At 34.5% G+C, this 113,422-nt stretch overlaps 4 protein-coding genes across 4 annotated transcripts; 2 read left to right on the forward strand and 2 right to left on the reverse strand.

The window, feature by feature from the left end:
* The first annotated feature begins 4,846 nt into the window (after positions 1-4,846).
* Positions 4,847-28,998, forward strand: Pgm2a (phosphoglucomutase 2). The gene is made up of 10 exons (XM_089635373.1): positions 4,847-4,981; positions 5,169-5,336; positions 10,385-10,476; positions 12,489-12,734; positions 15,116-15,338; positions 16,112-16,296; positions 16,688-16,896; positions 17,930-18,228; positions 25,339-25,559; positions 27,314-28,998. The coding sequence occupies exons 1-10, from the start codon at positions 4,904-4,906 to the stop codon at positions 27,411-27,413; spliced, it is 1,821 nt and encodes a 606-aa protein (XP_089491499.1). The 5' UTR covers positions 4,847-4,903; the 3' UTR covers positions 27,414-28,998.
* Positions 28,999-53,810: 24,812 nt separating this feature from the next.
* LOC149421096 (cGMP-dependent 3',5'-cyclic phosphodiesterase-like) lies at positions 53,811-87,199 on the reverse strand. The gene is made up of 14 exons (XM_089635807.1): positions 86,953-87,199; positions 86,415-86,531; positions 85,380-85,478; positions 74,519-74,661; positions 71,243-71,513; positions 70,460-70,602; positions 66,908-67,133; positions 62,680-62,834; positions 61,420-61,578; positions 59,517-59,605; positions 57,824-58,013; positions 56,684-56,828; positions 55,535-55,680; positions 53,811-55,018 (listed from the first exon to the last, which is right to left on the reverse strand). The coding sequence occupies exons 1-14, from the start codon at positions 87,100-87,102 to the stop codon at positions 54,829-54,831; spliced, it is 2,223 nt and encodes a 740-aa protein (XP_089491933.1). The 5' UTR covers positions 87,103-87,199; the 3' UTR covers positions 53,811-54,828.
* Positions 87,200-91,510: 4,311 nt separating this feature from the next.
* Positions 91,511-95,019, reverse strand: LOC149421097 (serine/arginine-rich splicing factor x16-like). Its single transcript, XM_089635374.1, has 4 exons — positions 94,922-95,019; positions 94,533-94,716; positions 93,855-94,105; positions 91,511-92,576 (listed from the first exon to the last, which is right to left on the reverse strand). The coding sequence occupies exons 2-4, from the start codon at positions 94,710-94,712 to the stop codon at positions 92,381-92,383; spliced, it is 627 nt and encodes a 208-aa protein (XP_089491500.1). The 5' UTR covers positions 94,713-94,716; positions 94,922-95,019; the 3' UTR covers positions 91,511-92,380.
* Positions 95,020-95,343: 324 nt separating this feature from the next.
* Rab3-GAP (Rab3 GTPase activating protein) lies at positions 95,344-110,597 on the forward strand. The gene is made up of 9 exons (XM_089635375.1): positions 95,344-95,517; positions 95,784-95,995; positions 99,283-99,532; positions 100,869-101,037; positions 101,743-101,883; positions 105,598-105,844; positions 106,083-108,572; positions 108,659-108,856; positions 108,943-110,597. The coding sequence occupies exons 1-9, from the start codon at positions 95,436-95,438 to the stop codon at positions 109,114-109,116; spliced, it is 3,963 nt and encodes a 1,320-aa protein (XP_089491501.1). The 5' UTR covers positions 95,344-95,435; the 3' UTR covers positions 109,117-110,597.
* The last annotated feature ends 2,825 nt before the right edge of the window (positions 110,598-113,422 follow it).

Below are 113,422 nucleotides of genomic sequence, written 5' to 3' on the forward strand. Positions count from 1 at the left end.
ATTCTCAAGTGTGCTCATCGTTGTTTAATGGGGTAAGTAAATTATGAAACATTTGTAAAAGTGTCTTAACTTAATACTCTGAAACTAACTACGACTCTGCAAACAGAAGAAATTTACTTTGCCGAATTTGGACTTCGCAAATTAGTTCATAACGTGGCGAGTAATTTGCGCTCCCATGTAAAAATGTCTATTCATTCAAAAGCAGATTTTACTTTTAAGAACTAAATGGTGATATTATAATGCGAGATGCCTATTTACTGTCAGATTGATTTATTGACGAATCACAGTAAGCTTAACCCCCTTCGTTCTTCAACAGTTGATTTTACCCCTCGCCATTATCTTCTCGTCTATTAATTCCTATGTCTGTGTGTGCCACGCAAGATGAGACGCGCGGCCCTGGAGTAGGTACTGGACAGACCTACGGTCGAATTTTCCCTTTCAAATCTCTAAAATAAAGTGGGAATCTTAACCTCTCAGGTTCTTAAATATTTTTACCAACAAGTCCCAACGACATGGTGAATTTTCTTTGAATTTCGGAATGATCCATAGGTATCTAAAATGTTTTACATATTACTTAATTTTGAAGTTGTCGTTAAAAGAAATACTATTTTAGAAACTAGACAATTTTTAAAATATTTTTATTTGAAAAAAAACATTGATCTTTCTAAAAAATAAATTTTTAATATCAAATATGAAAATGTTAACAAAAAAACTTACCAGGACATTTTGACTCGGAACGTTCATAATTTTTGAATAATTCGATATTTATTTATTTTATTTTATTGATACATGATTTAGAAAGAATGTTGTTTTTTGTGATATTTCACCCTCCTTGTTAGGGATGACCCTGTGTTATGGCATAATAATATTCGTTTTGTGTAGGTAATAAGTAATAAAACTGTCATTTCACTTTTTATACCGTTTAAACAATAAAAAATATAAATAATTTTTGAACTTTCAACTATCAATGAAAAAATGCGAACTTCATTATCATGACAATTTAAAAACTTTTATCCATGTAATAATGGATAAGTATTATTTAATACAAGAATAATTATTTATCTTTCCAATGACGAACATATCATGTATCTACGCATTATATAAAAACAGATAAAAAATACTTTTGTAATGTATGGACGTCCCGGTCAGATCTGGCCTTCAGAGGCTATAATGGAATATGATGTTTGTGGCTAGTAATGTCCTTCCGAGGCCTCAAAGGTTAACGACACAAGTGATGAAGTCGTGTAAAAACAATGTTCGGCGCGCGGCCCGGTGTAATGGACGGACTTACGATCGACTTTGCCCTGGCAGGCCTAGAAAATCGATCTGTGCTAATTTTATAGTTGAAAAAGGTTTTATAAAATGTTCAAACCGTTTTACATAAAATATTTGAATGGTAAGGTCCCGTTTTTATTAATCTTAAATATAATTAACTTACTTCCGTAGGGATCCCTCTAGAGCAAGGCTGCCCAACCTTTTTAACAGTTGGGCAAAATTGACGATTTTAAAGTCACTAGCGGGCCACTGACTACTGACGGTTGCTCATAGACATATGAATATTAGTAGACCTGCCCTAAGTGATTAAAAGCGTATTATCCCCACTCCCCATACCGGTTCCATTGGAGCCGGCTGGGCTCGCGTATGGCCTCAAGTGAAATTTGAAAACGTGACGTCATCATTCTTGTCCGAACTATGGTCGAGGCATCATCGGTTCATTTTACGAAATAACACGGCAAAATGTTGACTTGTACTATGAAAACTTGTAAAAATAGATGTGAAAAAGAGAATAAACCCAATTGTCGTATTACATTCCATAAGTAAGCATTATTTTACTTTATTTTAAGCTTATTCACACCGTATTATATGGATCAGTTTTAGAAACATATACTATCACATCACAATGTAGCGATTCTCAAGTGTGCTCATCGTTGTTTACTGGGGTAAGTAAATTATGAAACATTTGTAAAAGTGTGTTAACTAAATACTCTGAAACTAACTACGACTCTGCAAACAGAAGAAATTTACTTTGCCGAATTTGGACTTGCAAATTAGTTCATAACGTGGCGAGTAATTTGCGCTCCCATGTAAAAATGTCTATTCATTCAAAAGCAGATTTTACTTTTAAGAACTAAATGGTGATATTATAATGCGAGATGCCTATTTACTGTCAGATTGATTTATTGACGAATCACAGTCAGCTTAACCCCCTTCGTTCTTCAACAGTTGATTTTACCCCTCGCCATTATCTTCTCGTCTATTAATTCCTATGTCTGTGCGGTTGCTATTTTTGTTACCTGAGCATTTTTAATGTCTTGTTTTATCCAACAAACAAATAAACACATTGAAATTATATTGTCGTCTATTAAAATAATAAAATAAATAACATCTACTGCCAAATAACGAAACAACATTTTAAGTAACAAAAATCCAAATCCAAGTAATTGGTAGAATCAATGTGATTTCTGACATTGTTTTTGTTATAATTCTCCTATGTTAGGAGTCAGTTCAGATGTTGACAGTAGCAACAAATCAGACATATTATGTTGCTCAGTTAGAGATGTGCGGTATTTATTTTTTACAAAATTGAAATTAGAAAAAAACTTTTCACAAACATACGTACGTTCTTCTCCAAATTCTTCTGAAGAAGTTTGTGAATTTGAAAATATTTTTTCTGCAAAAAGGTTTTTCAGTTCAGTGAGTTCCAACTAGATATTGGCAGGATAATTAATTATTTCAGTCAAACTGATTGTGAAAGGATTAACAAAATAAATTAAATTTTGTTTTGTATTTTCAAAGTCCTGGAATCTGCTTTCAAACGACTGTAATAAGCATCTTATTTTAGCTTCATACTTTTTGGTGACAATATTTAGCTTATCTTTCAAATCTTTGAGTATGGGAAAAAATTATTGTACTTGTATATTGAGTATGGGGAATTTACGTCTGTGAAGAGCTTTTGAACGTATGTAATTTATGTAGCGTACTACCGGCTCCATTATATCATTCAACTTTATGTCCTTTGCACACAACGCCTCCTGGTGGATGATGCAATGATACGAAAATATTTTTTGATCCAAGTAATTTTTGAATTGGCGAGTATTTTGAAAATGGTTCACGCGGGCTACTTATAATTCGTTCACGGGCCACAGTGTGGCCCGCGGGCCTGGGGTTGGGCAGCCTTGCTCTAGAGAACAATAATATGAGTTCATAAAATCCTACAAATAAAATGTTCTTGATAAGTAAAAATGGATTATGCCATGAAAAAGCTGTGTTAGTTCCTTGTAGCATTTTGTATTTATTTTGAACTTATAAATCATCGTCAATGTCGCTGTTCAAAATGAATGTATTAAATATATTAATATATAATTTTAGTATATTTTATTAAATATTTTACTAATTTTGTTTTGCAAATTTCTCACAATTATTTAAGTATTTTACTACCCAAACCATCAAAGACAGAATGCCACTTTAATTTTCTATATGTATCAGCAAAAAATTGCAGTAAGGTCGGATGTAGGTTACCTAATTATTTTTTTTTTCAAATTTATATAATTTATCAACATAAAATAAATAATATTATATTTCACAAAAAAAACATTAAATGTGCGAAAGAAAACTAATGGAGGCGCTAGGGTAGCATGTTGCCATCAATGCCACCAGAATGCATGGGAAATGTCAGAAGTTATTGGTACAATTTATTGGGAGACAAGAAAATTGCAACAGGCCACAGACATAGGAATTAATAGACGAGAAGATAATGGCGAGGGGTAAAATCAACTGTTGAAGAACGAAGGGCGTAAGGCTGACTGTGATTCGTCAATAAATCAATCTGACAGTAAATAGGCATCTCGCATTATAATATCACCATTTACTTCTTAAAAGTAAAATCTGCTTTGGAATGAATAGACATTTTTACATGGGAGCGCAAATTACTCGCCACGTTATGAACAAATTTGCGAAGTCCAAATTCGGCAAAAAAATTCGGTTGTATTTTCAGAGTCGAATATTTCGTTTAAGTATTTAGTTAAGACACTTTTATAAATGTTCATAATTAACTTCCCAGCAACCAACCAGCTTTGTGTTTCGCGTCCAGACGTTTCTCGATATGATAGTATAATATGTTTCTAAAACTGATCTATATTATACGATGTGAATATGCTTAAAATAAAGTAAAATAATGCTTATATATGGAATGTAATACGACAATTGGGTTTATTCTCTTTTTCACATCTATTTTTACAAGTTTTCATAGTAAAAGTCAACATTTTGCCGTGTTATTTCGTAAAATGAACCGATGATGCCTCGACCATAGTTCGCACAAGAATGATGACGTCACGTTTTCAAATTTCACTTGAGGCCATACGCCAGCCCAGCCGGTTCCAATGGAACCGGTATGGGGAGTGGGGATAATACGCTTTTAATCACTTAGGGCAGGTCTACTAATATTCATATGTCTATGCAACAGGCCCAATACACACGATTTTTGTTGATCATTTTAAGTACTAACTATTTAATTATAAAAATATTATCTGCTTCCACGATTTTGGGAATGCTATAGATTCCAATCTATGTAGGTACATTATAACAATATTAACATCACATGACAGATTACATTTTTTCATGATAAAACAACGACATCCTAGTACTTTTCGAATAATCGCGCGCGCATGAGAAGAAACCGGATAATAAAACAAATTTCCAATAAACCAGTTTTGTCTTTTACACTTATTATTCGCAAATGGTTTGCTAAAAACCACCCTAATCATAACTGCACTGGAGGTTATTATTGTGTTTATAATTGCTCAGATCTAGGTGAGCTTCCAACAACTCAAATTATCGATCATACGGTTTTGACGTTTATTTATTGTGGATTTTGACTTTTGACGGAAGACTTGTGTTTCTTGCGATGGTCGGTGAAATTCAAGCTAAAAGCGGGAATGTTGAATTGGACGAGAAAATAAGTCAATGGCTTTTGTGGGATAAGGTAAGTTATATTAAGACATCATCTCTAGCGTATTAGTTGTTTTCTATTCCATAATAATTGAGTTCAATTGTAAAGTTCATCCCTGGCGAGACATCAGACATTTTGAAATTTGTTATTATTTTACTCTTTATAAAATATTATTTTGTTTATTGCAAATATGTTTTAAATGTATTCTTATTGTTTTTAGAACGAGAAGACCAGGTCTGAGATCTTGGAGCTGGTTGAAGAGGCGCAATGGGGAAAGCTATCGTCTGTGTTGATGGGGCGATTGGCCTTCGGTACTGCGGGCCTAAGGGGCCCCATGAAGGCAGGATTCTCATGCATGAACGATCTGGTCGTTCTTCAATCGGCTCTGGTAAATTATCTCTATAACAACATAAACAGATATCACTCATTACTTACTTATTAGGTAGGTACCTACCTATTTCAAAATCAACAGAATTGTGTTCATTTATTGGACATATACATAACTGTCAGAGGCGGTTCCTTGGTATGTGCATTTGTGCATTGCACTGCTTGTCTTCAGTCTTCACATAACAATTTACAACGACATCTTTGCCCCAGTCATCGCTCCAGTCGTAATTCCCGTCAGGTCATTATACGAGCTATCTTCTCGGACAAGATTCAAACCAGTACCGGGCAGTATCGAGACAGCTCGACCTAGCCGAAACGGTGACATGACCTAGACAGATTACGTTCTTAACGTCAAATCACGTGTTGAAGCAGTGAAGAAATATAACTCATCTCGTGCGTTATAAACGCTTATGCGAAGCGTCTTGACGGCAAGTGAATTTTGCACCATTTTCATCATGCGTAATCCTATGCGTTTGGATGTATTCGTTAAGGAATACTAATTCACAATGTTAGTGCTACGATGATCACACATTGGCACTCGTGCGCTATGAATTTAAACAGTTTCACTATATTTTCAACGATGAATTGGGCATCCTCGCTGACGTAGCAGTATTATTTAATGAATTATCTTACAAATAGACGTATTGCAATAGGTAACCCCCATTAATTAATTTGCCCCACCTATGTTACATACTAGGTATATTTTAAAAGTGAAATGTACTGCTGGCAATTTCGGTCACGGGCTGCCTCTGATAAGCGTATAAACACCATTAATTCATATGTGAAATGTCAATTTTGTTATAATAATCGAAGTTGCCTTTTCATGTAAGTGAACAGCGGTGGTCGTTTTCGAAGAACGCGTATCTGTCAGGTCCAGCTAGCGTTATATTTATTTATTGATGACCTCCACGGTTGAGGAGTTAAAATCCTCGACTACGAATCTGGAGGTCATCGGTTAGAATGCCGGCGTGCACAAATAACTTTTATTTTTTTTAGGTACTATTTAGTCAGCGAAAATAAAATCTACTTACGAATTACTAGTCCTTTTTACAATGGTGTGCAAATTGCTGGCTGTGTAAAAAACTTAATTACAAATCCCGAATCGGGTAAACAAAACTTCGGGTTTGTTTCCAAAATTGAATATTTTCTTACACTATTTCGTTAAACACTTTTACAAATGTGTTATAATTCATCTACCTTACTCAAATTTAGTGTCACTACTCCAGGCGATTGGTTTAAAAATGAACATTTAGATCCTGTGCAGAAAAGTCGCGCAGTGGACTGCGCTGCAAACCTTTACCTTACTTTAGCGAACTTAGCTTTTCTGCGCAGGGTCTGATTATTTCAATATGCGCTCTTCGGCGGTCAATGTACGACTGATGTCGTAGTTTATTCAAAGCATTCTCGAACCCTTCTGGTGCCAAAAATATGGTTGTGTGGTTTTCCTCCAGCTCATCGAAACGATACCCAGATTTCATGTTAGGGCAAGTCTAACAATTTGAATGTCTATGGTTAATTTAAATTTAGTTAAAATGTCTATCTGAATAGCCGGGTACTTTCCTTTAACCCATCTCCTTCTCTTCCCCATCCGCTTCAGCTTCACAACATACCCAGATTAAGGCTGCAATAGTCTCAATGGCTCTGAACACTTAGGAGCAATTGGTATTGTATGGAATTCACATTAAAAAATATATGATAAATTTCTCCTTAGTTCTTTAAATGAAGTTCTACAGATACTTAAATGAAGACAGAAAAACAATTATTACTCAAAAATTAAACAAGTACAAATTGTCCAACATTCTTCGACAAATCAGTACTCAATGGGTTAATGAATGTGGTTAGAAAAGGACTTGTTTATTGCATGTCTTTTAATGAAATAATTTTTTTACTATTACATTTTTCAAAGATTTATGAAATAAACTTTTACTTGCTTGTCTAGTAAAGTATGATTTACATTGTCAGTTGGATAACAGAGGTCACTGAAAGGTCAATAATGTCATCTAATGAATGAAAAACAGTATGTATTAGTTTATATTATTAATAATGTAAATATTGGTTTAATAATACGGTAGATACTGATAATATGTTTCGATAATAATGTTATCTTAATTAATAAAAAAAACCCTTTAAGATTCAATTTAATGAAGTATTGTTTTTGTTAATGATTTTCCTGTTTTCTTGAAGGATTAATTTGCACTTGTCAATTTTATTTTTAATTATTATGATGTGCAAAATAGTTCCAGCAAGAGCCCGAACGAACGTCATCGCCGTTTGTCCTCTTCCTTCTCACCTGTCTTGTTTGAAAACGAAAAAGACAAAATATGATGAATGACAGATCGATGACGTCACGTACAATCTCTCGCTGGGACTAGTATGTACCAATATAATCGCTGTTTTGCAGCACATAAAATTTATCATGTCAAAGAGTGGGTGTTCAAAACTGTTTTTATTAGCAATTAGTGTTGGCGAATGAACTGATGAATATAGCCATTGGAAATAACATCGACGTTGATGAGAACACTAACAAAAATAATAAATAACCATCCTAATATTATTAGGGAATTCCAACATTAGAGAGTTACAACTGTTAGGACGTTGGTATCAGAGGCGACTCTAGGGATCCAGGCGTAGTAGGTCATTTGAAAAAAATGTGTGACTAATCTTGCATCTTGAAAAATGGCCTAATCTATGTTAATTTGTAAATCCGTGATTCTGAATACATATTATGTTAATATAGTAAATTGTAAATAACTAGACAACCCATGTACTTACGGCAAATTATTTTTAAGAGATTACATTTTGATGTAGTTGTGCACAACATTACAGTAAATAAAATATGAGTTTGAAACGCCCGTCCACGGTATCCAAAGATACTGGGTGCGAAGCAATTGAAAAACAATCAATGTTACACACACGACAAGCGTGTAAAATGAAAAACTGACATATGTTTATATCACCATCTCTTTAAAACATATAATATTCATTGTGCTGTCTCCATCACCGCCATGACTTAAGCGTCCCTAAGCTTTCTTCTGTACCTAATTTTTACTTCGACGAAAGACATAGTGCCATCTCGTTTATGCTATGGAGTGCATAGGGACAGAAGATGCCAAAGCTGGGGACATTCTTTATATTGACCCAGTGAATCGTGTGGACTTCTGAATTAAAGCTACTATTAGAGACAACAGATGTCATTGCTGTCACTTGCCGCCACCGCTCACAGCTCTGCTGTTTCGCGGTAAATTTCAAATAAATTAAGAATAAGACCACTTTTTTTGATGCGCATAATTTATTATTGTTTTCTTATAATTTTGGGGGGTCAAACACCAATTGACCTAAGGAAAGAACCGCCACTTTTTTTTTTTTTTTTTTTTTTTTTTTTTTTTTTTTTTTTTTTTTTTTTTTTTTTTTTTTTTTTTTTTTTTTTTTTTTTTTTTTTTTTTTTTTTTTTTACAGTAATACCGCACAAGAGTCCCAACTGCTCCCGTCTGGAGCCAGTGAGACTATGGCATCCCCAATTGGGGTATGTTGTGAGGCTGAGGGTATTGGGGAGGGGAGGGAGATGGGGAAGAGGAAGGTGGGGAAGTACCTGGCTATTCAGATCTGGTCACCAAACACGGCTAAAGCCATTTCAAGCAACGTTTCAATTCTGAATGGTGGTCTTACACCAGGGCGATACTGAGAGTATCTTCCACTCTGGAACGTGCCGCAAATATACTATATATTATTTTAAATTAATTAATTGTGAAATAACACAAATTAATCAAATAAAATTTATTTGCGCACGCCGGGTTCGAACCCGCGACCTTCGGATCTGTAGTCAAAAGCGTATACCACTAGACCACGCCGGCCGTCATATGCCACTGGTTGGAAGTCTCAATATATTTAACGACAACAGCTTATTTTCCTTGCCATAGGAAGAATTGCTCAATGCTAGGCACTATTTTATTTTATTTTAGTGTATTGGGGAAACAGTTTTACAATTTTGTATAAATAATTACAATTTACGTGTTGCATTAACTAGTGAAGTTTCCATAAAATTCATTTTACGTACAGAAAATAAATAAATTAATAAACAGAAAAACATAAAACACCTTACTGAAAATAACTACATTTTACTCTATGTATCGGAATATAAAATCTGCAAAGACGTCAAGTAGACGGCATCCGTGGTTGAGGGGTTAGGCTCTCGACTAGCAAGCCGGAGGTCTTGGGTTCAAATCCTGGCGTGCTAAAGTAAATTTTATTTGTTTAATTTTTGTTATTTCACAATTTACTTGTTTGAAATAATATACATATAGTATATTTGTGACACGTTCCAGAGTGGAAGATACTCTCAGTATCACCCTGGTGTAAGAGCACTGTACAGAATTGAAACGTCGCTTGAAATGGCTTTGGCCGCGTTTAATGACCAGATCAGAAAGGCCAGGTACTTTCCCACCTTCCTCTTCCTCATCTCCTTCCCTCCCCACTACCTTTTGCCCCACGAAATACCCCAATTGGGGATGCCATAGTCTCACTGGCTCCAAAAAATTGAGGGCAGTTGAGACTCTTGTGCAGTTTCACATGAAAAAAGTAGGAAGGCGTATAACCAAAAGACCATTAGAAAATATCTCATTTTTAAAGTAAGTGTAAACTGTTACATTTTTATTGACTGAGCGTAGCGAAGTCCTGTTTTAACTAGTCCATTTTGCATTTCGTCTATCTGTAAATTTGTTTTTACGTTCCGGTCAAGAATGTTGCCATTTTAATGGATCAGTAAAGATTCTTTTTTCAAATGTTTATTTGATCTTTCTTATTATCATTTTTCAATACTATGGTACTCACCTGCCTGAAAAAAGTTTGAAAAAAGAATTTTCATTGAGATGATTGAGACTTTTTTTAGACAAATTGTAAAATTCCTTATTTGAATTTTTTTTTTTAATTTTACGAAAAATATGATACAGAAAAAGACATAGAAAATAAAAAAGTTACGATCGCAACCGGGAATGGAACCCAGATCCTATGTCTTACCGTGCTAATTTGTAAGTGTTTAATTTTGTTTTTCAGGGTCTCTGCATGTACATTAAGAAAGTGTGTCTAGCTGATGAACTGACTGCCGGAATTGTGGTGGGATACGATGGACGCCACAATAGCAAGAGGTAATGTAACTAAACTTATTGCTATATTTAAATAATCTCAGATTAGATAAATCAAAACATAAATTAATATGATACCTATAAATAATCGGTAAAGGTTACGAATTCCGCTTCACTCTTAATACGCCATATTTCACTTTCAAATAAATGGATTGAGCTCTATTAATTCAAAACGTGATTTATTATGTCGGGGGAGATGGAAAAATACGCACTTTTAAGTTTAATTTCGTTTATTAAGTCACTTACGCGATATGTCACACGAGATTTGAAAGAAACAAAATAATGTGACATTTGCCGGAAATACCACAACTAGTTATTTACCTAGCCAGTGTGCGGGTTAGGTACAGTACCTACCTACGAACTAATTCAGTTAAAGAAAATAAAATCTTGAAAATATTAAATTAATATATATAACCTAACCTAATCTAACTGTGACTTTCTATAGCAAAAAAATGCCCCTTTAATAACGCCTGCTCGCGTCCCCTTTAGAGTTATATCCCAGTTTTCAAGTAGTTTGTGGGCTACGCTAGGTTTGTATAGACTTGTTTGTGATTTAATTCTAATACCTATTTTACATGTTCTAACCTAACTTAAACTACCTAAACGGAATACGTTTAATCACATTTTATTCTATTTGTTTGTTATTCGGGTTATTTAATTTAATTATATGTTGATTATTTGTTATAAATAATACATTGACTTACATATTAATATGGATTAATTATACACGATGATATTATTTATTTTATATGGCAATACTAATTTTTTTTTGGTTGGCAGCAGTGTCTATGAAATATTTTGTAGGTATGAATTACGATATTATGAATATAATCCAACTCTTGATATGAACATAGTCGCTTTCGGCGGCGCCGCATACTAATTGACATATCGCGTAAGTGACTTAATAAACGAAATTAAAATTAAAAGTGCGTATATTTCCGTCTCCCCCGACATAATAAATCATGTTTTGATTTAATAAAGCTAAATCCATTTATTTTAAAGTGAAATATTGCGTATTAAGAGTGAAGCGGAATAGGAGAAAATTAATAAATAATCTTTTATTTTCATTACTTAGAAAATAAATCATTTTGAATTATACATGAATGAAAGTCAAGTGGAACAATATTTGAATATATTATCAACTGCCCAAATTTTTTTCTCCTCTTATTGCTTTCGCCGCCTCCTTGACCTTCAATATCCCCTTGTCACCTCTGAGGTCACCACCGCCCCCCAAAGCACTCTCTAGCACGTCCAGGGGGCCATATTGCCGAATTTGTGGAAGACCACCACAAAATTACACCGCTTACCGCCGATTCTTGACCGTTCAGTCTTTGTTCAATTTTTGATGTGAAATTATTAAACAAGAATATGGTGATACACCACCATTTAAGAATCGAAATATTGCTTGATATAGCTTTAGTCATGTTTGGTGACCAGATCTGAATAGCCAGGTACTTCCCCAGTTTCTTCTTCTCCATCTCCTTCTCCTTCAGCCTCACTATATACCCTCACTATATACCCCACTCGGTGATGGCACAGTCCCACCGACTCCAGACATTTGGAACGCTTCAAAAAAAAAAACCAGCTTAATGTTTGACCAAATGCTGACAGGCTGAGAATTGTCGATTAACTCTTGGTGTGCAGATTCTATTTTTGTAATAACTTATTTCTTTTATGCAAATTGTACCGTCTTACCAGATATTGTGTATATATTTATAAAAATGGTATACAATATACCATAAGTAGTTTTCCCAGAATATACAGCTCAGAGAAATGATTTTTTTACTATTGTGCCTTTTGGATACGGCGACACACAAGAAGTTAATGGTCCGTTGCAGTATTTGGCGATAGCTAATTTGATTACAATGTCAAACGCGACAGGGGTTCGAACAACTCGTCTCAGAACAGACATTTTCTAGTGAGGCGGGTAATGCACATGTAAAAAGGTAAAATACAAATTAAATTAAATAATCTAGGCCTTAATGTATCTGTGGTTTAAAGTTGTGTTTTTGCAGGTTTGCCGAGCTGACAACGCGAGTGTTCGCCTCGCAGGACATCAAGGTGTGCCTATTTGGGGAGGTGGTGCCCACACCGTGGGTGTCGTTCGCTACTAAGCTGTTTGGCTGCGCAGCCGGCGTCATGGTCACCGCCTCGCACAACCCCAAGGAGGACAACGGCTACAAGGTCTATTGGGTGGAGGGACACCAGATCATCAGCCCTCACGATACCAACATTGAAGATAGCATCACCAAGAATTTAGAGTAAGTTTTTCTTATTGATTGCTACATACATATTTTTTCAGAGCTACATCCGTAGTTCTCAAAGTGGGTTCCGCGGAGGTATCGCCAGAGTTCCGTGACAGTTTCAGAGAATATGTTTTTTATTTATTAATCTCGGTATAAAACTATAGATTCATTACCTGTAGATAAACCCGGCCGCCCATCCGCCGGCCTTCCGCCCGCCACAAACAGACCATCAACTTTATAGATTAGATTTTTTAATTGAATAAATGTTATATTTTTTGTACACAGTGCACGATTTGTCATTTAATGTGAGACACGCTATCTGCGACCTAATGTTCTTTCAAAAGAAATTAGCAATCTCTATAGTTCTTCTAACCTATGCAACAGATTTTGATAGGATTTTCGGTATCATAATAGAAAAAAATTAAAGCTTTTAAATACAATAATTTCTCTAACATTCACATTTAGATAACTTTTTTTAATGAATATTGAATAATTCATTTTCAATTAACATGTCAAAAAACTACTGGACACCTCACACGGATATTGGAAACATTTGATGAATTATTCAAATTCTCCAAAACAACCTGTCCTAATTCTATTTGAATGGGATTTGCTTATTAAATATTCAATATCATTACTTTTCAAAACCGGTAAAACAAAAACAAAAACACCCACAGCAAAAAGATAGATTAATAAATAATTGTGGCATTCCTAATTGACTGTCCTAAAACGGGGATTCCTCCTAGTTGGGCAGTCAAAGTATTTTTATGTATATATACATGTGTCATTGTATCATCACTTGTACTAAATAAATAAATAAAATAAATAAATTAATTCCAAAATTCCTATAAAGCAGAATAGTGTCAAGTGATGTAATGGTTAGATCAATTATATAATTGGTTTTAATGTCTACCTGCAATTATTAGATAATTAGCATTGTTGGGTTCTCGACATCGGGATAGTTGCATCACAGAACAATGCTGAGTTAACGACCTCATAAAATTATTAAAAAGTACATCAATAAAAATATATTATTATCTCATCAACGTACCAGGATACCAGAAGCCTACTGGGGTGAGATAGATATCCACACTCTTCCGAAGACATCTGCTAGCCTAGAGAAGGTGTCGGGGCATTTTAAGGAAAGGAAGGAGAGGAGTTCTGGGAAGGAAAAAGCTATGAGGGGTGGGTAGGAATCTAGAGGTCAGTGTGTCCAGGAGTGACAGACAAATGAATATATCCCTCCCACTGCGGCGCAAGGTGAGGGGTTGGGAGACCAGTTGGAGAGGTCACAGGGTCTCCCCAAACCAGCCTCTCCCGATCTGGCACGCTACGCAACTAGTGGGCAGGAGCATTCTGAACACACCTCACCTGATGAACCCAAGCACTCCTGCTAAATCACCAAACATAGCGAACCACTTGGGGTGATCTATGGCAGAGGTGTTGTTTATCCAATAAATGGTTTCCGGGGCGGCGGTACTCACACTTGCCTCCCAAAATGGGATTCTTCATTCTTCATCGCGCCTATCGAACACGCAGTTCACGTAATTTATTGTGTGCTTTTTTTTATTGTAAAGAACACTAAGGACGGGTTGTTTCGGAGTATTTGAACAATTCATCAAATTTCAACGTTCATTTTCAAGTTCTGTGAAAGATTTTTTCAAGTTCTGTTTTTATTTCAGTTTTGTCAAGCAACTAGCCTATAATGATATAATAACAGAACTTGAATTGGCCTTTCACAGATCCCAGAAATGAACGTTGAAATTTGATGAATTGTTCAAATACTCCGAAACAACCCGTCCTAAGATAGGTTTTTGGAAAATATAATGAAATTTCAAGAATATTTTTGTATCTTTAAAATATTTTTTTATAATGTGACGAAGAAAAAAAAAATTCTGAATATCAGTAGCTATTCTGGGGAAATTACTTGGTAAATTATATACAATTTTTATAAATATATAAACACATTACATATCTGGTAGGCGGTAAAATTTACAAAACTCATTTTGCGGAAAAAATGTAAGTTATTATGAAAATAGAATCAGCTGGTGAACTGGCGTTCCAAAGGTTAAATGTATTTAAAGATAAATGTAAGATTCAAAGAGCGTGGTAGAATATCGTTGCATCATGGATAAAATGGTTTCATGCTAACTCAACACAGTGACTATTCAACACGCTTTAAAGAAGTGATATAAAGTCATTAAAAACGATGAAAAATTTTTTTTTTTAACCCAAACTAACTTAACCTAACCTAACCTACTTAACCCAGTTAATAAAGTTTTTATTTCATCACTTTCGATGACTTTATATAACTTTTTAAAGATGTGATGAATTTTCATTTTGATGATTTATCCGGTCACCGATAAAATCTACATGGGTATATTCTCTCATACCAGGATACCGGAGGCATATTGGGATGTGAAGGATATCCGCTCTCACCCGAAGGTGTACGACAGTCTGGAAAAGGTGTCTTCGGAGTACCTGCGCCGGCTGCGGATAAACATCTCACAGGACCAGGACCAGGACATCGCCGATGCCAAGCTGAAGTTCACATACAGCGCCATGCACGGAGTGGGCTACACCTATGTGGAGAAGGCATTTGCACATTTGGGACTGCAGGTTATTCTTTTTTTTTTTTTTGATTTTAACCTCAATAATTAAAATAAAATGAATTCTTATTTTTAGTTATGAAATTGACAGTCATTTTTGTAACAAATTTTTTACTTGGAAGTCAGCACTTAACTATTAGCACAAGTGCTAGGTGCTTCTTGCTTCAAATGCATTGTCAACTTGACTTAACATTTTGAGTGTAAACAATGTTCATGTTTTAGTATTGGATTTTCAAACAGATGAAGAATTTGAGTGTGAATCTTAAACCTTTTACCTTCCCCTTTCTTCCGGCCATTTGCAAAGTTGCTTCCATATCTCAGAAACTCACCTAACGCCCCTTAGAAATATGTACTGTTATTTACAGGCATCCTTTTAAGTTTTCCTGACCTTATTTGAAATACAGTTATTACCTCAAATTGGTTGATGCTTTTTGAATGAATGAATTAGGAGCTCATAATATTTATGTAGAAGGCAGACAGATATAATTTAAAATATTTGACAGCAGGTCCAGATAAAATATAATTTTTTTTGGTAAACTAATGTTTTTAAAACAAGATTTTTTATGCATAGCACAAAGGGTAACAAGTCCCGTTGGCGTCATGTATCTTTTATCAGGAGATTTTTCAATGTGGATGAGTATTTCAGGCTAATAATTATTGCTTATAAAAATAATTGTTACCAGATAAAATAATTAAATATAAGATTCTCTAGCCTATCCACTGTTGGTGTGTTTAACAGCTCCCAGTAAAGTTCCCTAATGTAACTGTCGTGCGTGTGTTTAGCCGCTGGTGGTGGTGGAACAACAACGTGACCCGGACCCTGAGTTCTCCACCGTGGTGTTCCCCAACCCCGAGGAGCCATCCAGCCTAAAGCTGGGCATGCGGTGCGCCGAAGAGAACGGCTGCACCATATTACTGGCCAATGATCCCGACGCAGATAGACTGGCCGTAGCCGAGTATCAGAATTGGTAACATATGTTTCTTTATCTTCTTCTGGTGGTCTCTTCTACCAGAGGTTGGGTACCATTGTGGCAATCTTCATCCTACAGGCAGCAACTGGTAACAACGGCTGAACTGCAATGAACAGCCACATAGATTTCAAAATTCTTGGCCATTCTAAGAAAAACTTTAAATTTAGTTACTCTGTCTGCCTAGGTTATTTTGAGAACGCGCCTCTGTACATATTTACATTATGCTTCTATCTTTTGTATCTATGCGTCGTTTAATGTCTAGGTTTCCACAAAATATAGATTATGTTGTATTTAGAAGTCATCAGCTTCAATCTGTCACTTAGCTGCAAAATTATCCATACTGTGCCGATTACCTAACCTTATACTAACTCATGAATTGGTCATCCAGCACCAAGTCCTGGCACATCCTGACTGGCAACGAGATCGGCGCCCTATTAGGCTGGTGGTGCCTGCAGACTCTCCTGGCCGCCGAGCCCAGTATCCCGCATCATTCCCTGGTGCTCATGAGCAGCGCCGTCAGCAGCAAGATGGTGCGTGCCATCGCTACTATACACGGAGCCACCTTCATGGAGACGCTTACTGGCTTCAAGTGGATGGGTGAGGAACGTCGTCGAATAAACTGTTTATTAATAGAGCCCATACAGTTGCGACTTGAAACCATGTGTCATTTCACTGTGGAGAATGAAGTAGGATGAAGGAGTATTGGGAGGCCTAAACATAAATGGCTGGATAGTGTGGAAGTCAGCTCCGCATTCTTACACAATTTTTTTTTTTTTTTTTATATACTGAGAAAATTTGAAAAAACTACTACTACCATCGTTATGCGTGTAATATGTTGCTTGTGCAATGGTGAAGGACTTAACAATGGAACCTATTATTTTAAGAGGAGGTAAAATACCAGATATAAAATGTCAAATTTTATAACAAAAAATATATAATACTAAAAAAAGTAACCTGGGTGGGAACCAGGCGCATTTGTCAACTCCGCCACTAACCAGTCTATATGGAGCTGAAGAGTGGCGGCAGGAGACCGGCAGGAGTGAAGGTGTTTTTGCAGGACTCTCTAAGGGTTATTTGAATAAATCTATAACTAGTAGTTCTGTGAACAGTAGACCTTGTGTCCAAAAAGGTATGTTTCTAATTTTCTCTTATAATAAATTTCCTCTGAAATCATATGATTTGTAAATAGGTACTGAAACACGTACCTACTTAATTATGAATCATATCGACGGTAAAAGGGCTAAATGACTGATGCGCCATATTCAATTTTTTTTTTTTTAAATGAAAAATAAGCATAACTTTAGTACCCCGCCACGAGTTGCAGTGACTCAGTTTGTCTGTGCGGATAGAGAAACAATTGCGCGGGTTGCTTTTACGTCCAACAGATGGCGCTGTTTTTCCGAAAAAGCATGTTTGTCTAACAGATTGCACTGTTTTAAAAAAAAGCATGTTTGTCTAACAGATGGCTCTGTTCTTCAAAAAAACATGTTTTTACCTGTCACAGGTGACAAAGAAGCATGTTTTTACTTTAATTTACAAACATATGAAATGCCAAACTGTAGAGTTAAAACAGCATTTCGCAACGCTCAGTCAAATACTTTAATAAACTCAAACGTTAATTTATTACCAGGAAGCAAAGCCATCAAAATTCGATCCCGTCATCAGCGCACTATCTTCGCTTTTGAGGAGGCCATCGGCTTCATGTGCGGCATGGAGGTGCCTGACAAGGACGGAGTGAGCGCCGCGGTGCACCTGGCATCCCTCAGCAGCCACCTGCACCAACAGGGCCGCGGGCTGCTGGATCAGCTGGACTGGCTCTACTCGCAGTATGGCTTCCACATCACGGAGAACTCCTACTTCATCTGCCATGATAAGGAGGTCCTTAAGAATATCTTTGCGAGGCTGCGCAACTACAAGGGATCTCAAAAGGTTTGTAGGTACTTTAATTTAAGCGATACTGTTTATTCTCTATAATCCAAACAATTAAAAACCGAGGATGTTTGGTTCAATGAATTTCAGATTACTGGAATCTTTAAGAACCGTACAATTTTCGGAAAATTTGAGAGTATAACACACTCTCATCTAAGGCCCGGTATATCGGTTACTTTTAAGCTCGGCTTGATTGGAATATCGAGCTTAGCGCGGCTTAGCACATAAATCCGACTAAAGATCTTGAGGATAGATATCATTTATTTTACTTGTTTTATTTTCATATTTCTTTTTTCTTTGCACAACCAAACTACTGTCATCGCGATGTTTCAAAATCTCATTTTATTTTTACACAATTTAAATTGAGGAGTTGATTGGAGTTCACTTCAATCAGCTATCGGTACTATATGCGAGGATACTAATTGTTAATAGTATTTGTTTTGCTGTAGACAGTCAGTATTGAAGAAATTATGAAAAACTAACTGCTGAAAACTCTTTTTTCTTCAATGGCAAGCTAAAAAATATATATAAAGAAGTTTTTCCAAGAAGTGCAGCATTTTATTCATGCATAGTGCTTGCACAAGTTTTTAATTACTTCATCTGGTAGGTACTGGCTCAAGCACTGTGCATTATGGGAGTTATTGTGTAATTCATGAGCAATCTCTTTCACAAAAGGGTACTTTCACAAACTGTGAATACCATTACAAATGTACATTTAAAGTTTATTTTTTTGATTCTTGATCATTGTACTAAAAATGTGTAAATCTATGTTTTATGTTTATAACTTTACTTGAATTTGAAATTTAAAATTATGTTTGACTCCAAAATTTTAAAGCTCGGCAGAAACTAATTTTTTTCAACAAAGAATTTTATTTTTGCTCAAATTTAGCTTTTCTTCCACATATTTTGATTATGCGTTTAATAAAATAGCTTCTTTGATTCTAATCAGAAGTACAAAAAAAAAACACTCGCAATTATCTCGCAAAAGCGTCAACAGAAGTGTTGTATAGACTGTATAAAAAAATGACAGTGTTTTTGCGCAGCGAAGTCCCGTTTTAACTCAACTGTTTTGCATTTCGTCTGTCTGTAAATTTGTTTATATGTTTCGTTTTAATTGTGCAGTAAAGATTCTTTTTTCAAATGTGAAATCGTTGTGTGATAGTGTTGGCAAAGTTTTTCCCTGACAATTACAAATCAAGTTTTGTTGGCAATCGGCGTCATAGTGATGTTTCAAAAACGATTAGTTCTGGAATCGTCAACCTTGCTCGAAAAACGAACGGTGAATGTTTAGACGACTATACTAAATACCAAATAAATATATTCCTTATACATCTGCTATATGTATATGTAAATAAAAATAAGTAAGAAAACATTTTTTCTGTATAGTTATTTTTATAACTCATTCAGATTTAAAAATTTTGGGATAAAATTAATTCGGAGGTGAGGGTCATTTTTTTAGCTCAACAATTTGGATGCCAATGGGTTTTTTTTTTTTTTTTTCTTATTATTTCTGGCTTTCACCCTTCAAGGGTGTTCTTGGCCATCATTTAAAATTATTGAGAAATGAAAGGTGAATTTAAATATTAATTTTATTTAAATTGGCAAATTTCAAAATTATAATGAAAATTGGAGTCGAGTTAAGACTTAGAAGAGATGAGATGTTGAATGGAGGGGAGGCAATTTTAGATAAGGCTTGATAGAAGAGAGGATATTTGTTTAGAGAGGGACAACCAAAAAATATGTGATCTAAAGTTCCCACTTCTAGACCACAGAATGTACAATCTGGGGAGTCAACAACGTGAATTTTAAAAAGATGGGAAGGAACGGAACAATGTCCGATCCTCATTCGAATGAGTGAAGAAATTTCTTTTTTGGAAAAATGAGGGAATTGCTGAAACCACGGTTTTGATGGAATAGTCCTTTGTATTGAGGCATAGCAGGCTCCCTTGGATTGACTAGCAATGTGCCAATACTCCGACCAAACATTGCGGGATCTATCTTTGATGATGGAAAAAATGTCAGATAGGGGAATGTGGTTTACGAGGGTAACAACAGGGTTGGACGCTCCTTGTTTTGCCAAGGCATCCGCAATATCATTACCCATGATACCAACATGTCCAGGAATCCAAATCAGAGTTACAGTTTTACCAGAGCTTTGAATGGAGGCTATCATCTCTCGAATAAGGCATACAAAGTGATCATCAGGATGAAGAAGAGGACTGGATTTAAGTTTTTGGAGGGAACTGAGAGAGTCAGAGAGAACGAGGGAATGTTCAAAATTATTTTTGATTATATATTTGAGAGATTCTATTATTGCAATGCACTCGGCTGAAAATATTGAAAATTGATTTGAAATTGAATGAAATATTCTGTCATTAGAATTATTGTGGTAAACGTTAATACCTATACCACAGTTAGGAGAGTCGGGAGATTTGGATCCATCAGTAAATAAAAGAGAAAAGTTGGGCCATTTAGATGAAATAATGTCATTGAACATATTATTGACAGTTCGGGCCGGGAGATTGGAATGGCTTTTAAGGATTCCGATCCCTTCTATTATTGTTGGGGATAGGGTGACGTGACTATATTTTAATTTGTATAAGGGAAGTAGATCATTTTGGATAATGTGAAGCTCTGAGAGAGACTTAAAATTTTTACAGATGTCAGGAAGAGGTTTAGTTGAAGCTCTGATTGTAGATGAATGAGTTGAGTGAATGAACAACGAGACGCTGGGGATAACCTGATGACATTTAGAATTTAAACATTTAAGAACAAATTTGTCAGCAAATAGTTGACGCCTTAAATAAAGAGGAGGATCAGAACATTCTACTTGAAGGGAATTGATGGGTGACGATTGCATCGCTCCAGTTATAATTCGCAAAGATTTAGATTGAATTTTGTCTAATTTATCAAGTACATTTTTTGAGGCAGTACTAAAAAGTGGGCAGGCATAGTCAAGATGGCTTCGAATAAGTGCGTTGTAAAGCAACTTAATGCAAGTAGGGTGAGCACCCCACCAAACGCCAGATAATGATCTGATGATATTTAAATTTTTTTCGCATTTAGTAACTAAATTATTAATATGGGAAGACCATTTAAGTTTCCTATCAAATGTTACTCCCAAAAATTTTACTTCAGAAGCGTTGGGGATTGGAGAATTTTTAAATAAAATTTGAACGGGGGGGTTTTTATGGCGATTTGAGAAGGTGACACACTGAGTCTTTTGGATTGAAAGTTCAAGACCATTTAACGTGAGCCATGTGCAAAGGGCATTCATGGCTTCGTTAAGATATTTGACGGCGAGAGGGATGATTTTGGATGATAAGAAGAAAGCTATGTCATCTGCGAACTCAATAACTTTTACTTGTGGGGGAATAGCGACATGCATATCATATGTGTATATATTATACAGTAAGGGGGACAATACATCGCCCTGTGGTAAACCCTTCCAAATAGACCTACTTTGAGGAAAAATATCTGGAAGTTCAATGAAAATTTTTCTATCTAGAAATAGATTAATAATAGATTGAACAAACATGGGGGGAAGGCCAAGGCCTAGAAGTTTTTTTTTCAAGATTGGGATGGAAACATTGTCAAAGGCGCCTTCTATATCTATAAAGACGGCAAGACAAACTTCCTGTTTAGAAATTGATAAATTAATATCAGTACTGATGATGGCAAGGTTATCTTGAGTGGATTTTTTTTTCCTAAATCCAAATTGAGATGGAGAGAGAAGCTGTTTACTCTCGACAAAAAATTCTAATCGGTTTTTAATTAATTTTTCATAAAGTTTACTGAGGGTGGATGAAAGAGCGATTGGCCTGTAGTTGGATCCAGAATTTGGTGATTTGTTTGTTTTTAAAATAGGGATGATTATTTGACAACTCCAGTCATCAGGCATTATACCAGTCTGGAAGATTTTATTTAAGATGCTTAAGAAGTGATTTAGAACATTATCATTACTATTTTTGATTATGCTGTAAGGTATACCATCTCTGCCTGGAGATGAGTCCTTGACTGTTGATAAACAATTTTTTAGCTCAATTAAGGTGAACGGAGAGTCTAGCCAATGATTAGACATAGGAGTATTATAGATGGGCGTTATTTCATCTAAGTTAGGTACAGAAGGGGGGGCAATTTTGTCCAAAAATTCATCGATCCATTTAGAATGAGACGCTCGAGGAGATGGTGAACTGAAGGAGGATCTAAATCTTCGGATCATAGACCAAACTTCCGAAATTGGAGTGTTCGGAGATACTGAACTGCAGAAGTTGTACCACCCAGATCTTTTTTTTGACCTCAATACCCTTTTGGCATTGGATTCAGCATTTTTGTATATAAGATAGTTCTCCATAGTCATATTGTAACGATAGGAAAGAGATTTAGCTTTCCGAATTCTTACTACTTTGGAACATTCCTCATCCCACCAGGGAGTTGGAGGGAGTTTTTTGAGAGATTTAGTTTTAGGGGGAGGATTTGATTTATTTATTGCAGTTATGAGCATTGATTTGAAGTTATTATAATCATCTTTGACGGAAAATATATCGGTGGCGGGTGAATTTAATAGGAACTTGTCCATATGAGAGTTAAATTCATCCCATTTGGTGTGTTTCGTTTTAATTTTTGTCGAAATATGAGACTTGTCTGATTGGAAAGAAGTTTGATAAGTAATGGTGATTGGGAAATGATCACTGGAGCAAGGGTCGGGGGACACCACCCACGAGGAGAGAGAAGCCAGACTAGTAGAACATATCGAGAGATCCACTGCACTGGGGTTTGTGCTGGGGCGTGAGATCCTAGTAGGAGATCCGTCATTCAAAAGGAAAAGGTTGGATTGATCTAGGAAATCCATCACACTTCGACCATCTCGGTCGGAGAAAGCAGAACCCCAGACGGGGGAATGGGCATTAAAATCGCCTAATATAAAGAAAGGAGGGCTTAGTTGACTTACAATTTGCAACCAAGTTTGTTTATTGAAGTGGGCTGTTGGGGGAAGATAGACTGAAATAAAGGATGTGTCCTTTATTTTAGCTGCAACCATTTGAAAGTCAGCATTGGGGGGTTTGATATTATTTATTGGGGAAAATGATATGGATTTTTTAATAAAAAGGGCAGCACCGCCGCCCGAACCTTCCGGGCGGTCGTCGCGGAGACAGGAATACCCTCCCACATTAAAGTGGGTGGATGGAGTAAACCAAGTCTCCGAGATAGCAGCCAAAGAAATAATGTTGGAATTTAATAGGTTAAGGAGATCAGATTTGTTAGAAATAGCACTTCGGCTATTCCACTGAAGTATTCTGACATCCTGAAGAGTCATTTTGAATAAATGATTTTAATGTGGAAATAATAGTAGCAGCGTTGGACGGTAGATTAGTTTGAGAAGAAATAAGGTCAATTAGAAGCATAATAAGAGTTTGGATAAATGAAGAATTGTCTTGGGAGAGTTTTTCAGAAAGTTTAAGAGAGTTCATTGAGGACGGATTATAATTATTTGCACACCCATTTGTGGCATTTGAAAGAGGTGAACCATTGGGATTTAAGAGCAGTGAGTTGTGTTGTGGCTGATCGTATCCAGGAGCCGGTTTAGAGATAGCGTTTTTGTATGTGAATTTAGTTGAACGAGAAGAAGTTGTTGTAGTGGAGGGAAGAGAGTTGGATGAGGAGTTGCTGGATAAAGCCTCAGCAAATGATTTTTTGACAGGCGGGAATAGTTTAGAAGCCTGCAGAAAAGACAAGTTCTGAGAGGCCATAGAAATTTTAATATTTTTTTGGCGAGATTGTTCTGGGCAAGATGTGTTGATAGCTGTATGTGAGCCTGAGCAGTTAAAACATTTAGGTGAGGATGAAGAAGGACATTGGTCAGCTGCGTGGTTTTCTCCACATTTAAAACATCTGGGTTGAGATCTGCATGCAGCTTTGGTATGACCAAAACGGCAGCAATTGAAACATTGAGTGGTGGGATAAGTATACATTTCAACTGGTAATGAGTTGAAGAATAAATATATATGGGAGGGAAGAGATTGACCTTCAAAGGTGATAACGACAGATTGGGAGGGCTTCCAAGAAATTATACCCTCAGAGGAGTCCTTGTAATTTAGCCTCCTGGCTTTTATGGGATTGCCAATGTGTTGGGGGGTTGAAAGTGAAGACAGAATTTCTTCGATGGACAGATCGGTCGAGATACCTCTGACCAAGCCCATGCGAGTGACATTGAAAGTAGGGATATATGCCTTGAACTTTGAATTAGATGAAATGAAGATATTTTTGATGAAACTGTTGGCAGCTGACCCTGAGAGGAATTCGACGGAGATTCGGAAGCGACCCTCGGCTTTTACACCTCCAGGCTTGATTGAAAGGTTCTTGCTATTTGATAGGAATTTGCCAAATTCAAGAGGGTGGATGGTTTTTCCTTGCTCAGTTTTTTGGGCGTATACTATGAATGGGCCACGGGAATGAGGAGAATAAAAGTTTGTTGGAGGAAGTTGAGAAAGTGCTGGTGGGGACTGTGAAGTCGAAGGCGAGTCAAGTTTTATTGGGGAAGAAGGAGTAAATTTCCTTTTTTTGGTAGAAGTCAAAATGACAGAATCACTGTCAGAAATTTCTACATTTTCCCCGTCTGGGGGGTCCGGAGAGGGATCTGGGGGCTTTGTAGGGGGTCCAGGAGGGAAATCTCCCTCCATTATTCACAACAGTAAACAACTACAATAATAGTATGAAAAATGACAGAAGTAAAAAAGTTTATAAATATCTGGAAATCAGCAGCGAAAAGTGACTCCTGGAAGATCAGAAGGGAGAAGAAACCTCAAGGCACAACACACTACACTTTTTTTTTGGCCAGAAAACAAAATAGAATGGAAAAAAATTAATTTTAGATAGAGCAAAACAAAACAACTGATGACAGCCAAATGTTATTGTTGCAAAAATCATGCTAATGGGTTAAATAACAGAAAATTAAAAAACGTACTTTTTTGGACACGAGGTTTACTGTTCACAGTAGTTAGTGATAGTCCTTTTGACTTGTTATTTTACATAAGTATTTGTCTTGACCTAAGATTAGTCTCTTTAACTCGCTACTTACACAAGTATTTATGGTCTCTTGTTATTTGTCAGTATCCCGACTGCCTGCGCTCGTGGCCCATCGAGTCGGTGCGTGACCTGGGCGTGCGCGGAGACGAGCGAGCCGAAGACGACACGGGACTGGATCACCCGCTGGCCTCCGGGGAGATGCTGACCCTCAACTTCTGCAACGGGCTGGTTGCCACCCTGCGCACCAGCGGCACCGAGCCCAAGGTCAAATACTACACGGAGATGTGTGCAAAGCCGGGACAAAGGTTAGTCTTAATCATAGATAATAGAAACAATGGAGATGGGCCATTAATGCCTTTCTCGGGCGTCTTCGTCTTATTCCACCATTCAAAATCCAGGTGACATCTATATAAAAACTCGCTATTCGAATGCAACGTTTTGTCAAAATTTCAAAGCAATCGGTGCAAAACTTTCGGAGATTTAAGATTTTGAACAAAACAACATTTTCATTTTTATTTATATAGATAATTTTGACCAATCCAATCTGTAAATATAATTATAAATGGAATATAACATTAAACAAAATGTGTTTTTTGGTCGAAATTTTAAAATTATAGTTAGGTTGTTCGTAATTTAAATATAAGCCCATGAAATTTAATTTTTGACAATTTTTTTAATTTTTATTTTATGTATATATTAGGAAGGCAAATTTGTTTTTTTTTTAACTATTATATTTTTTAAATTAATTAATTGCCAAAGTTGTCTCTTTGTTTTCTCTAATGGCCTATAATTTGAAACACAAATAAATAAAGTAGCGCATATCCGTACTAGATATTTACTTCACCTTTTGATTAAAAATTATTCAGTTTGGTTTAGTATTTTGCCCTGAAATCCAAATTTATGTTCAGTATGAGACAGGCCGCGCAGTCGTTACCCTTAACCCCTAAAGCCTCTGAAATTTTTGCAAAGTAGTTCTCGAATGAGAACTGTCAGAATGCAGATTGCGTGGAAAACATTTTTCAAAATAAAAATATTTAAATATTGATAAAGTTTTTATAGTAACTTACCAATGGTTTTTATTATTTAAACTGTAATTACTACTTTGCACCAAACTAAAAAATATATTTAATTAGACAAAGGTATTAAAAAAGTTACTTTCACTTCAATTTTATTAAAGAATTTGCAAACCTTGACAAATGTTTTTCAAATGCTAAATGTTGTTTCAAAGATTTATTTTTAATTTTTTGGGAGCGTTTATGGTAATTTTTTTAATGCAAACTAAAAGCACGGTATTCTCTCTTTCTAAAACTGTTTAAATCATATTTCTCGCCATAATATAAAATGAGATACCATAACTTTTATGGCTGGGATATATATATTTCCCAAAAATACTCTATGGTGGTTTATTGTCTATGAAGAATATCTCCAGAAATTTCCCAAGGGAAAACCACTACTTACACAAACTTACTTTTTACTCTTCATCTTTTACAAAGCTTTTATTTGCATTCATCTATCTTATTTAAGTTGTTCTACAGGAATTCTTTTACCAATTATTTCAATAATTCATAATTGATTTTCTAAATGCAGATTTCTTTCAACCCTAATGTTACATTATATATTAATCAATGTGAAAATATTACTTGTAGAGCCGGTCATTATTTATCCTCTGGCAAGCAACATTAGACGATTTTTAACCAGTCATGTAGTAAGAAAACTCTTACCAGAGGGGTATAACTTCCATCGACAATTGGAACCGTGGATATTGTGACGTCATATTGTTGCCTAGCTGAAAACCTACCAATGAAAAACTCTGAAAGTCTATGGAATAAACTTTCAGAGTTTTTCATTGGTGTATAATATAATAAGTAGGCTCCGAATGAGAGTTTTACTGTCTATATATTGGCATATCTATGGTTTTTTAGCATCAATTTGTTTCATACAAAAAGCCCGAAGATATTGATCTAGTGAGTGGTTTATTTATGACTCTTACCAAATGGAAGAACATAAATAAGTATGTACGTACAATCAGAAAAATTAATGGGTTATTTTATATTTGCAGTAATCGTGAAGAGTTGAAGAAGCTGCTTACAGAAATGGTATCCGCTTTGATTGAAGACTTTCTGCAGCCGTTGAAGAACGGCCTCATTGAAAGAAAGTAATTTTCTTCATTCTAGTCCCAACAATGCTTGTTCTTTTAAATTAATTATTTCGTTAAATGTGACTGATCGCTAATGCCTAAAATTCAATAATAATAATTAATAATTGTTCTAAAACGTAATTTAAAAGCTGACGAGGCTTATTATTTGTTCAGGCATGATAATGTTTACTAGATGTCTAGCAAGCTTCATATACTGGTGTTGCAAGAGTGCAAGAAGTGCTTTAAAAGTCACATACATACATGTTTCACTGTCATAAATGAATATTGACGCATTTAGCTTAGTTCAATGGTCCTCAAGCAGTCACCAGCACTTAGAATAGTGATATATATATTATGCAAAATATTAATATATTGACTAACCGTTAGCTTTAAGGTAACTTTTTACGGTTATGTTTATATAATTTTGTCAATGAATATCAAATATATATCTAATGCTAATCTCACACGAGCACTATACTCTCATAATATAATATGTGGATTTGGCCTGTTTCTCCGTATCGCTTTGGTGAAATAGGCCAAGCCCACATATAATGAGAGTATAGCGCTTGCGTGAGACTAGCTTATGTCACATCTGATACAATAATTGGATACCTAGCATTTTCAATTTGCGGTCATTTTTCTTTATCTAATAGATTTTTTTAAATATATGATTTAATATAATAATTTTTAACATAAATCAGCAATTTAAAAAAATATATATTTCAAACAGCTTAAAAGATAAAACATGTTTTTGATCTGGACGTTGGAACTTTTGATATAAACAATTTGGACTATTTGTATTATCTTCAACGATTCTACAACGATTAATTATTTTTAAAAAACAAAATTGAAAAATAAGTCTTGGAGGGGGAAAAAACACCATCAAAGAAAAAAAAATAAGAGCACTGCGGAGGTATTCTGATGCAAGCAGTTTTTTTTCTATTTTTTACCTTTTATAAGAAAAAAATCCATAAGCAGTCAAAACTGCCAGAAAAATTAATCACTCCCCAAAATCACTCAAAAATAAACCAACATTGTCAAAAAAATATTCAATTCAATTTTTTACCCAAAGTACGGACCTAGGTTCGTTTTTGATGTACACGAAATATTCCCATGCTTTCATAGAATCGGTCCCAACATAAATCCTCATTTCATAGTGGACTTAAGCCAATTTGATATTCATTGAATTAACTCATTTTTTTTTTTAATATTTCTTCCTTTCACGGTATGTTATTCCAATTGTTGTTTGTCGTATGTACAACAATTTTAATATGATAATACTAGTACTAACTACCTATCCAATGTCATAGAAAATGTAATCTTATTTAATCATATTTTTTACTCATTTTATTTTTAATATTTTTGTACAAAAAAGGGAATGTTTAGAATTGGATTGTGTGACAAATTATTTTCCATAAATATAAGGTAGGCAGTTCATGTGATTATAAATATGTTTTCAACATAATTTTCAAACATGTAATGCCATACAATAGGTACAAAGTACTATACTAATGCAGCCATTTGATCAACTAAAAGTTGTAATTTAAATACATAATAATATGTACATTTATATTATGTTTCGTGAGGTATGTTGAATGCTAAAATAAAGTTGGAAAAATCTATAAGTTTAATTTATTTCAAACATGTATATTCCCTTATAAAGTGAAACTCTCTAATAAGGTTTTCCAAAGGACCGGAAAAACCTTCTTATGTGGGAAAACTTTGGGGTTCTGGTAGGGAGACGAATGAAAGAAAAATGTGTGTGGTGTCCTAGCCGCGGATTTATTGAAGTCAGAGTAGTCACAGTTGTTGTTGACGACGATGTATTCATAGTAGTTGATGTGCATCACGATGGGATGTTTGTAGGTCACATCACTGTGGGATGTGAATCCATGGTCCATGATCAAGTGTGGAGTAAGCCGAAGGTATGGTGGATCTGGTCTGAACGGCGGGAGAAGCCGGATAATAGTATTTGTAGATAAATGGATTTCCAACTATTTCAAAAATTGCCCGCGAGTAGTAAAAATCAATCAGGTTAACAGTGATAAAGAAATGTCGGACTTTGGATTCCCAGAAGGTACAGCGCTTGGGCCAATTCTTTTAACCATATATGTTTACGACATTTTCTTTCAATCATTACATATTACCTAAATTGTAATGATATTGTGGTAAACCATGTGGCAGACACGATTATTCATAATTTTTTATTTTATGTACATACAAAATTACGATACTTTATGTAAATTATTAGACTTATCTTCCTCAATTCACCAAATTTCAAGGTTATAATTATAATTACGTAATAAAACGTGCAAGTTATCTTCTTTTCAATTATTCAAAATCGGAAATCATGTTTTTGTAACGTCCATTTTGTAACTTTGTGCCTTTACATATAGATGGAAAGCGTGTTAAAAAACTGACTTTTCAAAAGGAAGGTTCATACCTAACAAATTTCCGATTTGCACACAAAAACACCCTGACGTATCAACCCATTGTGAACGAGATATTACTGGACCACACCAAAACATCCTAAACAAATATAAAAATTATTATTATTTTACTGAATTTTTTCTTCAATCCCAAAAAATGACACTGGAAGCCGTGCCTTTCCAGGACAAAAATCTGGCAAAACACATTTTTTTACTAATCGTATTTGGCCCAAGTGGATGAGGGTCTCCCAACTTCACCGAGACTCCGAAGTCCTCCTCCTTAAGAACCACATCATAAGTCTCGCGGAATCTTTTTACTCGGGCATTCCAACCCATACAAACCCTTCCATTAATTGTCTCGCCCAATACGACGCAAATACCAAAACACGGCATAAAAAACCCAAACAAATCCTAAGTAAATTTCCCCCCTAAATGCAGCCATTTTATTGCACACAAATCTTTTCACAAAACCAACTAAAAATCCCTTCCTACAACCAATTCTAAACTCATGTTGAAAGAGAAAGGGGCCTTTTTGGCCCGGAGCTCTGTATGCCATTTATTCAAAAAGTCAAAAAAATCGTATTTGGGGTTCAATGGATGTCCCTGGATGCCCAGCACTCATTTGGTTGAATTGTCTCAGAATCAGATATAATTTTTGCGGTCATCGAAGAAGTGATCAAATCCAATGACTTATGTTTCATATCTCCTAAAATATGGGGCATATTTAAAAAATCATGCAGACCACATTTAAAGTACATTAAATTTTACAATATTTTTACGTACACCCCACACGATTTAGGAGATATTTAACATAATTCATGGGTTTTGATCATTTAAAAAAAATTGCTGTTATTTTTGAGTATGACAATTTTCGAGTTGTAACTACATTATTGTAACTATATTATTAAAACTCAAAAATTGTCATACTCACTCATATAGCTCATTTTATGCTCAAATTGTAGCAAATTTACTCTTCTTTCAAAAAGGTTAAAACTATTTTTTTGACGGAATTTTTTTTTTTAAATACGGCATAACGAAAACACGTGTCTAAATTTTGTGCTTTTTGCTGAGTAACACCAGGAACTGGGGTTGGCCGAGTTCTAAAACTTGGCTTTAATTTGACTGGAGCAACCCAAACGATGACAAAAATTCAAAACTACCCAACCTTTTGCAAGAAATTACCATTTCTTGTGCTATTATCCATTGATGTAGTTTATATTGTTCGATGGCTATATCAGATGGACTAAGAGTTGATAACAACAAAATTTTATTTTCATGTTTCTATAGTTTGAATGTAGGATAGCAAATTGTATATGAAATAAAATTGATATTGAGTTACATACCCCATTATTTGTGGTAGGTACCTACATAATGCTATATTTATTTCTATTGAAGGGTGAAAGCCAGAAATAATGTTAAAAAAAAAAAAAAACATTATTTCTGGCTTTCACCCTTCAAGGGTGTTCTTGGCCATCATTTAAAATTATTGAGAAATGAAAGGTGAATTTAAATATTAATTTTATTTAAATAGGCAAATTTCAAAATTATAATGAAAATTGGAGTCGAGTTCAGACTTAGAAGAGATGAGATGTTGAATGGAGGGGAGGCAATTTTAGATAAGGCTTGATAGAAGAGAGGATATTTGTTTAGAGAGGGACAACCAAAAAATATGTTATCTAAAGTTCCCACTTCTAGACCACACAATGTACAATCTGGGGAGTCAACAACGTGAATTTTAAAAAGATGGGAAGGAACGGAACAATGTCCGATCCTCATTCGAATGAGTGAAGAAATTTCTTTTTTGGAAAAATGAGGGAATTGCTGAAACCACGGTTTTGATGGAATAGTCCTTTGTATTGAGGCATAGCAGGCTCCCTTGGATTGACTAGCAATGTGCCAATACTCCGACCAAACATTGCGGGATCTATCTTTGATGATGGAAAAAATGTCAGATAGGGGAATGTGGTTTACGAGGGTAACAACAGGGTTGGACGCTCCTTGTTTTGCCAAGGCATCCGCAATATCATTACCCATGATACCAACATGTCCAGGAATCCAAATCAGAGTTACAGTTTTACCAGAGCTTTGAATGGAGGCTATCATCTCTCGAATAAGGCATACAAAGTGATCATCAGGATGAAGAAGAGGACTGGATTTAAGTTTTTGGAGGGAACTGAGAGAGTCAGAGAGAACGAGGGAATGTTCAAAATTATTTTTGATTATATATTTGAGAGATTCTATTATTGCAATGCACTCGGCTGAAAATATTGAAAATTGATTTGAAATTGAATGAAATATTCTGTCATTAGAATTATTGTGGTAAACGTTAATACCTATACCACAGTTAGGAGAGTCGGGAGATTTGGATCCATCAGTAAATAAAAGAGAAAAGTTGGGCCATTTAGATGAAATAATGTCATTGAACATATTATTGACAGTTCGGGCCGGGAGATTGGAATGACTTTTAAGGATTCCGATCCCTTCTATTATTGTTGGGGATAGGGTGACGTGACTATATTTTAATTTGTATAAGGGAAGTAGATCATTTTGGATGATGTGAAGCTCTGAGAGAGACTTAAAATTTTTACAGATGTCAGGAAGAGGTTTAGTTGAAGCTCTGATTGTAGATGAATGGGTTGAGTCAATGAACAACGAGACGCTGGGGATAACCTGATGACATTTAGAATTTAAACATTTAAGAACAAATTTGTCAGCAAATAGTTGACGCCTTAAATAAAGAGGAGGATCAGAACATTCTACTTGAAGGGAATTGATGGGTGACGATTGCATCGCTCCAGTTATAATTCGCAAAGATTTAGATTGAATTTTTTCTAATTTATGAAGTACATTTTTTGAGGCAGTACTAAAAAGTGGGCAGGTATAATCGAGATGGCTTCGAATAAGTGCGTTGTAAAGCAACTTAATGCAAGTAGGGTGAGCTCCCCACCAAACGCCAGATAATGATCTGATGATATTTAAATTTTTTTCGCATTTAGTAACTAAATTATTAATATGGGAAGACCATTTAAGTTTCCTATCAAATGTTACTCCCAAAAATTTTACTTCAGAAGCGTTGGGGATTGGAGAATTTTTAAATAAAATTTGAACGGGGGGGTTTTTATGGCGGTTTGAGAAGGTGACACACTGAGTCTTTTGGATTGAAAGTTCAAAACCATTTAAGGTGAGCCATGTGCAAAGGGCATTCATGGCTTCGTTAAGATATTTGACGGCGAGAGGGATGATTTTGGATGATAAGAAGAAAGCTATGTCATCTGCGAACTCAATAACTTTTACTTGTGGGGGAATAGTGACATGCATATCATATGTGTATATATTATACAGTAAGGGGGACAATACATCGCCTTGTGGTAAACCCTTCCAAACAGACCTACTTTGAGGAGAAATATCTGGAAGTTCAATGAAAAATTTTCTATCTAGAAATAGATTAATAATAGATTGGACAAACATGGGGGGAAGGCCAAGGCCTAGAAGTTTTTTTTTCAGGATTGGGATTGAAACATTGTCAAAGGCGCCTTCTATATCTATAAAGACGGCAAGACAAACTTCCTGTTTAGAAATTGATAAATTAATATCAGTGATGATGATGGCAAGGTTATCTTGAGTGGATTTTTTTTCCTAAATCCAAATTGAGATGGAGAGAGAAGCTGTTTACTCTCGACAAAAAATTCGAATCGGTTTTTAATTAATTTTTCATAAAGTTTACTGAGGGTGGATGAAAGAGCGATTGGCCTGTAGTTGGATCCAGAATTTGGTGATTTGTTTGTTTTTAAAATAGGGATGATTATTTGAGAACTCCAGTCATCAGGCATTATACCAGTCTGGAAGATTTTGTTTAAGATGGTTAAGGGCGCGCAGGAGCGCCGAGAAATTTTAACGATAGGTATTTGTAAAAATTATTTGTATTTCGTTGATCTCAGCGGGGACAGCAAAAGCGCTATCGGTGTATTGGTGAACCCCAATGCGTGTGTGTGCGTGGCTGCAGGTGCAAGCACGAATCGTCGCGCCGCGCCCGATAGCGACTTTGCGTCATATTATCGCGATCAGTTCTTATTATTTCATTTACTGTTATTCATTTATTCCAAAAATTAAGTAGGTGCCTAGGTACATATTCGTAATAAAATGGCGAGGTCTACATTATTTAATATTGTATTGTACTTAACTTTATTATTATTATTACTTATTACAAATATGTACGTAGATACATTTATTTTGCCTCCGTGGTTGAGGGGTAAGGCTCTCGACTTCGAGTCTGGAGGTCTCGGATTCAAATCACGGCGTGCGCAAGTAAATTGATTTTAATTAATTTATGTTGTTTCACAATATTAAAAATAATATTCATTAAAAAGAATATTAATTAAATATAATATAAAATAATTGTCTGGAGAAATAATGATACACGCGGCGACTTAGTTACGGCCAAATCAGCTATCAGCTTACAGGGTTTTGTAATACTAGTCCAATTAAGTCGCCAATTGGGGAATCCACAGTCTCACTGGCTCCAGACGGGAGCAGTTCGGACTCTTGTGCGGTATTCACATAAAAAAGTCACGTCGCAACTCGCAACTAGAGCGCCTGCTGTTCGCTCATCACCTCAGTCACATCGCGACTTGTGCGTAGTTATATACATGTGACTGCCTGCTCCGAGCTCATCTTCTGCAAACGCACAAGTAAATGAGACTTGTGGGTGCGTGTATACAGGTTGCTGCACACATAAAAAAGGAGATATCAAATATAAAGCACGAACACACCAACTGCACATTTTCCGATTTAAAATTTGTGAAGGAAGCACTTTATAGAGAGAAAACGACGTTCGAAGGAGAATACACAAATGTGTCGAAAAAAAAAACTAAAGTATAATGAAAATACGACAGAAAAAAGAAAAAAAGTTACAGGGCCCGATGAAAATTATGGTCAATTGGAATTAGAACCAGATATGCCACCTGAAATATTTGAAACGAAAAAAGAGGAATTTCTCAAAGATATCTTCAACGAATAAGGAAGAGCTCGAACGGAATACGGTAGGCCAAAGCAATAACAATCTGTGGGCAATTGAAAGACGTAAGCGGATAACGGCGTCTAACTTTGGAAAAATATATATAAGCTTCGGCAAAAAACTTCAGTTACGGGAGTATTAAACTCTTTATTGTACTCACAATTCAAAGGAACTATGGCCACAAATTATGGAAAAGAAAATGAAAGCCTAGCAATAGAGCAATTTTCAAAAAAAACAAGTTTGCAGGTATCCGCTTGTGGGCTATTTATCGATAAAACCAAAAACTTTTTAGCGGCAAGTCCGGATGGCCTTATCGGTGAGGATTCTATAATTGAAATTAAATTCCCTTATAGTATAGCAAATATGTCACCAGAAGAGGGAATTGCACAAAAGATAATTGATTACTGTAAATTGGAAGACCATTCTTTAACATTAAAACGGAATCATAATTACTTCTACCAAGTACAAGGCCAGTTACATATTACTCGTCGTAATTATTGTTATTTTGTTGTGTGGAGTCCAAAAGGTTTGCTGTATGAAAAAATTGAGAGGGACGATGAAATCTGGCAAAAAATCGTTCCACTGTTAGAAAATTTCTACCACCAATGCCTTTTACCAGAAATAATTGACGGTCGCATACCAAGAAATTTACCGGCGAGGGAAAGGTCTGGACCATAAATTGTTTTAATTTCATTGTGTAGATGTTAAACAGTAATTTTTTTTACAATAAAGCGTTTAAAAACAAAAAATATTAGATCATTGAAGAAGATTGAAAATGTCAAGTGATGTAGGAGGTATTCCCAAAAGTGCATTTTTCTGTAATAATATAACGTATTAAAAAAGTTAAATAAAAACTAAACTAGTTATGTGTATGTACCTAATATGTAGCACAATAAACAATATGGTGCCTCTTATACATAGATTTCAATATTCATTTGTATAATATGATATTATAATAACATAATCGATTCAACAACATGTGGTAGATGCATGTACCACTGAACATACGCTGTACCAGCATTCCATCAAACGATCAGTGGTGTATGTACTTACCATCACACATTTTCTTGTAAAATATAATTTTTTTGAAAAAAAATCTAGAACAATATATTTAGTCAAATATAAAAGTTTTTTTTTGGTTCGGTAGTTGTATCTTAAAAAAAGTGTCCTATAAAGGGATAATATTATGTTGAGTACAACCTTCAAAAGTTATCAAAAAATATTTTAATTAATTTTTGTGTTCCATATCCAACTCGGCAATATGGAACGGAATCATCTCGGGGTCTGTCTGTAACAGGTGTTTTTTTTTTCAATTTTTTTCCATTAATTTATTTGACGTAAACAAATTAAATTTGTCACAATAACTTTAGTAAATAAGCTCGGTAAGTATTGGCACACTCAAGATAAGTCACCAAACAGAAAAATAATTTTAAAAAAACATCGATAACTCGGGACATGACAACACTAGTGGACTAGTGTATCGATATAATTATTGAGAATGTCACATCACTTCGTTGACTGTATACGTATTCAACAAAACCCTCTCCGCCCCCCCTCACCCCCGAATACTGAGAGAAAGGGACACATGCACCTCAGCCTGATAATACCTAAATAAAATTGTCAAAATCGAGGTTTTGTAGTCCTCATTTTTCTACTCCAAAACTGAACCGATTTCCAAGATTTTTTTTACCAAATGTATTGGAAGAAAACATTCTATGTCTGTACGTTTTGCTTTTTTAAAAAATACATCGTCTTATTTGTATACTGAACGTTTGTTGATGGCGTTAAAAAAAGGCAATTTTAACAATTTTTGAAGGGTTATAACTCCTATAAAAAGTAACTTATCAAAAAAATCAAAACGTACCGACACGCTTGCGGTCAATATTCATATTATGTAAAAAAAATATTTTCTCTAGTGTCAAAATCCAGAGAGGTAAATGAGGAATACGTTTGTATGGAAAAAACACCACCCGGTTTCCTCTTAAGAAGTGGTTTAGAACATTATCATTACTATTTTTGATTATGCTGTAGGGTATACCATCTCTGCCTGGAGATGAGTCCTTGAATATTGATAAACAATTTTTTAGCTCAATTAAGGTGAATGGAGAGTCTAGCCAATGATTAGACATAGGAGTATTATAGATTGGCGTTATTTCATCTAAGTTAGGTACAGAAGGGGGGGCAATTTTGTCCAAGAATTCATCTATCCATTTAGAATGAGACGCTCGAGGAGATGGTGAACTGAAGGAGGATCGAAATCTTTGGATCATAGACCAAACTTCCGAAATTGGAGTGTTCGGAGATACTGAACTGCAGAAGTTGTACCACCCAGATCTTTTTTTTGACCTCAATACCCTTTTGGCATTGGATTCAGCGTTTTTGTATATAAGATAGTTCTCCATAGTCATATTGTGACGATAGGAAAGAGATTTAGCTTTTTTTTTTTTTTTTTTTTTTATATTTTTAAACTTCCGATTTAGTTGTCCGGGTTAAATCTTCCCCAAAGGAAAAACCTAACCCTTCCACTCACTTTTCCACAAATGATCATCTAGTCAATCAACATTATGTAAGTGCATTATATTAGCAAAACAATACAAGAACAACACGTCAAATCACCAGAGATCAAATGGGAAAATAATTCACCGTCTCCAGATATTTTCATATCAGAGGGTTCGGCTCAGTAGAACTTCTAACAGGGCCTATAAATCCTACTGATCCCTCAACATAAATATTTAAAAAATCTTTTGTTATCCTACATGTATTCAAAATGACCGACTTTTGCATCTTTATATATAATTTTTTTGATAGATCTAATACGCCTAAATTTTTAATTAGAGAGCTAGGTATAATGCCAGTAGCCGAAATAACGAATGGTAATATTTTTATAGTCTGAGAATGCCAAATTTGTTTTATTTCATTTCCTAAATCTGTGTATTTTCTTATTTTTTCACTAACAGATTTTTGAATATTACAGGAATTTGGAATAGCGACATCAATGATATAAGTTATTTTTTTAATTTTGTCATGTAAAACTATATCGGGTCTATTATGACTAATCGCTCGGTCTGTTAGTATAGTTTTATCATAATATATTTTATAAAATTCGTTTTCTAAAAATGAATTTGGTTCGTATTCATAATATGGTACTACATTACGGCAGTCAATCAAGTTATGTTTAATTACCAAATTTTGGTGAATTATTTTTAAAACTTGATTGTGCCTAAATGTATACTCAGACGGTGCTAATATAGAACATCCCGATATAATATGTTCTATAGTTTCCGGAAAAGCCAAAAATTTTCTACACAAATCATCAATTTGATTTGTATCTTTGATTATATGCTTTCTATAATTTTTAGTATTAATGACTCTATCCTGAATGGCAAGCATAAATCCTTCTATTTCTGCGCTCAACTCTCCAATACTCAACCATTTGTTTGACGAAATTTTGTCAACATACGTTTGGTTGAGATAATTGAAGTGTTTTGCATGTAAAATTTTATTTGACCAGGAATCTAATAATTCCTGGTTGGGATTTATAAAAATGTTGGCATTCTCATCGTATAAATTTAAAGGTGTAATATTTCTATCTGCCTTGCAAATTATTTTGTGCATTTCTGAGCTATGAGCTTTCCTATGGAAAAAAAGTTCTTAGCATTTCTACCTGATTATGTTTCAAAGAAGTTATTTTGACTATACCTCTACCTCCTAAATTTCTAGGTAAATTAACTCGTTCTATAGCTGAATTTGGATGATGGCAATTAAACTTTGTTAGCGTAGTTCTAATTAATCTTTCTAAGTTATCTAAATCTGTATTAGACCATTTAATTATGCCAAATGAGTACGTTAATAGAGGTATTGCCCAAGTATTTATTGCTTTTACTAAATTTTTAGCAGATAGATTGCATTTTAAAATTTTCCTGATCCTAGTTTGAAATTTAATCCTAATATCATTTTTAATACTACTATGGTCTAATCTATTTGATTGTGGGTATCCTAAATACTTATAAACCTCATCCCTTTTCATACTAGTAATTTGGAAATTTCTAAATATACTCTCGTCCCCATCTACAATTTTGCCTTTCTCTATATGAATCGTTCTACATTTATCTAAACCAAAAGTCATTTTGATATCATCTGAAAAGTTTTTAACTACCTCGATCATTTTCTCTAAATTTTGTTCAGAATTCGAAAATAATTTTATGTCATCCATATATAATAAATGCGAAATTGTACTACTCTCCCTTGTATTACCCTTAACTTTTATTCCAAACTTGCTTTTAATTAACATTTTAGATAGAGGATTCAATGCTAAACAAAACCAAAGAGGACTCAATGAGTCTCCTTGAAAAATTCCTCTTTTAATTGAAATGCCCGGTATTACTATTTTCTTACCTTTTAAATTGATAAGTAAATTGGTATTCCAAAAGGACATAATATTTTCCAGAAAGCTAATAATAATGGGGTTAATTTTATATATATTTAATACTTTGATCAGCCACGAGTGCGGGACACTATCGAAAGCCTTTTGGTAGTCTATATAGCAAGTATGTAAATTACGTTTTCGAGTTTGAATCTGTTTTAGAATTACAGAATCAATAACTAATTGTTTTTTACATCCCATATGTTTTTGTTGTTCAGATAAAATATTTTTTTCATCTAAATGAGTATATATTAAATCTGTCAAGCAAGAGGTTAATATTTTGTATATTGTCGGTAAACATGTAATGGGTCTGTACTGAGAGGGATTATTAATATTTTCGCTTTTGGGCAACATATAAGTAATGCCCTTAGTTAGAAAAATTGGAAAATTTTGTGGTTGACTGACAAATTTTGAAAGATTTTTTGCCAAAAGAGGATGTAAAGTAGTTAGACGTTTGTACCAAAAATTATGTATCCAATCGCAACCCGTGGCTTTCCAATTATGAGTATTTTTTATAATTTTGGTTAACAATTCAACCGATATATTAGAAAAACTCATTTGTTCAATGCCTGAAAAATTGAGTTCTTCATTTTCTATCCAGGGACTTTTTTTTTTTTTTTTTTTTTTTATTGGTTTTCAAGTTACAATCCCGTTAAACTTCAATAAAGCAGTTTGTCAACAGGATGTTAATGATCAATTACATACATACACACATAATATTATTACTATAACTATACAATTAACACACATAAATTAATATAAACTATCTCTATTTAGTAACCATTGTTTCAGTATATATCTTAATCTATTTGTGGAATCGCAATTTTTTATATTAATGGGTAACATGTTAAGCATTTTTGGCACGTTAAATTCTAGGGTTCGCCGTCCGTATTTATTATTATATTTTGGAACAAGCATTCCTTCATTCTTCGTTAACCTTGTATTATATTCATGTTCCACTTTTCTTTTATAATCAGACTCAGATATATGTTGAATCAATATTTTGTACCATAATAAGGCCTGCACCGGTAATATTGTTAAATTCCGATACAACAATGATATGTTTCGTCTCTGTGAAAAAATATGTTTTTGGGCTAATAACTTCACCATAGAATTTTGTACTGATTGCAGGTGGTTTAAATTAGTTTTACAAGAGTGACCCCAAGTAGTTAAACCATACCGTAAAGTTGATTCTGCGAGTGATAGGTAAATAATTTTTAAAATATTCACCGGAACGAAACATTTCAGTTTGTATATCCTACCCACTATCACTCTCAGCCGCTTGCAAGTTTTGTTTATTTGTGAATCCCATTTGAAATGACAATCAACAGTCACCCCCAAATAAACGTATTCATTTACCAGTTCAATACTTTCACACATACATGGCTGTAAAATGTTTTGATGAATACATATAAAGTTATGTGAAATTATTTTAGGCATGATCTGAAATGAAGCATGTGGAGACCGTATGTGCATCAATTTAGTTTTCTTGGTATTAATGATTAGACCTGCGTCATGTGACCATTTTATCAGGGACGTAAAGTCATGTTGCATATATTTAATCGCAATGGATAATTGTTCATCAGATATGACAAGAGCAGTGTCGTCAGCATATACAAAGTGTCTTACATATTTAAATATTTTTTTCATTATTGATACAAATATAATATAAAGGGTTGGACCCAAAATCGACCCCTGCGGGACTCCAGCACGAATTTTTTCCTCCCACTCATTTTTTCTAATATTTTTACACATATATGTCTATTTGATAAATAATTTTTAAACAAATTAAGTAGGTTACCTCTAATTCCAATTGCTTCTAAGATTTTTAATAATTTTTGTGGGTCAATTGTATCAAACGCTTTGGAGTTATCTATAAATAGTACTAAAACATGTCTTTTATGGTTTAATTCATTATTAATATAATTTGAAAAATCCTGTAATAAATGCTCTGTGCTTTTTTTCTTTTGAAAGCCATATTGTTTTTGGTCTATAATGTCAAATTTTTCTAAGTATTTATTTAATTTTAAGGAAATATATTTTTCAAAAATTTTTTCAAGTGCAGGCATTATACTGATAGGTCGATAGTTTCCTATTTCTGAGTGCTTTCCTCCTTTGTATATAGGTCTAATAATAGCACATTTAAGATCATTTGGCAATTCAGCTTCTATAATAAGTCTATTAACTAAGTGCGTTATAATAGGTCCTAAAATATCTATATGTCTTTTTATGTCGTACATTCTTATGTTGTCCATTCCCAAGGATTTTGAATTTTTCATTTTCTTAACAATATTTTTTATCTCAGTGAGAGTTGCCTTTGGTAAATACATACTGTGAGGTAATTCTATTTGATTAACATTGGATGCCTTAAAATCACATCTGTGCAACATTTGGCTTATACTATCTGAGAAATAATTTACATATTGGTTTGTTACACTTTCCACCGTTTGTTCCTTTAACACATATCGTGAGATGACTTCATCACAATTACTTTTAGTTTTTCTTCCCAACAATTTATTTATTTCATCCCATGTTTGCTTAGTATTATTGAAACTACGTTTGAATTTATCTTTAAAATAACAATTTTTTCTTTTAGTAATTAATTTGTTGACATTATTTCGCATGTACCTGTATTCATTTTCATAAGTTTTATTACAAGGAGAATTTTTCCATCTTCGAAACAATAAATCCCTTTTTTTTATTAACTCTAAAATATCTGTAGTTATCCATTTTTTGATCGCATGTGGTCTTTTGGTTGGTTTTTCAAAAAATGACACAGTGCTTTTTTCATATAAATTAATGAAATTATTTTTAATTTGATGATACAAAAAGGTACTTTCTTGTTCATTAAGTAAAGAATTCCAATGTATTTCTCGGATGTGATTATCAATATGTTTTTGGGACAAAATTGTTATCTTTTTCATGTTTTTTAATGGTTCTTTTTGCACATCATATTTAATATTAACGGCTGTCATATAGTGGTCTGCTATGGAAATCTCGCATACACACGCTGATAGCGAGTCCACTTTTTTAAGCCCGTTGCTGTACCTAACGTATATATGATCTATGCATGATTGTGTTATGCGCCCGCTAACAATTGCTTCACGCGTCACACCGTCTATGCATTTGATCAAATAATTGCTTGCAAGAATATTTTCATATGAGTTTACTACAGGATCATTAAAATTCATCAAGTTTATATTAGTGTCCCCAAAGAACAAAACATTGTCTCGAAGGCCTATGAAATCCGTCAGAATAGATTCAATTTCCCTGATAAAAGATAGTTTGTTAAGATTCGGTGGTCGATATATCGCTAATATACTCAAACTTTGTTTATTTGGAAGAGTAATTATACCAAAAACATTTTCAAAATAATTTGATTCTAGTGGTGATTGTTTAAATACCATACTGTTTCTTATATATAGCGATATGCCCCCACCTGATTTATTATTACGACAATAGTTGTAATTTGAATAGCCCGGAATCTCATACATATTAATTTGGTCAGCTTGTATATTTGTTTCGCTAATCATTAAAATATCTATACGCTCCCAACAATTTCTTAAATAAACATGCAAAACATCCCAATTCTTACATAATGATCTGATATTTACATGAATACAAATTAATTCCCCTACATCACTTTTTTTAATATTTATCCACTGTTGTAGATCGTTAGTTCTTAAAAAATCTACTTCATTATCTTCTTCTAGATAATTACTTAAAGCAATGTTTTATAAAATAATTAGTTCAAATTCTGTGCTATTAATATGATAATTTATTACAACCTCTCTGGTTACTATACCTAAGTATTTATTTGAGTAATGATTGAAAGGTAGGTTTACATATGTCATTTTTATATTTATTTCAATTTTAATGCAGTTTGTAAGAATTATTGGGTAATCTAAAATATTAACAATAATGAATTTCGTCAGAATGAGTACTGCAACACCTCTATTATTATTTTTGTTTATTGTCGTCTGAATATATTTAAAATAAGAGTGCCGCCGTTGATAAGCAATCGGCAGTGACTCATGATTTGTAAATGGCTTGTTTAACACTATGCCGTCAGGCTGAATATTTAAATTATTGATTTTAATTAAAATAGTTAATTTATTCTGCATTGTAATCAATTTTTTGTTTGGCAACTTTTAACATATAATTTCTAAACTTACATGCTATACTATTTGGTAGGTGATCCGTAGGGAAATTTTTTTGTTTCTTTTGATTAGAATCCCAGCAGTTGGCACATTTGGGGGGGCAGTCCAGAGATTTGCATTCCCGGTATTGGTGAGCTCCGGCGCAGTGCATACATCTTGGATCCTTTATTTTATCTAGGCATTTATGTGCAGTATGGCCAAATCTTAGACAATGGTAGCATTGCGTTAAAGGGTAGCAGTCTTCAACATATATCCTCAAGAATCCTAAGTTGACACGTTTTTTTCTTATAAGGTAATCTCTCATGTTTCCATTTGTTTCGACAATTATATTGTGGGACTTATTTCTTTTGTTGTCGGTGATAGCTTTCACCTGAAATATATCAGGATTTTGATCTGTCATTATTTTAATGTCATCATTTTGGAGTCTTAAGTCTGTTAAAAATTCTTCTTTTGTGTAATTTGTTTGTATTCCTTTGAATATTACACACGGTTTTTTTCTTTGTATTTCTTCTGCCGTAATGTCTTTTTTTGATATTTTGTTTATTTCATTTTTCAGTTTGGTTGCATCTTCTTTTTTAGGGCAAGTTATAATTAATCTGTTGTTAGTTATTTTTTTCATGCTGTTTACTCCGATGCCCAGAGCAGATATTTTAATTTTATTTTGTATTGTTTCCTTAAGTTGGTCTTGATTTTGGTTCGTATTTAATGAAGTTATTATAATTGGAAAGTTTTTTTCTTCAATCTCTTCTTGGTGATAGTTGGTTTTTACTGCTGACGCGTACGTTACTCTTTCATTTTTAGTTTTTAGCATTTCCTTCAGCATTGTATTTTTTTCTTTCAGTTTTGCTAGGTCTATCGCCATATGCGAAATATTTTCCATAATAGAGCTCATTTTTTTCGAGATTTCTATTTTTGTTTCTTTTGTGATTCTTGATTCATCGAATAATGCGGTCATTTCAGCAATTTCTTTCTTAGCTTTGGATATGTAGTCATGCGGATCAACTTCTTCCTCCATCGCAACGTTTTATTTATTCTGTTTTGTATTCGGGTCTCAACGTGTTAGTGCGACTAACGTACAGTTACACGCGTCCGTTGCCTGCCAGGTTGCAGACTGTACTGTACTTGACTCGTTATGTTTTATATCTTTACTCCGAATTTTAGTCCAAAAGTCGCGCATATCTGATTCAGATGGCAACGGAATATTATTATTCGAAATAATATTTTGTTTATCGTCAAGTTTGGAATAAAATATTTTTTCATTTTTATGGAATAATCTGTTATTATTTTTTTTATTATACGTATAATTATATCTTTTTAATCTACTAGCTTTTACGCCTAATTTTTGTTTTAATAAATCCAATAAATCATTGATTATATTTTCATTATTATGACTATCTATATTATAACCAAATTTTCTCCCAATTTCATCTACATGTCTACATTATCAAACTGTTTGATAATGCCTTTAGAGGGCGAAACAGCTGTCACACGTAATAATAATTACACAGCAGAACTTGTTTAAAAATAAACTGTTTTTATAAACCCAATAATAATATTATTGTATATATAAAAAAATAAAAAATAAAATGGAGTTCTACAAATTAAACTTAATAACAATAAAAAATAAAATAAAATAAAAAAAAAAGAGATTTAGCTTTCCGAATTCTTACTACTTTGGAACATTCCTCATCCCACCAGGGAGTTGGAGGGAGTTTTTTTAAAAGATATTTAGTTTTAGGGGGAGGATTTGATTTCTTTATTGCAGTTATGAGCATTGATTTGAAGTTATTATAGTCATCTTTGACGGAAAATATATCGGTGGCGGGTAAATTTAGTAGGAACTTGTCCATATGAGAGTTAAATTCATCCCATTTGGTGTGTTTCGTTTTAATCTTTGTCGAAATATGAGACTTGTCCGATTGGAAAGAAGTTTGATAAGTAATGGTGATCGGGAAATGATCACTGGAGCAAGGGTCGGGGGACACCACCCACGAGGAGAGAGAAGCCAGACTGGTAGAACATACATATCGAGAGATCCACTGCACTGGGGTTTGTGCTGGGGCGTGAGATCCTAGTAGGAGATCCGTCATTCAAAAGGAAAAGGTTGGATTGATCTAGGAAATCCATCACACTTCGACCATCTCGGTCGGAGAAAGCAGAACCCCAGACGGGGGAATGGGCATTAAAATCGCCTAATATAAAGAAAGGAGGGCTTAGTTGACTTACAATTTGCAACCAAATTTGTTTATTGAAGTGGGCTGTTGGGGGAAGATAGACTGAAATAAAGGATGTGTCCTTTATTTTAGCTGCAACCATTTGGCAGTCAGCATTGGAGGGTTTGATATTATTTATTGGGGAAAATGATATGGATGTCTCAATAAAAAGGGCAGCACCGCCGCCCGAACCTTCCGGGCGGTCGTCGCGGAGACAGGAGTACCCTCCCACATTAAAGTGGGTGGATGGAGTAAACCAAGTCTCCGAGATAGCAGCCAAAGAAATAAAGTTGGAATTTAATAGGTTAAGGAGATCAGATTTGTTAGAAATAGCACTTCGGCTATTCCACTGAAGTATTTTGAAATCTTGAAGAGTCATTTTGAATAAATGATTTTAACCTGTCCGGTGGTATGACCGTACAGGTACGGTGAGAAAAAAGTTCCTCGTAAGGAGTATGACCGTACCCGTACGGTTGTGCCTAAAATTAATTAATTATTGAATTTCTTCCGGAAAACCGATGGTTACTGCCATCTAGGGACAATTTGTCATAACTTGCAAAAGTTTTTAGCGATTTAGGTACATTACCAACGGAGTTATTCACAATTAAAATATTTCGTGACGTCACCGTCTGGTAGTCGGTGGTAAACAACATTTTTATTGCGAGCGACGTCTTTTGTGAAGTGAAATTTGTGGTTTTTGTTTGTTTTTACACTGAATAACCTAATCATCTTGCATTAAAAATTACCTCACGTGTTTGGATGTGAATATTTATTACATATATTGTAATGACAGTGTTTGTTTTCAGTTTGAATACAGTTTTTGACAGTTTGAACAAAATTCAATAGTGAATCTGAATGCTGTGAACTATTTGAAATATTATTCGTTATACTGTTATTATCATTGACATTTTATCATTTTAGGTTATTACTAATTTGGACAGTGTTTTACTGTGATTTGACTTTGTGATTCGTATTGATAACTTGTTCAATTTAAATATTTTACTTTTATAAAAAATGGTTAACCCTTTGAATGAACAAGACATTGCTGATATTTTAATCGAAAGTGAAGATGAAGATGTTTACGAGCATCTTCATTCGGATAGCTCATCCGACCAATCTGATAAATCTGATGAGAATGAAACTCTCCCTAGTTGTTCAACATCCAAAAAGAGAAAAGTTGATCATCGTAAATGGGATCAGGGTAAGTTTACGCCCATTATTCATGAATTCGATTCAACTAACTGAAATGAAGTCTTTGAATTCTAACAATCTCATGGCGCTAAAATGGCACGATAAAAGGGATGTACTTATGCTTAGTAACATACATACAGATGCAATGATTGTTACTGATAAAATTGACTTCTCCACGGGAGAAAATAAAATAAAACCAGAGGTAGTTTTAGATTATACCAAGAATATGGGAGCTGTTGACAAAGTGGACCGCATATTGGGCTTCGCAAGCAGTTCTAGGAAGTCTCTAAAATGATATAAGAAAATTTTCTTCAGATTGATAGTCATTGGAACACTAAATGCTTTCTTTTTGCATCGTTTGAAAACGCAAAAGGTTTTATCATTTAACGAATTCCGGGAAAACTTATTGTCTAAAATGATCGAAAAATATCACACGCCAAGGCCGGCATCATCTGGAGGAAGGAGAGTAGTGGATCAACCAACTCGCCTTTTAGGAAAACATTTTCTCCGTCTTGTACCAGAAACTGCAGCCCAAGGAAAGCGAACTCAACGACAATGCCATGTGTGTAGACATACAGCAGTTCGAGCTCAAAAAAGAAGTGACACGAAATATATGTGCACCGACTGCAATCTTGCATTTTGCGTATATCCATATTTCGAAGACTACCATACGAAAAAGCAGTATTAGTTAGTGAAGACAATTTTATTCCTAAGATAGTGTACATAATAATTAGATTAGTGTTTTTGTTATCATAATTATTGACTGCATATACATTGTGTACCTATGTTGAATTTTTATAATGAAAATACAATAGTGTAAGTGTATATAATAATACGTATATGTAAGTGTGTGAAAAAAGTTGTTCTTCCCCCCTTGATCCCCTTGGCATCATTAAAATTGTGGTAAGTGAATCTGATTTTTATTAAGTAAAAACAAAAATCTGCTCCGATTTCGATGGTTGGCGATTTCTGCAAAATTGTTTTTATTTTTTGCTTCTAAATAGCTTATTATTTGTTTTTTCATGCTAGTTTCTAAGGATTTTTTTACTATTTTTTTATACTCTACGAGGTGGCATTTATTTTTTTCTATATTTTGATTGTTGAAAAAATTCCCTCCAGCGGGACCGTTTTCTTTCCAGAAACTCACCACCGGACAGGTTAATGTGGAAATAATAGTAGCAGCGTTGGACGGTAGATTAGTTTGAGAAGAAATAAGGTCAATTAGAAGCATAATGAGAGTTTGGATAAATGAAGAATTGTCTTGGGAGAGTTTTTCAGAAAGCTTTAGAGAGTTCATTGAGGACGGATTATAATTATTTGCACACCCATTTGTGGCATTTGAAAGAGATGAACCATTGGGATTTAAGAGCAGTGAGTTGTGTTGTTGCTGATCGTATCCAGGAGCCGGTTTAGAGATAGCGTTTTTGTATGTGAATTTAGTTGAATGAGAAGAAGTTGTTGTAGAAGAGGGAAGAGGGTTGGGTGAGGAGTTGCTGGATAAAGCCTCAGCAAATGATTTTTTGACAGGCGGGAATAATTTAGAAGCCTGCAGAAAAGACAAGTTCTGAGAGGCCATAGAAATTTTAATATTTTTTGAGATTGTTCTGGGCAAGAAGTGTTGATAGCTGTATGTGAGCCTGAGCAGTTAAAACATTTGGGTGAGGAGGAAGAAGGACATTGGTCAGCTGCGTGGTTTTCTCCACATTTAAAACATCTGGGTTGAGATCTGCATGCAGCTTTGGTATGACCAAAACGGCAGCAATTGAAACATTGAGTGGTGGGATAAGTATACATTTCAACTAGTAATGAGTTGAAGAATAAATATATATGGAGGGAAGAGATTGACCTTCAAAGGTGATAACTACAGATTGGGAGGGCTTCCAGGAAATTATACCCTCAGAGGAGTCCTTGTAATTTAGCCTCCTGGCTTTAATGGGATTGCCAATGTGTTGGGGGGTTGAAAGTGAAGACAGAATTTCTTCGATGGACAGATCGGTCGAGATACCTCTGACCAGGCCCATGCGAGTGACATTGAAAGTAGGGATATATGCCTTGAACTTTGAATTAGATGAAATGAAGATATTTTTGATGAAACTGTTGGCAGCTGACCCTGAGAGGAATTCGACGGAGATTCGGAAGCGACCCTCGGCTTTTACACCTCCAGGCTTGATTGAAAGATTCTTGCTATTTGATAGGAATTTGCCAAATTCAAGAGGGTGGATGGTTTTTCCTTGCTCAGTTTTTTGGGCGTATACTATGAATGGGCCACGGGAATGAGGAGAATAAAAGTTTGTTGGAGGAAGTTGAGAAAGTGCTGGTGGGGACTGTGAAGTCGAAGGCGAGTCAAGTTTTATTGGGGAAGAAGGAGTAAATTTCCTTTTTTTGGTAGAAGTCAAAATGACAGAATCACTGTCAGAAATTTCTCCATTTTCCCCATCTGGGGGGTCTGGAGAGGGATCTGGGGGCTTTGTAGGGGGTCCAGGAGGGAAATCTTCCTCCATTATTCACAACAGTAAACAACAACAATAATAGTATGGAAAATGACAGAAGTAAAAAAAGTTTATAAATATCTGGAAATCAGCAGCGAAAAGTGACTCCTGGAAGATCAGGAGGGAGAAGAAACCTCAAGGCACAACACACTACACATTTTTTTTGCCAGAAAACAAAAAAGAATGGTAAAAATTTAATTTTAGATAGAGCAAAACAAAACAACTGATGACAGCCAAATGTTATTGTTGCAATCTTTTCCCAATTGCGGCTTATAACAGAACAAATATGGTTATCTATCTCGCTCTAAAATTTCCCAAACGCTAGAGACAGTCTTTTGAAGAAATTTTAATTTCCGCCTGCTCGTTATATGACCTTAAAAGTTTTTTTTTTACAGCATAAAATAAAAGATAAAATAAATTATTTGAAGAATTTTATTTCGACATAAACAACATCTAAGTATAATAATTGACAAATATTACTCACTGACTAGTTAAATAAGTTATTAACACTGGATACTTTGTGTGAGAACTAATTAAATCAATAACAAATAAATAATAAACATAATATTACATACATCATTGTTCAACCATTAAATCCTATAAAAGTATTTCAAATATTTGTGTTGGTTTAAAACGGCAAACTTATCTGTTTATTTAATAAGTAAAAAAAAAACAAAATTAAATATGTATATAAATCTGTTTTTCAATTAAAATGATGCAGAATGAATATTATTGTTTTTGTTGACCAAGGCATCAATTTGCTTAGCATTATAATATGTACGTAATATTCTTCTCCTTATGTATTTTAAGGCGATGCACTACGTCGTGTAATATTTTAAATTGAGCCACTATCAATAAAAACCCTTACGTAGATGGCGATAAGGTTTAAATTCCCGCTTAACACCATCCGCCTGTTTTGATTTATGCAAGAAAAAAACATGGCCAAAAAGTGCCTTTTATTTTATTTTGTGGATGTTCAGGCATAAATATTTTTTTTTCCAATCATTTTACAAATAACTTAATATGCCACATTACACAATAAAATTATAACTGAAAATGGGTTCGTAAGTAGGAGATTTTGAACTTTAAAGCAGATTTCATAGGCCTTATACACTATTTTTTTCTGGGCTTATAAAAAGACTATAAAAAATACTCGATTATTTCAAAGGCCAAGATGTATTCTACTCGCGGTATTTAATTAAAGCATCTGAAACATTTCTAGGCGACTAAATTTTCAAACCAAAAACACATGATTTTGCTTTTACTACGTATGGCATCGCCTTAACGAAGATTCGATCGACAATGTTTTTAGTTTTTAAAATTCAAATGTATTGTGTTTTCACAACCTTTACAAATATAAAATAATATTTAGAAAATTTGTAAAAAAAAGCAAACAATGCTTGAAAATTAGTATAATTTGGAAGGAACCTAAAACATTTTTACTATTCACGTGCGGAACTTGTGCTTTGTTTAAATTTACATAAAAGCTTTCTAAGGAACATAATAATTTTACACAAAGAATTAAACAAAATAATTATTCTTAATTGAGAAAAGTGAGAATGTTAATTTATGTAATAATGTATGTACGTGTATGGTAAACAGTGCATTAAGTGCGATAAGTTTGGAATATAAGCTAACTTCAAATAGAAGATTTATCTAAAGAGATTGATTTTATGAAGATAATAATAAATATATTTATGAAGCCATAACATTAGTTAGTAAATATTTAGTTTAAAAATATAAATATTGCACATGGCTTGAAGAAAATGGCACAACTCGGAGAGTGGGAGTTAGGCAATACAATACATATATTTGTATGTAGTTAGTATTTAATCAGGTTTAGCACATTGAGAAAAAACTAATAGTTACGTGCTCTCTGCTCTGCTTTCCTTTCATAAATAACATTAATCTAACACTAACAACTAATTATATATCTTTCTAAATTTCAACAATAATAAAACGTAACCATTATTAGGCAAATTTTATCTACGACAAATACCATAATACTGACCCCATTCACTTTTATCCAAGTTTGTTCAATCGGAGGTTGGTGACGTTTTACCAGAATGGGGATAGTATTGTATCTCCTATAAACTAAATACTAAATTAGTGATCCATGCTATTTAAGATATGCTTTCATTAGAATACATTTGAACGTTGCACTTGTTTACTACGTATACTAAAAGGTGTGAAACAAGTATTCTACAATCTTTTTATTGATTACGCACATTAAAAACAGTACCTACAAAGCGCCCTTAACCTTATCTACATCACTGTCGCATAAGTGATCCATCGGCGCCTGTCCCCGATCCAAAAAGTTTCACTAAAACACATACATTGTGTTAAACGTGCCGCATGATAGGATAGATTGCGTTTAGAAGACAAGCCTAGTAAAGGTTAAGGTGATATTTTCCAAAAATGGCACTTTACAAATAGGCCTTGCTGTATTATTAAAATTTACTACCCGTAAAGCATTCAAAGTGTTAATATTAATTTGGCAGTCATTTGGCGTAAGTGCAAGCATATGTGAATCATCGGCACCTACATTTGATACAAGAAATTTCATCAATAAAACACACACATGGACAGAATGTGCCGGGTTATAGTATTACGTTTAAGAGGCCAGCGTTGTAAAGGTAAAAGTTGAAGTCGAGAAAAGATTTTATTTCTGTTCAACTACAAGGCACGTGCAAATTAATACGTTAATATATTATAATCATTTTGACATGTTCAACGTGTGCTCTCACTAAGCGAGAGGAAAGGTGTATTTAAAGCCTACTTTATTACAGTCCTATTCTGCACCAACAACTCTATTATATTGAGACATAATAAGTAGCAATAATTCAATCAAGGTAACAATTTAACATTTTTATGAGGTTCAGATTCATAACATTATAATACATCCTAAGTTACATCAACGCATGGTCCCGGATCTTTTTCCACTAATCTGACACACCAGTAATTTTTCATGGGTTTACCCCGGTGCGTAAAAGAACACCTCAGTTTGCCCCGGTGCGTAAAAGAACACCTCAGTTTGCACTTCATTTTCAAATAAAACAAAATCACTAATGACGTACAAAACCCATAATTAGCAAACTGCCTAATTTTTGTTGTTTGTTTTTGGGGTTTTATGCCGTGTTGCGCTAACTCCTTCTTTAGCCGACGTTTCGGACAGCGTTGCAGTGTCCATCATCAGGGCAGATCCGGTAGATCCGAAGATGTGTGAAACGTCGGCTAAAGAAGGAGTTAGCGCAACACGGCATAACACCCCAAAAACAAACAACAAAAATGCTTTTGGCCGTGAGAATCTAAAAACTTAACTGCCTAATATTTAAATAATTGTAATATTACTTTGTCAGTGCAAATCCTTCACCGTTAACGAAGTTATCTTGAAATGCCATTTGACGGCAGCAATAATCGGTAATAATAATACAACGATAATCGTGTCTGTAATGGGTGAAATCGCCATTGCCTTTTCGTCGCTCCTGGAAAGAAAATGGCGACCATGTGGACCACCTAATAAGATGGTTAAGGATTTGCATCAACAATTAGTTACAGTATGTATTATGTTTAAGTTGTAACATTTTGCAGGCACTCTTTTACAAGACGATAGTGTGGGAGGCGTGAGGAAGTTAGTTAGTTAGTTGTGTCTTTAAATATTTTAGGCCAACAACCTTCAAGAGCTTTATATTACGTATAATAAGTGCATAATAAATATGTAGATTCTTTTAAATTTATCAAGGACATATATAAAATGTATACATAAATATTTAAAGCGACATATTCATAGATATTCAATCAGTAAGAGAATTTTAAGAGTAAGTCAATAGAAATACAGAAACTAGTATGTAAATGGAAACCATTTCACCTAAAATACACATAGTATTATATAATTATTATGTTTGATGCAAGAGGAACTAGCAATTCTCGAGGAGCTAATAACATATATTAGGTTTATCATACTATGGATAAGAAGGGACCTAAAAATTTCATGTTATTTTTGGCATATTCGCTTTTTTATTATTTTCATCAAAAGCAGTGGTATTTTGCAACGAAGTTCGTATATTTTGCCGCAAAAACGAGACTGTACTTTTATTTTTATGACAGTTTACATCGTTTCTTATATAAGTTAGCTGCATTCCATTTTATGGCTGTTCAAACTTGTCCAAACCAACGACAAAGAAGTATTTAGAATGAATAACATTAAACACTTTCTTATTTTAAAATATCAGAAAATCGCATGAAAAATACGAAAACTCGCATTTGCCCAAAAATTGCGAATTTCGCATCACACATTTTTGTGAAAATGGTAAAATTCATGTTTCTATATAAAAATGACTAATTTCGCATATAAAATCACTTTATTGTGCGAAATTTTCTGGTCTCTACGTATTAGGTCTAGATTTCTCCTATGTATTATAATTATGAGGAATAGTTTACGTTATAAAATGGTCTGCACGATGAACAATAATATAGGATAGGGAAAGTGAGGAAAAATTGTTTTTGCAAATACATCATCAATCAAATAAAATAATTAAAAAAATATTGATTCATCAACAAAATAAGGGTAAATAACAGATTTTTTTAAACACTAAGAAACTTAGTGATGCATCATCAAATAAAGTTGACAACTACCCAAGATCTTAACAAAACCTATTGCAATATTTAGAGTACACGGGTTAGGTGGGAATGACCTTGTGATTTTAATGAAAAATGCTAGTGTCATTGATAGGGACGGGACCGGTACACAGTCGGAAACATGTCAAATGCACACTCAACATTTGTACACAGTTGACATTTGAAGAGGTCATTCTACTCGTTGAACAGCTCAGCTGTGGAATTTTTTTCCTCGGGTTCTCTCGTGTGGAGTTAATGTTATTTTTTTATTTTTTTTATTTGAAAAATTATAAGTTCCTCTGGTGTTTTTGGTTTGGAGGACCATTTGTTTATAATAAAGAGTTTAAATAGTTTTATCAAATGAAAGATGACACAAAACGTAATGAAATAACATACTTATCACAAAAATTTCCACTTTGCACTTATCATAAGACCATGTAGATGCTATACAACCATAGATAATAGAAACAAAAGTGGATATGACACGGAAGCACTCCGACTGTCGCCAAACTACAACCAAACTGCACGGACCATCAAAGCGGCAGAGCCAATGACAGTTATACATTTAGCGTCTTGGTAGAAACAAAGGCAGGGAACCACTGTGCGATTTGCAGCAGTATGGGTGAACGATGTTGGCAACACTTTTGTGCGTGCCGTTTCATATAATGGTTGATGATGTATCACAGTTGTTTCTATTATCTGTGTATAAATACAAGACTATTTGCATTCTAAAACTTCGTTCCCTTTCAGCCAGACATGTAAGACCTGGTGCACACGGGTAATTTTTGTCGCTGTTCATCACAGATGGATTTATACGGATTTGAAACAGAAGCGAAATTGTTGCTGCAACAAAAGTCATCTGTGCGCACCTGGCCTAAAAGCTCTTCCACATGATAAGGTCTTATGCCTTGGGCTTCTGCTTCTCCAGCACCAGATCGATGGCGAGGTCTAGGTCGGCGGACTTCAGTAGCGTGTAGCCTTCGTCACGGCCGGCCGCCGTGAAGGCCGGACGCGCAGCCGCCCAGCGGCTGACGTGGCCCTCCATCACCTCCACGCACGGCAGAACTGCGGGGAACAATTTTGCCAGCAGCCTGCGGAAATGCCAAAGTTATAAATTGCAAAAATACTGCTGCACCTACTCAAACTGTTGTCAAATACAAATTCTTTAATGCTTTTGCCGCTAATCCTGGGTTCCCACCTGATCTATTCTATGAGAATCTATAGTTATATAGTCATTTTATAAAATGAAAATTTAAGTCGATACAACTATTGGTTTGTATTCCATAGAAACGCCTGTTTTCACTGTTCTATTTCATAGATTCTATAGATTTCATAGATTCCATGAAATAGAGCATAGAATAGAACAGGTGGGATCCCACCTTAACTATTCCAGCACTATGCGCGTACACAAGGACATACATTCATACTTCAGAAGCCTCGACAATATACACTGATGACTGCACTGATGCTGATGTGGATAGTTTGCCTGGGTCATTGCACCAATTACTTAATCTGCCTATAAGACTGTTATCCTATAATAAATATATAGTTGAAGTGTTTGATGTATATTATTTTGTATTGAAGAAAAACATGCGATTATGACATACCGGTAAACGGGCAGCGTGATATTCTCCAGAAATTGTATCTGGAGATCTGGTATGAAGGCTTTCTCTCGGTCCATCATCTCCTGGGGGGATAGTCCCAACTGCTTCTCCTCGTCGCCTTGATGGAAGAACTCAGTGTATACTGCAGCCTGGGGATACCATAATATGTTATCAGAATCAAAATCTCTTCAATTTTTTATGTTGTTGCTTAAAATGAAAGACAAACATTCTCGGGTTACGAATAAGACCTTTCTTCAACGTGAGACGATTCCGGGAATGTAGCATGACTAGTAAATTATTGGAATTTAAATACCACCCGATGGCATCCTTGATTGGGGAAAAAAAGGACAATGTTTAAAGCGGGATGCCAAAAAATTCACTTCATGCGCGTAAGGCAATAATTTAGATTTTATATCAAAAGAAGAATCATTTTTTAATCCATTTAACCTCATTTATATGGCTGTTCTAAATCTGATACATCGGCGGCTATCCCTAAGGCTAGCTTTACACTCATGAGTCAAATTACTCACAGGAGAGTTTACAAATGTATCCAACTTATGGTAATTAATGCTCACAGAAGTCGTTCGGAAGTTCAACTCATGTAAGTGCTCATAGCTACTGTTGCATCTGTAACTTTATTTGCGGTAAGATGTCTTCCTGTCAACAACAATTTGCTGCTATCAAATTTATGAAATTTTACTTATTATTAGTTTTCGTAGGTAGTGCTTATTTGGTTATATCTAGTGTTCGAGAGATAATAACATACATATCCACTTATCCTAATCAGATTTTAGTTCAAATAATAAAAATACTAGTTTTAACAGGAAAAAAAACCATACAAAAACCGTATTTAAATTTTTGACACCTCGCATTTGGGCATTTAGGTAACATTTCTTAAGGTCAGCATCTCAACTTATCAAACTGATTTCATACGTTGTAATTTCACGCAGACTTGTCAAAAACTTACGCCTCTTACGACTTCTGTAACTTGATATAAATTACAGTTATGAGACCTACACTCTCATTTACATTGGTAATTTTGCCAAAAGTCACTTAAGTAGGCAGCTTACGTTAGTCAGTAGATTGCATTGAAACGGCAACATTGTGAAGATTAAAATTGTGCATTATAAATTTAGTAATAAGTATTCTTACAGCAACACTTTTGACGCAGGGCCAGTCTTTGACCTGGTCAGCGAGGTCGGCGCAGGTCATGAGCATGGTGAGCAGCAGCTTGCGGTGCTCCGGTTTGTCCTTCTGGAAGCCCTCCACTTCCATTGCCTCGTAGTCAACCATGTGTCTACAGTGTAATAAAATACTTAGCATGTATAATTTAATAAAAAGGCTATTTTTTTAGCATTTCAGAACCTTAAGGTAAAAAATAAACTAAACTAACGAGGATAGACCGCTACACTACTCTGTTTTATCACACACTAACACTTGGCACGTTTCATACATACTCTTCTGACTCTTGATTAAAAGATCAAATTATCCCTTTTTCTTTAAGGATATCTTACTTTCACAAACTCTAATTTGCGCAAGTAAGCATGTACGTTAAGATGGCAAAACGGTATACCTTACAAACGGCTAGCACAAACGTTAATTTAACTAAATTTGCTCTAACTTGTAAAATAAGAAAATAAATAAAATAAAAAATGGCTTGCTTCAAATGACTGCGACAGGTTTGCACAGGTAATCATACAAGTCGCTGTTATATGGATGCCGCACAGTGTGTAGTGTTTTTTGGGCAAAATTTTGCACAAACTGATTGCGCATGCAAGTCGCTGTTTGTAGATGAGCCTTTAGAACACAGATTTAATGTAGACTATTATAATGAAAATTTCAAAATAATCACTCGACTAAATATGTTTATTTTTTTATCAATGGCAGTTTTTGTAAAGTTTATTAATCTAACAATCAAAATAATCACAATTGATAACAGATCAAACTAAAGATAACTATATAATAATATTTCTCAGTAAACAAAGATGATACACCACATTGCATAACTTTACAAAAACACTTTGTGCAAGTCAGAAAAAACAAATTTGGTGAATTAGCATTGGTTGACTAATAACAAAAGACCATTCTCTAGCATCATTATGATGGAAGCGCAGTGCGGGAAGCAAGTAGAGCATGGCAAACCGCTAACAATCGCTATCGAACTATTAATAAATCATGCCCTTTCTGGGCATGACAAGAGACGTGCTTCTTCCCACCTTGTTTTGTTTGCGGTCATTGTATTACCTGTGCAAAATAAGTAAGTTTATAAATCAGATGGTAACTGATGCTTACTTGAAGTGGTTGGCGAGGTCGGTGGCCAGGATACAGTCCCTAAGCAGTTGCAGGCAATGGTCGTAGTTCTTGGAGTTCATGCCCTGCAGCACGGAGCAGCCCTCCGTGTTGAGGATGCAGAGCGCCTGCGACAGGTGGTGTTGCTCCATCACGCTGCCTTCGCTGCTGTACAGAGAGGCCAGCAACGAGCCTGGCAAATTGGTTCGTTAGTTCCATTACAAAACAGAACACTATTGAAAACCGATGTAGTCACGTAAAGTTATGAGAAAACAAAACTAATCTAACCTGACCTTTTTTTTTTGTCATGCATAATTGTCGAGGCTTCTGACTCACTCAATGTTGTCTTTTTTTTTGCTTCATCTGTTTTTTTTAAATTACAATATAAATAGATTATCATTATAATGTCTAATATACTTTATAAGGTACTTGGTCCTTTATGCAATTCACTTTAAAATATTTTCCAATTTTCATGGTCAGACAAATTTCTTGATAAATAAATTCTCTTAAAAGCTCTTATAAGCTCTTAAATTCTGAACTTCCGATGGGTTTGAGATCATTAATATTGTTAATCTCTGTTGTTCATATCTAATGCACTTTGTTAAAGTATGTTCAACATCTTCATTGGTTCACACTCTAATGATTATGAGAAATACAGTGAAACTCTCTTATAAGGTTTTTCAAGGGACCAAAAAAAAATAAAAAATAATAATGTGCTTATAATATATAAGTATTGTAATGAGATTAAAAGAATTTGGCATTCTCAGACTATAAAAATATGTATTACCATTTGTTTTTTCGGCTACTGGCATTATACCTAGCTCTCTCATTCAAAATTTAGGCGTATTAGATCGGTCAAAGAATTTATATATAAAAATGCAAAAATCAGTGATTTTAAATACATGTAGGATTACGAAAGATTTTTTAAATATTTATATTGAGGGATCAGTAGGATTTATCGGTCCAGTTAGAAGTTCTACCGAGCGGAACCCTCAGTATGAAAATAACTGGAGTCGGTGAATTATTTTCCCATTTGATCTCTGGTGAGTTGACATGTTGTTCTTGTATTGTTTTGTATTTATTATGCTCATATAATGACTAGATGATCATTTGTGGAAAATTGTGTGGAAGTGTTTAGTTTTTCCTGTGGGGAAGATTTAAACCGGACATAAAGTTCGAAAAAAATCATTTTATATGGGAAAACATCATATTCCATGAAGGGGTTAAAAAAAAGACGACAGCAAGCTCCGAAAGATTTTTCTGAACTATCAACTTTTAGACGATATTATAAGCTTTAAAATTATTATATTTATTAAATGAAGGAACTATTTGAAATCCTAATCTTGAAATTGATCACCACATCCATGAAAGAAAAGTGAAAAATATTTTTCTTTTAATATTTATGACAAATAATTAAGGCTGCTGATTTTGTTATATTATCTCTGAATCTCATATGTTGTTTGGTAAAACAGGAAATCCGAATAGGCAAACCAAATAAAATCAGGGCGCACACTTTGGGTGGTTACATATTGGTAAAAAGAATAGAAGATCGTATTATAATATGCAGTACATATATTGCACAGACAAAGCGGGTTGACTGAAGTGAAATTTTATCAGATCTTACAAAATTTCAGTCTCAGATAGTGAATGAATGGAATATTTCAGAAAAATTGTAAAAAAATCAGTAATGGTTCACCTCCTTTGACTTCGAAACTATTATTGGTTCCGCGGTGGTCCAAATCATGGCACATGCAGGACACCAGGTAGGACAGGCATTCCAGGTCGCTGCAAACACAAGGATATCCAACAATCGCAGGGGGAACAATGCACTAAATATACAATCACACCCATCCATGGTACACTATGTTCCGACAATGTATTGCTTTTAATCAGATCAAACTTACAGAAACCTGCACACTTTATAAATAGCTACATAAAAAAAAAATACATACAGTGAAACTCTCTTATAACATATTCCAAAGGACTGGGAAAAAAAACTTATTCTGTGGGATAAATTGGGCCATTTTATTAAATTCATGCATCAAAGAACAGAAAATACTGAAACTTAGGCTTGAAATTTCTTATGTGGGCACTTCTTGTAGATTTCACTGTATATTGTAGTTTAAAAGGGGGCAGGGCAAACAAAACACGCCTGCTAACTAAAAACAGCACAAGCTCCATCACCGAATAAAAAAACACACACATCAAAATGCAGCATTAGAGAGATAGGTATGTATTTGTATTATTTTGACATTGATGTGACATATGCTAAGCTTGGTATAAAAAACATGGAAGCATTCAAGGGATTAAACATCTAATGTAGCCTAATTAACTTTTACTTTGATACAATGAATATGTTTTATTGAAACCTCACAGATAACGTATGCGACATCCGCATACCCCCGGGATAGCTGCCGATGGGTAACATATGCCTAGATAAGGTTAACCTTATCCAAGGTTAAGCCTATTAACCATAAGTAGTAATGTAGACCCGGGAATATTCCCCGAGGAATATTCCCCGACCTGAAATAAATTCCCGAAAACGGGGAATTTATTTTATTCTTAATAAAATGGTTTCTACACTTCTCTTGGATGCTTTATTGAGTGTTAGCATGTAAAGTAAGCCTGCAAACATTTGCAGTAAACGAAGCTGCCTCATCTTCAAACCTATCTGGTACTCGCAAACGCAAACATCCAATTGACTGTGCTGAGGAAGAAGAAAACGTAGATAATCCTGAGTCGGCAACAACTTCGTCCGGGTCGGATGAAGAAGAAGAAGAATATGAAGGTGAAAGTGGAAGCGAAGTTGATAGTGTCAGTGTCCAATCGGTATCATCAGATGAACAGTAACGATCTGTGAAGTTGTGTCATTATTACAGTTTTACTAGCATAAAGTGTATATAGGCTACTAATACTGTACAGTATACAATTATGTAGAAATACTACTCACTTTAAAATAATTTTTATCGGTGTTTTTTTGTTATTTTTCTCTTGGATCCTATTCCTATATATATGGGAATAGTTTTTATGGATCTATCCTGCTCTATATGTACCATATGTGTGTATATTTTATTTTTTATTTAATAAATATTATTCTTTTTGAGGTATTATGTTGTTAAAATCAAAATTCCCCGTCCAGGGGAATATTTCTGGGGAATATTCCTGGGAATATTCCCCAGAAATATATTCCCGGGAATTTATACATCACTAACCATAAGTAATGGTAACAGTCAAGGGATCAAACATGCATCTATCAGAACCAGACAGAGAACTTAATAAGAATGGAAGCTGTTTTTCAAGCTTTCTATTGAGAATGATGTAGTGTGGTATAGGGATATTAATTACAAAAAATTAAAAGCTCTTAATTATCAACCTTATTTACACGACTGTCACATAACTATCCACGAAGCTTCACTAAAATACATTCATTGTGTCAAACATACGGCGTGATGGGACAGATAGCGTAGAAAAGGCTGGTGTTTCAAAGGTTAATAACACACATGAATATTGAATTCTTTTTAACAACATGAAAACGGTTTGCCGACCATTGCACTAGGGAAACGTGTATAATAGTATACAAGCAGTAGGTAATAACTTACGTGAGAAATCCTCGCTCCAGCAGGCGGAGAGACCGCACGGCGGCGAAAGCGAAATGGGTCACGGAGAAGGCGTGGGACCAGTTGTGATACGGCATATCTCGGTAGCCCTTCTGGCAATACAGGCTGAAGCGGGCCAGCGTCTCTCGCTTTATCTCAAACCTAAAGTCATTCAAACATACATACACTGAAACTCTCTTATAAGGTTTTCGGAGAGACTGGAAAAAAACTTCTTATATATGAAAACCTCTTATGTGGGAACTTCTTATACTCTACGAGAGTGATTTTTTATGAGAATAGAGTATTCCAAAGAGTGAGATTTATTACCTGAAAAACTCCCATTTTTAGTATGTAATGTAAAAAAATCAAGCTCTGTTAAAAAAATATGTATATAATATCACAATAATCGAATTGATCCGATGTTAATAACCCAAAAAATACAATACATTAAAAATAATTAATATTATTAATAGGTGGATCCCTGCAAACACCGTCGTAAGTCCATACTTCATTTATGCATATTTTTTTATGGATGTACACGGTACGGCCATACTCCTAAACGTTTGAGTTTCACCAAAGTGGAGTTTTTTTTTTAAAAGAAAACAAAACATTTCCGGGTTACGAATAACCTGACAATATTTGAAAACCACCTACTACCACCACAGGGAAATGTTGCTTGTGTCTTGATAGAGGACTAGCCAGCCGAGGAATTGAACTCACAATGCCTGGGTGGGACCCAGATGAAATGTCAACTCAGCCACTGACTGGTCGAAGTGTCCAAGTCGCCACTGGCATGGAAGCGTGCCGACTGCCCCCGAGTTACGACCAAACTGCACAAACCATGCACAGCCCGGCCGTGCGTAGATATGAATCGCAGTAGTATGGGAGAGCGATGTTGGCAACACTATTGTGCGCTTGGTTTCATGCTAATAGTGATTCATGGCCCATTTCTCTTATTTTTATTAATTATTTACATTTTCATATGAATTATGAAAACACACACATTGACAAAAGCTGGACGCATTCAAAATGCATATATACATACTGCAGAATGCTACAATTCTTATGGATAGAAAATCATAAATAAAGAAATTTTATAAGGAAGAAATTTGATCATGACAATCAAATTCAATTATTTTAATCAAGTGGAATATCTGATGGACATCCTAAATAGCAGATTCACGTGTTCTTCAAATTTAGGATATGCCAGAGAAAAGATTGAGAGAATTTGAAGAAGAGTAATATAATATGTAAATAACAAACTTTTTGGAAAGCCCCAGTGTTTCAAACATATGCAGCACGTAGCAAGGCGTCTCCCCCAGAGGCAGCAAGCGAGAGTTGAAGCCGATATCAGAGAGACGTGGATGAGTGTGCTGGTTGCCGCAGTTTGTCACCTGGTTCACATCCCGGTTGCTGACCTGGAGAACAACATCATTTTACTTCTACGCGAGCCAACGATTATTCAAGTAAACTATCTCCTACAATCTCATAAACGATGCTGTTACATTGTTCTGTTGAAAAAGAGCTTATAACGGAGTTCTCAATGACAGGACAATATACAAACGTGTGCAGATTATTATAAGTACAAGTTCACATGTTTTTCATTTTAGGAGGACGTTCGGGACGTCCAAAAACTGCAACTACTGACGATAACATTTCTAAACTTCACCAAATAGTGAGCCGAATTAAAATGAGAGAGATAGCAGAGGTTATAAAAATGTCCAAAGAACGTGTCTGTGGCATATTAAATCAAGATTTAGACATGAGAAAGCTGTCCGCATGTTGGGTGCCGCATTTGCTCACATTAGACCAAAAACGTGTTCGAATGAACATTTTCAACGCTCTGTTGGCGCAGTTTAGCTGCAATAAATCCGAGTTTTGGCGCAGATTAATTACTGTAGATGAAACTTGGATACACCATTATACGCCCGAAACAAAAATACAGTCAAAAAAGTGGACTGCAAAGGGGGAACCTGCTCTAAAAAAAGCAAAAACTGTTTTCTCGGCTGGGAAAGTGATGGCGACTGTTTTTTGGCATAGTCATGGAGTTATCTAAAGGCAGAAATTGCGGTAAAACGGCCACATTTGCAGAAAAAGAAAATCCTGTTTCACCAAGAAACGCGCCTTCTCACACCTCAGTGGTTGCCATGGCAAGAATCCACAAATTACGGTGTGAACTGCTTGACCATCCGCCTCACTCACTAGATCTTTTTGTTTCCTAATCTAAAAACTGCCCTCGGAGGACAGAGATTTTCGTCAAATGAGGAGGCAATCACCTTTGTGAACAATTATTTTGCAGGGAAAAACGCCGAGTACTATTTGGATGGGTTAGAGAGATGGGAGCATCGCTGGGAGAAGTGTGTAGAGTTACAAGGAGACTATGTAGAAAAATAAATAAAAAAACTTAGGAAAAAAAACCTTGTTTCATTGTTAGGTTGGAAACTTTTCAGACCACCCTCGTAATATGGACACATTGATAAAACGGCAATTCTTTGTTTCGCCATTGAGGTATCCAATGTATTTCGCCCGATTAAATATTTGATACTTTGATATAACTTGTCGAATTCCGCTGCATGAAAAGGCTATTTAAAAAAACAACACTTGATTTCAACTTAAATATTTAACGAAGATAACTATTTAAGTCGGGGGTTTAAGTAAACATGCACGAAATAAGTTTTTAGGGTTTAGTTTGGGTTATTTTAATAATTTGTGCATATTTCCTAACCTTCAAACTTAACTAATGTAACATTAATGCATCTTTTACCATCTCCTACCACATAAATAGTTATTTCTTGTGGTAATTATGTTGGTTTTTTGCCGAATTCCACTGCATACAAAGGCTCTTTAAAAAAAACACACTTGATTTCAACATAATTATCGAATGGAGACAAATAACATCAACAAAGTAGTTTTAGTTTGGGTTATTTTAATGATTCGTGCATATTCCCTAACCTTCTTTATTATTTGAAGGCATTATATTATAAGCCGTAGAAAATTATAGATATTTGACAGATATTATAACCAGGATTGCCACATGTTCTAAAATACCCACAATACAAATTCTCCACAAGTTTATTTACCTCTAAAACTAAACAAAATTCTATGTAAGTTAACATTTATTTTTTATTACCAAGTCATTTTTGGATTTTCTTTTTCCTTCAGTTTTCAGAAATTTGTCCAAAAATTTGATGCGAAATTATAGTTTATTCTTACTTGTAATTGTAAACATTATTTTTCAATATGGTTGGATAACCAGGCAATGCTCTCGTAATCGGTATTAGTTACGTCAGTTCTCATATTGTAGAATCCTCGCATTTCCCCAACATCAGAAAATACCTAATCGGTTTAAATTCTCAGAAATTCCCGCAATCTGGGGTTATTTCCATGAATTGGAACTTTCTTACGTACCGGCTGGCTTTTTTAAAATGATTTTTGGTTATTTAGTAAAAAAATTTTCGCACCCATCTTTCCGGTTAATAAAAAAATGGACCGATTTCGCAGATCGAAATTTTCAAATAATTGCCATTGTTTAAAAAATATGATAAAAAAAAAGCTGAACATCTCAGAATTTTTGCCTCAATTGATTTTTTTTTTTAAATTGCCTATTGTTTTAATTTCATTAGAGCTAAGTTTAGTCTTTGTTTTTTAATATGGCAACCATGGTTTCCAAATGGTGATGGAACAATCATGCACGACAAGGCTCATACCACAATGCCAAAGTTGTCCGTAAATACCTTCAAGATAATGCAATTTCTAACGCTCCCACGGCCTGGACATAGCTATCGAAAATCTGGTTGATTGTGAAGAAAGAATTGAAGAAAACAAAGATAACAACTCATGGAGGAACCCAAAGTATATCATAACAACCAAGAAATACACATAGTGCAAGAAGTGCACAGCATGCCAACTATCATTAAATTATTATTTCTTAAGAACAATGGAATGTTAACAAAACAAATTAATTAATTAATGATGTAATTAATTACTTTAATTAATGATGTAATTAAAGTAATTATATTAAAGTTTGAATTCAAATTTTTTTTAATTTGAAACTAATAATCTGCACACATCTTTAGTAATGGAAACTGAGACTAATGTGACATTTACATATTGAAATGGGTTTCGAAACCTTTGGCTGTGGGAGACCAAACACGATTCAATGTTGACCAACCTCAAGTATTATTTATTTAAGGCAAAGAAGACACGAAAATATAAAAGGTCTCATTATAAAATACTTTACAAGTCTTGTATTACAAGGTACACAACACGAATGCATAATAATTTACTGTTAATAAAGGTGTACATTTACAGCCTTACTAACAAACCTGGTGAAAATTTGTATAATTGATAAACAACCGTGTATGTGAAAACCTTACTACAATAGAAACTGACATAAAATAGTTCATGGAAAGATATATATTGCTTATCCATCCGAAGAGGGTTGTTTATCAGTTGTTAATAATAATAATTTCCATTAAATTTCAGAATTTTTCCAATTCTATTCCTATTCTTTTTGAAGATGACGAAAAAACGGTGACCGGATAAACCATCACAATGATAATTCATCACATCTATTAAAAGTTATATAAAGTCATGGAAAGTGATGAAACAAAACTTTATTAACTGGGTTAAATAGGTTACGTTAGGTTTGCTTAAAAAAAAAAATTTTTTCATCGTTTCTAATGACTTTATATCACTTTTTAAAAGTGTGTTGAATTGTCACTGTGTTGAGTTATCATGGAACCGAAAAAACTAATACCATTTTAGAAACTAGATAAAATTATCTAGATTTTATATTTGAAATATACTTTGACATTAAAAAAACTTCAATATTTCAATTAGAAAAATGGAAAAAGTTGAAAAAAAATCTTACCACAAACATTTTTAATCAACACGTCGAAAAATTTCAGAAAATTCAACAAACACAGTACTTTCATTTTAGGAATTGCAAAAAACTGCGACTTCAGCTTTTACATCATTCATACAATAATAAAATATTTAAAAATTTTGAATTTTTTTTAAATTTTCAGAAAAAAGAAAACAAAAAACTAAAATTTTGAATGCATTTCACATCTCAAAAACTCATCTTTCTTGGATAAAGGTTTACCAACACATGCATTAAGCATTTATGTTTAAAACATCACTTTCATAAAATTCTTTTAAAATTTAGACTGTAAAATTTAATAACAATATTCTATGCCTTGGTGTAACACTACTTTTGAGAAAATTGAATGTACAATCTACAAAATGCAATTATTGAACAATTACTCATCTCAAAATGACGAAAAAAATAACATAAATATATTGAATTACACGGATATAATGATAAATTGTCAATTTTATGAACAAAAACAAGATTTAGGTTGCCAGATTTAAAAAAAATAGAGTTTATAAAAAAAATGCTTGAAATGGCTTTAGGCATGTTTGGTGACCAGGTCTGAATAGCCAGATACTTCCTTGCATTCTCTTGCATTATAAATTCAAGTGTTACCTTCAAATGATACATCAGCATCTCATTAGATATGGTGGTCCTGGCTCGAGCGTCTGCGATCTTCTTGTACATGATGGAGTGCATGATGGAGACGCCGCAGTAGATGCTGAAGGCGCTGGCCACTTCCTCATCGCAGGCATCAAAGTACTTCCCGCCCACCTTGTTGCACAGCTGGGCCACTCCGATTATTCCGTCTTCGTCGCGAATCGGGAAGCACAGGATGTTTCTGGAAAGAAGAGTGGAAACTTATTATACAGACGTACTAGACATACTTTAACCAGTGATTCCCAACATTATTTGGAGTAAAAAATTTAAATAAATGAAGTATTGGTTTACGGTGACATATTACATGTTTTTTTTAACTTAAAACATTAAAAATTAGTAGTTATTGGACATTTAAGATGAGAAGTTGGTTTCAGAAAAAAATAATCGAAAAAAAAACACCAAAAAGTCACCGGATTAAAAAATTTCGTTTTACATTTTTTACTCCAAATAAGTTCAAGAATCACTGGTTACAGTAAGTCAAGTACGGCCCTTAAGGTGAAGCTATAAGTGAAATCACTATTTAGATTAATCTTTACTACGAATCGGTATAGGTTATCAATACCAAAAATATACTATGGATACATTGAAGCTTGTTCTATCGCTTGGCTTGATCAGAATTAAAATAAAATTGTTAATTACGTCATGAAAAATATAAGCGTAAACTACTAAATAGATTTATTTTTCTTGAGTTTACTATGAACTCGTATAAAGAACAACTTTTAAAAAACACTGCTTTATGGCTAAATTTATTTGCTACCACTTGACTTGATTAACTTTTTTTCGTCACTATTTAATTATTAACAAAATAAATAAAAACCAAATTGGCGCTTACCTCAACCATTCTTTGACTGAAACATTGTATTGAATTCTAATATTTCTTCAGAAGCCCGCGGAGAGTGGCAACGAACAGACGTTAGATCTGTGCCAGGTTTTTTAATGGTTTTTTCCGTGTTGACATAACTTTGGCTATGAGCATTTTTAATTCTCAAACTGTGAGGGTATGCTTGTTTTTTTTCTGATATTCGTGACCAAACCAAACTTGCGTTTTATTTTGTTCGAGAAAGACTTTTATGTATATTATTTGAATTATAAATTTATTTATAATCCGTGACTTTATTAAAATCATAACAATTGCGTTTTACTTTATTCGAGAAAGACTTTTATGTATATTATTTTAATTATAAATTTATTTACAATCCGTGACTTTATTAAAATCATAACAATTGCGTTTTATTTTATTTCGAGAAGGAATTTTAGGTTTCATCATTTTTAATCATAATTTTATTCTTAACCCGTGACTTTATCAAATCAAAATTAACATGCGGGACTGTCTTTTATCAAACAACAATTCATGTTCGAAAACACGCGTCGTAATTACACGTTCTGATCAAAACTCCGCGAAACTGCTACAACTCTTTAAATTTAAGCAGAATACTTTACTACTTTGATTTGAGATTTTTATCTTGAGGTGTCTAGCACTGAGTTCCAACTCTCCCAAGTCTGAATTTAATTATTTAAAATACCGCGACGTATTTACTCTGCGAATTCGCTTCTTAAAACTGCCGATACTTTCCAAAACTGTTTAAATTAATTTGAGCACTTTTGTTTAAAATCTCGCGACGCACTTACTCTGCAACTAACTCCCCAAAATTATCAAAAACTGTTGAAGCTTTCCAAAACTGTGTAAAACTGTTTAAATTAATTTGAGCACTTTTGTTTAAAAATCTCGCGACGCACTTATTCTGCATCTAACTCCCCAAAAATTGTCAAAAAACTGTTCCCATTTTTTCTAAATCCGGACTATTTATAACTGTATTTTCCCATTAATCACGTTAAAAATATGCTATTCTAACCTTTATCGACTCGTATGTTCTTTTCTATTTAGGTCATAGTCGCATCATGCTAATTAGGCCATTCTGGTTATTTCAAAAAGGTTAACACCCTGGAACCAGTTCCATGTGATCAAATGATCAGACGTGGACTGGAAAAGCGAGTTTCGATTCCTATAGGGCGCTTTCAATATAATGCTTTAGTGAAAGCTGTTTTTGAAGTGTGAATTCCGGACTTTTTTTATTTCACTGCAATCATCCTTGACTGAGGTCACAATCTAACGTAGACTTAGTATCCCCTACCGTCTACAGTTGTTTATGATGTGGTACGCTTTTTTTTTAACGCTTTCACGAGCTTAGCTTTGATCATCTTCAATTTGCCTCTGATAATAATAAAATAATAACAATAAATGGATGACTTGCATAGCGCCGTTCCTGTGCGAAATCACCTCAAGGGCGCTGTACAAACTTATAATACATCTCTACAGTGATCTACGTCATTACTTAACTATGTATGGAGACAATATACAGTACAATACTTACCTGGTAGGTCACTTGAGATTAGCACTCAATTAACATTATATAATTGTTTATTAGCGAAATTTAGATACAGGATTTAGGACACGATTGGAAAATTGAATATAACTGGACTGGACTTTCTCTTAGGAATGGTATATTTCGACGACTCACTTTCCCCTCCCTTTTCTATGTAAACCCATCACTCTTCCGCGATTTTTTTTGTCTCCAACTTCCGATTTTTTTCCTGATTGTACGTAATTTTATTGGCAAATGTTCTAGTACGCTCCTTCTTTTGGGCGTGTTTTTTCATTTATTCGGGGGTGTACCTTTGTTTTCGTCTCTTTCATTCACGAAAAAGACATAAATAAGTTATAATGTGCCAAACATCACTTGAAAATGTTAACAAAAAAAGCTATAAATTTATTTTATCTCTGGCCATTAATTTTAATGGATTTTCTTCCTCCTATACCCACCATGTAAAGTCTAGTGGGTAAAAATTCTGTTAAATCTTTCCACTTGAATTTTAAAGAAATCTGAAGCCTTTTTTCTCGAGTAACAGGTCTGTTGCAACCCTATCTCGCGTCGTCCCATGTGACGCTACGCGTTTAAAAGGGGTTGTGAACCCTTCAAAATGTCAAGTTGATCAACCTTGAATTCTGAGTGGCTTCTGCTAGTGCGTTAACCTAACCATTTGGTGGGAATATTTTCAAGGTCGATGTCATATAAATCAAAGCTTGAACCACACACCTCTCTTAAGATATCCTTTGTCCTGTCAAAAGTCGTACCTCCTTCTTTTTCCTGTAATCCGATTGGGCAATTCAATTCTTCTGATAATCCCTGATAGAAATTTCCTATCCATGTATGCAGTTTCCTTTAATTCATACGCGCCTGTTCCGATAGATGTCTCTACCATGATGGTTTATACCATTTTCCTTGGGAAAGACCTTGGTCCATCACACAGACTAACTTACTGTTCCCAGATCCCATTTAGCCAGCTTCGTAGCAGCGAAGTATTAATAAATCCCTGATTTAAACACAAGAACCTATTATTTAAAATCTCCTTCCATGACGAGTTGGAGAACTGTTTGTGGGAACACAACAGTTGGGATTCATAAATTGAAAGGAAAATATGAATGTTTTAAAATGATGAATCACTTGCCTGGTTACAAAGCCGGTTTTCTCATCCAGTCCTTTGTAAAACAATGGATGTTCATAAGCTTCACGAATGTTCAGGATGCGTCCAGTTTCCGCCACATGGCCAGCGATCCCTTGACCCCTCTTTATACGCACTTCCGGTGGAGACTGTTAAATAAATTGTTTAATATTGAATTGAAAATACATTTGTGAACAATAAATAGTTGATAGAAAAAATAAATTATAAACACAGAAATATTGACCAATCTTTCTTATAATATAGACAATAATACATATAAACGATTCTATGACAACTAGATGTTTAATAGATATAATTATCATAATGTGTCCACATCAAGAATCCTAAAAGCGATTATTTACAAAATCGTCAGCACAGGAATTTACATCACTTCTCTGAATAGTCCAGTAACCTTGTTGCCTGAAAGGGGGGTACCTTGTGTCAGATCCGGTAGTTCTGATTTTCTGCCGAGTTGTTTATGATGTTGACCCAATGAATAATCCAAGTTTCCGACCTCGGGTGCCTAATGCAATATTTGTATTATATAGATGTCACCTGTGAAAGGTAAAAAACGTGCTTTTTTAAAAACAGCGCCATCTGTTGGACATAAAAGCAACACGCGCTATTGTTTCTCTATCTGCACAGACAGGCTGATCCTGTCACGTTGCGGAGTACAGCTAGTAGATAATATATTCTTGTGCACGCCAGTACGAAACCAAACCTGCGACCTCTGAGCGTGTCCGCATATTATCGCAAACTGACTCAAAAATATCTGTTTGATTATCTTACCTCGTTGACCTTGGAGCAGTCCTTTCCTTCATCAACCCCATCGAATACCTTCGCCACTAGATCTCCCTGGTCTGCGTCCACCAGGAACAGCGAACAGCGCTGTGCTGAAGTGAGCCGGCGTGCCTCCGCCATGATGCCCCGGAACAGCTCGTCCAGCTGGTCGAGCTTGGAGAAGAGGCGGCGCGCCACGCGCAGAAGACCCTGGCATTGCTTCTTCACTCGGCATTCTTCCTCACCATGCACAGTGTTGATGATCAGCGACAAGCAGAACCTGAAATTAATTAATGTGATTTTTCTATGTGAATACACAAGAGTCCCAAATACTCCTGACTATACGGAGCCAATGGGACTATGGTATTCCCAATCGGGGTATATTGTTAGGCTGAAGGAAGTGGAGGAGGAAAAGAGATGGGTGTGAGGAAGGTTGGAAAGTACCTGGCTATTCAGATCTGGTCACTAAAGTAATTTAAGCAAAGTTTCGATTCTTAATGGTAATCTTTCACCAGGGAGATATTTAAGGTATCTTCTACTATTTTATATTAATTAAATACTTAAATATATTAATGATATCTTGTCTTAATATGACATTATGTCTCAATATGACTTATTTTGATGATATGATATCTTGTCTTGCTTGATATGACATCTTCAATTGCCACCAGAAAAAATAATTTAATTAAGTTAATAAAGTTTCATTCATGAAAATGAATAAATAAATAAATTTTTACATATTATTTTTAAGCAATAATTTTTTGCTGGAAATGAGTAATACATAATACCTTTATAAACTGTAAATATATCTTCAGAGAAAAAATACAAGCCGCCGACGGGAATTGAACCCGCAGGTCAGGTTCGTCTGTAGAGTACCTGACCGGCAATCAGAAGGCTGTGGGTTCATTTTCCGTCGGGGCATGTATTTTTACTCTGAAGATTTTTTCAATTTATATAGGTGTTTCAGGCTAATAATTATTGCTAAAAAATAATACGTTTTCCTTTGTGCTATGCATAAAAATCCTTGAGAATCTCTATCTCTCAACCATCGAGGCGGAATGCATAATATTGTAGGAAATGATCTAACAATAATTATTATACCTGATTATCTAGCAGATTCTGTTGAAACGACACGTATCATTTGTCTAAAACGGAATAAACTAGATTTTACTACAATGCCAAGTTTAGTACTAATTTATTGACAGAACATTATCATCTATTAAATTCAAAACTATCCTTAATGCCGAATATGTAAAAAAAAAAACTGTTGATACGACACGTCACATTTGTATAAAACGGAATAAACTAGATTTGACTAGAATGCCAAGTTTAAAGCTGAAATACTAACTTATTGACAGAACATTATCGTCTATTCAATTCTAAACTATCCTAAAGACTGAATAATATTTTTAGAAACTAACTAAGAATCACGCCGTTTCACCGCAGGGGTAGGCAGAGAGGACGGACCGCCAAAAAACTCGGTCTCGGTATACACTCCTTGCCTCATTCACTATCATACATCGTCTCATACATACTTTTCTATTATTCTGACTCTTGACATGGCCCGACTCAAGTATCTGATTCACTTGATCGTGCCATGTCTTCCTCGGGCGTCCCCGACTTCTGCTACCAATATTTTTAGGATAATTTTTAATCAAATAAATGATATGGTCCAAGGAAATACAAGGAAATGACAACTGAATGCAATGCAAACTGCAATCAGATTCCAATTAATTAAATTTTTACTTCCGGTGCTGGCAATGGATAGTCCTATTACGTCTATTTTCATCATCATCATGTCGCAATGGTAAAGTGAAAATATAGATCAATGGTCATTGTTAATTAGAAGAGATTGGTCAATTTTATTTTCACCATCATCATTTTGCAATGCAAAGTGAAAATAATTATTTATTAGTTTTGCATTTGAATTAAAAAAGTATGATCATCTCGGATCAAATTAAAAGATTTAAAAAATCTTAATTAACAACGGCAATTTTTTATAAATTCTATCCCTAATTACAATAATTTAACATGACCATGTTGGGCATTTAGATCAACATCCCCAGAAAAAAATATGCAAAACAATCACCATCCAGATGACAGGTAATAACAAATTTAATATTAAAAATAATTATAAACACAAAGATAAAACAGATAATTAATTATCTTTAACATACATAATTCATAGTACTGTGGACATTATCTGGTAACTACACAATAATTTGGTGTATACATAGTGTAATACATGCAATCCTTATCTGTTTGCACAATTTGTAAAAAAAATCTTTCAAGTGCCGACTGAATATATTATGTGCCAAGCAATTTACTCACGCAATCTACAAAGCTCTCTAGCTTAGCTGCTTTGGAGTACCCACCGTTTAGGCTTTGATAATATGCAGAGCGCTTAATAAGTTAAATGAAGCAAAGCACAAGGGGTGGCAATGCTTGCTCGATGCGAGAACCCAATTCCAACATAAATAAATATGCAGTAGCAAACATTTGGGTGGAGAATTATAAAAAGTATTACCATTGGATTTGAATTTTCCACTGTAGATTTATTTACACCCGTGGTATATATAAATGCCTGGAGCCAGTAAGACTTTGGCAACCCCGATAGGGTAAATTAACATAATGATGCTGTAGCCAGTTGGAACCGTTTCGGAATGTGCGGTTTTAGATCGTTTTCGAAATCAATAATTATAAATGATACGATTAAAATCACATATTTTAGTACGATAATCATAACCAGAAAATAAATTTTAAATCTTCCACACATTTTTAATGGCCTTATTGGAAGTTGTTTCGCAATGGCGATCAAAGGTAAGTTTCCTGTCAAAAATAAATGTGATGGTACTAACACAATTTCAATTATTAATAGAATATTATGTAGATATTAGATTCACCTTCAAGAATAATTTATTAATATCTGAAGTATATAATTTGCTGAAGGAAAGTGCATCATTTACAAATTTTGTAATCTTGAAAAGCTTTAGGTCATCTGCAAATACTTATGGAAACACAAAGAAAATCATTTATAAATATGATAAAAAGAAGTGGGCCTAATTGAGAGCCTTGAGGCACTCCTGATGTTTCTTTAAATTTGTACAAAATTTTATTATTCAATAAGTTAGCAGTTACAGAGATAACTAACTATTAGTTTCACGAGAAGGATAATAGTGTGTAATTTATTTTGAATTTAAGGCCTAGAATTTTTTGTATGTCTTTTGTAGATAACATCGTTTGACTTTAAGCAATATGTATTAATATAGTGAATAAAAACGTTACCTGAAGAGTTCTTCCACATATGCAACGGCCTTCTGTTGAAACTCTACAGCACAGTCGACTCCTATCAATCCCACAATGAGAGCGATGCTTCCTTCGGGGTTTCTCACTGGGACCATTAGCACCCGGTCATGCTTACTGCCAATCTGTAACCAAAATTTACACTGTCTTACTAGATTCTTACGCGCCGGTCCCGTGTTGGTATATTTGAGCCGACCTGTTTAAGGTTGTGGGAATAAATCAAGATTTTCACGATTGCGTAATATTTACACCGCAATAAGGAACTGCAGTGAAAAATTGAACGAAAGAGAAAATTCTAAAATGACTAGATAATAAAAACAAATGCTAATTTCAATAGAATTTCTTTTCATTTCGCTGAAAATGTTTGGATGCAAGTTTTTAAACGCCGGTAAATTGTTTATCAGGTGCTGTCATTTATGCATTTTTAACAAATATATTTTACAAATAAAGGAAAGAAAAAAAAAATAATGAAAAAGCGGGTAATCTTAAGAAATATTGATAAGAAAGCTTAAAGAAATTGGTTTCTCAACTCTAGCCATTAAATTAATAAAAGAGTATTTGAAAGACCGAATACAGGTAACAAAAATTAATAATCAATTTTCAAAACCAATGGAAAATAAATTAGGAGTACCACAGGGATCAGTCCTTGGACCTCTATTGTTCATACTCTATATTAATGACATGGTGAAAATATTTTCAAAATGCAAAGTACGACTATTTGCCGATGATACACTTATATATATAATTGGAGAAAACTATGAAGAACTAATACATATTTTAAATAATGAACTAGATAATGTATCAAGATGGCTAAAAATAAATAAGCTTAAATTAAATACAAAAAAAAACAAAATGTATGGTAATTGGTTATAAGAAGACATCCAGTGAAAGCAAAATCAAAATTGATGGTGAAATTATTGAAAATGTTACCAATATAAAATACTTGGGAGTTATAATAGATTCCAAACTGAACTTTAACAAACATGCGGAATATACCCAAAAGAAAATTGGTAAAAAAATATCTTTTTTGGGAAGAATTCGCCAAAAACTGTCCGAAAAAACTGCAATCACCATTTATAACTCCATTATTGCTCCACATTTTAATTACTGCTCAACTATCCTTTTCCTGTGTAACGACCGAGAGCAAAATAAATTTCAAATTCTCCAAAATAGGGCAATGAGAACAATACTCAGACGAAATAGGTATTCAAAAGTAAATAAAATGTTAAACGAACTAAATTGGCTAACGGTGAAACAGATGTTGACCTTGAACACGATGATATTTTTACACAAAATTGTAAACAACCTGCTACCCAAATATTTTTCGAATAAAATTGTATACAACAAGGACATACACAAACATAAAACTAGGACGTACAATCAAATTAGGCTACCAAAGAAGTACAAAGCGAATACCCAGAATACTATATTATATAAAGGGATGAAATATTATAACGCGCTGCCGGAAAACCTTAAGTCTGCCCCAATTGAAAAGTTCAAGATGTTGTGTAGGAGCCACATCAAGCAAGAAAAAAAAACATAGTATATTTGAATGTAATAATTAATTAGTCATTTGTAAACTTAAATGTACAAATTACTAAAATAAAAACAATAAATAAAAATAAAGAATAAAAAAACATCTTGACTCAAATACAAAATACAGCTCTGGTTGAAAAAAACATAGGCTTTTTGGCTAGTGACGACACGGGTGGCTTCCACAGATTTGTCCCGTTTTTGGGAGACCCAAAAAATTAAATCTTCGTAAAATATTTTAACTATTAAAAGTAACTATAGCAATTAAAAAAAATATACAGGTATTTAAGTTAGAGGGTCATTATTAATAAAAATGGACAGCAGTTTCTCATTATAAGTAAAGAGCATTATGTCTATTTCTGTCAAAAATCAGAAATTGTCTCAAGACTAAATTGACCTTTTTCCTGCACAACGTTGTCAACAAGAATCGGTTTACTTAAAAAAAATTACAAAGGAATATAAAGATCCTTCATGTTTTTGATAAAAGATTCAATGTAGTAAATCAAACAACCGTTTGTTTACATTTAGAAAAATCTTCCCATAACACAATCAGGATTCCTGGTTTCATCTTTCCCAGATATTACCGACCTCTTGTCTGTGTACAGTCAATAGCAAATTCAACATACTTTTTGGATTTAAGGCGATGCACTACGTCGTGTAATATTTTAAATTGAGCAGCTATCAATAACAACCCTTACGCAGATGGCGATAAGGTTTAAATTCCCGCTTAACACCATCCGCCTGTTTTGATTTATGCAAGAAAAAAACATGGCTAAAAAGTGCCTTTTATTTTATTTTGTGGATGTTCAGGCATAAATATTTAATTTTTTTTCGATCATTTTATAAATAACTTAATTTGCCACATTATACAACAAAATCATAACCGAAAATGAATTCGTAAGCAGGAGATGTTGAACTTTAAAGCAGTTTTCACAGGCCTTTTACATTATTTTTTTCTGGGCTTATAAAAAGACTTATCTAAAAAATGCTCGATTATTTAAAAGGTCAAGATGTATTCCACTCGGAGTACTTAATTAAAGCATCTGAAACATTTCTAGGCGACCAAATTTTCAAACCAAAAACACATGATTTTGAATTACTACGAATGGCATCGCCTTAACAAATCATTTAAAAGATTTTTAGCAAAAATCTCTATGCACTGTTATGTAGAAAGTAATTGAAAAAAAAATTGTCTCAATTGTCTAATGACTTGGTCAAAATTATTTCTTTGATTGATTGAAAATTATCTATAATCGACAATATCGACATTGTAATAACAACCTTGTTCTATTAATAAGTAGACAAGTTTTAACAAACTTTCTCTTGCTTAAACATTCATGTTTTATTGTATGCAATCTGATATTTTTTTACCTGTTCTAAGGCTGGAAATAGTGCGACACGTACATCGGTCGCGTACCGTCATTTATGCGATGATATCGTCGTGCCGCACCGATGAATGACTAAATCGTTTTTATTAATATCGTATTCATCAAAGACTGGAAAAATGCTTCAGATAGTTAGCTCGTCGGTCAACCGACGATGAAGAGCTGGCAAGTTGGACGCATACGCAGCGCTTAGTGACTGACCGTCAACATTGCACTACAGCTCTTTATTCATTCGCCTACATATTACCGTATGTGACCGATGTACACGTCGCACTATTTCCAGCCTTAGACTATAAAGATAATATTTCATTAAAAGAAGAAGTGAAGCTAACCATTTAGGCACATACATTATACTTGAATTATTTAATTGGAGCATCTGTCTATTTGTGGTGACCCAATTAACTAAAAACCACAATATAAAATAATTGAAGGCCATATTGTTCAGTTTAATCAGTGATTTCCAGCATGGGCGATATCGTTCCCTTGGGGGCGTTGATGAGATCCAGGGGAGGGGGGGGTTGGCCTTGAGGGAAAATGGCGGGCGGTGAAAGGCTATAAGGAGGGACTGAAATGGGGGTCAGAGAGAATTTTTAAAAAAGGGCTGAAATGGGGTCAGAGAGAATTTATAAAAAAAGGTTATAAGGAGGGACTGAAATGGGGGTCAGAGAGAATTTTTAAAAAAGGGCTGAAATGGGGTCAGAGAGAATTTATAAAAAATCTTAATGAATTCAAATAAGTCATGGGTTGTAAAAAGCGCAATTTTCCCTACGAGGGGTCCATTGCAAAAAGGGTGCCTTGGAACATATCGGCGTTAGCTCAGGTGGTAGAGATTGAGTTCCGTATCGTCAGGCGTTAGGTCAGCCAATAGGGCTTTTACACGAGGGACAAATGCCAGACCAACCACTCCATATTCGTCAAAGGAAACACAAGAATGGGGGTATGAAAGTATATTCACAAAGCACGATTACATAACAGATACACAAGTGAGAAGAATTATTAACATCCTAAATATTCCTAGTTGTTTGTTAGGAACAATCTCTCTCTATTTAAAGTTCTGGCTGGCAAGTTTGTACGTAGGCATGATTCAAGTCATAAAAAGGCACATAAAGGGTAATGATAGTTAATCAGCTTACATGAATTTGCAGTAGGTTTCACGTACATGTTGAACCACAAATGGAGGGTTATCTTCTATACTGTACGCGCCATTGCGCGTGCAGTTCTCCATTGTAAATTGGCACAAAAATTAGGTACAGGTTTCAAAAGTACTTGTACAAAAGTAGCCGTTAATTTAGGCGCGCTACGATAGCGTCTTGGTTGATTGCAAAACACACATGTTGACAAGGCCAAGGTTAGATTGTGAGTGGCGGGCCGTTGGTGATTTCGTCAGCCCGGCGTGTGTCGAGCATGAGCAGTTTACCAACCTAACCGTGCACGCATGCGCACAGCGAACAATGGTAAACTGCTGACAGCTAACTAATTTGAATTCGCGGGAGTTTTGAACGTGTCCGATTCGTTACGTGACAGGGTACACCACAAAGGAAGTACCCTAATAATACAGAGAGAGAAAACAAATAAATTACTTATTAGCATCGCATAGTTGCACTCTTCTCTTGCCATCGTGCATCCCGTGTTAGACAGAGACTAGAATAGTTTCAATCGTCTGTCCAGTATTACGTGTAACGCCATTGTTGATAGTCCATTTCTTTTGAACTGACAGTAGGCTACTTATGAATATTAGCTTAGAAACAAAAAAAAATGTATTAAATAAACATTCAAGATGCCATATAAGTGTTCAGCCAACGAATTAAAAAGTGTTTTGAATAAAAAAAAAAACAGCAGGAATATCATTTCACAGGCAAAGTAAAAGTTTAGGAAACCATTCCTGTCAAACATTTTTTCAATTTATTTGATGATTCAGACATGTTTTACCAAACGATATTTAGTGTGTCTGTCAGTTAATATTATATTCACCGACAAGCTTATTCTTTATGAAAATAAAACTGACTAAATTTTATGTATTATCATTTTAATAGGCAGCCATCATACAAATAATTGGTATAGCACAATAAAAACACAGTTTCAGCGAATATGCGGCGCGGCCCGGGGGTAACCTATTTTCGTTTAACAATTTATTTTTAATTACATCAATAAGGCACTGAATAATAACCATGGAAAGGACTGGCATTGCCGCCATCTTGGATGTCATTTTTTGTTATCATAGAATATGTAGAGAATAATATTGTTTTGTGTTTTCATAAAATATTGTATTTTAAAAAATCAACTGAAACTAACTATACTATATTTTTAATATTAATGTATCTATATCTAAAAAAACTTTTTGTTATAATAAATCTATTTTCAATTATCGGCCTAGTTGCTATCTCTTGGGCTGGCTAGTAGCCAATTTGAAAGTTTTTTTTGATTTGACTGAGGATTGAAAATTTCTCCCATGGACTGCAGTCAACCTCGCTAACAACTTTGCCAAATCCCGATTGGGATTGACATTTATTTAGTATATAATAGAATGCATTGTCATCGACAACGAGATTATCTGCCGAGTTTCAGCTCGATCGGATGCCGGAAAGTGGGTTAATTTCGACTTCCAAGATTTGCATTCATTCACGAAAACAAAAGTGAAATACAAATAGATAAAATGAGAACAATATCAGTGGCTTATCACCATAGAATTGTAAGAAGAAAACTAGAAGTGTCTTCCATACAAATTTGAATGGAAACAAATGTCCCCAATGACTAACAACCTTTTGATTCTAGTCCATTTAGCATGCGGTCTGTGATTTGTTTACTTCACAATTGACGTTTTCTAGCATATCAATGATTATATAATCCAAAGTAGATTATAGGGTTCTGTGATATTTTTCCTGGGTACAAATATGTGGAAGAAATGCTAATATTTTGTGTAAGTCTTCCTACAAGAACTATCCTTCTCGAGGCTCCTAGGGGATGAGAAGATTTTTTTTCAATTCTGAAAAAAAACATTGTTTTGCACCTCCAAAACCAAACACCCTGTGAAATTTCAGCATGAAATTAAATGTATATATATACATAGGTAAGTTAATCATCTATGTAATTATATTGATTGCCAAGAAAATGCTATAATTTTATAAACATATCAATCGATAAACCTAACTATCTGATTTTTTTTAAATTATTTAATGTCAGTATTCAAATATTACATTAGAAATTACAATCTAAATTATGTATAAAAGTCATATGTATATTATGTATAACGACACAATTGTTGAAATATATTATATTACAATAAAATTAAACAGCCTTAAATCTTCATTATTACAGAATTATTAAGAAACACATTCAACATATCAAAACTGTGAACTAACAAAGTAAATAATATACGCTATCATTACTGTCCCTTATCGGTTGGGAAAATTTCCTACAAAACTTTAAAGGTTGTCTGCTAATGAATTCAGAGAAAACTGATACAAGTAAAATATGTAGTATCTTGTGGTCACAAAAAGCCCAATTTGGAACAGTGGGATGGGGAATTGAAATTCTCGGAATTAGAAGGCAAACAATTAAAAACAGTATTAAAGGAGAATGGGTAATGGTAATGGCAAATGGTAAATGGTAATGGGGTTCTTAATGTTTGCTTCTCATTGTTTAAGTAATGAAGTGAAACTTTAACATGGGTATTTCATCTTTTCATTTATTTCTTCAATGTCTATGAATTAAACTTAGCAGGGAGATATTGAAGTAAATAATTTTTTTTTAAATGAATTCGATAATAATATTCAGTGATTTTTCAATAGCAAAAAACGTATACAATGTATGTAAATTACAATGAGGTACAATCAAGGCTTCCATTAAAAATGTATTTCGGTATTAGCATATTGAATGTATTATAATAATTTGGATCATTACATCAACGGCACTATGAATGAAATAAATTGCTGATATCTTTAACTTGGTTACTAACTACATAGATAAAAAAAATACATGTGCTGCTTAAATAGCTGCTAAGTGCGCACAGTGTACTTATTATCTGAGTCTAGGAAGTGCTTCAATATTGATATAGTAAATATGTGCTTACAGCATAATGAGCGGCGCTGTACGCTGTTCAACGAGACCCGCACTCCCGCTCTTAGCTGTTGATTTTGTGGTAAATTAAGACTGTACCATGGGGCACTCGTTACTAGTACGTTCTTGCAATTAGCACCTGAATAGTATTGGATTTTGTATGTATATATCGATCGGTCGGTGGCTGAGTTTACATTGCGTTTGGGTCCCATCCAGGCGTAGTGTGTTCAATTCCTCAGCTGGCTAAGTCCTCCATCACAACACAAGCAACATTTTCTGCTTACAGTGGTGGTAGTAGGATATTTTCAAATATAATCAGGTTATTCGTAACCTGGGAATGTTTGTCTTTCATTTGGACAAAAAAAATATATATGTGTCTAATTTTCGTTTGAATAGTGTTAATGCTTTTATGTATAAAATACCTTACATTTTCAACTCTTATTATTACTCATTAGCTTCACTGATATCAATTTAGTAGCACTTAAACCATTCAAATGCCCCAGTTTATAATTGCTAGATTCTTCAAAGGGGCTTTATTTTTAGCAACTACTGCAGAGTTGAAACATTATATAAATGTGAATGTAAAAGAGACAGTTCAATAAATAATAAATTAGATGGAAAGTAGTAGTTTATTGGGACAATGTTGTACTCGCACATAACTTCTTTTTTAAAGAAAAAGACAAATATTCCAGGGTTACGAAGAACCTGACAATATTTGAAAAGTTCCTACTACCATCACAATAAGTCAAAAATACTGTTCATTTTGTGACGCAGGACTCAACCGGCCGAGGAATTGAACTCGCCTGGGTGGGGAAGCAGACGCGATGCTAACTTAGCCACTGAATGAATGGTTGAAAGTATAGAGTTAATTAGTGGTTTAGATTATCCGAACCTTTCCTCCTAAAGAGTGGCGTCAGACAGGGAGGATGCATGTCACCGATATTGTTCAATCTGTACATGGACGAACTCACCGAAAGGCTAAACAATGCAGGAGTAGGCTGCCACATCGGAGGACAGTGTCTTAATAACGTCAGTTATGCGGACGATATGGTCCTGATGGCACCATCTATAAGGGGACTGCGCATTCTTCTGAAAATCTGTGAAGAGTATGCTGAAGAAACAAATATGTTATATAACCCTGCTAAAACGGCTCTATTGGTCATAAGACATGGGCAAGGCCCGAAAAATGTTCCTCCAGCTACCTTGAACGGTGTGAACTTGAAGGTGACCGAAGGAACTAAATACCTTGGGCACATAATCACCAGTAATCTGATGGACGATGATGATATTGATAGACAAAGGAGAGCTCTCAGCGTTAAAGCAAACATGCTCAGCAGAAGATTTCGCCTTTGTAGTACCGCAGTAAAAAGGACGCTCTTCCTTTCCTTCTGCGCAACGTTGTACACGTGCGAACTATGGGCAAACTACAAAAAGAGTAGTATAGAAAGACTACGGGTCCAGTACAACAACGCCTTCCGCACAATGTTTTGTCTCCCCAGATACTGCAGCGCTTCCCGTATGTTCACGGAGGGGCGAGTTCCCGGATATGCAGCCCTTATTAGATCCAGGGTGGCAGGAATGAGGGAAAGGATAAGAAGCTCTGGAAATATCCTCACTATGGAAGCCCGCCTCACTCCATCCTCCAGCATTGACGCACACTGGAGAAAAATACTAGCTCCTAATATAGTCACGGCTCCCTAAAGGCTTCAACTTTCTATTATTCTATTATTTTATCATTTTATTTTATTTTATTCTCAATTTATTCTGTTTTCTTTTCTTTGGTTTTCTGTTCTATCTTTTTGTTTTTGATTATATATTTTATTGTATCTCTATATGGAATGTGTGGGACTGCACTAACCTCCCCACATACCGGAATAAACACTTTATTATTATTATTTATTATTATTATGTTACTAAGTAGATATGATTTCCGAATCACAAATATAAACGACACAATAAAATCATTGGTCATAAATGTATCACCATTCTAGGTACATATAGTAATAAAGTTTCACAACAATTTCGATTTTAAAACGTTTTTAGATTATATTGAGAGTGATATTTCTTTAAATAAAAAATGTAATTAGTATCAGCGATATATATTTATATAAAGAAGTTTGATTGTGGCGGGCGAGCGGCGTGGAATTGATTTTTATACAAATCTACAGTTGTATTCCGAGATTGATGAAATTTTGCATATTTCACATTTATTTGACATATTTGAAAATTGTGAAAAATAGTTTAAAAAGGTCGCCGCATGTCACTGGTAGTTTGGTAGCAACGCAGCAGATAAGAAGCAGGTACAATATCAATAATAATAATAATTCAAAATTGCTGATAGGTTCGCTTATCTGGGAATCTTTTGTGATAAATGACACACTGGCGTCAGTGGTATGTGGAAATAATCAACAGTAGTAATCAGGGGCTTCTCTCTATTCAAATATTTACTTCCTGTTATTGATTTTCCAACAAGACCTCCATCATGAAATATATTATTTGCATACCTCTGACAATCATTAATACTTTCTTAGCGTTAAATTTACCAGGCCAAAAATATTAAATATCATCGATACACATAATAAAACAAAACGGTATTATATTATTAATAAAGTAATACATAATTACGATAAAGTAATCTAAAACATTGTTAAAAGTAAATGCCTATCTCACGGTTGTGTGATTATAAAGTGGAGTACTTGGCAGACATTGTAATATATTATTATAGATACATGGCAATATGTAAATGGGTGGATTAATTTACTAAACTCTGTTATCTGCTACCCAACAAGCTACCTTTTCGTTGGAAATAGAATAAGTAAAGCAAATATTCCACTATAAATAAAACTGAAAGCGCGCATTTTACACCTTCATCCTTCAGGTTAATTTGTTAGCTTTTGGGAACAACTCTGGTCTCTTAGAAATCTGTTTATCTCCCTTACTGTCATAATATAAACGGTGTTAGAAAGAGAAAACACCACGCTTTATATTCAAATCTAGAAATTAACCACAGAAGAATTAAAATGTGCACTTTTATGAAATCAAATTTCGGAATGAAATTTGAAAAAATTATGAAGCACCTTTTTTTATTTTATAAAAATTATGAAGCCTTATTTATATTTTTATATGAAACGTCAAATAATAGGGGTGATAATAATGTTTACAACACATTTGCCTAATAAACTGCATGTATTATAATATGTTTTTTCCTTTTCAGTAATTTTCGTTAAAACAAATGCAAGGTTAATTCTTTTTTTTTATGTTCATATACAAAATTTTAATATATCAAAAATTATATTCTTATTTATAATAATAAAATTTGAAATCGTCATTTATCACCTTTTAAAGGCAGTTTTCAGATACATTCAGAAATATTCCATTTATTTCAATTTTATTGCGAAGAGGAAATACTCTGTCCTTATGTCAAAATATGGCAGAAGCCTAAGGAGTTAAATAAATTAATCACTGAAATAAATACACACTACGCTCAGTCAATAAAGTACCCAATCAAAGAAAAGTTTTCAAACAACCATGAACATGTAGCATGATTTATTAAAAGAGCTAACAATAAAAAGCAAATATCATATTACGTATGTAGCACAATTAAATGTAAGTTGCACAAACATTGTTTTGCTGATTATTTTGCATAAACATGTTGTTAATTTATGCAAAACATCTTGTCGTTTCAGACATAAACAACTTTTTAGAATACCCATTTTTTTATTATTTCAACACTGAGTGTTTTAACTGACCGAGACTAATATTTTTTGCAGCATTTTATGTAATAATTATTATCGCTTAATAATGGAAAGCCGTTTCAGAAAAATATATAACACGTTTCGTGTTAAAAAAAACAGAAGATTCTTTCTCACCTGGTGTAGTTGCTCTAGGAATTCGGCATCTAAGCTTGCCAATTTTACTGAAAACGGTGCATTCTTGGCAATCACGTTGGCTACGATTTCGTCAGTTACCTAAAATCAAATTCTAATATGAAAATGGGAACGCAAAGTTGATTGAAAACTACAAGCAATCAAACCCAAATTTATGGATTTCTGTCATACCATCAATCACTTTGAGAGTAGGTACACAATCCTAAGTACGCAAGAGGTTTCGTTGCATAATTTGGTTTGATTGATTGTGCTCGAAAGTCCTCAAATCGAAGCATCCATAATATTATGTAATATACTGCGTAAAAATTCAGACCAAAATATTGTTGTGTTCATTTCAAGATATATATTTTAAATTTATTAATATAACTTTTAAGTAGGTACCCACATACATATTATAATGTTTATAAAATATTTACTTGTACATATGAAATTTTATGCAGTCAAGGTAACATCTCTTTTGCTTGTGTATATTATTATTTATCTTGGTTTCTGTTTAGAAAGATTAAGTCTTGGCCTATAAGATGGCATTTAGAGATCCACTCGAGCACTTATATCTGAGAGAGATTTTGTTGAGAAAGGTTGTAAAAATTCCTTGCCTTTACCTTTATCTAGCTATAAAGTATAGCCAGGTTCTTTTGTTTCATGCCATTTTAGTATTCTATTGTACTATCTGGTTATCAAATATGAGAGGGTAATCTATTCAAACAAAGATATCATTGTACATATTTACCAACACCAAAATATAGAAACTATATAGAGGGAAAGCCATGATTAATATCATGCATACTTTGCGGAAAATAAGATATATATATATCAAATTGTAAGGACATTGGGAAAATTAATTTTAAGTTAGATTTAATTTGAGGTTGATTGGGTACCTACCTACATAATTTGGATCCCTTAAAGCCCTAATTTCAACACAAATGTTTCATAAAAGGAATAAGGGTATTTAAATAATGCAGAAAACTCTAAGTAGAAAGATTATTTTCAAATACTATTCATTATAACAATACTCACTGATAAGCGTAGCGGATTATTAAGTGATTTGTTCCCGATGGCTTGAATGATTGCTTCTTCCGTTGCCTTCAGTATTGTCATCAGAAAACATGTTTTGGCTCCGGTGCGCTCTTGAAGCTAGACAAAAATTCAGCTAGTCGTTATTCAGTGATTCATAAATAAATCATTTCATTGATTCTGAGAATAAAAGATGTACATTCATTCACTATATATATATTTTTTAAATCTAGTAAAAATATTTAGATAAATATCAAACCTAATCAAGGATTTCATTGTTTATCAAAGATAAAAACAATACTAGGAAATTAAAGATTCGACAATTATACGAATTTGTATTTACCTGCTGTTAATATATTTATACAAAAAAGTAACACGGACATAAAGAAAATATTATTTCAGTCGGCCGCGGAAAGTCAAATACTTAATATTTAGTCGTTAGGTACATCAAATTTCATAACCGGTTAAAAAAAAATTCTAATAAATTATAAGGATAAGAATGCAAATATTTTACAATATTATTGAAGTATTGTATATTTACATATATATTTATCTTCGTCTGCAGTTCCGCTGAGCTTCTTTCCACTAATGAGCTGCATAATCCTAAAATTTGTCCAGGATCGCTAACTTCGAGACGTTTATCACTTGGAAAATGTTTTTCTGTACTATCCAAGGAATCGTTTTCATTCATATTTCACAGAGGTAATCATTAAAAATTACCAACACATTTACCACTGAAAAACTTCACACACTCGCACACCATCGATCCCTCCGAACATTTCGACGATTTTCACATCGACTTTTCTCTTTTCTGACATTTTCATTTCATTTCAATGTTTACTTGTTTCATAGCGAGTTTTAAAAAATAAACAGCTGTTCGTGCATTTGACGTGATGGTCTGGTTCATTTGGTGGTACATTTTTTATGGGGCAGATTGTTTCAAAATTATTAAATTAATATCGTCAAGCCGGGAGAACACGAGCTATTTTTGTCACTGAGCCTAGCTCAAAATCCATTGTGCTATAAACACGGAAGAAAGAACCTTCCCTCCTCCGTGCCCCGTGGGTAAGGGTGGCGACGCGATAATAGGTCAACTTTTTTCAAAATTTATTTGAATACTCGCAGTGACAAAAATTGCTTGGCCTAATTCTGTCCGTACAGTAGGTCAAATAATTTTATACAAAAAAAAACAGTATAAATATTTTAAAGCCCTAAAATGAAGTCGGAAACTTTACGACATAAGTGAAGAAGCCGTGCACAAAAATATGCGATGCGCGGCCCGGGTGTGTTGGACAGTCCAATATATTTTAATTATTTCTGATTATAACGTAATACTAAATTCTAAGATGTTTCTATAGGAATCTCTCAGGGAGTTACTAATTCACTGTCTAGAAAAATAAAATCTGGTGCTTACCACTAATTTTACAGTTGAAAAACGTTTTGTAAAATTTTCAAACCACTTACGTAAAATATTTTAATGGTAAGGTACTGTTTTTATTAAACTAAACTTTTGTTGAATCACTCTAAAAATTTATATAACTGATCATTTAATTAAAATGAGAGCCTCGAACAAACTCCCATTATTAGTCTTGTGACCTCTTAAACAAAAGGTTGTTGCTATTCATGAGTATACAAACGAAATAACTATATGAACAGCCTGTCAAAGAATGTTCACAGGATCTAATTCAGTGAAACCACGCGCATTGTTATATCCAGTATCGTATCTTCATGGTATCTTCACTCTATTCAATGGGAATAAATGATTTTCGCATCAACTAGTGAAAATAACTTTAAAAATATTAAAATAATCTTTTTTATTGGTTTTTCATTCTGGGGCCTTGTAGCTTTTAGCCACTGCCCAGGAAAAAGATAGAAACTGCTACTTAGCTGTAAATGAAAATCTGCATTGATATAAATATTGTATTATGTGCCTCTCAAAACTACAGCTTTAGGATGGCGACACATTACGCTACATGCATCAAAGAATTTTATATAACACATACAGACCTGTCACCAGGGGCATTTAACTAAGCTTTGGCCTCGAAACTCATTTGAAACCGCCACGCCCACCTCAAAATTCTTATAGAAAACGAATAATATGGCTAAAAGCTCAGATCTCATTGGTGAGAACAGAAGGATTGGTTTGATCTCTCGCTCTCTACCGTAATGACTCGTGTAACAGAAAGAGATGACGGAATTTTGACGTTTGACAATTTCAAATCATTCAAACAAAATGACAGTGGTTTATTTATACACGCGGGTTGTCATTTTCTGCCGAAATACTATCATTTCCGTCGAAAATATTGCGTGTTAAAGTTGTTCGTGATAAAAATACAATATAAGCCAGTATAGTGTTAGCGAGTTACAAACATATTATATTCAACCTACCTACGTAAGTTCAAGTTTAAAGTGAATTAACAGTTTTAGGTTATTCGTTCGGTTTTTTGAACAATGCTTCATACTTGACATTATGTCTTCCTCCACAACGTATAAATGTTATTTATTATATCGATAAACTTATTCATGTTATTGATTAGTGTTATCCTGTATTATCTTATTGTTTTGGTGAAATTAAAGATTTTTAAACATATGTAACCATGAGTTCATGAGGCTGAAAAATGTCGGAATTCTTCGTCATACTGTCGGACAATCATGTTTTGGAAATTTTCTTCAGTGTTTTTGCAAATTTCTTGTCATTTTGGGTTTCTTCTTCTCAGATTTACAAGTTTCATCTCAAGGAAATGCACTGTAAAAGTTTATTTTCTTAGTCAGATGAACCTTGCCCTTGGAAGACATTTCGACATTTTTCTGCTTCAAGGACATTTTTATTTTTAAAATATTTTTTTTGGGCTAGTGAATTAATGGAGTAGGCCGAGAGCAATTATATTGTCTATGGTTGCATCTTACTTTTAGATGACCTTGGGTTTTTTCTATCTTGTCTACTGCTCTTTTCCGCACGGTAGGTACTGCTTGTATATCTGTGGTTAAGTACTGTATAATTCTGTTGTATACAAAAAGCCCGAAGATATCGATCTAGAGAGTGGTATATTTATGCCTGTCACACCCGACAGATATGTTAAGTGTGGGCGTGGCGACGATGACCTGCTAGCCAGGCGATATTTGAAAATGATGCCAGGGGGTTAGATCAATTTAAGGAGCTCCGTGATCATGCGACTGTCAAGGTAACAAATCCCACGCAAAGAAATGATATTCCGCAGCAGTTACCCAATTGATCTGACTCCCTCTCCTGAGGAAGATTATAGCGCAGTGTGACACCTCTACATATAGTATGCATAAGCCACTCCCAAATAAGCATTTTTTATTTATTTATTTGTTATTTATTCATTCATTGATGTGTGTAACACCCTAGGCTAAACACTTGATGCGTATTGCATAAATTCTCCACCCTCAGCGACCGAGAAATTTTTAAAATTTTCATCATCGAAGTGTTAGGGCCCGTTCCCAATTCCGTTTTCATATCGGAGGCGGGTCCCGTTTTAAAAACGGATGCCCTAGCGGCTGTTCACACTTGTCCGACACGATTTGAAAACGGATCCGACATTTTTTGTCAGATGGATCGCCAGCGCAGCGCGTCCGTTTTCAAATTGAACAAATAAGAATAATATTTAAGTATGAACAAATACTTGAACATATAATACAAAAACAACTTGTTGATTTTATAGAAAAATGGAATATATTATGTGAAGAACAGTGTGGATTTAGAAATAACCAATCTTGTGAAATGGCTCTCAATCTAGTTCTGGAGGACTGGAAACAAGACTCAGATAAAAATAAATGTGATCGCGGTTTTCCTGGACTTTCAGAGGGCTTTTGAAACGATAGATAGAGATATAATTATTAAAAAACTAAATCTAAAAATGGAATAAAAGGAAAGGCATTGAAACGGTTCAAGGATTATTTAAGTAATAGATATCAAACCACAAAAGTGGGTGAGACAATATCCGAACCAGTAAAGATTACATTGGGAGTACCACAAGGGTCGGTTCTCAGACCTATTCTTTTTATAATGTACATTAATGATATGGTAAAAGTATTGAAACATTGTAAAATAAAATTATTTGCAGACGACGCACTGATATATATAACAGGAGAAGATTATGAACTCATAATGAACCATATAAATGAAGACCTACATAATATATCAATATGGCTGAAGAAAAATAAACTTAAATTGAATGTAAACAAAACAAAATTCATGAACATTGGAAAACGAGTAACGCAAACAAAAAAAGACATATTGATAGACGGTGAAGTATTGAAAGAAGTATTTGAAATGAAATATTTGGGGGTAATAATTGACTCCAAATTAACTTTGGCTCAAAATGCAAAACAAATTATTAAAAAGATTGCCAAAAAAATCTCACTGTTGGGAAGAATAAGAAGATTCCTTAACAAAGTTTCCAGTAAAAATGTGTACAACGCAATTATCGTACCACACATAAATTACTGTAGTAGCATCCTATTCTTATCCAACGACGGTTTAATGAAACAAATGACAATTCTACAAAATAGAGCAATGAGAACCATATTGAAGAAAAATAGATACACAAAAATTAGGAACATGTTGAAGGAGTTAAATATCTTGTCATTTAAACAAATTATTTACTTTAATACCATATTTTTAATCTACAAGATAATCAATGGCCATACGTCTAGTGAATTCCTAAGAAAAATTGATAAACTACAGAACAAACACACACATGAGACGAGGAAAAGAAATGAATTGAGACACCCCTTCAGGGATAAAACACAGAGTCAAAAGTCATTGATATACGGAGCGTTGAAGATATTTGGAGAGCTACCAGAAGAAATAAAATCAGAAGAAAACTTAAAAACATTTAAAATTAAATTAAGAAAATATGTTATTGATTCATTTTAAATGTGTTACTATAATTATAATGTGTATATAAGGATTGTATTAGGACATAGATAACTATGTACCTACTTAAAATACCACAATAAACAATAAAACGGGACCCGCCTCCGATTTGAAAACGGAAGTGGGAATGGGCCCTTAGGGCCCCAACAACAAGTTTAGTCATTCTTATACAGAATTCTGAACAAGAATAAAACGCAGGTGAATTAAAAAATTGGTTTATTTCACGAAAAACATTTTACAAATGGTGTTTTTTACATGGTACAAGAATATTGATAACATCAAAAAATATAAGTTATGTTTGAAGTTTTCAAAGATGGTGTGAAATATCAATATTAAGATGTTAAAAGAAAACATTGTAAGAAACACCATTTTGTCTGAATCTTAAATAATAAAGTTTACTCTGCCGGCATTCTGCGAGCAGTGAAGATCATTCTATTGCTCCATCTATTTATTTATTTTTTCAATATATTTTATACAACAAATATAATTCAAGCTCTCACAGCAATCGTCTTAATAATGAATTACCTTTTGACCATTATAAAATTAAGTTTTAATCTAAACTTAACCCATCATATTCAAAAATATAATTCAATATATCATTGAGATAGTAAAACTTAATCCAACGCTAAGCCGGGGGGCTTACACATGGTTGAATAATAGTTTAACATGCAGTCAGGTTATACAATTATAAGAGGCGTGTGACCATTATAATAATGTTTGGTTTCATCACACTAAACTTAGTGTAAGAGGGTCGACAATAATTCAATGCGATCCAATTGAAAAAATCATGACTACAGTTCTTCAACAGGGTCGGGGAATTGTGGGATAGGGGGCAACTAGTGGTCCTTCAAACCTTTAATCAACTCAAGACACCTAATTCAAAGTAAACAAAATAAGACTACTAGTTGTTAATAGTAAAAAATGAAGGGTGAATAACAAAATAGAAAGAGGACGCACTACAAAAAATACTACAATATTCATAAGAGATTTTGTGAATCATTCATGTTATTATTTCAGATTTAAGCCAAAGGTTGGTGGTGTTGTGGGGGAGGTGGACAGGGAAGGGCATCTAGTCGGCCCCCCCTCCGTTGGTATTGGCCACAGGGGCAGTGGCGGGGGAGGCGGAGCGGGGGGAGCGGGTACGGGTGCGGCGGGGAGAGCGGGAGCGCCGGGGGGAGCGGGAGCGCGAGCGGGTCACGGTGCGGCTGCGGGTTCGGCGGGAGCGAGACCGAGAGCGGGACCTGGAGCGAGACTTGGAGCGGGACCTGCAATGCCAGAACAGAATAAACAGTTATAAAACAGCCGTACTAAACTGTCAAAATATATTTATATAATGTAGCCAAAATCAATTTTAGGTGTGTCTTAATCAACAATCATTCGCGTAGAAGCTCTAACTGTTACGAAAGTGAATAAAATTCTAGAATTGATGGTGATTAATATTCATTCACGTTTATATCTTAATTATTGAATTGTTATAAAAAATACATAATATACATATATTATATTATAAACCTTTCTACTTTTCAATTTAAAGAAACAATACACTAAATAGATGTTTATAGCAGTACTCGATAATGGATATATATATATGTAATGTCGGGAAGCGTGTGTGACGATCCTCAGTGGTATCTGTGGTTTGTCGAATTATTACTATTCTATTATACACATACATAGATATAAATTAATAATAATAATGAATATTTGTTTAGAGTAGAAAAGTCAACAGAATGAACACAAACAGAGGAGCGTAGTTCTCTCGGCGGCAGTTTGCAGATAAAAGGGAAAGTATCATTGAAGTAAAGATAGAAGCGTGGCTCTGTAAAAATGACATTAGTAAATAATGTTGTATTTGGTAAACGTACATAACTCACGTAACAGTGTGCGCGTCTCATAAAGCGAAAGATCGGCGATCGTGATCGGATGGAGAAGAGGAGCTAAGTAGGAAGCCTTGGAGCTATATCTGTCTCGGCTTACTCTCACACTGACTGTGGCCGGGTAGAGAAGGAAGGGAAAACCTCTGGTGGAGGTGCGCAGAGAGGCTACGAGGCTCAACTACCGGCCAGTACAAGCACTGATACAGTGGGGAACATTAACCTATAAAACATAGCACCACCAAGTTAAATATGTTTGCTGCATGCAAGTGCATGTCATGTCATGGGCCCCTGCAGTGTTCTCACGTTATAAGCATAGATACTCTTCAGATATTCCTCAGAGTTATGGGGGCAGACTTGACTGTTTATTTTCATTTAAACTTATGTATCTAACAATTTCCGATAACTTAACCAACAACTACAAAAAGACTTCTTATTCTAAGTAAAATTTAGCACAAAATATTAAATGGATATCGGAAGACTATAAAACTGCACATTAAAAACTTTTGGCTTCATTTTAAAAAGCAATTTTATAGTCATTTTATTAGTTGAACCGAGATTTGGGTGATAGAAGGTTGTAGGCTTCAACCATGGGCTCTAACTAGACAGGAGAACACTGCTTGGGGATGAGCGAGTGAGGGGAGTGAAGGGTTAAAAGGGGGGTCATAATACCTCCTGCGCCCGCCACGCCTGTTCAGACGGGTACAGTCACGGGCATAGTGGCCACGGTCTCCACACTCGTAGCAGCGGTCGTCAGGGTGGAAGGGGCGCGCAGAGCGGGAGGAGCGCGGGGGCGGGCCGCGGAAGCCCCGGCCACCGCCGCCGCCGCCACCTCCCCCACCACCCCCTCCGCCGCTCTTGCCATTGGACATCTCCACACGGGCACGGCGCCCACAGATGGTGCGCCCATCGAGACCCCTCACCTATCAAGTGAAAAATACTAAAGTGCTCTATTACAACAACTAGCAGATTAAAACATATTGACAGTTCATATATAATTATTATAAAAGACCACCAATGTTTCCAAAAATAACATTCATGAAGGGTCACTAAACAAAATGATACCATGGTAATGTTCAAATTTACAGAGTTAAAAACTGAAGTAAATTTATAAAAGAAGTCAACATATACCAAAATTGGGAATGTTTACCTTTCTTATCTATTGGTTGGCAACTGTAAATAGCTCACTAATTAAAATTACATTTGTATGAATAAAAGGCCGGTACATAGATCTCGATCAGAGAGTGACGTTCTGGGCGCCGGTTTTTATGGCCGAGTTGATTGATTTTATATAACAGATTTATGGAACAGTGCTGGTAAACGTTTACATGCGACTTATTAAGTACTTACCGCGTCTTCTGCATCCCTAGCATCTTCAAATTCTACAAATGCAAACCCCGGAGGATTACGTGCTACCCAAACGTTCCTCAATGGGCCGTAATAGCCGAAGGCGTCTTCTAGTTCGGGTTTGCTGGCATTATTACCCAAATCTCCGACGTATAACTTACACTCTGACCCGTAGCGGGCCATAATGCTGAAAAAAAATGAGAATAATGCTTTAATTGTATACAAAACTTATTTATTGAACTCAGCAGTAACGGCCACACAATAAAGACGTAAAATGGCGGCAGACGACAAATTTGCTTCTTTCCGGTGAAACTTGAAATTCAAAGCACTAATTCTTATAATGGGATGCTAAAGCTAGTATACACAATGATTTAGACATCAATTAAACATACGTGTAGGAAGATTCCTTTTGCAATCACTGAATCACGAAAACATGCGAAATTTCAAGAACGAGAACTGAAACAGCAAGCCACCATAAACAATATTTATTTTATGAAAGTATAGAATTTGGCAAACGCCGGAAAATGGCTAAAACAACCATAAACAACTTCTGCGGTTTTTTAAATTATTAAATGCTATCCTTAAACGTGCACACGAGAATAGTCTCTATTTTCCTCTATCCTAAGACTAGTTATCATTTATCAAAAACAAATTGTTTCTAATGCACTTCTATGCAGAGAAATCGACTTTATTAGCTTTTTTAACAGGCTATATTTTTGAGCTTGTGATTTTTTTTTATGGCTGTTGAAAAATCGAATTATGTGTAGCCTAGCCGTTGGTCATATGGGTTTTGACCAGTTTTGACTTTTGACGTCTATGTCAAAAAAAGTTTTTGTGTTTCGATAACAAAGAATAAAAATTATATTTCGAATCGTTAAATATGATAAACTTATAGAAAACGCCATAATGTTTTGTCAGGTCAAAGCATTTTCTAAATGTAAGGATATTGAGACAGTCAAACAAACTCTTTTCCTTTCTGACAGATATGGTAAGTTCAATATTTATTAATTTGCGTAAAAAATATGGTGAATATAAAACTAAAGATATTGGTTTATCGCATTACACATGAAATCCATAAAACTCTCAAATTTAGTTATGCATTTTTACAAGTTCATTTGCTCTCTTGCCATTATTATTGCGATGTAAACAAAAGTTGAAGTCAACAACGGTTCACTAAGATTGTCTGTTGGTTGTGTGCAATTAATCATAAAATAATTTGAATAGTAATAACATTGATTACATAATTATTTGCAGGAGACAACTGGCTGAGTGAATGTCAAGTGAGCCTATCCCCATGCGGCTCGGTACTGGTTTTTGGTAGACAGGACCGGCTGTCTATCCTGTGCACACAGTGGGATAGCTCCTCAGGCTCCACTACCTTCGTCAGCTCCTGGAGTGGAACTTTGCCTGGTGAGGCCACGGCGCTTCTGGCTCTGCCCATCTCCTCGTGTGGGCAATCTTCTCAGGTTAGCCATCTTATCTGAAATAATCTGCGATAGTGAATGTTTTTTGGACAAATTAAATAAAAAGTTCAAGAGATACCTTATCAAATACAATTCTCTGGTGAACCAACCATTTTTCTTCATTTTATGTTAATAATAATATTTATTTTGTTCAAATTTTTCAATGATCTGTTCCGATCTCTCATTTCGGAGCACCTCCGAAATCTTCACTGGCTGAAGTGTCCTGAAAGGATCCAGTACAAGCTATGCTGGATGGTGTTTAAAGCTATCAACGAAATGGCGCCACCGTATATTACTGAGCTATGCATTCCGGAAAATACTGGTCTAAGGCAGTCAAGTCTTAGATCAGGGACATCATCTGCAATTGGAAGGTCGAAAGAGCCTAAGCGAAATCCGAACACTAAGTTTGGTGATCGTGCATTCGGAGTATCCGGCCCTAAGGCTTGGAATAAACTTCCTATGGAATTGAGATGTATAACCAGCCCAACAGAATTTAGATCCAAACTAAAAACTCACTTTTTCAGACACTCATTTCCATAAATCCGTCATTCTATCCAAATATTTCTTTTTTTTATTCCGTTATTGTTACATTATCTAGCGATTCCGTTCATTCAATTTTTCTATTGACTTGCCTACCAATGGACAATGGACAATATCAGTGGGAACATAACAAGTCAATCGGTTTAATTGTTGGCAGATGAATCATCTAAATGCGTTTAAGATTGACGATTGATTTTATTCATTAATTTCATTCATTTAACATATATATCCAGCTAACAATAAAAACACCCTAATATAATGGAACTTCCTTCTTCTTCTGGCGTTAGTAAGATTAGATTGTTAATATTAATTTTAGTTGTAAGTTGTTAAATATGTAAATACTCGTATATATGTCGTTAAGATAGTAGTTATAGGCCTTAGTCGTAAGTCACTAGATATAAGTCTTAGAGATAAGTCAGTAGTTCTAGTATTATTTAAGAAATATATTTGTACAGCGTCCTTGAGGTGATTTCTCACGAAAACGGCGCTATATAAATTAGCCAAATATTATTATTATTACTCTGACTCTTAATTATATTAAAATACATTCCGAGATTTGACCCTTTGTGTGCTGACTCTGAATTTTCGTGGTGCCCCAGTTAATTCTATTTTCCTAATAACTAGTTTTTTGCAAAATGATGTTTTTGTAAATTTTTTTTGCAATTTACTATTTATTATTATTTTGAAATAACACAAATTTATCACACTAAATTTACTTGTGCACGCCGGGATTTAAACCCGCAACCTCCAGCTTGGTAGTCAAAAGCCTTACTCCTCCACCACGGAACCGTCTTCAAATGTCAACTGTCAAAATAAATCCTGAAGTGTAGTGGACCGAAATGGAGTGGAATATGAGTTAATACATTCACAAAGACACAGAAAATGGAGTGGAATATGAGTTATTACATTCACAAAGACACAGAAAAACGCAGCAAACGAATTTTTGTTCAATCTAATGCTAGCTAAGTTCTCCATCGTAACACAAGCAACATTTTCTGAAAAGTGTGAAATTCTTTTTTCATAGTCCTATGTCCTCAATGTGCATCGTTTGGTACCTAGCTGGGGCCCCCTCCGAGTTTGGGGCCCTAAATAATATTTGATATATTAATTTCCGAGTCCTGTATCCTTAATGTGTACCATTTTGACAGCATTCCAAAAGCTGACATAATATGGTTTAAGGAACTTATTTCCTATCGGGGCTTCCTGTGTGGAGTTAATGTTAAAGAAAAAATTATTCGTTCCCCTCCTCCCCATTTAGAGTCCGGCCCTGACAGAGACAATGCATTACTTCTATATCTGGCACTAAATTCGCCAAATTTATTTCATACACAAACGTAAAGTAGTCGCGCATGCCAACAATATTATTGTGATGAGGTGTTATGTTTCTTTATTTTAATTTATTGTAGGTACCTTTCATTATTTGTATAGCGCCGTTTTCTTAACAAAAGCACTGCTATTCGTCGGGCCCAAGGACCGATGATTTATACCTCCCGAAACCTCTCGGTGGCCCTGTCTATGGGCCTGAGTTCAGGGGCTCATGCCCTGCGTGCCCATAGTATATAATTAATTATCTGGCATTCGTTCTACATGTCCAGCCCATTGCAGGATTTGAGACCTATAATATATAATATTAAGAATTTAATACCTATATATAATACCCACATAATCTATTCCAATAATATTTAAACCAGTAGTTCTTTCTAGTAATATGACATTAATTATCTGGCATTATTTCTACATGTTCAGCCCATTGCAGGATTTGGGACCCACATAATCTATTCCAATAATAAACAATTTTAAACCAGTAGTTCTTTCTAGTAATATGACATTAATTATCTGGCATTATTTCTACATGTTCAGCCCATTGCAGGATTTGGGACCCACATAATCTATTCCAATAATAAACAATTTTAAACCAGTAGTTCTTTCTAGTAATATGACATTAATTATCTGGCATTATTTCTACATGTTCAGCCCATTGCAGGATTTGGGACCCACATAATCTATTCCAATAATAAACAATTTTAAACCAGTAGTTCTTTCTAGTAATATGACATTAATTATCTGTCATTATTTCTACATGTTCAGCCCATTGCAGGATTTGGGACCCACATAATCTATTCCAATAATAAACTATTTTAAACCAGTAGTTCTTTCTAGTAATATGACATTAATTATCTGGCATTATTTCTACATGTTCAGCCCATTGCAGGATTTGGGACCCACATAATCTATTCCAGTAATAAACAATTTTAAACTAGTAGTTCTTTCTGGTAATATGACATTAATTATCTGGTATTATTTCTACATGTTCAGCCCATTGCAGGATTTGGGACCCACATAATCTATTCCAATAATAAACAATTTCAAACCAGTAGTTCTTTCTAGTAATATGACATTAATCATCTGGCATTATTTCTACATGTTCAGCCCATTGCAGGATTTGGGACCCACATAATCTATTCCAGTAATAAACAATTTTCAAGTAGTAGTTCTTTGAACAGTAGAGGAAGACCTCGCAACCAAAAAAATGTGTTTCTAATTTTCTCGTTTCTAATCAACGTTAAAATTTCCTCTGAAATCTTAATATTTGTAAGTAGGTGCTTTAATACCTACGTACTTAATTATCAACCATTTATTATTTTATGTAACATTTTTTTTGTGATTTTATTGACTTTCAAAAATGATTTGAATGTATCAATGCTGTCCGCCACCATATAATTCAAATGTTTAAGAAACTGACCATTTAGGTGTACTCGGACTGGGTGTGCATCGCTGTGGGCTTCCGTTCGGGCGATGTAGGCTTCTACACAGAGCAGGGTCAGCTGCTGCTCTCGGAGAAGCTGGAAGACTCACCGGTGCTGAGCATCAAGTGCTACACGGGGCGTTATGGCAACGAGTCTGACGAACTGTCGGTGGTGTACGGCAAGGCCATCTGCCGCCTCGCCAGCTCAAACCTGCTGCAGCTGCTGTGCTATGCGAGGGTCCAGCTGGCTAGAGGTTAACTATTCTTTTATCAATTATCAAAAACAATACCAATAATTTTCAATAAAATATGATTAATGACAGTATTTTAAATTGGTTTCGGTCGCTCGATAGGGTATTTTCACTTTTTTTAATAGTTGTTGAATAAATTTCAAAGTGGCAAGCAAAAAGGACGTCAATTGTAATGCTTTCGATTTTGTACTTTTAGTACTAAACTGTCACGCATCGCATAAGGTCATGTGCTATCGTGTAAATTGCCTTAAAAATGTGCCAAAATGCACTTGTTGACGAGAAAGTGTTTTAATTACTCGGCAAACACTAGTAAAAGCCAAGGAATAACATTTCTTTTTTAAATACATGTAATAACTTTTCGATTATTATAAATAATTCAGTTGTTTCCCGCCCAAAGATTTTATGCGTCATAGAGAAAATGCAAGGCCGACTAGTATATGTCTGGGCACGCAACAACCAAATTACAAAGTCAGTGCTTTCGCCAACTAAACTTCACTGTTTAAAATAGCCCAATCGCTCGGTTTATTTAAATGCTTGCGGTAAAACAACATACAAATCAGCAGTAACAACGAGTATGAACAACAATTGCAGCCATTTGCTAACTGTCGTGGCTCTATTACGGCGCCACGGCACTGACTTGATCACTTGACACCTCAAAATCATGTAACTCTAGTCGGCCTTTAGGTAATATTTGACGCAACTTTTGAATACAAAAAATGCTGCTCGGTCCTATCGTTTATTTCGTTCACACACATTTTTTTGAATGCCTATTTTTGTCATACATGAACAAAGTTTCAATTAAGAATTTACTGGAAACATAAGAGTGTTTATCACTTGCCACATTTTATCTTGATTTCCTGAGAAAAACAAGTCTGGATATATTGTAATGTTGTTGGGAAATACTGGGATGCACGTTTTTCCATTTCCCCCATGTAAATAGTTGTTTCTTGTAGTAAAACACAATTCTACAATTTTACCTATATTTTCTGTAATGATTTAAAATATGCCATTCTTTCGTTATTTGTTCGTGCATTTGGCCAAAGCAGTAATTTGACAATGTGTATCCTTTTTGAGCTTAAATTCCTCTTATACTAATAAATTTATCTGTAAAAATAAATCAATTAGAACATGGAACAGTCATGACTGCGTTTTGGTGAAAGACATTATTCCACACAGTTTTGGGAAAGAAACTTAAAGGCCTTAGTATAAGCAAAACGGTCATGTTGTTAATGTCATTGAGGTTTCAACAACTAGGCCTATTTTTGCTTGCCAAAGGGCCTTTCTCCAAAACACTGGATATATGTAATTTGTGAAGTAACCACTGTGAATTTCCCAGCAGAACAGGCCGGAGGGGTGAAGGAAGGACTGGACGGCAACACGGTCCTGACTAAGAAGTTTGGTTTCAATAGTTACAACCTGATCAACGATGCCTCCATCGTTGGTCTTGATCAGACCAATACTTTCGACTACCTCGCTAATGCCAGTATACACGATGGGTTCTACACCAGGTTTGTAAAAACATTAAAACAAGTACAACAAAAAATTGTCATCTCCCTAAAGAAATGTATTTTTTATCTCTACGTGCATAATGTGCATTTACATCTGGAACCCACGTTACAATATTTGTATACAAGCTATTATAGAATAGAATACAAAATAAATTCTTATGCTGTCTAATCTTTAAAAGGGGTATTCTATTAACTACAACACTAATGATCTGAATATGCTTAAAGAGTCAGATAGAAGATTTTCGCTGACTTGGTTTTTCTATATAAAATTCCATGGACGGGTTTTGAACAATTCGTCATTTTCAATGTTGATTTTCAAATTCTATGAAGGTTCTATTCAGGTTCTGTTGTGATTTCAGTTTTTTTAAGCAACTGGTTAGTATTGAAATAATAAAATAACTTGATAAAACCTTCACAGAACTTGCAAATCAACTTAGAAGTTTGATGAATTGTTCAAATTCCGTGAAACAACCCTTCCTAAAGGGGGGTGGTTTCATAAAATTTGAACAACTCATCAAATTTCAAAGTTAATATTCAAGTTCTGTGAAAGTCCTATTCATGTTCTGTTACCATTCAAGTTCTGTTAAACAACTGACCCAAGGTGAAATAATAACAGAACTTGTATAAAAGAAGAAAAAAAACCATAATTTTTACTATTTCTTTGTAAAAATGACCTGTAAATAAATTAAATTAATAATTTTACAGATCTCTCCGTTCGGTGGCGCCGCACAACACTGTAGTGGTGGGTGTGGGGGACCCCTACATTGGCTTCCACCATGCCCTGGAAGGTGGAACGGCCCAACCCTTACTGACTGAGGTGGCCAGAGCAGCTGCCAATAAGATCATGTAAGTCTATTTTATTTTTTTAAATGAATGACAAACATTCCAGTATTTTAACTCCGCCTACTTACATCATTATAAGCGGAATATGTGTAATAATAATACAGTCGAATTTGGTTATAACGATCACGGCAATAGCGAGTTCACGGCTATATTGAGCAATTACAAAACTATATTTTAGCTCAGGCTTATCTTCATATAATTGTTGACTGTTATAACTTATATTTATTTAATAAATTTTCATATTCCGTCTAGATCAACCTGACAATCTGATTTATTTTATTTACCCTCGTGTAGAACAAACATTCGAAAAAATTCCCCAATTCCTCGTATATGTGCACAATATAATACAAAATTTTACAGCATTGACATTTTTGGTAATAACCTAAAGAAATATCGATATGAAGTAATGCATACGATCGATTATTAATATGAGAGTATGGAATATATCGGGAGCATCTCCTATCCTCTTCCTATTTTCCTCTTCCTCTCCCCTTCCTTTAACACCAAATTAATTTTAAGATATTAAAACATCATTTCCAATGATCTTTAGCATTAGAAACTTTTGTGGCTTGACTTCTGTTAACTTGTATATTTATATCTATCATTGTATATTATGTAAAAGCTGTTTGTTTCTTAGAAATAAATAAATAGATAAATAAATAAATTAATAACGAGGTCGATTCACTGATATTATAAATTTATCAACACAATTTCTGAACGCATAATTTAATTTAATTTTAACGCATAATTTCTGAAGTTGCGTCTGAAAAAATGGTTGGGAATTATTCTCGAAGTAAGTAGTAACAAACAAAGGGGCGGCAATTTCCTATTTCATTAGGGACGGATTCATATTATTATGGCACTACCTGTGCAATTGTCGACTATGTGAACCATTGCTATCCATCGGGCACTATGTAAAATTGTCATAAAATCTTCGAAAGTCATGCGAAATTTGAGCTTCACAATTTTGTTCCCCTTTTACGTCTTCTTTTGTATTACAACTCATCGTCAATTTTATTTTAAAAACTAATAAATAAGTTTATACTCTGCATGGAGTAAATTTATAATAGTGATGCACAATTTTTTTCAGCAGAGGGGCCGGTTTGTCTATTTTTCAAACAGGCTGCGACCTACAAGTGGATTTTTTTTGTTTTCGTTGAGAGGGAGGAGGTTGACAGCGAAATTCAAGAGTTAACGTTTCTGTTGAATTTTGTGTTATGCAAACAGGTTCTTCTAATTTGGTTCCATTTAGGAAATAATTTTAAAGCATAAATTGACAAAAACTCTACAAAATATGTTCTCACCTAGGGTTTTTCAAAAATTACCCCAAACCACGGATGGAGCCACGGGTTGTGCATTACTGGTTTGTGACAAGTATTTTTTTACAGCCGAAAACCAAAACAATCCTGCAAGCTCGTTATTTGTGACTAGTCCGATTTTACAGGAGGTAGGTAATAATAATAATAGTTGGTTAATTTATATGGCGCCCCAAGGGCGCTGTACAAATATATTTAAGGTACAGTATGTTTAAGCAAGTGATCAAAAAGATAGACAATTTAGTGATATTTTTCTTGTAAGCCTTTAACCAAGTGATGATAGTTTTGAGAAAGAGAAAAGTTTTGAAATTGAGAAGCATGAAAGCGAAATCTTTAAAACAATCATTGATAATAAATTTGATTAACCTTTCCCTTACTGTGCTTAATAAATCCACGCGTTCCGGTGCTGTGTAGTCAATACACATCTCAAAATAAGCGATTTAATATCGGAAAAATATAAATATTCATAGCTAATCGCTTATGTTTATTATATTTTATATCTAAAGTGATAATAATTGTAATTTAATTGCTGAAAACATGAAAAAACCATCCGCAGATGCTAAAAAAAAGTGCGAGGGGTCCACATCTAACGACAGTCCCCGACCGAATGGCTGGCGGCTGGCACACACACAGCTATGCGGTCGTAGGTATCGATGGTCTGAAACAAAATACAACTGCGGACGAGTGGATTTCTCATGTTTCTATGAATACCTAAAATCTGAACCCAGAATTTATTATGTTTACAGAGTTATTAAAGTTATTAGAAGCAATGTGTAGTAAATACACACCACAGATGAGGAAAGGTTATAAGTGTATTTTTCCATTTTTTTTTAATAAGTAATACTTACTCGCATTTTGAAAATATACTGTATTTTTGCGAATATTTAAGAGTGCAGGTAGTTAGGTACATAAGACTTTTAAAAAATCAATTTTGGAAATAAAGATTAATGGCTATAAAAAGCAAATTTCGTCGGTCCCCTCGTACTCATTATAACTATGTTTGACTGTAATAATAATTGAATAATTTGTATAGCACTGTTTTCGTGAGAAACGCTAACAACTTAATTAATGCATTTAATCTATTCCTATCACTTAGACTTATAACTTATTACTAGTGACTTATAGTAGTGAATCACAAACATTCCAGGGTTACAAATAATTTGACAGTATTTCAATTCCTCCTACTTACATCATTATAAGTGGAATATGTGTAATATCACTAGCTGAGGATTGAATCTGCGATGTCCCGGAACTCGTCACATTTTTCCAAACTAGTACTAACTGGTTAAGTTTTTCATTTCTTTTAACACACATCATGCGGGCGAAAACAAGGGTCCTATTTGGGAAAATGAATTTTGTTTTTAAACAACTATATCATTGAAAATAATACATATATATTTGAATGATTTTTTTTTTACATAGTACTCACCACACCCCAACTATAAAATTATTATCTGAAATTAAAACCTACTTTTGTAAAACGACTCCATAAACTGAAATTAATGTCAATGTTGAGCCATTTAGTGTTGTTTTATTTGTAACAAATTTACATATTTTATTACACTACATTTTTTTTTTCTAATTTTGCATGAATCATTACAAAAAGAAACTTCCACATCTTAGCTGCGATAAGTCTAAGGATGTATTACTTGTTCTACAGATTTAAATATAGTTTCCTTTTGATGAAATATTCTACCACACAAAAGACAAGAATTTGAAGATGAATTTTTAATCACATTTTTAAATACATATACATATAGTTGGAACCCTTTCAAAGAGATTGATATAAAATTATCAGACAGCAATGCCTTTCAAGTAGGACCGGCGTAAATGTTAGAACCACCCTTCCCGACGAAAGTGTGTTAACCTTTCCGGGAGTATGGACGCTAATGAACGACGGTACACACTTTCGCCAAAGGAATATGGACGGCTATGGACGACAGGGGTCGCATATTCATATACGATGCACATTCTGTAAATATGCATCGTATTACATAGAGTCATTTACAACTTTGACAAATTCAAATTGACAGCCCTGCCAGCATTGCCACTATTAAATTCCATGTACTGACTTCCCAGTCAGTGTACTGTGTTCCCACACAAGAAAAAATATAACATTTTTCTGCAACACATATACAACCAACTATCAGACACACTCACTAAGCAAATAGCATGTATGCTCAGAACATCAAGTTTTGGGGTGCTATGTATTGATATATGTACTACTCCATTTATAGAATTAAGTGATTACTCTTATATTTGATTCCTACAAATTACAGTAGCATTGTTAGTATTGTTTTACTTTCTATTTAATTTTGTGTTAGTGTTACATGTTTTAATAATATTTTTTCATATTTAGTTAATCAGTTTATAGTTTATCTTTAATTTTTTTATTTTTCAGGGGCTGGTTTGGAGGTGGTCGCCCTGAGCCCGCGGTCAACATGCCCCCGGTGGCCAGCGACCACTTATTGCCTGCACTGGAGCTCCGGGACCCACCTCGCCGTGGTCTGCAAGCCCTCGCCTCGCCCGACCGCCGCCTGCTGCTACTGCACGACTCCCTTGGCCGCCTGGGGCTGATGGATGTACGAAGGGGCACCGTTGTGCGCCTGTTCAAGGGATACAGAGATGGACAGTGCGGATTTTTGGAGGTGCTTTTTTAAATTATATGAACTCTTCCTTATAGATTGCAGAAGTGAAAATTTATTTTTCATAAATGACGCATGTAACAGACGGGGTGGTTACACTGGAGCTCTCAGTGGCAATACTATATTGAGCCTTAATCATTTCTACATGTTGTTGTTGTTTTTTTTGTAATCTGTTTTATTTAGGTTTTGACTCACATAATATTGTCATTTTGTTAAAAACCATAAAATTTGTTTTTTGTAGGTTCATGAAAAAACTCACAAACGCAGAGGGGCAGGCAGGCGCGCATTGTTTCTCGTCTTGTACATTGGCAAACGTGGGCAGCTGGAGGTGTGGCCACTGCGGGGGCCTCGCATTGCCGCCTTCTCCGCTGCTCAGCACGGCCGTCTGCTCTACTCCGCCTACGGGTCCCTGCAACAAGGGAACCACCGAACCAGGAACGCTCATCCCTCTTTAGCCCTCATCGACCCCGATGGACAAATCAAGCAAGTCTCTATTCCCTTCCATTTTGCTTTGAGTAATGAAAACTCTGACCGAGCCAGAGATGTTCACTTGGTCAGAAGATTACGACTTTTAATTAAAGAAAAAGAGTGCGACTACGAACAATTGAAAAAGGAAGTCATTAACACAGTTAAAGAATTAAAAACTTCAGATATCAAGATTCACTGCATCGAGATGATGGCCGCAAGTAGAAACGTTCCACCAGGGATCTTACTAATTTACATCAATTGCTTACAAGTAGCGAAATTGGAGGATGAAGTCTCTATGGAAACTACCAAGTTAAAAGTTCTTGTTAATAATCTGAATGCACTTGTGAGACTATTTATGTATGTAAATAATATTGCTTTTGAAGATGTAAATTTAGAAGAAATGAATGAAAGAAAATTAGTTTTGAACAACTCAAGTGAAACTCAAACTGATGACGATTCGCAGGAAGTGAAAGAAATAGCTGAAAGTGAAGACCCCAAGGAAGAGGCCGAAACCTCACTTATCACAGAAAAAGAATTGTTGAACTTTCAACACCTTTTGAATCTTGCTGCCTCCGCCCAACAGAAACGTGGTATCCATTCAAAAGTAACATTTATAGATGATAAAAGGTCATTGCATTCCGATTTTCTCGTTCCATTTGATATCTCGGCTGATGAATGTAATCTCAAAATTAAAGATAACGCTACACGTGAGTCTCTGTGTTTTGTCGCTCAGCAAATATTTGACCCGTGTGTAGATGGAAACTGCGATTGGAAAAGCTTGTGGAAAACATGTTCCGCATGGAAAACTTTCATACCATCTGATTTATGTAAACTTCTCTTTCTTTATTGGATGGAAATACCTATCAATGATATTAGTTTTTTGAGAATGGAAAGTTTTGGAAAGATACTATTAGAAATTTGCGCTATCAAAGGTTTTGATAATATTTACGTGGGATATAGCGAAACGTCCCTTTGGTGGCAATCCATCAGAAACTTGCTGGTGGATGCTCCCTGTCCTTTTAGGAGCATGGTGACGGCTCAGATTTGTCGGGCCGTTGCTCAGAAGATAGAGAGAGATGTGGAAAGTAATCAAAACACCCTAGATGACAATGCTTGGGTTAGTCTCAGCAAAGATAATGCTCAGTGGGGTCTGCTTATCGGCAAATTAGACGATATTTCACTTCTAAGCATCATACTATCACAGACCCTAGAACCAGTCAACAAGATACCCAAACTCCTTATTGAATTGCCTGAAATCAACTTGAAGTACATTTATAGCAGCGGCAAGGGATCCATATCTGAATTAACAGCAAAGTGGCTTTGTTCCGCCGGGGTGGATCCTAAAGATATTATCGAAACCAGTTCGGAAAATAAAGAGGACACTAAATTACCCCCAAAGGGACTGAAGAGTTTCCAAGTTGATACGCCAAAAATCAATGACATTTCTCAAAAAGATACAATGTCATTCCACGCTAAGTTAAATCTTTTGAAAAATCAGTTCCCATTCAGTTTGAACACTGATAGTCTTATTATTAACATGTGTTGGGAATATTCAAAATATTGGGTCAAACATATGGACGAACTGACATATTTGAAGACCATGGTTTACTGTTTGAAGAGTGTCAAACAAGTACCGATGCGGTGCGGAATTTCATCTTTAATTTGGTCCACACACTTGATCCATTCTTTTGAATCAGCGTACAAACTTATAAGTAAAGTGGGGAAGTTACCGAGAGAGAAACTGTGCCAACAAAACATTGGTCTCTCTGATAGTCAGTTGCTCAAATATTTGGAAATAGCTTATGATTTCTTTGACGTATTTCTATGCAGCGCTCTGTCGAGTGGAGAGAGCGAAGAGATTATTCTTAAATTTGAACCTATTTGGGAAGAGAGCAGCTTGGCTTTGACTGAACTGACTTTAGCCAATTCTAAAGTGAATATAGATGTACTTCAAGTACACTACCAACTTTGTGCCGCAATCTACTATCAGGCATATTTAGGAACTAATTACTGGAAGCATTTGAATTATCTATTCGACATGGAGAGTCAGAGATGTGTGTTTGGCCCCTTGAAGGCAGATTCTCACGTGTTTGTGGGTCACCAGTCCATCGACAGCCGAGTGACGAGCCAACGCCACCAGTTCCTGGGACGGCTGGTCAACAAATGTGCAGAACTTCCCGCGGAACAAGATGTATGGATTGAAAGGGTGCATGACCTAGCCAGGATATGGAGGGTCGATAGTGATCACGTCCGACGAATCTACGTAAGTGTCTCCAGAAAAGTACATTAATTTATTATTCTTATATGCCAAGTATGTATGTGTTTATAGTCCTCTGCTTTACATTTCAGGTGTCTCGCTTGTATGGTCAGGGTTTGGACGGTTTGGCTGAAGACGCTTTAGCTTCCGTGACAGATGCTCAGCCTCTATTGAAGCTGTTGGTGCCGCTGGCTGGACGGAGACTGAGAAACTTCATGGCGGGCATTACCAACAAGGGGGAAGTGCTTGCTATTCTACCCACCCTCACAACTTCCTACATACAATCTCTTGTAAGTATACATCTATACTTGTAACCCAGAGAGGTCTGTGTGAATGTTTCCATGTAGTTCCTAGTATTTACTATTACCTCTTGCAGGAAGAAGTCAACAATGAGATGAATGTGATTACAACCTTGAAGCCAACTCGCAACCTCCTGGAGGCCATCATCGCAAGGGGAGGTTACGACAGCAGTTCTCCTCTCCTGAAGACAGCCAACATGCTGCTGGATTCATGCACCACCATTCAACAACACCTCGGGATTGGAAAATAACAACTCTCTTCTAACGTGCAATTGTTATTATTTCATTTTATGACAAACTGTGGATCCAACCTTACCTCCTTGCTGGTCCAAACTCAACATTGATACCGAATGATCAAGCTGTGTTCCAAATTGACTAATTTATATTTCTAATGAAAATGTTTAAAATCATTAATCTGTCAATTCACTTGCTCGCTAGATTTCATTTGGAATTATGAACCTTTGTTTGTAAACAAAACTGCTACAGCCTAATGGCTTAATCATTTTTAGGATAAGTTTATAATATCAGAAATACATAATCAAGATTAGAATTGGCAGCATCAAATAATTAAATCATTTTTCGTAATTTATTGCATTTTTCATCTAGTAGAATTTCAAACATAAAAATATCATGTGTAATCAATCAATTCTTCTAAATAATTTTCTTCGTTATCTCTTTGAATTTATCAAAACATTTACTGCATTTAAGTGTAACCCTTTGGGGTTGTCCATATATTAAGACACACACTTTATTCCCTACTTCCCCTTGTAACAATATGTGCTTACAGGACATTCTTAGACCCTTCCTCAAATTACATAATGCTGGACCCATCCCTCCCCTCTCCTACTTTTTTTACGTTGAAAAGATGATGTATCGTAAAATTTGTTTGTTTACGAACAGGAGTATCATATCACTTTATTCCCTCCACTTTTATCGCGCATAGTTATGTAAGCATCCACTCCCCCTTACTACGTGACGTATTTGATGAACAGCCTCTCTTATGTCATTTTATTCGTAATGAAGCTTACTATTGCATTATCTACAATTCTAAAAGAAAATTATTCTGTTGCTTAACCTCTCAGAAAAGGACTTTTATTTACTTTGTGTTCCTTTGCGAACTGTCAAAACGCGGAAATTTTTGTGTTATTCACGAGTTTTGTTAAAAGCTCCATAACTCACGTTTTGGGAAACGTAGCCTCATTCTAAAAAATGTTTTGGAAAGATTATGAAATTCACTATCGTATTGTTTTGTTATACGTAAATATTTGCGTTTCTAAATATACATTTTCTGAAAACGTCAAAAATATGTAAAAATCGCTGACCATTATTTCAAAGCTGTGAAAAATGTACTTTTTTCTGAGTATCATAAAGAAATAACACTTTATATATTGAAGAAATATAATTAAAAACTATTGGTCACCTCAAAATATTAACCGTCCAAACTAAAATATTTTTAATAAATTATTTAAAAACGCAATAAATTACGAACGAACAAGCTGACAGATTCAATCGACTCAGAAAATGCACCTCTAGATTCCATAGATATTTTTGAATGCAGACGCGTAGCGTTATTCATTATCGATACTCTGTTTTTTAAATCATGGCAATCCGTATACTAGTGATGGAAATAAATCGATTTTTGTAAAATCTCGCGCGCTTACGTGAAAAGACGTACTAATGTCTTGACCGCTATTATCATATTTACGTCTTTTGACGTTCTAATGTTCCGAGTGGTTAAACTTTAAACTTTACTGTACGTGGGGAGTGAGTTTCTTTGTTGTTCATTTTTCTTAAATATGATTATAGATTAACTAAAAATAATCCTATATTTTGAATAAAAACGTCGTCGACATCAATCCACGCAAATAAACTGATAATGAGTTTTAGTAGAATATATTTTGATTAAATATGGCGGTGTATGAATTTTAGTTGCTGCCGCGCCATTACGGCCATAATCTTCCAAGCATTTTTTCGTTTCGCCGCACCATTTCGGCCATACTCGTGCAGAAGTTAAGATAAAATTATTGATTTAGTTCAGAGTGAACAGAATAAAGTTTCTAATGCGTAATTATTATTATTAGTAGAGACCCGGCCTAAAAAAGACAGAATAGAACTAAATTTGTATAGAAAATTGGTTGAACTTAGAGTGATTTAAATTTGCCAAGACTAACAACATGGATTATTATTTTTCACCACTTTCTGTTCTGCTACCCAAGAAGAGTGTTATCAATAACAAACTAATGTATATCAAAATTATTATATTATATGTTTAAGTCCATTCTAATCATTACAATTTGTGCAATATGGGTTTCCTTTGTTTTAATGTGAAAAAAATCTATAATTTCTTCTAACACAGCAAACTTATTTTGTGGCACCATTTTAATTGAAATTAATAAAATACTTCGTTTTTACCACTTTTATTGTTTATTACCAACACGTTTCATGAGCAACGCTCACTTCTTCACGGTTTTTTGTTTTTGTTTCTGTCTATTTACACCATTGTTTATGTCTATTATTTATAATTAGTTTTATTAAAAACCCTGAAGAAGTGAGCGTTGCTCATGAAACATGTTGGTAATAAACAATAAAAGTGGTAAAAACGAAGTATTTTATTAATTTCAATCAAAATCTATAATATTCCTTAACCTTTAGTATACGACCAACTACAATAGCAGTTCATTGAAATCAAGACTACCTTCAGGTGCACTGCAATGTGCAGTGTATAGAGCTATGTTTTAGAAGTTTTGAACGCATTTCAATATTATTCATGAAAATTCCTAGACATGTCAATTGCCTATCAATTATTTCAAATATAATTTTCATCATTATATTTGGCTTTAAAATATTTACAAAATATTGGACGTCTTCTAAGGGTTAACAAATTCATGAAAAAGGCGAAACAATATAATATATATTATGTGGCTATATAAATTAACTTGTTTTTTTTTGTTACATATTTGCTTTGCAACAAAAAAATGAGTTACACAATATAATTGTATCAACAGGATGAAGAGAAAATGTTATATTATATTATGCCTCTAAATTGCACATATATTATTGGTTTGAGTCATTACTACATATTTAGAACATATTATGCCAGCAGAAGTTCAAAAAGTTAACATGTCGAATACCTTAAATATGTCTGATTCTGCAGAAAATCAGTGGAAGTTCTCGATGGTGGGAACTGATATTTTTTATGTGTGTACTTGGAAAATACATAATTTCTCAAACAAAAATGTTTTTGAACAAGTCATATTTAAACACAAAATACCCGAAACTTACCTAACTTTCTTGAACTAAAACACACCGTCCAATAATTCATCAGAAGGGGTTTTAAAAGTGTGTTCCTGGGCTCTTAAAATCCACATACATATGCGCATGCGTGTTATCATGGAATGCGTATGATCGAGAAAGAAATGAACTGAATGTACCCAAATGCTTAAAGGGATACACCCGTTTATACAGTTGCTAAAGCACTTTGAACATGGTTAGTAAGCACCGTGACACATCCGTGTGCGAAGCAGTTTGTTTCTTGGCAGCTGTTAAAAGTTCGAACTTAAAAATGTCTGAAGAATTCATTCATATTGATAAAGACAGTGTTTCTGCTAATGTTTTTTCTTCGTTTAGTAAGTTTAGAGAATATCTGGATATCCCCATTTGCCTTCGGTAACGGACCACCACTACAAGAATTACTAATATATTCTGTAATATCTGTGTAAAATATATTACAGAATATTTAATTCAAAACTAGTTTTTTTGGCACTGATGGCAGCTTTCATCAATCAAAACTGAAAAATTGCTAAGTTACCTACGCTCAAGGACGGGTTGTTTTTACAGAATTTTTTATTTTATTTTATTTTTATTTTTTATTTTATTATATTATATGAGTTTGAACAATTCATCAAATTTCAAAGCTGATTTTCAAGTTCTGTGAATTGTTCAACATCTGTGAAACAACCTGTCCTTAGAGAAGGTTACCCATTTGCACTTCACAATCAATTTCTCACTGAGCATTTGCATAATGCGCAATAAATGTTATCTGACTAAAACATTTAAGTAGTTAATGAACATAAGTTGTATGCTTTTGTACTTGATGCAAATACAAACATGTCTTATTTTAGATGATAATATGTTTAAACCATTTTTCTTTTGTTTATTACACATTTGTGAATACATACATAACTATTTAGACCGACATAAAACAATGTTAGTTACTTTGTCAGTACTACATATATAACATTTAGCCAAGATAAATCCACACAAATAGACGAACACGGTGTACAGTAGTCCCAGAGAGAGATTGTATGTCATAAGCAATTGACCTCTTCCTTCTCACACATCTTGCATGAAAATGAAAAAGACGGAAGATACTAGAACAATGATGTCACCTCTCTCTGGATCTACTATAAATTTGTGTACTCAGTGGCGTAGTCAGCTGAGATTATGTGTTTTAGTCGTATTTAAACTTAGCGATTGCTCAGTTTGATTGATGACAGTGATCGCAAAAGCATACTTTATTTCCGGTACTCAAATTGTGCACTTAATAATACACAATCA

Source organism: Hesperophylax consimilis, chromosome 9, assembly GCF_061612785.1.
Source record: "Hesperophylax consimilis isolate HC1 chromosome 9, BYU_Hcon_1.0, whole genome shotgun sequence".
Taxonomy (NCBI): Eukaryota; Metazoa; Arthropoda; class Insecta; order Trichoptera; family Limnephilidae; genus Hesperophylax; species Hesperophylax consimilis.

Excerpts from the sequence above, each read along its gene's own strand:
- Pgm2a (XM_089635373.1), top strand. The coding sequence starts at position 4,904 with ATGGTCGGTGAAATTCAAGCTAAAAGCGGGAATGTTGAATTGGACGAG. Across the intron at positions 15,339-16,111 it reads TTGCACATTTGGGACTGCAG|CCGCTGGTGGTGGTGGAACA; the intron begins GTTATTCTTTTT and ends GCGTGTGTTTAG. Across the intron at positions 18,229-25,338 it reads ACTACAAGGGATCTCAAAAG|TATCCCGACTGCCTGCGCTC; the intron begins GTTTGTAGGTAC and ends GTTATTTGTCAG.
- LOC149421096 (XM_089635807.1), bottom strand. The coding sequence starts at position 87,102 with ATGAATGAAAACGATTCCTTGGATAGTACAGAAAAACATTTTCCAAGT. Across the intron at positions 67,134-70,459 it reads AAAACCGGCTTTGTAACCAG|AAACATCCTGTGCTTCCCGA; the intron begins GCAAGTGATTCA and ends TCTTCTTTCCAG. Across the intron at positions 55,681-56,683 it reads CCTGCGTCAAAAGTGTTGCT|GCTGCAGTATACACTGAGTT; the intron begins GTAAGAATACTT and ends TGGTATCCCCAG.
- LOC149421097 (XM_089635374.1), bottom strand. The coding sequence starts at position 94,712 with ATGGCCCGCTACGGGTCAGAGTGTAAGTTATACGTCGGAGATTTGGGT. Across the intron at positions 94,106-94,532 it reads CTAGGGATGCAGAAGACGCG|GTGAGGGGTCTCGATGGGCG; the intron begins GTAAGTACTTAA and ends TTCACTTGATAG. Across the intron at positions 92,577-93,854 it reads AGGCGTGGCGGGCGCAGGAG|GTCCCGCTCCAAGTCTCGCT; the intron begins GTATTATGACCC and ends CTGGCATTGCAG.
- Rab3-GAP (XM_089635375.1), top strand. The coding sequence starts at position 95,436 with ATGTTTTGTCAGGTCAAAGCATTTTCTAAATGTAAGGATATTGAGACA. Across the intron at positions 99,533-100,868 it reads GAGGGTCCAGCTGGCTAGAG|AACAGGCCGGAGGGGTGAAG; the intron begins GTTAACTATTCT and ends ATTTCCCAGCAG. Across the intron at positions 105,845-106,082 it reads GACAGTGCGGATTTTTGGAG|GTTCATGAAAAAACTCACAA; the intron begins GTGCTTTTTTAA and ends TGTTTTTTGTAG.